A 125,910-nucleotide genomic window follows, 5' to 3' on the forward strand; every position below is an offset into this window, starting at 1 on the left:
TCAAATCATCTATGGAACCTAGGAATTTTCGTCAAGGATGACTCTACTTAGCAACTGACGAATGCCCCCCTGACAAAGGTCAAGTCTAGAAAGCGACTCAAATGGGGATACCAAACTTGGACACGGTGGCTAACATTTGCGATAGAGGTTTCAATGACTTTCATTTTCTGTGTTTTATACGTTAGCCTTCGCGATTGAGGTGCCTTGGCAGTGGCACACCAGAGACATTGCATACGACATGCAAGATAGTCGCCATGGAGCAACTCGAACTCCGTGTGCAAGGAAATAGATTCAAATCGGGCACAATGTCTGCACCGATGACTAAAGACTGAGTCTTTTGACATTGAAGGTGACTTTTCTGGTAAGGATGATCGGTCATCTTCAACGGTTTCTTTCCCGCCAAAGTGGGAAGACAACCAAGCTTTATGACGAGAAATTCATGAACTAACTCCGGCAATGTTGCAGAGTTAAATCTGAGGGCTTTCGTTATGTGTTTCTTGGTGCAATGACTGCTATTGTGTTCAATAAACCTAAGACAGTGGCAGACTGCAGCATCACTATGAGGCTTGAATGCATCACTAACACAAGTGTTCCTCACAGCTCCAGGCTGTAAACCTTGTTGCACTAACGCTCTCCCAAACTTCCAACAGAGTTATAAGATAGTGAGATTGTTGTCTGCTACTTCGATTGAGTATACGCAAAGTCTGCTATTCTCATAGACATCTTGTGTCAAAGTCGTGAAGTTTCTTTTCGAAGTTGCTTCGTCGTTGTCTCCTCAAAATACGAAGAGATCACCAGCTATATTTTGCGTGACCATCGCCGACGTCTTCTCAACATTTTGGACCAAATCAAGTTGATGGATCATCTGTACTCCAAACTGCAAAGTACTTCGAGCTCTAACAGGAGCACCGGAACTAGGCGATGCCAGATACGCCCGTGATGGAGGTAAACAAAATTGGCTCTTGTTGTTGGATATACTTCTGCTTCGGTTTTGTCTTCGTCAGCACCGTATTGCCTCGAATACATTTTCAATGGAACCAGACTAGAACTCAGCCAGAACTTAACGCCACCCCTCTTTCTTGCATAGCTGCACCGCCCACGGGTACGAAAGCAACCTGGCTCACTACCAGCCCCTGGTTCACAAGGCGTGTTCATTCTTTGGATAGAAACAAAGTTTGTGCCGAATGTCTTTGGCAACTTATACCAGCGCCAAGCTCTTGTGATACCCGCGCCGAAGAACAATAGCTCACTTGCCCGAAGGAGGGAATCATCCTCGTGCGAAGAACGCATGTATTTGGGTCGAGTCGATCAAACCTCTGACTTGGCGCAATAATCCGGGATAGAATCATACTACTGATTTCGTGAAGTATGCGTCCAAGATTTATCCTGACGCCAAGGATGTCATTGAAACGTCGGGAGGTCAAAAGCCACCGATTCACCATCGAGGAGTTCCGGGATTGAAGGCCGAGATCACAAACCAAGATGATCTCAGCTTCCGCAGACATCAAGTATGAATATCCTCCTGAAACAAATGGAATTTCAAAGATATGCGGCAAGAATAGGAGGCACTCGGTGCAGTGTCCACTGATTTCACTAGCTATCTCCATGACAAAATAGTCACTAGCCACCAGTGACTGTACCGATTCTCCGCACAGCCTCGTATCCCATCCAATAGAGACATCATATCTATCTTTTCCGGCTCTCCCGCGTGTATAAACTATCAAATACGTAAGGATGAATCGTAGCTCAAAACTTCTCGGCTCACTGTGCTTAGACGCAAGATAAGAGCCCAAGCATGCGCATCTCAGCAGTGCGGGACTTTCACAAGACCCACAAGACGATGGCTGGCTTATTTGGCGCAAGACGAAGTCATCTAGCATCACTTTTGCTGTAACACCTTATATATCACGAGGCTTTGGAGTGTTTCCCATCAGAAGATATTCCCATTATTTGAGGTGACATACCGACGGCTCACGCGGGTAAAGCCCAATGATTTTCCTGAGACCTTCACTCAACGTACATATATATACGAATGAATGAGCGCCGGATTTCACAGCCACAAGTTCGAGGGTCACGCGGCAACTCTGATCAAAAAGCGAGCGTGCGGTTGAGCTCTTTGCTCAGGCGCATCCAATCAGGCCGCTTCTTCAACACGTCAGTCATTGCTACTCCCATCAGGCGTTCTCTTAGGTCTTTGTCCCGCAGATCTTCCTGTATATCCCGGAGGAATACTCCCTGGCGCTTATCTATGAGATAGCAGCCACGGGTATGAAGGGGGACCTTCGAACGGTGCTCACAGTGTGATCATAAACATCTTTAGGTGATCCTGGCTGGACGCAGTGGAAACGAAGGTCACATTTTCTTGGGGAATTGGTAATTTTCATCTGGATCCGTTGAGCGTTTTATAAGTGAAACCCCAACGTTGGGGCAAATGCATTGTGAGTATCTTGGTTGCACATCTTCAAGGTCTCCTCTACCGACAGAAGGTGGCTCACACACCTGCCACATTGATTAAGTGGCACTTCATTCAACAGAAGTTGGAAGCGCCTGAATTGCGACTGTGAGCAGGTCCCGTTTCCTCGTCGTCTGCCATCTCGGGTGGTTCACGGAGGTCATGACTTACGTAAATTGCCTACGATGACCACTCAAAACTTCTGAAGAGCTGTACATAAATGGCGTAGTTCATGCACATGTGATCTATTAACAAACAGTGTCGTTGTTTAGTGCTATACATGTTTCTGTTACAGTACACATTGAAGAGCCTAAGGACTAGCACGTTTGTTACATGTGTTCAAGAGACACCCGCCCATCTCTCTTTCGATGCGGCCTTATCGTCCAGCGTCCCCTCAACTTGGCTATTTGGCCGATACGGGAGAGAAGTCCAAGCCAGCCCGGGGAACTGGGTGTTGTGGTGAGAGAGATGATCACTGACAAGCCAGCCGCAGGCTTTTCACCGGTCAGTCCTTTGGGGTGATCGCAAGAAATTTGGTCCGCAGCCATTGTTGACAGATCAAATTCGACAACCATGCTGGTCAATGGATACGACTTGAACAACGTCTGCAGACAGTGTATGCCTGAGCTTCAGAGCTTTCCTCTAACGCGCGGGTAGATGGGTACATGTAAGAGCACTTACTCCAGTCACTCTGCTACCACAAGTCTAAACACTCTGCTTTACCATCCTTGCGAGTGTTGCGTCAACAGGCTATAAAGGGGTCTTAGAGATCTTTATGAAAGGATATCCTCCATTCCCTCGAGCCATCTCGAGCTCGTCATGATCTTCCTAATTCTATCGATTCCAGTCCGCAAATCGTAAACTTTTCCCATCCAAGAACACCCATCACCGCATACTCACCGCCTACGCCTCCAGCTTCTCCTCAGGCCACCTCACTTCATACCCGCCCACCGTCTTCTGCACCTCCAAATCACCAGGGTCATTCTCGAAAAGCGGCTTCTCCAACCTCTTATCCACAACCTGCTCGACCACAAACCCCCTCTCGCGGCACACATCAAAGAACGCCAAATCCTTGTGCCTCAACCACGGCCGGTAACTCGTGAAAAACACATACGCCACCGCATCCCTCCTCCTCGCCAGCGCCATCTCAATCGTATCCACAAGCTTCCCATGCTCCGAATGCCTAAACAGCAGATCCGCCAGCACCAACACATCAAACCTCGCCCCCTCCCCTCCCCCCAGCTTCTCCAGCAACGGCACCACGTCCGCGCCCCAAACATACCCCGCCGGCACCACCACGCCCTCCAGATCCCCCGCCTCGTCCACGTTCTTCTGCATCGTCTGCACAATCTCCACGTCCGGGAAGTCCGTCACGACCACCCTCTTCGCGCCCAGGATCCCCGCCGTCAGCGAGGGCAAGCCCGCGCCCGCGCCGAGCTCGAGCATCGTGCGCCCCCGCACGCGCGCCGGCTCCGCCTCAAAGTAGTCCGAGACCACGCGGCTGCCGTTCCACAGGTGGTGCGCCTCCGTCGGCGAGTAGCCGACCAGGTGCAGCGTGAGCACGCGGCCCGAGGCGAGGGTGTGCGACTGCGTGGTCGGCGGTGGCGTGGGCGGGTAGTAGTCCTCCGGGTCCTGGAAGAGGTCGCCCGTGTCGCCGTCGGCGACGTCGCTGACTGGGCTCATTTTTGTGGTGAGGGTTGGTGAGGAATTGGATGGAGGGGTCGTTGATGGCGGGGGAGGGGCAGAAATTTCCTGGGCCCCGCGATGAAGGACTGTGACTTGAGTTCAGACCTCAGCTGCTAAGGCAGACCAAGTAGTTGTTTGGGTGACTTCAAGGAACCTAGTGAGTTGTAAGAAGCGATTTGAGTGAGATTTATTGAGGGACTCTCACCTGAGTGTGCGTGGTTGTGGTTGTGAGAAGATGAGTCGGGATTTTCCAGACTTTTTTTGCGATGAGGTGAAGTTGTGGGTACAGTGCGCGCTGCCCCTCCATCACCCCTCTGGTTCGCATAGGATAGATGGTTTTACTGTGCGAGCGCTAATCTCGCACTCAACCAACTCGTAGATCGACTCCCTGAGAGTGGCATCAAGCATAAAATATCTTGAAATGATGGTCAGATTAGTTGTACTAAGAATGTGAATGCATAGGCTCCATGCCAGAGAAGCAGAACCACGCCTCCTCAATGGTATTAAAACTCGCGCCCAATGATGCCAATAAAACAGTGACGATTCTCCGCCTCAACCAAACCTCTGCTTCGCCAACTCCTTCAACCCCTTCATTACCCCCTCCTCCCTCTCCCGGTACTCCCTGACCCTCTCCTCCCTCTCCGCCGCCCTCGCCCTTGCAACCTCCTCCCGCCGGATCTCCCTCTCCGTCTTTTTCCGCTCCTCCCGCGCCTTCATCGCCCGGTACTCCGCCACCGAGTCCCCGCCACCCATCAGCTCCTGCTCCCCGACCTCAACCTGCCCGTCCCCGCCCTTGTCCGCGAACCCCTTCATCTTGTCGTTCACCAGCGCCCGCTTCTCCAGCTTCCGCTCCCTCGTCCCCGCGTCCGCGCGCGGCACCAGCTCGTCCAGCCGCTCTCGCTGCTGCTTGCGATCGTCCTTCCTCTGCGCCCGCAGATCCTCCACCTGCGCCTCCCGCTCGCGCTGCGCGTCCTCGGCGAGATCCTCCCGGCGCAGCGACAGGTCCGCGAGACTCGGGATCCCCGGCCCGGAGCGCCGGCCGCCCTCGCGAGCGCTAGGCGGCAGCATCGGCCCCAGGTCGTCATCATCATCATCATCAACATCATCAACATCATCGTGCCCTTCCTCCCCATCCTCGTCCACGTCCTTCTCAGTCCTCCCCAGCGGCGCATCCTCTGGAGCCCTCTCCTTGGCAGCCATGAACATCTCCGGATCATACCACCCGGAGCTCAACTCCCCGCGGTTCCACTTCCCCATGAAACTCTTCCACCGGCCCCGGACCTCCCGCTCGTCCATGTCGCGCATGTCCTTCTGCTTCTGCAGGTCCAGGTAATACGCCAGCAGCGGCCTGAAGACGTCCAGATCGTTCTTCGAAAGCGCGCGCGCGTCGTACGGCAGCGCCGCCGCCGCCGCAGGAACGTCTTTGCTGCTGCGCGCGCTGCTCTCCCGCGGGCTGTCCCGGTGGTGATGACGGTGGCTTCTGTGCCGAAGGTGGTGGTGCCGCCGCCCCTCATCCCTCCCCTCTTCGTCGGACCTCCTCGGCCTCTTCGCCCGATGCTCCTCATCGAGCGGCGACCGCCGTCTGACATCCCCGCGCCTCCGCTCCGGCGATCTCGACCGCGACCGATTCCGATTCCGATCTCCCGGCATGACGGTGCTCCGCAAAACTTTCTTTGCTGTGTTCGGTGCAGATGAGACGGTGATGAGAAGAGGCAAGGCAAGCCGATGGAAGGTCAAGGGGGTTGGCGAACAGATGTCCAGACTTGGGACAATCAAGCTTTCCCTCACAACCAACACGTCAAAACACGCCCCTTGGTCCCAACTTCCTTGCGAGGACGGACGGTGGCTGACAGGGATCTCCCTACAGGCGCGAATCGTCACCGCGTCAGTGGGGTCGCCGTCGTTTTGTTTGACTACAGTTTCAGTGCGTTTGGAACCCGCAATCCCGCGAAAAAGAGTGCGAAAGCCAGCCGATCAGCCGAGAGTTCATTCGCCGTCTGAAGAATATGGCGAAAGGATTGACGAATGTAACCGTTTAATCTTGTTGATGCTGTAGGCAATGGAAGGTTAATTGGGGCAATTCGGATGAGCCGATGCTGTGCGTTCCCCTTTGCTTTTTTGGTCGTTCGGCGTTTGTGGTTGCAGAAGGGAAGAAAACGCCCACCATAGCGGGCAGAGAAAAAGGCAGGGGCTCTTGGGTGGCTGGGAACCCGGAGCCGTGGGTACCCCAAATTCGGCCCCGGAACTTACCACCTCCCCCGGCCAGAAGGTGCCGGCTTCCCCTCATGAACGGTCCCCGAGAACGCCATTCACCCCGGTCGTTCCATATCGCCGGGTCTGTCAGCGACGTCCCTGTCAAACTGAAATGTTTCAATTTTCAGCAACTCAGGCATGACTGTCAAGGGGCAAGAAGCGAGAGATTTGGGAAATAAGAAATGGGCGTGACAGACAGCGACGTATATTCGTCAGGACGTAGCCTGATCCCGAGATATGTAGAACCTCGATAAAACCTCTATACAACAGAATCTTCGACAGCCAATGGCGGGTATCGACATTGCAAAAATGAACACCGAACGATGCAAAGACCTTATCACGGCAGAAACATGCCGGCCTTCCAGACCATTCCCGTTTCCCATCATCCCAGCCATGCTATCGTAAACATATACCACGAACCTTAAATCTCATCCTACGACAACTCTCAACGGGCTTTCCCTTCTCGTCTTCTTCATGACTCGGGCAAAGGATTGTTGTGTATCGTGCAACCGAGACACTGACAGTCGTCACCGCAGGGACACGATGAAGTCTCGCCGGCGCAGCCATCCCCGTCAAAGGGATACGTGACGAAGAAGAAGTCGCTGGCAGACAACGCCTGTTCTTCGCTCAAGCCTGATGCGGCATCGGATGGCGTCTGCGGTGCGGGGGGTGAGCCGCCGCTTTCGCCGTTTGTGTGTTTTTCGACTCCACGGACTCCAGCTCCGTTGGTTGTCGCTTCCGAGTGCCCGTTGGCGCCGTGGTTACCGTTCGTGCCGCCATTCGTCGCTGCGTATCCATCCTCCATCATGCTGTTCCATGCAGACCGCACGTAATCCTGAGTCGCATCGTTGTAAGGGTGAGCTGCGCATCCGACACACTGACAGCCGTCGCCGCAGCTGCACATGTGCGATGTCGATTCATCCATGGCGAGATTCGTGCCTTCAGGCACAAAGCCAAGGGGTGCGGGCATGTTGAATCCTGCCGGTTGTGGCGAAGGCTGTCCGTACTGCAGAGCCTCCATTGTCTGCCTCCATTGAGCAGGTTGCAGAGGCGACATGTAGGATCCGTACTGCGGCGGGTAGGTGAAGATGGTAGGCTGGAAGTAAGACTGATACATGCCTTGTGGCATGGCAATTGGTGTTTGGAAAGGGGACATGGCCATCCCGTTTGGTGACATGTGACCATTCAAGTGGCCGTTCGTAGCCACATTCGTGTTGATCGGCGGCGCTGCTTTGCTGGAGCAGCAACCGCCCGTCTTCGGTTTCGGTTGAGTCTTCGGGCTCGATGTGACGCTGGACGGTTGCGTTGTGGTGCCTTCACTTTTGCTCGCTCCTCCGCAACATGAGCCTCCTGTGCTGGCGGTTGTCGGTGTAGGCGCAATGGGAGCCTTCGCAGCTCCTCCTCCGCAACAAGAGCCTCCATTTGATGCCTTTGGAGGCGCTGGTGGTGGCGCCACTTTCGCTGTGCTCGCTTTTGACACTGCACTATTCTGTGTCATCATCGCCCCCGGCGGGAACATGCCAGGCATTTGCGGGAACATCGGGTACATGATCGGCTGGTGGAAGCCTCCGTTGACGGCGCCCATCATGGACATGGCCCCGTACTCCATCCCGGGCCTTGGCGCCTGCATGCCCGCCATTCCGTTCGCGTGGGGTAAGGCGTTCGCCTGCGCCATGTCGTAGGGCGGCAGGATGTTGACATGAGCAGCGTCCATTCTCTCCAGGTTGGCCGGGTCGAAGGACTGCTTGCGACTGGCGGCCTTGGCGGCGGGTTTCTGGACTCGGAAGGAAGCGGCGGGGGCCTTTGTCGGTGACATTGGCGGGGCATCGCTGGCGGGCGACTCGGCCTTGACGACGCTGGATGTGGCGGACGACTCGGTGGGCGTGCCGGCGGTACTCGAACCGCAGCCGCATTTTTGCTTCCTGGGGATGGCGGCGGTGACGCTGCCGCAGCCGCAACCGCGGGCGGGCGGGTGAGGACATGTGCTGAGCGGGCGACCGGGCTTTCGTACGGGGACCATCAATCGCTCATTCGCGTGGGTGCATTTTGTGGAACGATGACCACGAATGCATGGCTCACTGAGCGACGGGCGCGATCACAGGTCAGCGTCTTCAGGGTCTCAACGTCGGGCGATGCGGTGTTGGAGAAACCAGCAGACAGAGCGCAATGTTCAAGAAGGCAATGAGCGCGGCAGTGGGGAGGGAAATGCGATGAGAGGCGCGACAGGAGGGATAGACGGAGACTTACCAAGCCATCTTCTGGCCGTTGATGAGCGGCATGGCGGGCGGTGATTTGGCGATGTCGGTGTCTGGTGAGACAGGTAACGGAGCGAGAGATTTTGGCGATTATCGGCTCGTGGGAGTGAAGACGAGGACGATGAAGCTCAAGAAAGAAATCGAGCAGCGACGGTTCTCGCTTTGGCTCTGACTCCTGCAGACCTTGGACCCTTGGAGTGAGCCGCGAGGTGAAACATGGAGGCGGGCGCCAGTTCGAAGGGTACAGTGTCCGTCTAGCAAGCAACGGGTGTAGTCAGAGGTGATTGTACGTATCGCATTTGTATTTTGGCGGAGGGCTGGGGGCGACGATGGATGAGCCGGTGTGATTGAGAGTGAGTGTTCAGTACGGCGAAGTTGGGCGAGGTGTTGTTCAGCGCAGTCAATCCGGCGACGATGCAGGGCGGGACGAGAGACCGGAGATTGGAGATTGGCGAGAAAATGGAACGGCGGCTGAGGAATGTGGAAGAGGTGAGTTGAGTGAACCGCAGTCTGGGTCGGCGAAGGTAAAGAATGGCAGCCCAGGCAGGCCAAAGTGCACTTGACAAGGACAAGCACAAGCACAAGCACCAGCACCAGCGTCCGGGACGGGAAAGCGAGTAAGGCCAAAGGTACGAATCAGACGCAGCGGCGGCGGCACGGGCACGGCGGCAGAAATGTTTGTGGAGGGATGGCAGCAGTTGTTAAGGCCGGGGCGGTCGCTAAAAGAGAGAGCCCCTCCAGGCTTTAGGGGAGGCAACAGAAACGGGCTGGTGGACCGTTTAGGTGGACGGACGTCGGGGATCGGCCTCCAAGCCCAGCCCACACTCCTGGCACCCTGGGCCAACATTGGGGCTTTTACTTGGGGTCTCTTTATGTTCGCAAGACGACGACAGGAGACTGATGCTTTCTCGATCCTTGAGGTACCTATGTTACTAAGGCGAGGTTGACAGACACAGTAAAGAAAGCCAGGGGGAGAGATAGAGAGTGGACAGAACAGAGACATGACCAACACCAGCCAACACCAAAAACCACCTCACAACAACACTACCAGCGGCTAAGGCAGAGCCCGCTAGAGCAGGTATCTAGGTAGGTAGGTAGGTAGGCGGCGCTCGCACGGGCAGCCAACAACAGCAACAGCAGCCAGCCCGCCCGCCCGCTGCCCAGGTGCCCGCCCAGCTTGTCGGCGGGACAAGAGCGAAGCGGCGATGGGAAGCCGCCAAGGATCCTTGTAGCGCATCGAAACAGCCCCACGTGCGGGGGGTTTCTTAGCGTCTTCACAGGCACCGCACCGCACTCCAGCCCGCACCGCACCACCTAAGGTACCTTACCACCTGCACCATGCACCATGCCCTGCACCACCACCCGACCTCACCCACCCACCTACTGCATAGTACATGGCACATATGTAAACCCATCTATCAGTCTCGCTCGTCCGCTCCTCACGCAAGCGCCTCAAGAGACTCATCAGCCCAACATGAGATTTCTCGCTCGGCCTCACCTCACCTTGCTCAGACGGGCAGCTCTCTGACCAACGCTGACACCTACATCAACACGATCCATCCGTCCCAATCCCATCTCATGCCGTCCCATCTCAGGGTCCCTGGACGTCCTTCAATGCGACCATCCTCCCTCTACCACCACCTACCGAAGTGGCATTACACTTTATATACCTACATAAGGTATCTGAAAGGTCCCTGCCGCTACCGTACCCGACGTGTCCCGCGGGAGGAGAGGGAGGGGTAATCAATCGGGTCGATAAGTACGGGCTGCGTGCTCGGCGCATGGACTCTGCCGCGGCCCTGCCGCTGCCATGCCATGCCATGCCATGCCTCGTCATGGTCGTCTCGTAGCTTGATGGAGGTGGTGCCGCCACGAGGCGACGACCAAGTCTAGATCCCTTTTGGATCCCAACCTCCATCACCGCATCTCTCCAGCCCAGTCTGATGGGTAGGTAGGTGGAAGACTAAGTGTCTAGACATTCTTAGACAACCATCTCCCACCCCGAGACGAATCCAACTTCACCCTGCCAGGGATACGCCGACAAAGATACACGAGGACTAATAACAACGTCCTGCAGTCGATACTTCAAAAGTACCTTTGGCCATATTTCTTCTTCACGTCCCTCTCGCATCTTTGACATGTCCCGAAAGCTCCATCTTCGCCGGCACACTGGACCACCCCCTTCCCAACTGGTCCCCATCATGAAGGGTAACCCGTCCAAGGGTCTAGCTCCGAGCCGTGGTGCAACATAAAGAGGCTGTCGATTCCCGCATTTGTTTCCAAGGAAAAAGCTGGAGGGTTCGCGGGCCCCCGAGTCCATGGTCAGCCTGGCTCAGCAAAGTCACGATCAAAACCGGCCTCTCACTCGTCTAGTGATTCCTGTCGAGCCGTCTTTATCCTTGCATGATCCGAACCCGTCTGTCAATGCTTTCCCGTTTTAACAAGATCACAGCAATTGTCGCCGTACAGATGACAAGACCCCCCGCCACACGGATATAGCACTTCTTTCTATGGCTTATTAGTACACGCATTCCCGCGCCGCAGCTCCCACGGCCGAGCCCTCTACATCGGGCAACTCAAGCGTGGACAAAGGGCCGGGAAAAGAGGAGAGAAGATCACAGGGGACCCAAAAACCAAACGAAAAAGAAGAGAGACACGCAGAAAAAGATGGACGTGGACTAGACGTGGAGGAGGGTGGGATGCGAGCTGTCGATACTCCACCGTCAGAGGCTCGAGAGGCAAGGGAAGTGAGCAAGTTTTGATTGGCCGGATCCGGTACACCAAAAATTCAACGAGACGGTTGTCGAACGAGCAGACGCTGGTCTTTTTCCCTCTTGCCTTTCCCCCTTTCCCTGCTCCTTTCCCACCACCCCTCACAAAAGGGTTTTACTTGGACGAAGAATGCGTATCCATGGCTGTGCAGAAATAGCGCTGGTGATGTATTCACAGACGGGGGGAAAAGGTGGGCACTTGTGATGTAAATTAGGAAGACACTTGCACCGCGCCGCGCCGCTCTTCCTTAACTCTCTCTCTCCCTCCCTCCCTGCCTGGGTATCTTCTATAATTGCGCCCGTTCTTTTGCCTTCGGTACTGCCCGTACTTCGCCGCATGTCTGTTGTCTGCAACATCTCTGTTGGAGGCTTGGAGCATATGAGATGAGCCTCTTGCTGCAAGGATAGCTAGCCATCACCAGTGCCACAACGCCAAAGGACCACACCAGCAAACTTTGGCCGACAGACCCAGACTCATTACTAATACCATCAAACCCTCCTCCTTCTGTAGATTCGCCCTTTGCCTCAAATCTGCAATCCCATGCCGCCGACGCCTGGCCTGCCTGAAGAGAAGAACTTGGCGGCCCAATGTCGGCAATATGTACTTGTACGAGATCGTCACAACCCCCTCCACATGCACCCTGTCCGCGCCCCCCATGGTCCAGTCAAGACACCCGCGTTTGCAATGCTAGACACCGGGCTACTCTTTCAACACTCTTCGGTTCTTCATTAGGTGAGCAAGATTGTGAAGCCGCCAACGCCGCCCCTGGCCTTTGCCCCCTGGGGTCTACCTTCGGAGACACGCCCTGCTTCCGCCACACGCGCAACCGTTAGTTTCCCTCATCCGAGTCCCCGGAGTCGGCAAACATATCCACCGCCCTCATTCGTTTCCTAGGCCCCGCCGGCTTGGACGACAACTGCAACCGTCCGACCGTCTGTGGTGTGCCGTTGTTGACATCCGCGCTCTCTGCTGCCTCCTCTATCTTGCTAAGTTCGACCGGTGCTGGCTGATCCTCCGCTTGTTCGCCCCCATCGTCTTCCTCCATCGGCTCTCCCTCGACGTCATCTTCTGCCATTGGCTCACCCTCCACGTCCTCCTCGCTCATTGGCTCGCCCATGACATCGTCCTCCATCGGCTCACCAGCAACATCCTCCTCGTCCATAGGCTCCCCTTCGACATCGTCCTCCCTCTCGGGTGTGATCTTCTCCGATATCCTGAGCCTCGGGGCCGCGGCGGCGGTGTCGACATCAGCGTTCGAAGCCTCCACCAGCTTCCATTTGCGCTTGTTAGCGGCCTCGTCGTCTTCTGTTTGTTCCTGGACCTTGAGAGCTGGTGGGTTGTCAAAGCTGCTCGCAAACATCTCCTGGCTCTCCGCTGGGAAGACGCACCAGCCTTCCCAGAGGCCAAGTACCAGTCCGACGCTGCGCTTCCACTTCTCAGCCCGCAACCGGCCCCATTTTAGCTTCTCGGCCATCAGACCAAGACCCTCGAAAATCTTGCGCTCTTTGAGTGCGCCCTCGAACAGTTGTCGATACCGCCAAGCCCGCTGGATGCCGCTGTTTGAGGAGGCGGATAGGATATCGCTTACCACATACAGCCCAACGAGGCTTGCGGCGCTGGTATCGGGACCCTCCTTGTCGACCTTCTCTTCCGGCTCGGGATCAGACGGCTCGGAGTCGTCCCTTTGTCTGCCTCTTTCCTTGCTGTTCAACTGAAACTCCCGGTTCGCCCCCGTTCGTGCGAAAGGCTTTTCGATATTCGAGACGATCATGTCGACAACCTCTTCGGCACCTCTGCTTGCGTGCGTGAGTGCAAAAGTCGTCACTCGCGCAACATCTCCCTTTCGTATCTTTGATAATGTCGTTGGTAGGCGAGACAGTAGATGGGTTAGCTTTGCTTTGTCGAGTGGGTTTAGAAAGGTGACCTCGGCCTCGGCCCCTTGGCCTTCGCGATTTTCTCCGTCAAAGTCCTCATCGTCTGACGAGTTGTACTCGGAATCGGACACGAATTCATCAATCGCAGTGACAAACTCGAACGGTGGGTTCTTTTCTGGTGCTTTCCAGGCGTGGCTCCCATCGAAGAGCGGCAAATACCTTCCTTTGTTCCGGCGTGATTCCGAGCCAGTGATGATCTCCCAAAGCCGCCAACGATACCATATACCTCCTTCGCTCCGAGCATCCCAGATCCATGCCCACTTCTCCTCCCTCTGGACCTCGGGACGGGTCATGAGAAGAGCCTCGAACTCTACGCCATGCTCTAGAACCGACTCGATCGTCTTGTTGATGAGCTGAAGCATCTTGATGTCGTTCGGTGGCTTGACGGGAACATGAAGCAGGCTGCTCCTGTTGACTGAGCCTGCGGCGTTCGGCCCATAAGAGGTGGGTGGCGCGAAGCCCCGATGGAAAGACTGCTGCGTTGCGGCGTTGCCTGGTGCGGTCTGTTGTGCCACGGGCTTGGCCCCAAAAGGCTGCGACCCGGCAGTTGTGCTGCTAAGTGTTGATGCTGTAGAAATCGCAACGGCTGAGGAGAGATGTCGGTGCAACGAAAGGTTGAATCCATATCCAAGGTAGCGATTCTGCAACGAGCTCACTGCGGCGTCCATGTCTGTTGCGGGTGTTTCTTGTGACAAGGTGACAATGGCTACCGCGCACTTCCTCTCTGTACCAGACGGACCCCCGGGTGGAAGAATCTTGACGTTCTCGACGGTCAGGTTGGACGGTATCAGTGACTTGATGAATGCCATAGACGTGCCTGGCGGCAGCTGGGACAGGCGCAATGTTGGCCTGGCCACGGCCATCTCCTCTCTCGAATCCGACTTGCCTTCCTCCTCGTCATCGCTGTTGTGGAATACTTTGGAGACTGATATTGGTTCTTCGCGATCGTCAAAGCCCAGCCTGCCACTGTCCCTCTCTTGCCTGTATGCGTCGAAGCCTCTCTTTCTCCCGAACGATCCTGCGGGAGGACCCAAGCTTCCGGGGCCACTTTTCATGCTAGAAACAGGACCCAAGCTGCCTGGGCCGCTCTTAAGTGCAGATGCGCCAAAATGTCGTTTCGATGCAGCGACTCCTCCCATCGGCGCGCCGCCGAAACCAGGGCCCTTCGGTGGCCGTTGTGGAGGGAAAGAGCCAAAGCGGCTGCTTCCTGTGTCGTCGTCGTCATCGTGATCGAAGCTCTTGACGAAGTCTTGGTATACTGCGGCGGTCTCGGCGGCCTCGCGGGCCTTCTTTGCTTCGGCTTCGGCTCGTTGTTTCTCGAATGCGGATTGCTTGGGGGCCTTCTGGAGCTTCGCCTCCACGTCGGGAAACTCGACCAGGTTCTTTGCCGAAGACATATCTACCGAAGCGACCGTTGGAAGTCGCGTCGCATAGTCGAAAGAAACGCTGTGGGAGAGGGAATGCGCGATCGCTATCGACAATGGCGAAATGATTTGCAGTTGGAGAGCTGTGACGCTGTAAGTGATGCGCCTGGTGCAGAAGCTGAAGGTGCCTTCGCAGCGGTTGTGGCTTGTACAGTAAGCCGGGGACCATATGGTCCCTTTCGCACTGTACACATGTGGCGTCCACAACTCCACAACATCGATCCACCTCACGATGCTAGCTCAACCGAAGCCAGAAGCGTTTCCACCTCAAGCCATTTTAGTGATCATGTATTTATGACTGATGTGTACCATAGCCTACCTACCTGTTCTCTCTAAAAAAGAGACAGAAATCTGGGCACACGAAGCTCCCTGCTCAAAACAGTCACAGATCATGTTCAGTAAACCAGAGGTTCAACGCTCAAACAAAACACAAAAAACATACAACACCGGGCATTCGCCGGTCGTCACCGACCCGACTACTACTCCAGCCCTCATTGGCTTATCTATGGGAGAGCGGACGGGATCCCGAGTTTTCCAATGGGTATGGTTGTATGTGCTACAAGCTCAGAGTCAAGCAGTACATATTGGTATCTCAGGCGGGCAGCTTCAGATTCTGGTCATCACTGTCATGCGAAAGATAGCGGGCATTACGGTTCCAGAGGCTCGGTCTGCTTGGTCTTCTCATCTGATTGTTTCGTGTATGATTTGAAACAACCCTCTCACTGGCAATAAGAACCATGCTATTGTACTGGTCTGGCCAGGTATATTATACAGTTCTGTTACGACTGCAACCTCTGGGCGTGGAATCAAGGACCACGTGAAAAGCCGTGGCAAACTTCTCGACGTAAAGTGAAATATTGCATAGACTAGGTCCTTGTAACTTCTGGGCTAGTTCATTAGGATAATGTAAGACAGCGTGTGTAGACTTAGTACCCCTTCCAGATGAGAGATTTTATGACATCTCAAGACAATGCAGGTAGGCTGTGCAACAAGAGCGTCTCGGGCTCTTCTTCGACTCGCAAGGTGTTGGAAGAACTCGTCTTCCTGGACTTCAGAAAGACCTTTAAGCACATTATTGACCTTGCGGTTGTGCTGACGAATGGAGCATCGATTTAAGGTAACGATGTGTACACGTCTTCTCTTGTGGCAAAGCCGCAAACATTAAAACGAGCGGGTAGTATTGGCTCACATGGAAGACATGGACGATATGGACGCCAGCTTCAAGGTACGCAATACCAACATAGTCTGGTAAGTGACCGTCAAGTGAATATCTCCCTTTTCATCAACTGATGATTCAAAATGGGGCGCCGAGAAGCTGCCAGGCTTCTTGACGAGTAGTGGGAGAAACGTATCAAACCAGTGGACCTGCCGTAATTGTAATTTACACATCAAAACCATTGTATGGCAACCTCAACTGCACTAACAAGAAACAGACGTTGCATTGGGATATGCCGTATGGGAAGTTCTCTAGGAGTATTTGGATCATTCCCCCAAGCCAACCAACTATGAAAGTGATCATTTACATAGCTGAATGTTCCCCAGACCCAACGCAACCGCTGATGTTGGAATAGTCATGCTGGTCAAATGATCGCCCTCTTGCGTTAGGCACGATAAGAGGCCTGCCCTTTTGGTCTGCCTGCTTGAGCAAGAGTATCCGCCAAAGGACATGGACACAACGGACGACCTTTGTCAGTATGTGATAGGAGACAGCAGTCATCCTTCGACCCTTGAAAGGGTTACCATAGCCAAGATTCCCACCAGAAAGGAGCTGCACATCACACCGCGTGGACATCACAGCAAGGACACCTCAAGTGTTTGTGAACTTTCTATTAAGGAGATCCCTTCCTACTCACTTCTCCTCATAACCTCCGTGTCTGCCTGATTGCCTGAAGAAACGAGTACCGTTCTGTGGGGGGTATTGGTGCTATCGCCAGCGAGCGAAGCCAGGCAACTAAACATAAACCGTAAAACGCCTTCCTGGAACCATAGTGCGGGGTAGCAAACGACGCATCCCAACGAGACCTTCCTGGGGATAAGAGAGCCGGACACCCATCTGGATTACCGCCAGTCTTCCTGCCCACCAAAGCCTAAGCATACATGCCGGCCGTAGGGGACGATGCTAACACAAATTCAGCAACCATCTGCCGAGGTGACTAGCTGTCGTCGAAATCCCTTTGCCGTTAAAAATGCAGTCGATAATGCCGCCTCATTCCAAATAACTTTTCCCAATCCGTGTTGAGCAGTGACTTCCTGAGCGTCATTGATTGCTCAGTAGTCGAGGTAGAAAGGATGCCGGGTAACAAGGGTATGTTGACATAAAAAATCATGCTCATGACGTTGCGTGATATCCGAAGGACCAAGTTTAAGCCTTGGTCTCCTCAGCCTTCTTCTCGCCTTCCTCACCGCCCTGGTTCTTGATGTACTCCTCGTAGACACCGAGAGCCTCGTCGACCTTGGCCTTGAGGGCAGACTCGTCCTCGATGCTGCATCGTGTCAGTGGTAAATCATTGCATAGGGCTAAAGTGGTGCTCACAGGTTGACAAGCTCGGCGTTCTCCATCTCGAGAAGCATACCGGTGATCTTTCCGGCAAGCTCAGGCTGCATGGCCTGGATCTTAGGGAAGATGACCTCACCAAGGATCTGCTTCTGCTGGCCAGGGTTGCCAGCAGCGGAGGAGAGCTGCTGCTGGATGAGGCTGGAGCTGTTGAGGTCCTGGGCAGGAGCGGCACCGCGGCCACCCTGGGGGAAGGGAGCGTTGTTGCGGGGACCACTGGGGTTAGCACCGCGGCCGGCGCCGGGCTGGTTGCCACCCTGGCGGGCGTTGGGGGGGAAGCCGGGCATGCCGGGGCCGGGCATGCCAGCCATGGGAGCGGGACCACGGCCGCCCTGAGGACCTCCGCGACCGCCGGCGTTCATGGTAGCCTGCTGAACCTGTTGGATTGCAGCAAGGAACTGAGGGTTGCCGCTGTTGGGGTAAGGAGCGCCAGGAGGGAACTGGCCAGGCATACCGTAGACGGGGGGCATCTGTTGGGGAACGCCGCGTCCGCCCTGCTGGGGGTAGCCACCGGGGAATTGGCCAGGACGGCCACCCTGAACAGCGGGCATGGGCATGCCGGGCTGGGGGAAAGGCATGCCACGGCCGCCCTGGGGGAAGACGGGCTGCTGGCCGCCGGCGTAGAACACAGGAGGCTGCATGTACTGCTGGGGAAGGCCAGCGGCGGCGGCGGCCTGCTGCATGCGGAGCTGGTTGCGAGCCTGGATACTAGCCTCAAGCTGGCTCTTGCGAACGTCCTTGCGCTGGGCGAGAGCGACGTAGAGGGGCTTGCCGTGGACCATGCGCTGGTTCATCTCGGCGACAGCCTTGGTGGCATCGTCGGGGTTGCTGAAGCAGACGAAACCGAAGCCCTTGCTCTTACCATGGAGCTTCTTGTCCGACTTCTTCTCCTTCTTCTCAGAGCCCTCCTTCTCCTCGGTGTTCTCCTCGGCCTCAGGCTTGTTCTCCTTCTCCTTCTCCTCAGAAGAGCCCTCCTCATCCTCCTTGGAGTCGGTAGGAGTGTCGCGCATGACCTTGGCGGAGGTGATGGGACCGAAGTCAGCGAAGAGAGTGCGGAGCTTCTCATCATCGACCTCGTCGTCAAGGTTCTTGATGTACAGGTTGACACCCTGGTACTTGTTGGCCTTCTCCAGGCGAGCAGCTTCGTAAGACTTGCGCAATTCCTCCTCGCGCTCGTGCTTCTTCTGAGCTCGGCCAACGTACAGGTCCTGTCCGCGGAAGTCCTTGTTGTTAAGGTCCTCAACGGCCTTAGCGGCGGCCTCGTGAGTGGTGAAGTTGACGAAACCGAAACCACGGCTCTTGCCCTCCTGGTCGCGGGCCAGAGAGGAAGAGGTGACGTCACCGAACGCAGCAAAGAGATCGCGGAACTCGTCGTCAGTAACCTCGTTGGCAATGTTCTTGACGTAGACGTTGGTGAAGTTAGCCTTCATCTCCTCGAACTTGCTCTGGCGGTCCTTCTTGGGGATGTGGTGGCCGACGTAGACCTTCTTCTCGTTGAGGAGCATGCCGTTAACGTGCTTGATGGCCTGAGCAGCAGCCTCGTCGGTTTCGTAGTGAACGAATCCGTAACCCTTGGAGTTGCCGTTCTCGTCCTGGGCAACCTTGCAGCTCAAAATGTTGCCGAAGGCAGCGAAGGTGTCGTGAAGAGCCTTGTTGTCGATGGCGACGTCGAGGTTCTTGATGAAGACATTGCCCTGACCAGTCTTGCGGAGGGCGGGATCGCGCTGAGACCACATGATACGGCAGGGACGGCCCTTGATGAGGGTGTAGTTGAGCTCCTCGAGAGCCTTCTCACCGTCAATGGTGGTGTTGTAGTTCACATAGGCGTAGCCAAGAGAACGGCGGGTAACCGCATCACGGCAGACACGAATGGAAGCGACGGAGCCGATCTGGGAGAAGAGCTCGAAGAGCATGGCCTCGGTGACGGAGGGGTCGAGCTCGCCGACGTAGAGGGAGGCGGAGGCCTGGGGGTGAGGGGCGGTGGTGGGAGTAGGGCCAGCGGCGTCGGCATTGTCGCCCTGAGCCTCAACATTGGTGTTGATGGCGGGGGCGTTCTTGTCAGCGCCGTTGAGCGAGGCGTTGCTCAAGTCGTTGGCAAGCTGGTCGACAGCGCCGTTGTTCGTAGCAGTAGCCATTGTATCGGTGTTCAGATTGACACGGGGAAGGATACTGCGACAGCAAGGCTGGGTTAGGCGACGATCTTGACGTTGAAATGGATAAAAATCGCAATGAGAATGAGGCAGAGGGCCAAGGCGCAACCCCTCCAAATGTGTGAATGTGGGTATGGTGAGGGGGAGGGATGAGGGAAAAAAAAGCACCTACCAAGTCAAGAATCTGACGATGGGTCGTGTGACGAGACCTGGACGGTGCGGAGGATAAGGGTAGTTGAAGAGGCAGCGAAAAGCCTTTCTTGTCGAATGAGGTTATTCGGATGCGTGACGTTTGACCGACACACAAGATACGCACTTGATGCAAGATTGACAGGCAGGTGCGCGAAGGGCGGTGGTGAAGCAAGAAAAGGATGAGGGGCGGAGAAGGGCCTCTTGGGATTTTCTTGCGAATGGAGGGGGAGGAGATATCCGTAGATGGAGGTGGGAAATTTTGAGGGGGGTTTTTCAAGTTTTTTTTGAAGTTTTTTTTCTTGATGAAGAAAGTGAGCGAGACAGAGAACAAGTACGAAAGACGTACTCCTTGTCAGACCCTCTTTGGATGTGAAGGGGGTTGTTGATAGGGTTTTGTGTAGTTGTTGGAAGAGAGAAGAAGAGGAGGAGCGGAGAGAAATAAATTTCTATGGTGTGGCTTTTGGAGATGGATTTTTTATTTTTTTTACTGGATCTCTGGCCTGGCTGCGGTGGAGGGTGAGAACCGGCCTTTCTGCTCTCTCCCACCTCTGCCCACCAGTGACAGGAAAGTGCAAAACCGAGTGTGCCTTCCAGTTTTTCTCTGCAGAGGGGTGTGGAGGGGCGACCAGGGCATGTGCTAGTGACGTGGGTACTTGGCCACGGCGCGCAGAAAGTCACTGTCACGCGCCAGGCGCAAGTAATTCAGCGAGCACTATCTTTATCTGCAGCGACTCACGGCCGCCTCACGATAAGGATTAGCGGGCACAGGCGTCCCCGTGGCCGTGGTACAAACGGTTGAGAGCCCTCAGGTACCGGCCTATCCCATGTGGGGTTCCCATCATTTTATGAAAATTTTATGCGGTGGGTTTCGACCCTTGTGGACTGGCCCAAACAGCTGGTGGACCTGCCTGTGAAGAGAGGAAGCAAGAGCAGACAGACGATGGGCCGTTCCACAGAGTAAGGCCTCTAAGGTAGGTAGAGGAGGAAGAGGGGGAGGAGGAGTAGATGCTGGTTTTGTCTGCCATGGCGATGTTCCCATACAGCCTGCCTCGCTCGAAATGTTCAGGTACTGACGCAGGCACGACTGGCTGAGCCTTTTGCAACACAACAACGTCAGGGGGCATTGCTCATTTCCAAATCTGCGCAGCTGTGTTGTTGCAATTTCGATACCAAACAAATGGGCGCCTGTCTGTGCCGAACCGCTCAAGGTGCAGATCCGGCATTTACATTTCCATCACTTCCTTAGCTGCCGCCTTAGACTCAGACGTTCAAGTCTGAGGGCTCGGTAGGACGGTAGGACGGTAGGACGTGGACCTGCAAGACATGCGAGACGGTTGGTTTACTCCAGGCACGAGTAACATTCTTGGGGATGAACCCATGTGCGTCTTTTGATCCGTTCGATGTGCCATGCTGCCCGCCAACGGCCGACCAGTCCGCTTAGCCGAACGATGCTTGATCCCTTGCTGGAAGATGGCCGGCTCAGCGCCAACCAACAAGCTGCGACGAACCTGTTCAGAAGCAAGCGTTGAGCCTGAACCAGTCTTGGTGCTTGAAGTCTGGTTTGTCGCGAGCATCTGCAAAGCATTTGTCCCTTCCCTCACCCTCTTTGACCGGCCTCATGGTTCGCTGTGTTTCCACACCGACACTTACACGAGTAAAGGCGCAGTGCAGAGCTGCAATATCGAGTCAGCCAAGCCTTGATGGCGAAACGCCGTTGGCAAAGGTTGAGTTCTGTTTCGTTTGGACTGGTCAAGAGCAACGGTCAGCTAGTACTCTATGCAACGCCCTGACCAGGCTGCTTGGATGCAACATTCTCTTCCAATTCAGGGCGATATCATTTTTCTTTGCCCGAAGTCTATCAGTCGCTACCTCGCTTGTGTGTCCCCCCATCGTGTTTACTGCCCTTTCCCCAGGTGTCTTATCGGAGCCTCCCGTTTTCTTATCGATATCAGTAGTGGTACCTTCCCCGTGGCAGCAATGGGGCTAACGTAGCACCTGTCCCGTGCGCCGGAACCTTCGACAAGCCCGGACCAGCTCCAGCGTCCAAAGTCCAGCTTACCTTAGACCCCACTAGCCCTCTGAGGTAAGGTAGGTACGGTACCGGGCTAGGTACCTAAGGTACCTACCTGAGGTACTGGGGCTTTAGTCTGAAGCCTGCGAATTACGGCATTTCCCCTCCAGCGCCGTCACTGCCCGTTCAAGTCCCGCGTTATCGCCGATTGTGAAGGTCAACATCGATTACATACACCCATCCGAACCTGAAGCTTCTGGAAGGCAACTGCGTCCGCGACATCCCTCGACATTGCCCTCAGCTTGCTTCCCCCCAAAGCTCCGTCGCTGGTCTTTGCTGCGACATGAGATAATACTAGCCACCATCATATTATTCGAACGACACTCGTTCCACGAGGCAACATGTTCCCCACCTTCACAGGAAACTCCAGGCGTCCTCGGAACGTGAACCTCAGCGGGCAGAACCTCAACCCCTTCGCCGCCACATCATGGACACCATCCGCAGGTTCAGGAGCTTCCAAAACGGTCTCTAACGCCCAGGCCGAACGAGCACAAAGACAACAGGATCGTGACAAGCTCAAGGCAGCAGGAAAGATTCAAAAGACATGGAGGGGCCATAGGGCCAGGAGGCGGCTTCGAGACTCCAGAAGGGAATCATTTGACGCTCTCTATTCGGCAACTTCAGACTTCGGTACACAGCAGAGACTTTCGATGGCTTTGCCACTGCTGTTGACAACCTTCCAGCCCACCCGAGCCGACGATTTGCAGCGTCTCTTTCGATTCTCACGAGAACTGAGTTCGACCAACCTCGAATGCCTCGCATCCGACCGACTACCTCCCTCAAGATTGGCACGATACGTCCGCATACTGGTAGAGGCTTTGGAAGGCCAGACAAAGAAGGAGTAAGTAACATCGGTCAAAATTACGGATCTCTGAGACAGCTCATGTCCTGTCCTTTCCAAGGCTTAGCTGACCAATTCAGAAGTGACCAACACGACGACGCCCAACTGCTCTTAAACCTCCTGACGCAAATCGTCGGTGCTACTCCCGAATCGATCTCTAAATCTCTTCGGCAATACTATACGGTTCTTGCAGACATAAGTAGCGCTTCAGACCTTGATGAGTCTGGTTTGGAGGTGATCTCTCGGGCTGTACTAATGCCACTGGGAGCTAATTCCGGGAACGGTACGGTAGTCCAGCCGGCCTCTGACATGTGCCAGCTTGCTGACAGTCCGGCAGACATCAATCCCTTGGCTACCTACGAAGCTTTTTCACTGTCTTTCCTCGCACAGCATGACTTGAGACTTGTCGAGCAGCATGCGGAGGTATTCTCCCGCAATATTGACCTTGGCCGCCTCGCGACAGCTATCACCGAGGTATACTGGGACGGACGCATTAATGGTGTTAGCCGTGACCAGCAATTGTGGCTCCTTGCACATTTCATTGGGCTTCACCAAGGGAGTGGTGCCAAGTCGCAAGGACTGCAGCATTTGAATGCACTGCACCTGCAACTCTCAAGTTTGTCTGCAGATATCAGCCTCAGACTATCTGTGAAGCCCGCTGAACCCAACTCGTCAACCATTGATTCAAACAGCGCTGATGACCAACTCATCCAGCCTCTACCCTTATACGTTACTCAAAGACTCACGTCATTGGTGGACAGGAACGGCATATCCATTCTTCTGGCTGAACTCACCAAGTCAGTGAACCCTTACCCGTCTTGTCGAACACTGCTAATACGCTGCAGCAACTTTGGATCTAGATCCACATCCCAGGAATTCGAGAGCGCAAGCCTGTTATCCGGCTACATTCTCACACTGCTCCGATGCTTTCCCGAGAATGGCGATGAGATTCGCATGCGACTGTTCTTGGGCGACATTCCTTCAAACGTGGGCACCTTGCCGACCATCAAATTTCTCTGGCAAGCTATGAGCCAGACCAGTATTTACAGACAAGTCCTGCGGGACTCGACGTCTGTTGTCGGCTTGGTACGAAACTACCTCTCAAAATCCAAGTCTGCCGACGTATCACGCGAGCAGGAATGGCGGCTGATGCTCCTGTTTCTCGAACTGTACACTTTCATTCTTCGTCTGAGTGACGATGAAGACTTCTTCAGCAGCATTTCCCCATCATTACTCCAGGGTAGCAAGCAGCCCTCTCGTCTGCGGTCATGCGGCCTGTCACGGCAAGAAGTGGAAGACCTCAGCATCGTTCTGAAGCACCTCGCCTTTGCTCTCCACTACAACGCACAAGATATTCAGCAGGGCATCCAAAACTCAGAGCCGGTTTCCATGAGCCAACTTGAATCCTATTTTGGAAACAGTGCCTCAAAGACATTGAAGGATGCCAAAGCACAGAACGCGAAATCCACTTCGTCAGATACAAGGCTTGATCTGGGCAGCCTCCGCAGTATTGTTACTTCAGCGTTGCGACTGTTGTACGAGCGAGACTCGAGGCGGCCGTTCTTACCACCGAATCATTGGCTGATGACATCGAAATTCGACATGGAGGGCTTTGTTAGCGCCGTGGTCGCCGAACAGGAACGCCAGAACGAAATGTCTGACTCCAGCGATGACGAGGATGGGGAGATTGACGAAGACGCCAACATCGGGGGCAGCTTCATACATACCGTAGCCGGTCAGCGCGTTTCGCGTCATGCTCAGATCGAAAAGCTACGGTCCCAGCAGCGAAAGGCGCAAAGAGATCGCCTCCTAGCAGTCATTGGACCAAAGCTGGAAATTTTGCGTCACATGCCTTTTGTCATCCCCTTCGATACCCGTGTTCAAATTTTCCGTCAGTTCGTCTACCTTGACAAGCATAAGCGTCGGGATGGCATGGACGCAGAGCAGTGGAGGATGATGATGATGCACAACCCCTTAAGATCCCCTGGTAGAAGCCCAGCTGGTCGCCATCACGGCAAGATCAGAAGAGGTCAAGTGTTTCGCGATGCCTTTGAGCAATTCTATGAGCTGGGAGAGGGCCTCAAAGAACCCATTCAAATCCAATTCGTAGACCAGTTCGACACGATTGAAGCAGGTATCGATGGAGGTGGAGTCACAAAAGAATTTCTCACCAGCGTTACAACAGAAGCGTTCAGCAAAATGGAAGGCATCTCATTGTTCACAGCCAACAGTCAAGGCCTGTTATACCCTAACCCAACCGCAATGGACGAGTTGAAAGAGGTTATGAGAAGAGCCGGATACCCAGAGAATTCTGCAGATTGGCAAGACCAGGTGCAAGACCTTTTACGGCAATTTGAGTTCCTCGGCCGAATCGTGGGCAAATGCATGTACGAGGGCATCCTCATTGACATTGCATTTGCCGGGTTCTTCCTGCTGAAGTGGACTTCTGGTCAGACCGGGGAAAACAGCTACCGAGGCAACGTCAACGATTTACGAGATCTCGACGAGGAGCTTTACCAGGGAATGCTGAACTTGAAGAACCTTACTAGCAACGTCGCAGACTTGGCGCTTGACTTTACCATCACCGACCAGGTTTCATTGCCAGGAGAACCCGTGCGCACTGTTTCCAGAAATCTCATCCCCAACGGCGAGAACGTCGCCGTTACGAACGACAATCGCCTGCTGTACATATCTTATGTCGCGCGCCACCGCCTAGTCGCCCAGCCCGCGCAACAGACGGCTGCTTTCCTACGTGGACTGCGCTCCATCATAGCCCCATCTTGGCTCTCCATGTTTAACCAGAACGAGATACAGCGTCTCGTCGGCGGCGACAGCTCCGAGATCGACATTGATGACTTGCGTCAGAACACCATCTACTCGGGCCTGTACGAAGTTGGAGACGACGGTCTGGAGCACCCAACGGTCCAACTCTTCTGGAAGGTCATGGCTGGGTTCTCGGATAAGGAGCGTCGGGATGTGCTCAAGTACGTCACCAGCACGCCGCGAGCGCCGTTGCTGGGCTTTTCACAACTAAGTCCTCGGTTCAGCATTCGTGATGGAGGCGAGGATCAGGAGAGGTTGCCGAGCACGAGTACATGTGTCAATCTTCTCAAGTTGCCGCGATACAAGGACGAGGAAACGCTGAGGAAGAAGCTACTCTACGCCGTTTCTTCCGGGGCCGGCTTTGACCTCAGTTAAAAGAAGCACAAGCTCGAACAGCGAATGCATGATGTTATGAAGCGAGGTAGAGAAGATAGGAATGTAAATGCACTATTGACAATGTTGCCTGACGATGTGATCTTGATGGTGCATGAGAGCAGCAATTTGGGCTCGGGCACTTCATCCCTTGCGGTGACTGTCGAGTCTGCTTCATTGAAGTTATCTACATATCTGATCTATATAATTAGAGGTCCAAAGACGCTATGTGCAGGTAGCTTCGATGTTCAAACGGGACTGCGTCCTCTCTGGCAGTGACGTCCCATTCCGGATTGTACACAAAGACGGCATTGTATTCGAAGATTGGCTTTTTACTGGTAGCTCTTCTCGAGCAGGTGGGGTTTCCTCTCACGCAGGTCCAGAATCATCTGTCCAAAGAGACCGTTTGCCCACGCGAACCTATAGCACCAACGGTTAGCGTTCTCCTCGCTAATAGCATGAACACGACGCAGGCAAAATCTTACCATGACCGAGACCACTGCGAAGCATCGTGGCTGTTGACGGACTCGTGGATCAGGCCCAGCTGGTTCGTCGAGCTGACCAGCTGCCTCAGCCCATTGGAAATCTCGTCGTCGTCGTCGGATGTCAGGAGCTGGGCGATCAGCGCCATGGGCCAGGCCATGCCGGGCCCTAGGTGCGGGCCGCCCGTGGCGTTGAGCACCGGCCCGCGCATCTGGTACGGGTTCGACTGGGAGAGGATGAACTTGCGCGTGTTCTGGTAGACCTGGTCCTTGGAGGAGAGGTAGCCGTAGTGCGGCGCGGAGAGGAGGGAGGGGATGTTGGCGTCGTCCATGAGGTTGTGGCTGCCGAAGCCGTCGATCTCGTACGAGTAGATCTCGCCGAAGGTGGGGTGCGTCGTCTTTGCGTGGGCCTCGATGCCCTCCTTGACGCGGGCGGAGGCGTCGCGCATGCGCTCGGCCATGCCCTTGTCGATGCCGTCCATGATCTCGGCGCAGGAGTTGAGGTAGCGCGAGAACATCATGTTGGCAGGCACGAACAGCTGGTAGATGCAGCTGTCGTCGCTGGGGCGGAAGAAGCTGCGGACGAGCCCGGTGCCGCCGTTCGTGGGCGCGCCGTTGCCCTTGTTCGAGAGCGTTTCCGAGGCGGAGGTCGTGCGGCGTTCGAAGATGGCCGGGGAGGGGTTCAGGGTCCCGTCCGCAGCGTAGGTTCCCGTCAGCAGGGCGTCGGTGGTGTTGAGGAGGACGGCCATGGCTTTGGGCCATTGAAACTTTGCAAAGAAGTCCTTGTCCGCCGTGGCCGTGTGGTAGTCGTGTGAGATCTGGAGGAAGGCGGCCAGGCTGTCGAGTTCGTATTTACACTCAAAGTACGAGTAGGCAGGGTACGCGGGGACGACATGGTCTGACCCGCCGGCTTCGTTTGTTGTTGGGGCGATTTGGGACTCTTCTGGAGGTTGGAAGGCGTTGCAGTGAGGTGCGTTGAAGACGTAGCGAGCTTGTAGGTTGATGAGGCCGCGGTAGAGAGACGCCAAAGAGTTCGAGGACGAGTTGCGGGTTAACAGGGAGCGATAGCTTTGGAGCTGGTTGGCGGAATCGCGAAGCCACATGGCATTGATATCGCCGGTGATGACGAACGACAATTCCTCGTTCGCGTCGCCAGCGGCCGTCCCTTGCCAGGCGACTGTTGTATCAAGGGTGTTTGGGAACGTATTCTCGAAGAGACGGTACAAATCCGGATCCTTGATGAGAGACTTCATCTCGGTGATGGTCTTTTCAACCTCTGGAAAGCTTGACGTGCGACACTCTGGAGGAGGACGCTGATAGGCAAGCTTGTGAACGCCGTCTGAGAAGGGCTCATGTGGAGTTGCGGCATAGTCGGTGTAGTGTGGACAGTCTTGCCTAAGACCTGCTGATGCCAGGCCAGCTAGGAAGACGAGTCTGGAGAAGGGAGCCATGGCGATGGTTGGCCGTGGAGAGACGCCGGCGAATCTGGACGAGTATTCGAACAAGGTGCGGTCACGGTCACGGCCGCCAAACGTCGCGATGCCTGGCCGTCGGCGGGCAGGGCATATTTATGAAGGCCGGAGAGGACGGTAGTCAGACTAGCTGCCGGTCATGCTTGTCCTGGTCGAGATGAACCGGTTCGCGTGACCTTAGAATGGTGTTGGGCGGGGACGATCAGTGTGCGGGGGAAGGAAACGTTGTATGGTATGTCGTCGTATTGCAGCGGATTATGATGTCGCTCTGCGTGTTAGTGTCCACCAAACTGTAAGCACCAAAGTGGGGGATGAGGAGGTGATGAGGAGACAACACGATCAGGCGGGAGAACCAACAACCGTAGGTCAGTGAGAGAAAAAGTCGTGGGCTTCCGCGACGTTTTAGTAGCATGGAGAAGAGCTTATGCGGCAGGCATAAGGTCCAAAGCTCAGGCCAGTTGATTCGTTTTGAATGTTTCCCGCGGGCTTCATCGCCCAGAGTAGAGACAGACTGCGTTCTCAGACGAGATGGGACACTGAGCCGCTTGACAGGTGTCTCCTCCGTACCAGGCACATTCCTACCAGAATTGCCGGCGGGAGGGCAGAAGTTGGTATGGCTTGAGTAATGAAAGTGGGATTCGCTAGAGGGGATTTGAGCAGGGTTCTCCGCCGTCATGCAGTTGGATCTCCCCATGCTTAGAGACGGACAACGGCAACCACTCGGCTTGGCGCATTGGATTGGTGGTTCTCCCGATGTGGCATGCTGTCGTTGGGATGGAGGAGTGGAGGTGTTCCACTGCCGGGTTGAACACTTGGTATGACGGGTCTGTTGGAACCTTCAAAGGATTGTTCCAGAAGCTAAGCTGTCTTCCGTGGTTTGACGCGGCAGTCTCCGGAAGGAACGCTGTGCATGAGTTGGTGCGTTCGCAGATGCTTTTTGTGTGTTCAATTCATGTTTATGAGGGTGGTCCGCTTGGACGTGTTGCTGGAAGACTACCCAAAGTCGGGACGAGCTCTGCCAGGGCATGGAGAGTCGAACGTACGAGTACGATTAGACAAGAGACTTTGCCCATCATTCGACGTTGCCGTTACAGAGTCTCGGACCGTGCTCGATGGTAAGGATGTGTGTGAGAAAATAAGGCGGTTGTCATCGCAGTATCAACCTCTGAGGAGAGAGCTAGAGTGGGGTTGAGGAGGGAAGAAGGACGAGGGGGGCCAAATTGGAGAAGATGCAGGACCTGCCCTGGGTAGTGCTGCCTCGGGTAATTTACCGGAGGCATTCCATGTTAGGAACGATGGGCAAAACGGCACGAGTTGCACTAACATTTAACCTTAATTGCGGTCCCGCTGCTACTAGGCGATGGCGGGTGCACTGCGGCCTGCCATCGCCCAGCCCTGAGAGCGTGCTTCAGGTGGCTGTCAGACCTTCTGCAGCGAGCGTGTCTGGCGTTGCTTTTCCACTTTCTTCATACACCAAAGACGGACAAGCCCGCGTCCTCCGCATCCCCATCTGAATCGGCGCGTCTGGCGTGCATGCCCAGCTGACGGGATGGTTGCAGCAGCCAGATTTCTCCGTCAGCCAGAGGAAGCTAACTAACCACTTAGCAACATGTTCTCACTGCTTTCCAGAAATGAAGTGACCCAAAAATGGTGCGTGGCTCCATCGACGAGACGCGAGACAAGACCACCCCTTGCTACAGCTGCCCTTGCTCTCCCCCCCCCGCCCCTTCTCCTTCCTATCCCATCGTGCTGGAAACTGGGGCGTCTTTCGTTTCTGGACAGGGTCCGCCTGTCTTCAAATAGCAGCACATGTGTCCAGTTGCCCCCCGAATCATAGCTTCATCGATGTCTTGACTCTGGATGCTCGAACCTTACCGGCCGCAAAACATACCTGTTCATTCGTGCCGGAGCCAAGACTGGCGGACGCCGTCCACTACGAGACGCGAGACCTACCTAACCTTCGGCTGAAGTTGATCATTCCACGGCGATCGCCCGCCTCCTGGCCAAGAAAACACTCCATGATCCTAACCTTACTACGTCAACGTCAAGACTAAGAAAAAACCAAACCGTCTTTTAGCCAGCAAAACTTCCCCGGTCTTTCAATCTCTTCTTATCCGCGGCGGACAACTCTTGCGCTGATCCGGCTTCTGCGCAATTCGCTGACCAGTTTCTGTTCTCTTGGCCAGACCTCGTGGTTTTGCTCTGACACCTGCAGGGGCCAGCATCTGGATGAGGCAACAGTAAGCAGCTTACGCCAATCAAGGGAAGTGGCAGAAGTTCTTCCAACCGCATGGCGTCTTGACGGGCAGCATCTTCTACCGAACCCTCCGTGTCTCAATCTCGGCGACTCTTGCCGCTGTCGCTGAGACCCACCACTCAACATGGCTGTCCTCGTCCCTGCCATCGGTCTATCGAGGCCAGTCCGTTTACTGGTGTTCGCCTTCGTCGTCGTCTGCCTCGTGCTTTGGTGGCCTATCTCGGGCGCCGGTGGACTGGCTGCACTCATCTTTTCCAAGTCAAGTCTGCATACTCAACATCCCGTTTTGAGATACATAGATCCCTTGATTGGGACTGTGAACGGCGGTCATGTGTTTCCCGGCGCGACACTCCCATATGGTTGGTAACATTGTAATTGATACGTAAAGCTCACGGTCACTGAGAGGAAATACAGGCATGGCCAAAGCCGGCGCGGACACCGACTCTCGTGCTGAAAACGCCGCGGGTTGGGTTTCCGATAATTCGAAGATTACGGGTTTCTCCCACCTACATGATTCGGGTGAGTAGGCTTGTTGTAGCCGTCACGACTGTCAGCTAATTCTCTGAGCAGGAACTGGAGGCGTAAGACACCAAGCCATGAATGACCTCAATCAAGAGAGCCAGGCTGACACCATCCGTAGTCACCGTCTCTCGGAAATTTTCCATTATTTGTCCATCCCGGGTGTCCAAACGACAACTATACAATGTGCAAGTTCACCACTGAGCAAAGAAGTCTCTACCGTGTCAACGACTCTGTCCGAGCCAGCCCCGGCTACTTTTCCGTCGACCTCTCCAATAGTGTTCGGGCCGAGATGACGGCCAGCGAGCACACGACCCTATTCCGGTTCTCATTCTCACCAAATGAGACTGTTACGTATGAGGATGTGGCCAACAAGGACACCATCACCGCCGTGAGCAACCCGCTGATACTGATTGATCTCACCGACATCGCCCAGAGCAGGTCCAGTGGCGGCATTCAGGTCTATGAAGACGGCCGCGTCATAGGAGATGGCACGTTCAGGCCTTCGTTTGGGCAAGGCACGTACTCGGCATTCTTCTGTGCCGATTTCCGAGGGGCTACCATACGAAAGTCGGGGGTTTTTGAAGGCGAGAACGCCCACGAAGACCAGAAGCACCTCTCAGAGTTCACCAGGGGCTTCTACAACCCGACGGGTGCCGCCGGCGCGTGGCTGCACTTCGAGCGTCCCAAGAAGAGGCAAATCCTTGCCCGCGTCGGCCTGTCCTTCATCTCCGTGGAGAAGGCCTGCAAGAACGCGGAAGCCGAGATCCCAAAGTTCGACTTTGACGGAACCGTGAAAGCCGCCAGATCCATTTGGGCAGAGAAGCTCTCCACCGTCGAGGTCGATTCCACAGGCGTCAGTAAAGACATGCAAATCACGTTCTGGTCTGGACTCTACAGAAGCATGCTCTCTCCTCAGAACTATACCGGGGAGAACCCGCTCTGGGAGTCGAAGGAACCTTACTTTGACTCCTTCTACTGCATATGGGATTCCTTTCGTGCCCAGCATCCCCTGCTCACAATCATCGACCCGGTCGCGCAAACTGAGATGGTCAGAGCATTGGTGGACATTTACAGATTTGTTGGCAAGCTGCCCGACTGTAGAATGTCGTTCTGCAAAGGATACAGTCAGGGCGGCTCCAACGCCGACATCGTCATTGCTGACGCCTATCTGAAGAATATCAGCGACGGTGTGGACTGGAAGACGGCGTACGAGGCGGTGGTCTCCGACGCTGAGAGTAAGTAGCCTTAAATATGATTGAGAGCTCCTCTGATGCTGCCATATAGTTGCACCGCAGAACTTTGGCGTGGAAGGCCGCGGAAACCTCGAAAGTTGGTTCGGATTAGGGTACATCGCCAAGGATCACATGGACAAGATCTCCAGCGGACCAAACAGCCGCTCGATATCTCGAACTGTTGAATACGCGTATGACGACTTCTGCATAGCAGAGATGGCTAAGGGTCTCGGCTTCGACGACGACTATGCGAAGTACATGCAACGCAGCGCCAACTGGCAGAACCTGTGGAATCCCGATCAGGTGGATCTCATCCAAAATAAGGACGGCAAGGCCATCGACAGGACAAAGTACAAGGGGTTCTTGATGCCACGACTGATCAACGGCTCGTTCGAGTACCAAAACACACGCATCTGCTCACCGAACACGGAGCAGCACCTCTGCTATTTTGACACCTGGCAGTCGACGTACGAGGGCTCTCCGTGGCTGTATTCGTTCTTCGCGCCACAGGACCACGACACGCTGATGGAGCTCATGGGCGGCCGGGGTGCGTTCGTCGACCGGCTCGAGTACTACCACGGCGGTAACATCGTCTACATGGGAAACGAACAGGGCTTCCTGACCGTTTTCCAGTTCCACTACGCCGGCCGGCCCGGGCTTAGCTCCCGCACCGCCCGAAGCTACATCCCGTCCCAGTTCAACGCCAGCATCAATGGGATCCCCGGCAATGACGACTGCGCCATGGGTGCCTTCAGCGGTCTAGCCATGATGGGATTCTTCCCTGTCGCGGGGCAAGACGTGTACCTGCTCATCCCGCCCTTTTTCCCCGAGGTCCGGATCAAATCGCGGGGTGCCAAGCCCGCCGTTATCCGAAAGGTGGCTGCGAACGCCAAAGAGCTGGCCGAGGGCATATACATCCAGAGCGCAACGCTGGACGGGGAGCCGTACACGAAGAACTGGATCACCCACGACTTCTTCTACCACGGCGGGGTCCTGGAGTTCACGGTGGGTTCGACAGAAAGCAACTGGGGCACCAAGCAGTCAGACGAGCCACCAAGCTACCCGTCATCGCCAGAAAAGGTCGCTCCGACGCGCACTCAGGGCAAGAAGACCGGGGACAAGTAGACGCGGTGTAGCACGCACAAAGCAGAGCAAAGCCCTGCAGCAATAGAAACAGCTCATTCGTAGTAATAGAAGTCGGCCAAAAAATCATGATGCCGAACATAAGTCTCCATCTGCAAACGTCAATCTCGGCAAAAACGAGCATTACGCCGACGGCGCCTGTGTCCCTGTGACCGAGACGACATCGGAGGAACCCACTCTGGAATTTGAAATTTGAGCTCCCTGATTGGACGTTGGCAGCCCGGGACCCCAGAAAGCTAAAGAAAGACCTTAGCCCTCCAAGCCCTTTCTTTGCGCTGTGCTGCAGACGGTTAATACTCCAAGTAACTCGGCTTCTCCCGGTCCACGGTTCGTTGCTCTTGATACGGAGGTACCTTTCAGCTGCCAAACGAGCTTGCAGGATTTACTCGCCGTCTACCTGGTGTTTCGCTGCCTACTGGCTGCATCGCGGAAGTATCGTCCGAGTCCAGAATCCCCAGGACCGGTTTCTCTCGGCTATCACCAGCAACCGGAAACCAGGGCCCGAGCTTGGTTTTGGCCCTTGGAGGGTGGGTGGGATCGCAGTCGCAGTGTCATTCAGTCTTGGTCCCCTCCCCCATTTACGCCTCTGCCCCAATTACGTATTAGAGGAACGTGAGAAGCTCTCTCCTCCTGCAGGGCCCCGGTCGAGTCCGTTTTTTAAGTGTCCCGCCGCGCTGCCCTCGACGAGCAAAACTGCAGGTCCCGCCGCTTTTCAGTGTTCACGACTGCTCTCAATTGACTAATTAGTGCCCTCACTCTGCCGAGGTACAGCTGCCTTTCGTAGTCCAACGAGAAACTCAATTGCGCCGACGGCTTGCGGTCCGTTGCCAGCTCGACCAACCCCATTACGGTCTAAAGACGAATCCGGCCTTGGAGACGACCCACGACGACAACGACGACGAGGCCTTCGGAGCTGCTGCTCGTGACTCTTCGTCTCCCGCCTGAGAGAGCTGCCCCTCCCTTACACTTGGGCAAATCTACCGCTTGACCACTACCCCTCCTCTCGGAGCTCGACAAACCACACAATCGTCAAGATGAGCAGCGCCTCGCCCCTCGCGAGGAGCCTGCAGCGCAGCACCCGCAACCTCTCGAGATGCCGCTACCGCCCTACACACCCCGCGCAAGCGCAAGCAGCATACCTCTCCAGCACCACCTCCAGGAGGACGCCGACCAGCAGGTTACCCTCAACACGGGCTGCTTCTTCCTCCGTCACTGTCTTCCGTCCCCTGGGCGCCCGCACATTCACGACAAGCAGGCCACGACGCAGCGATGAGGAGGAAGACTTCGACCCCGCGTCCATTGGGCGCGAATCAGACCAGGTCGACGTCTGTATCGTTGGCGGCGGTAATGCTTCACCCCAGAAATCTACGAACTAACGAGGAAGAGACATGGCTAATGGTGGCAACATCACAGGCCCCGCCGGACTCAGCGCCGCGATCCGCCTGAAGCAGCTCGCCAACGAGGCCGGCAACGAAGACTTCCGCGTCCTCCTGCTCGAAAAGGCCGGCGAGATGGGCGCCCACATCCTCTCGGGCGCCGTCATCCAGCCCACCGCCATCAACGAGCTCATACCCGACTGGCTCTCCGAAGACAACCCCGACCGTTTCGAGTACGCCACCCCGGCCGGCGGCGACCGCATGCGCTTCCTCACAAAGACCGCCTCCATCCCCCTCCCCACCCCGCCCCAGATGCACAACGACGGCAACTACATCGTCTCCCTCAACCAGTTCACAAAGTGGCTCGGCGACCGCGCAGAGGAGCTCGGCGTCGAGGTCTACCCGGGCTTCGCCGCCTCCGAGGTCCTCTACAACGAGGTCGACGGCAGCGTCAAGGGCGTCGCCACAAACGACCTCGGCATGGGCCGCGACGGCAAGCCCAAGGAGGCCTTCGAGCGCGGCATGGAGTTCCACGCCCGCTGCACCCTCTTCGCCGAGGGCTGCCACGGCAGCCTGAGCAAGCAGGTCATCAACAAGTTCGACCTCCGCCGCGACAGCCAGCACCAGACGTACGCCCTGGGCGTCAAGGAGGTCTGGGAGGTGCAGCCGGAGAAGTTCAATAAGGGCAGCATTACGCACTCCATGGGTTACCCGCTGTCCAAGGACCTCTACGGCGGCGGCTGGATGTACCACTTTGGCGACAACCTCGTCTCCATCGGACTGGTCGTCGCGCTCGACTACGAGAACCCCTGGGTCTCCCCCTACCAAGAGTTCCAGAAGATGAAGCACCACCCAATGTACAAGGACGTCCTCGAGGGCGGTAAGTGCCTGACTTACGGCGCGCGCGCCCTGATTGAGGGCGGGTTCCAGAGCATACCCAAGTGCGCCTTCCCGGGCGGCGCGCTGATCGGCGACTCGGCCGGCTTCGTCAACCTGCCCAAGATCAAAGGCACGCATAACGCGATGAAGTCAGGTATGCTGGCGGCCGAGGCCGCCTTCGACGCTCTCTCCAGCAGCGAGGCCGGGGAGGAGGCAGGTACCGTCTTCCTTTACGACTACGAGGACAAGTTGCGCAACTCGTCCATCTGGAAGGAGCTCAAGGAGGTGCGCAACTTCCGCCCCTCTTTCCATACGCCGCTGGGCCTCTACGGCGGCATCATGTACTCGGGCCTGGAGGCGTACGTGCTTAAGGGCCGGGTCCCCTGGACGCTGAAGCACAAGACGCCGGACCACGCGGCGACGAAGCCGGCGGACCGGTTCCAGAAGATCGAGTACGAGAAGCCCGATGGCAAGATCAGCTTCGACATCCTCACCAGCGTCAGCCGCACCGGTACCAATCACGAGGAGGACCAGCCTGTGCACCTACAGGTCAAGGACTGGGAGAAGCACACGCGGGAGACGTGGCCCCAGTTCAAGGGCGTCGAGAACCGCTTCTGCCCGGCGGGTGTGTACGAGTATGTTGAGGACGATACCAAGGAGCTTGGAGTGCGATTCCAGATCAACGCGCAAAAGTGAGTTTTTTTCCTTCCCTTCCCCGCTGTCGTGATAGGCCCCTGTCCGCCTGAAGAATGATTCAGGGAGCCTCTCATGGATGGTTGACTGACTCTGTCCCGATTCGTAGCTGCATCCACTGCAAGACGTGCGACATTAAGGCGCCCAACCAGGACATCAACTGGCAGGTTCCCCAGGGAGGAGAGGGTCCCAAGTACTACATGTCATAGAAAGAGGAGGATTTCGAGACGACGACGAGGCGGAGGAAATAGAAACCTAGGGCTGTCATCTCTTCTTGTGTTGCCTAAATGGGGTGAGTGGCTGTACTTGTTCAGACAAAGTAGAGAAGACAAAAAGAAAAGGAAGGGAAAATGCTTCGAACATTCGGAGGCCCGATGACCATATCCATGTACTTCGGAGTAGAGCACGTGTTGGGAAGGCGGCGCGGAAAGCAAAAAATAGCTTTTTTTCTCTCTCTTTCATTGGGCGCTCACATGTTGGCTTGCTGTTTACTTTGGCTTACCTTTGTGGTAGGATGGTGTACGGATAATGTAGCGGTACCCTTACGTCGAACGGTGGTTAATGACAACATGGTTTTTTCCCCCGGTTCTTTCTTCGAGTCGGGCATATCAGACGAGGAACTCTGCCGGTGCATGACGAAGGCTTCTGGAAGAGCGCGAAAGTCAAGGGAGACCCGACTAAGAAATGGCACCACACGACGTCGTCTGGCTTGTGATGATGGACATGCTGTGAATCCAAGCGAGTAAGAAGGTCCCCTTGTCGGCTTATGGCTTGAAAGGCCCCCGATCGGAGAAGACCCCGGCTTGGGGGGATGGGGACGAAATCGGAGACATGAGGGGTGGTTTGCGAGACGCAAGTAGTTTTTGGACTTCATGCGGTGGGCAAGGCTGGAATGGACAGATGGCTAGATTTGCGGGTTGTGGGAGAGTCAGAGTAGCTGACACGGAATGACGCGCTCGCGATAAGCCTCATTGCGTGCCAGCGTGTGTACACATTACCAGCCAACGGTGGGAACAGAGAGCGACTCGTGGGACGTCATTGGGCACGTCGGTTCTCCATCGACCGCTGCCCAAAGCCCAAGGACAGCGGCAGTCAAAGTTCGACAATTTAAACGGTCGTTTTGATGCGACACTGGATGCAATGTCGTGAGAGTTGTTCAACGAGGCTGTCAGATGGTGGTGTTTGAGGTTGCATGAGTCGTAGTAGTGCTGATGGAGCTTCGCCAGCCCCCGCGAGGCCGAGATGCTCCAAAGGCTGGAACTCTCGTTGCGCGGCGGTATGGCTTGGCCTTACCTTGCTGCTGTGTGTCTAGGAGAAGCTCACACATGCATGAGTCGCGCAGGGCGAAGCCGACAACCTGGAGATGTACCTCGACTTCGGAGCGGATCCAGAGGTACTTTGGACGCACAGACCAGAGGCCCCATAGTCTCCGTCAAGCCCTGGTACATGATACCTGGCAGTAAGATTACGGTGAAATTTGCATCTGCAAGACTGCTGCGAGTGCCCATCTCTGCCACGACGATGAAGCAGCGCCAGAGCGTCACGAAATTGGAAGCGGTTGTGCAAAAGAAAACAGACGTCGATACGATGTCGACAAATGCCCAACGTCTCCTCGTCCACATCGGACTTACCGCGCATTTAAGGAAGTCTGAGTGTCCTGATGGGTGTCGACAGAGTTTTCTCGGGCGAAAGTTCGGGTTCCAGAGATGGGCCGTGATGGGCCGCGGCGTGGCGAGGCTCGCGTACACAGTACGGGGCAGTCTTACGACGGGGGGATGGAGCCCTTGGTTGGCGCTGCCATGAGTGGGAGGCGGGCGACAAACACGCCCAACCCGGCCTTTGCAATGCTTTTTTCACGTACCCCTGCCATGGCTGGTGGTGGCCGATTGGAGCCGGTCTGGAGTCAATGACTCACACGTCGGAAGCCGTCTGTTTGCTGCCGTGACCCATGAAATTCCTAGCAGAGGGACCGCGGGTGGCCGAAAGCAGCGCAAGCGTCAAGGTGCCGTTTTCGCGCATTCCTGACCGCGCTTCGCTTCAATGTTCGTTTGTCATCGTGGCCGTGGCGGTGGTCTATGACTGTTTGCTGTTTCGCGTCGTCGTGTTGTCGCGTCCGGGCTTGGTCTGGTGACTGGCTCTTCTGACAGGTTTGACGGCGAGGCCGTTCGCCAGAGAATGGGTGATGGCGATGCTTTCTCGTGTGCTGCCGCTGCTCAGCACTGACGGAACATGTCGGTGCTGATCGTCAGTGAGGCATCAAAGTAGGGGGCAGGCTCAGCGTTTCAGAGCGCTAGCGTGTGGTTGGAGAGTGAAGGAGGAGGGTTGGAAAAGGGAAAAGTCCCTTTGGTTGCTGGGAGGATGCAAAAATCATAAAAAAGGGGGGAGGGGGGGAGAAAGTGATGGTGAAGGGGGCCCAGTCAATGACAGTCCAGACCTGCGACCGAGTGGTTGGAGTGGTGGGTGTGGTGCAGCTGCCAAAAGGGACTGACTGACGCGGACAGTGGGATTTGGCCGTGGGAGCGCTCCAGCTGGAGCTGTTGGAGCTGGACGCACGAAGCAATTTGGCGGTAGGCCGCAGAAGGAAGAAGAACCGAGCGGAATGGGGTCGGCAGGTCGTGGGTAGGTAGCGTTAGCGGTCAGGTAGCGGCATCCAGTCGGATAGCGTGGTAGGTAGCGCTGCTGTGGGATTCGCATTTGGCTGGTTTCCATCCAGGCAGTAGTGGCCCACGGGCTGTCGTCGGCGGCATTGGCAGGCCAGGAAGAGGGCGTCTGGTTGGTTTGGGTTGGGCTGAGAGCTGTCGCGGTGCGGGTGCGGGTGCGGGTGCGGGTGGGTGCGAGCGAGTGAACGAGAGCATTCGTACTTGGTGCGCGGGCGCTATTGCCATGCCGTCTGGTTTTGATTTGTATGTTACCTCTGGGCTATGCCAGGCCGTCGTCATTCTCGGGCGGTTTGCGTTGGTGTCGCGATGGTGTCGGAGATGATGCTGACCAGACGCGTCGTTTCGTTTGCTGGGCCATTGTCGTGGCGAGCGAGTAACGGTAGTGAAAGAAATACGAGATGTTGCATCGTCGTCGCTGGCTGAAAAAAGAGGCAAAGCATCCGTCATGGTCCAGGCGGTCTGGTCCGGAGTGTAGGCGAGGAAGAAAAAGACGTGTTGCCATTTTTTCTCAGCGGGAATCAAGGAGTGTGTGTGGACGGCCAACCCTGACGAAATGGCGAGCGAGAGGGATGACCGATGGGCCTCCCAGGGATGAGCCAGTCAAACCGATCCGAGTTGAGTCGCGAAAAAAGTGNGGAAAAAAAGGGGAAGGGGGGGGGGGGAAAAAAAAAAAAAAAAAAAAAGGGAAAAAGAGGAAGCAAGAAAATGCGGCGAGCGCAAGGCAAGCTCCAGGGCAGGAAAAAGGCTGGGTCTGGGACTGGACAGCAACTGTGGATGATGACATGGCCCCATATCAGGGAGGGCCTCTCACTGGAACACGACACTGTGGCCCTGAGCTGGCGCTGGCAGGCCTGGCAGTGGGCAGCGAGCGGCGCCCGACAGCGGCATCACAATTAGGGCACAGCATCGTCACCACCTCGCCAGCCAGCCGTCAGAGGTAGGTAAGCACTGGCCAGAATGCATTGTCGCAAAAAGAAAGAAAAGACCTGCGAAAGTACTGCGACCTTGGACGCGGTGCCGCGGTACTTCAGGGGCTGGGTGGTCACAACAGGGGGGACATGGGGGTGGGAAGGAGATAAAATGTGAGGAATCCGCGGTTTTGATTGGGTGCATCGCCTTAGCGCGGCCGCTAAGCACAGGCAATGTCAAGCAGGACCAACCGCCACGGCGCACTGGCTGCCTGGGGCCCCTTGGCTGTGTGGCAGGGGGTGTCGTTGGGGCGACTGCTCAGGCGGGCGATGGCCAAAATTATAAAGAGGCAGGCCTCCCTCCAACCCGCTTGTTTCGAAATTCTTGCGCGGAAGCTCCGACCGACGGCCTTACGTAGTCACACCCACTCACGTTCGGCCTTTCTAATTTTCCTTCTCCACCCCCACTCAAACCACCCCCAAACTCAAAATCCAACCAACAGACACCGCACACGATCCTGCATCGTCGTCATCGTCACCACAGCCTCATCGCACGTTCACCACCGTCATCAACGACGACGACGTCGATCGACACAAACACAGAGACGTCACCACCTCGACCCCCAACGAGGCTGATCTCTATACTCTCTCTACCTCATTACCAAACACTCCAAGACTAACGACGGAGCTGTCAACGTCAGCCAGGGCCCAGGTGGTATCGCTCTCTTAACTGAAAGTGTACCCGCATATCCTACCCTGCACGAAAGAAAGAAAAGATCTGGAATACGTTCTTTTCGAGGCATCCCTTCGTTACGTTACTCGCGCGATCCCTTCCGACGACAGCCAGGTCGAGAACGAGTCGCTGCGCCCTGTAGACACAATCCGTGCGCATCGCATCGTCGACGAATAGAGATACAAGTGCTGTGAACCGTGACGAGGTATCCCGAGACGTCGAGTTGATTGGTGGTATCTGGGTCTTTCGCGACAAATCCAAAGCGACGCCTACGAAACCAACGACCTTCTCGTCGACCTACCTCAAGTTTGAGATCCCACATCGCGCCATTTGCCTGACCGCCAAGTTGTCGAGACAAGCGCATACCTACCTACCTACCTATCTATCTGTCTTGAGCAGTCGCTGTAGGGGAGACATTCACTTGTTTTTCTCCCACTTCTGGTATGGTGTTCCATTTCCTTCACTTGTCGTTATTCCCATCGCACCTGCCTGCACGCCTTCCTCATCTTGGCACGCACCTTCCCCGACACTGGAGGTCATCAAGGCGCAGAAGTCTAGCGCACAGACCATTTACACTATTTCTATAAATATTTCCGCCACCTACGCGATCCCCCCGAAAACATCACCAGTCATATCGCAGTCGCATTTCATTCGCCATTGTTACTTTTCTTGGCCGCGATAAATAATTACAGCATCGAACTGTAATGGCGCGTGCTTGCTACAATGGTTAGATCAGCGTGCTGACTTTCGCAGATCTGCTCTTTGCCCTATCTCCGGCGTATCCCTCAAGCAACCGCAATCATGGAGGCGATTCAGACCCATCCCACGAGTGCCGCGCAAGCCAAGGCTTTCACTGCGCCTGGCTCGCTGTCTTTCCCTGGCGGCGCTCACGAGCTCCCTCCCCCGGCGAACGGCGCTCAAGCTCCCGTCAACGGCCAGGCCCCCGCCGTCAACGGGCAACAAGGCGCAAACGGTACCGGGGTGACTCCCGCGACCCCTGCTGCGACTCCTGCTGCCACCCAGGGTGGAAGTGGCTTGACTCCCACGCTGCAGTATGTATATCATGAGTGATTTTTTCTGCTCCATGACGCTTATGTCGCTGCTTAAAGGAACATCGTTGCCACGGTCAACCTCGATTGCCGCTTGGACCTGAAGACGATTGCCCTGCACGCGAGAAATGCCGAGTACAACCCCAAGGTACGTCGCGAAACTTACTGCTAGGTGTTTCCCGATGCTGACTGGCCATGTAGCGTTTCGCCGCCGTCATCATGCGTATCCGCGAGCCTAAGACCACAGCCCTCATCTTCGCCTCTGGTAAGATGGTTGTAACTGGTGCGAAGTCTGAGGACGACTCGAAGCTTGCCTCCCGCAAGTACGCTCGTATCATTCAGAAGCTTGGCTTCAATGCCAAGTTCACCGACTTCAAGATTCAGAACATTGTCGGGTCTTGCGACATCAAGTTCCCCATCCGTCTCGAAGGTCTCGCCTCTCGCCATCACAACTTCAGTTCTTACGAACCCGAGCTGTTCCCTGGTCTCATCTACCGCATGATTAAGCCGAAGATTGTGCTCCTCATCTTCGTCTCTGGGAAGATTGTCCTCACTGGTGCCAAGGTCCGTGAGGAGATCTACCAGGCCTTCGAGATGATCTATCCTGTGCTTCAGGGTCAGTATTGCTGCTTCACTTCGTCTCGTACAGCTGCTAACTCGTTCCAGATTTCCGCAAAGTCTAAGGAAACCGAAGCAAAGGATGAGTCATCAACTCTGTTGATGTATCATCACCCCAAAACATTGCCGACTTGTACGATTAGACACCACCCTTTCTTCACGATACCACGACTGCTTTTTCACGCACACCATAAAAAAAAGCGAGCGTTCGTCAGCTGGCATCTTGGCCATGCCTAAGACGCCTCGATGCTCGTTTGTGTTATCCCTTGATTTTCCGCTGCATTGCATTGGCGTTGGCACAGGAGGGATCCTGGACTGGAGGCATCCGGTCTGGGTGGTTTGATTCAGACGAAAAGAATAAGATTTTTCTCATCCCGCGACACTACATAGATTGCTCGTGGCATGGTCGACGGCAACGCGCAGGTCGACTTCGCCGTTCTTTAATGGAAGCAACTTAGATGCATGAGGGTCCGAGACGGTGGGAGAGGGGAAGGATGCGTTCGTCGCCTCCTGGACAGTTGGTCGGGAGGTGCTTTGGCGTGTGACGAACTGCGAAAACAGGTTTGCGACATCTGGTCAGGGTGGCCAGATTGATCACTCCATTCTTACTCTGGCTTAGTTCAGGGTTTGATGCGAGCTTAGCAGGCATTAGTATGAGTGTAATGCTAAACCTGATTTCATGAACACAATCTCGTCGATGTGATGAACTGGGTGATGCGGAAGATTTTGCCGACTTACTTTGGCCCCTAGTCGCGCCGTAAAACAAGAAAACTTTTGTTTATGTACAATACCTGCTTCTACGTGTCTACGTGTGTACGTCGTCTACATTCGTTACTGATGAACACGGCTAGATAACATAAAGCGCTACAGCTTGGGCTGTTCGCCCTTAAGCAAAATGCCAGGCACGCCTCCACGGCTGCCGTCGTCGCATGAAATGTTGTCATACAGATGCGTCACGTCTTCGGGCTTGTTGATTGCCCTCCACTTCCACTTCTCAGTAAACACCTTGTCGCCTCTGCCCTCCAGCACGTTCACAATCTCCCTGCCCAACACAGGCAGGAACTTGAAGCCGTGGCCGCTGCCGCCCGTGGCGACAAACAGATTTTTCGCCTCGGGGTGGTGGCAGATCAAGAAGTCGCCCGTCTGGGTATCGGTGTACCAACACAGCCGCGTCTTAACGAACGGGCGGTCGTGGATCGCGGGGATCGGGACGATGGTGCGGACGGCGGTGCGCAGCGCATCCTCTCCCTCTCTCGGGACCTGGAGGTTGGGGTCGGTGATGTGCGTCGCGGGCAGGGAGACGGTGCTCTTCTTCGCGGAGGAAGAGGGCGATGGGTGAGGGATCGGTGTCGGGTTGAGGTAGCCGTACGCGTGGCGGGCGACCTTGACTTGCAGGCCTGACGGAGGGATCATAAAGAGTCCTGTGCTGAAGTTGAGAGTCACAGGCATCTTGGAGAGGATCTCGAGCTCGGAGGGGGTGATGTCAATGTATCCGAGCACTTGGCCGGTCGCAATGGCCTGGCCTGAGAGATCGACAAGCTGGCCCGTCCAAGCACCGGCGGCGACAATGACGAGGTCGGCGGAAAGGACACGGCCATCGGTAAGCGTTGCGCCGGTGACGGTGGAGGCAGAAGAGTAATTCAAGCGGGCAGCGGTGCCAGAGACGAAGTTTACGCGGCGAAGGGCCTCGACACGGCGGGCGAGGTACTTCATTGACTCGCCAGCGTCAGCCCAGCCAGCCAAAGGGTTGATGTAGCCCCATGTTCCAGGGGCGATCGGGGTGCCAAGGTGTTCGCGGATTGCCTCGGGGGTGGGAAGCTCCTTGATGATCTTATCGCCATCGGGTCCTGCGAGCGAGACAACGTTGTTATAGCTTTCGCGAACGTATTCCAGACTGGTCTTTTTTGGTGGTGGTGATGTCGTTGAAGCTACGGGGGAAGCAGACTTGGGATCGGCAACGAGACACAAGCCGGATTGCCGATACCGGCCTTCACCTCCAAGGTCTGAGGGGTTTGTGGTCTTGCGCCATTCCGTCTGAGCTTCGGCGGCGAGGCGAGCGTAGGCGGGATCGGCGTAGTCTGAGCGAATGATGCGGGAAGAGTCGACGCTGGCGGCGTCTTCACTGGGACCGGGGACGGGGGAGCGGTCGAGAACGGTGATCTTGGTGGAGGCGTAGCGGGGGCGGAGGGCGAGTTCGTGGGCTGTCGTCAGGCCGAAGACGCCGGAGCCGATGATGAGAATCGAAGAGGGGGGTTCGGCGGGGTCTGCCATTGTCGCGTGTCTGTGTGTTCGTGCGACGCGAAGTACCTCTGTATAGGTTGCGATTGTGTGACTCAGGACGGTACCGCAAGGTAGGAAGTAGATCACGGTTCGCGATTGGAAGATTCTGCGAAAATGTCAAACTGGCAACACCAGACGAATTGGAAAAGGGAGAGATTTGCTGCGTAACTTTAAAAGGGCACGGTGGGAGAGGAGGAGGGACGGGGAAAGGAGAGGCGGTGGTTGGGAGAGGAGAACGTTGAAGGGGATCACCCCGGACCGGCGCAATATCGGAGTCGAAATTTGCGGTGTCGTGGTTTATCGGCTTGCCTTACTCGTTATCGCGGGGAACACCGTTCTTCTATCGTAAGTTTTTGCAGCACGACTGCGGGCGGGCCGGGTTGGAACTTGGCGTCCCCTGGCTTTCGGGCGTGGGGCCGGGACTGAACTTTTTGGAGATCCCAATGCCGGTGGTGGGGGCTGTAGAATGTGTTGGCTTTCCATTTGGTTCAGGGCCCGGCCGCTTGGCCTATTTGTTCTTGGAGATTGTACGGATGTACGGTTCGATGTGCAGGACGGGGCGGTGGGTAAGGTGTATCGTGTCGCTCTGCGGTAAACTGTCCGCGTGGGTTTCCGCGCTTTTGAGGCTTGGCGGCAGCATCTTGTTGTCGGGTGCTGGTCGATGTGAATGTTCGGAATCGGAAGCTGGATCCGGCGGTGCTCGGCTCGGGTTACTCAAAACCAACGGCATGGTGTTGTTGTTGGTTCCTCAAATCCCACCCCCGCGGTGTTCATGTGCAAGGTGTCTGCGGTGAGGAGGCATTCAGTGCTAACTGGCCAATCGATGCTTATTGTTCTCCTTCTAACACGGCGTGCCTTCCTTCCCCTTTGCGTCGCAACTTCCTCACCTCGCGCCTGCCTGGAGCCAAACTGAACCTACAACAGGCACTTGTGCTTCACTTCAACTCAACAAGGCCCAATGGTCTAGTGGTAGGATTCGCCCTTCGGGTAGTAATACTCTCAAGCACAGCTTGATTGGGCGAGGTCCCGGGTTCAAACCCCGGTTGGGCCCCTTTTTGCATATCTCGTGGTGATTCCTGGTGTTTTTGATACTGGCCGAAAGACTCATTCTAAGGCTTCGGCGATAACTGCCCACGTTACGTCGCGTTCTTTTGAGCGAGGTCTAGGCCTGGATTATGTCAGCTCCGCCGGCAGTTGGAGTTTGCCTCGCTGCCTTTGCGAATAACGCCCATTCGTCAATCACCCCCGGTGCCCGCGGGAATTGTGATGAGGCTGACTTGATCACCGCCGACCGTTGGGCCGTCTAAACAAGGAAACGCTGATGCAACCTGGGACAAATTAAAACGCAGTCCTCCGTCCAAATGCCTCCAGCCGTACGAATTGATGATGCTGTTCGCACTAAGCACCGTGCGGGGTCATCGTCACATCCCCGCTTTCAGCTGTCGGTGCCCACGCCCACGCCGTCTTCCCTGTCTCAAACCACCGACGCTCACTCACCAAAACTTCCTTCATAAACAACTCGTCACCACCACATATCCGACATAAAAAAATGGTGAGAAACTTATGCTCCGGTCGCCCGAGATGCTCGCATTTATGAAGCTGACCACGATGTCCAGGCTGCTGCTGGGTTGACTGAAGAGCAAAGGGCGCAATACAAGGAGGTCTTTGACCTGTTTGTGAGTTTCTCCCTCCCGCTTCCCCTTTCCATCAGGCTGGCGCCATGCCGAGCCTGATTTTTTTGGGCTGGCCTACGTCAACCTTCGACGACACCGGAGCTCCTCATTTTGCTAACTCGACCGCAGGACAAGGATGGGACCGGTCAGTGATAACACCCTTTTTCGAGCTGCGCGAGGTTGTTGCGCCCCCTTTTTCTGGACGACAGTCGGGAATTATTTTTTAAACTCGATCGAACCCTTTTTTTTTTCTTAAATCCGCTCGGGAACGGCGTGGCTTAGACCGTTCCATCTCATCTCGGATTTGCTGCAGTTCCCTTTTTGCTTTCTCATCCCAACCCCAAACTGACATTGTTTCTGCAGGTGACATCACCGCCCAGGAGCTGGGAGAGGTCATGAGGTCCCTGGGCCTGAATCCCAGCGACACGGAGTTGACGGACATGGTGAATGAGGTCGACGCGGACAACAACGGCACGATCGACTTCAATGGTAAGTTGTTCGGGTTGCATAGCATATGAAGCGTCCCGGAGCACTAACTCGACATGTGTAGAATTCCTCAACTTGATGGCGGTAAAGGTGCAGGTCGGTGACGCCGAGGAGGAGCTCAAGAACGCGTTCAAGGTATTCGACCGCGACGGCAGCGGCACCATCTCGGCCGAGGAGCTACGACACGTCCTGACCTCGCTGGGCGAGAACATGACCAAGGCCGAGATTGACGAGATGATCCAGATGGCCGACAAGAACGGCGATGGAACGATTGACTGTAAGGAGCACACTACCGATCCTGCCCCTTATGTTGTGTCTGCCCTCTTGGCATGATCCCGTGTTGTTTGGCAAGCGAGCGAGCTGACCGTCAATCAACAGATGATGAGTTTGCGTCTATTATGATGAAGGAGTGAAAACAAAAACTACGGGAAAGAGTCCTAGGCGGACCAGCTCTTGTTGATGATATCTTGAGTTTCGTTTCCTTGATGAAGGGTGTCTTTTCCCAGTCACCTCATACGGTATACAGGCAGGTAGAATGAATCTGCTTTACGTTGGACCCTCAGGTGGTCTATCTCTCAGCGATGGTTTCCTGGCGTTTCCAGCCCACGGTTTTTCCTTTCCTCAGTGAGAAAGTAAATGGCCCCTGCTGCATCGCGTTGGAGCCCGGCTCTGCGCTTACTCGGACGCCTTGCCACTTCCCAAATCGCTTTTGTTTCAACTGGATAGGTGGATCAGGAGATCAAGTGTATTAACGGGGTTGAGAACACCTGGTGAAGAAATGACAGTCCCGAAAGGCCCTCCGCCGCCCTAACAACCTCATCTTCTTCGCCCACAAGCGACCGGAGCTTTAGCAGCTGGTGTTACGATGATTGTCGAAGATATATTCAAGCTAGACAATCCATGTTCACAATATTGGTAGTGTCCATTTGATTGACACTGACGACCAGGCCGGGACAATTGTCCTGGCAGATCGGAATATGTTTCAGTAGAGTGGTCAGCGGGATGGATTACTCTGGATGATTTTCTCTCTTTCACCAGTATTGTTTTCAATGGGACTATTCAGCGACCCCAGGGAAACCACTGCAGCTGTGCGTGACGAACCAACTACGCCATGCGGAGATGTCCCGTCATGGAGATCAGCTAGGTGATGTGGGATCAGGGGGGTGGAGTACTCGGGAGAGAGGCGTCTATGGATTGGCCTCTTCTTGTGACATTTGGGTTCGTCTGTCCTTCACAGTTGACCTTCAAACAGGGGCTGTCGTTGGTTTGATTGCTTGTCTAATGCCGGGTCAAGCACGACCGGCGAACTTTCACTGCATTTTATTCTCCCCCCGGGAGGACGAGCTGACCATCCATGTTTAGGCTTAGTCGCCTAGAGGGAAATTGCAGTGTACAAACCGAATTTGAAGCTTCCGTAAACCACGATCATCGCAGTTTATTCTTCGCCCGAGGGGATATTAACATTTCACAACGTCAGATATATGACAGGCAAGGAAATGGCTATCTGTCCTCTCCGGGCCTAGAGGCGAATTTCAATGGACCCGTCTCCGGTTTGTGTCCTGGTCTACTTGAGGCTCTTGTGACGCGTGGAACAAGATACTACTTTGAGCTGAGGCGGCGTGAGGACTGATCCTGTTTGACCTCCGTTGGGCGACGAGAGCACCATCAACATGACCATGCCGGGTAGCTGCTGCCATTAGAATGCCGTCACCTTCAGCCATTGACCCCCTTTCGGCTGAACGCCAGGTTTATCGTCAACAAGCAAGAAAACGTGTATCCAGGGTGCCATCAGACTTTATTTATGGGTTACTCAAACTCAGAATCAGCCACAATCCACCATCCACCAGAATTCCTAAGACACCAGGGTTTCTACGAGTTCGTCATTGGACTTCAGCCAGACTGTTCAATACGCCAATCGTTGGAAGAGAAATGGATAGGGACAGACATGGCAACGAATAAAGGCTCGCAAAGGCAATCAGAGATGACCATTAGCGAGCGCATGGACATGTATATGTCAAAGGAAGTAAAGCAGACCCCGGTGCACGTAAGCGGATAAGGGAGACAACGGTTCTCTACACACATCAAAGAGACTGATACTTGTCTTCAGAAACGTCTCAACCGAATATGGTACGCTCATCACTCAATGACAGACAGCTCTTGTAGACCTAGACAGGACATGTCAGGCAGACGTACCTGAGTGCTGGAATCACTTGAATAAAGCATTCGGGTTGAAGGAGCCACGGTCAAAAAATCTCAATCCGCCTCAAAGAGCAGGAAAGGATAAGAATCGAGCCTGGCTTGCATAACAAAGCAAAAGAGGATGATTTCGCCCGGACTTGAACCGGAGACCTTCAGTGTGTTAGACTGACGTGATAACCAACTACACCACGAAACCATTGATAGATAAATGTAACACCTGTAAAGGTAACTATAATTTGCAAGATCCGCCCATCCCGCCGTGCCAGCATATCTATAGCACACATACGAGCGAGCTGCTGTATTGAGAACCCGTCGGCAGCGAAGCCCAACACATCTTCCTCTTCCCTCCAGTCAATGCAGCAGCCGTTCCTCCCTCAACGCCCAGCCCCACTTCGTTCCCGCCCATCGTAAAAAAAATCGCAACTGCACTTTCCCATCTGCATTTTTTCAGTCGGACCCCACCATCGACCTCAGAGCCGCAGCCCCACCAAGCCGGCGCGGGACGTGCCCCCTCCAGAACGTCTATAAAATCTCGTCGACCGCGCCGTCCTTTCACCTTTTCTCTTCTTCTTTTCTTCATGTCGACAATACTTCAGTATGTCTCACCCCCTACCTGCACACCAGAACCCTTCGCTAACCACCGCCAAACAGGAGAATCATTTCTATAGTATTCGACCTATTCTTGGTTCCCTAAAAGAGCCACAGATCCCACCCTGGTTGATGAGTTGTATCCTCGACACCCTAGAGTGAAGAACTTCTGGTTGCTCTCGACCCATCCGAAAGGATGGCGGTCTCGGACTCGTTTCTGAGGCTGTATAGAGAGCGGTGATGATCTCGTCCCTGTCTGCGGTCTTGCCCTTGGGCGCGCGGGCAGGGTGGGTGTCGATGGACGTCTGACAGGCGTGTCTTTTTTTCCCTTTTTTTCATTGCGGGCTGGAGCTTGACTCTGGTCGTGAAGAAGAAATTTTTGTGTGGGGATGGGCTTGAGAATTTCAGCCGCCCTGGACTTCATATCCATCCCAAATAGTGAAGTTTTTTTTTTCATTAGTGGAAGTAATGCAGTGTGCCCATATACATCTATGGATCGTCTTTCTGCATAGCGCAATTTGGATCTTCAACCCATTGATCACCTTGATAACTTCCCAGTGGGACCATCCTGAGGCATTGAAATACACGCAGAGTATCACAGTGAGGCTTATTAAAGTGAAGGTCATATCCAATCGTATTCATGCGCCCAATCCCAATAACCACTCTGTTGATATACAACCAGGCCAAATGCTATAAAATACAAGTCCATCGCGGTGTGCCCATTTACTCGGCAACCCAGACGGCACTCATGCCCATACCGGTACCGATACACATGGAAGTGTTACCAATCTTCTTGCCCGTGCGCTTAAGCTCGTACAGCAGGGTGGAGACCTGTCGCGCGCCAGTACAGCCCAGAGGGTGGCCAAAAGCGATGGCACCGCCCTTGGGGTTGACCTTCTCGAACGGAATGCCGAGCTGCTCGGCGCTCCACAAGCACTGGGAAGCGAACGCCTCGTTGATCTCGTAAATGTCGACGTCCTCGGTGGCGATGCCAGCGAGGGCGTTGGCCTTGGGGATGGCCTTGGCAGGACCCTGTCCCATCAACAAGGGCGGCAGACCAACAATGGCAGCCGACACGAACTTGCCGAGGATGGGCTGGCCGAGACGCTCGGCGGTGGAGCGCTTCATGAAGAGAACGGCAGCGGCACCGTCGGAAACCTGAGAAGCGTTACCGGCGTGGATGCTTCCATCCTTGGCGAAGGCAGGCTTGATCTTGCCCAGGGACTCGGCGGTGACGCCAGCGCGGACACCGTCATCCTTTGCGACGGTGATCTCCTTGGTCTCGCCGGTCTTGGGGTCCTCCCACTTGACGGTGAGAGGAGCAATCTCCTGGTCAAAGAGGCCCTCCGCCTGGGCCTTTGCAGCCTTGGCGTAGGAGGAGGCGGCGAAAGCATCCTGCTTGGTGCGGGCAATACCGAGGTCACGGGCCATGTCCTCAGAGAGAACACCCATAGGGACCTTGCAGTTAGCGGCCTGGGGGGTGTTCTCAAGCTGCTCGGAGAATTCGGAGACGGCGCCAGGGCTGGAGAATCATCAGTTAGCTTCTGGAAATTGTGGCAATCCAGATGTGAACCTACCCGTATTGCGTGGACATGCTCTCGACACCAGCGCCAATGCCGATCTCGATCATGCCGGTCTTGATCTGGTTGATGACGTCGACGCAAGCCTGGAGACCAGAAGAGCACTGGCGGTTGAGGGTGCGGACGGCAGTGGTCTCGGGGAAGCCAGCGACGAGGGCAGCGGCGCGCATCTCGGTAGCACCACCGCCGGGGGCAAGGACGGTGCCGACGGCGATATCCTCGACCAGGGCAGGGTCGATCTTGGAGCGCTCAAGGAGGGCCTTGAAGGCGCCGGCGACGAGGTCGGCAGCCTGGGTGTCCTTGAAGCCACCCTTGCCACCCTTTGTGAAGGCTGTTCGGAGAGCTGCGGTGACGACGACCTGGGGAGGAGAGGATTGTTAGAGAGGCTTATCATCTGCAGGTACCGAGATGCGGGAGCTTACATCGTCGGCGTTCTTCTGGAGGAGCTTCTCCTTGTTGCTGCCGCTGGAGAACTGGCCTCCCAACTGAGTCAATCTCTCGAGGGCTGTTCAAACATCACCGTTAGCATTGCAGGCAATCATCGGGAAGCCAATGCAAGCTACTCACCACCCATTTTGTGTAGATGTGAAGCTTTAAAGATTGGTGGATATAGTCAACAAAGAGGTGCTGGGGATGTGATGGTATGCAGCGGTAGATGGGAGAGGATAAGTATGTAAAGGATAAGGAAAAGGTCTACGACGGGGACTAGGTATGGGTCGGATCTCAGATTGGCAGACGAGCCTCGGATGTTCAGAGCAGGCGTGACAAAGGAGCCGCGACGTAGTGGCAGTTCGAGAAAACAGCGGTGCTGGGGGCCATGGGCGCTGATGTCAGCTGGGGTATCTGCAATTCCGACCGAGGCATTCCCAAAGGCCACACCGCATTGGTGCGAAACGACCAAAGTTGGGGAGGACCCGCTTAACCCGCACGCGCTAGCACTGACGGGACGCTGGAAGCTTTCACATGCCACTTTTCTGGCATGCTTTCTGCTGCGATTCATGCTGTACCTTACGGAGTACCTCACTCAGTGCAGTGTGCTGCTGCTGCCGCCGCTGCAACAGCTCCACTGGGCTTGCCTTTGCCTCCGCATCCCCCATACCTTACCTACCTTAGTATACTGCGACCTTCGTTGCGGGGGAGGACGACGCTATTGGACGTCGCTGAAGGAACGCTGCCGAGACATCGCAAAGGTCAATGGTCTGCGTCACAAGCCTCTGCACCTAATCTCCAACTCTAGCTTTTTTTTTTTTTCTCGTCACGGGACACTCGATTAGAAGTCTGACATAAAATCCCCGAGCTGGAATAATAATCACGGTGAGCAAAACATGTGGCTGGATTAGACCGACCTCCCGCCTTCACCTCGCAAAACTGCGGCCGGTGCTTTGTCTGCTGCAATTCCGACCGAGTGGGACACGTGTTTGCTTGGCTTGGAAGATTGTTAGATCCGTGTATGGGGTTACCCCGTGTTTTCCGTCATTTTCCCATGTGAAGATGCGCCGCGAGTCAACAGCCTACGCCAATAGGAAGCGGCCGCTGCAAGAATGTCGCCCACAAGGTCAGGACATTGCCGCAGATGGATGACCATGTTGTGTGTACAGGTACAGTCTTTACGTCGAGACATGACGTCGTTAAGAATTTAAGAAATCATCGTGAGCAATAGTACAGACGTCATTCTACAGATCTATCATCGTGGCCCGTCGTGGAGGACCTCTACAACTTCGCTACCGGCTGGATGAGCGACAACCTCTCCTTCAGCGCCGCCTCGGCCTCTTTCTCTATCCTGGGCACCAAGTCCTTGACCGAGGGGATATCGTGAATCAATCCGATGACCTGACCGGCTGTCCAGACCTATGTTGTCCCATGTTAGCCATTGTTCTGTATGCAAGTCGCGCGTGAAAACACTTACGCCGTAGTCCGGATCACCGGTGATGAACACCTCCTTCCCGCGCTTTCCGCTGACCAGCGGCGCGATCTCGGAGAACTCGCCCGAGGTGCTCTCCTGCTCGACCTTGATCGCCTCCTCCGTGACCTTGTTACGGTACAGACGCGTCGTGTTCCTCCACCGCCTCAGCAGCAGCGCCGTGTCCGTCTCCTGCGCCTTGACAATCTCCTCCTTGATCTTGTGGTGGATCGGCGCCTCCAGCGTGCACATGAAGCGCGTGCCCATGTTGATGCCGCACGCGCCCAGGCACAGCGCCGCCGCGAGCCCCTCGCCGTCCGCGAAGCCGCCGCTCGCGATGAACGGCACCTTGAGCGACTGCCGCGCGCGCGACAGCAGGATGAAGTTGGTGATGTCCGACTCGCCCACGTGGCCCGCGCACTCGAAGCCGTCGATGCTGAGGAAATCGACGCCCAGCTTCACGGCGCTCTGCGCGTGCCGGATCGTCGTGCACTTGTGCAGGATCGTGACGCCCGCCGCCTTGAGCTGCTTGATGACGGGCCCGGGCGAGTTGCCGGCCGTCTCGACGATGCGGATGCCCTCGTCGATGACGACCTGCGCGTAGGCGCCGTAGTCCGGAGGCACGAGCGCCGGCAGGAGGGTGATGTTGACGGCGAAGGGGTACTTCGTGAGGGTCTTGCAGCGGCGGATCTCCTTGCGCAGGTCTTCGGGGGTCGGGAAGATGAGGGCGGTGATGATTCCCAGGGCGCCGGCGTTGGAGACGGCCGAGGCGAGGTCGGCTGTACCGACGTGCTGCATGCCTCCCTGGACGATGGGTACTGTCGAGGAGAAAGAGAGCGTGTCAGCGCGGTCGGGTTCTCATCCAAGTGGTGGCCTGAAATGCATTGTGACGCTCGCTCTGATGTGTTGTGCATTCCCACACCTACACCCAATCCTCTGCCATCATCTATCTCGAGTCTTGACGTACCTTTGATACCCAACCGTCGGGTCAGCTCAGTGTTGAAAGGCATGGCTGGGCGACTGTTTTGCGGGCACGTTCTCGGATCTCTATTTTCTGTGTAACACACACAACGCACACAAATGACGGATCTAAGAGGGATGCGGGAAAGGAGGAAACAAGAGCTACGCGCTTTCTAGACTACGTGGTGTAGGAAACAGGTTGAGCCAGCGCAATAAAAGTAGAGGCGCAGCGATTCTGACGGCAGTCTAGCTGACTCGGTCCGGCCGTGGACGAAGACCAGAAGACGCCCAGCCCCGGTCGGTCGCTTGTGGGGTACCGAGGTAACTCGGCCTCCACCATTTCCCCCGCGTCTCCAGGCCATTTATTGATTAGACAGCACCTGAATGAGCTGGGGTAATTAGGGGGGAAAGGTCGTCTCACATGGCCACCACAACATTCCGTCCACGGGACTGTTTCCGTGGACAGCTGGCTTGACCCTTGGACGCCGGTTGACAATCTGATATGCGGCAACCGTTCTGACAGAGAATGGCCATGGGAGGGTCGCACGAGAGTCTTCATAACTACCACGAAGTATGTGCACTGCAGCTTATTCCTGTTTTCTCTCACTCAGGACACCCTCAACCGTGTCAGTGCTGACGCTGTGCTCCCCTCCATCACCAGCCGACCTTTGATTCCCACCCTTGACACCACAACCCGGCCTTCTTGGTACCCGATTGCCAGTTGGCCGAGGCCTCGTCGGTTGGACGACAGGCGCTCTCTGCCATCGCCCCATCTGGCCCCGATCTGGCGGCTCCTTGATGCTTGAGTGGCACAGCGTTCAGGTTGCGCGACGCGGACCCGACGTCAAGGGACGTCATCTGGCACTGGCTTCCGGTCATGGGCTTCTGCGACTCGTATTCTATTCTGCGCAGGACCACTGCCCGATGCCAGCGCCGTGATACGGATCCGGCCGTCGGCGGGCCACGGTGGGCCACACGGCCGAGCCGGAGCGCCCCTGAATAGAAGCCCAAGTGCAACCCTGGAGCGGGCGAATGGGGCCCGACATGTTCGTCATACGCGGCAGGCCCACCGCAGCGGGAGCGGAGATTTCTCATGGAACAACACTGGACTGGACTCTCGGGCTGCGATCCGCTTCAAAGTGACCTGCGTGCCCTGCACCGGGTTCGAGTGTAGTGAGTCCGGCAGGCTGCAATAATTCCACACTTATGCATCCTTCCTCATTGAGAAGTGCCTTCTGGGACCGTCTAATCTCCACCCTGGCGGTGTCCGTTGGGCCTCTGGAGCTGGGTCTTGCTGCAGGTCATGCCAACGCCCGGAAGACGTTCGCCATGGATACAATCAACATGGGGCTGGCTGGGCCTTTCTTGCTTTTTCCCGCTGGACGTTGTATTACTCCTCATCTTAATGTGGCCTTGGCACCTACGTCGCAGAAGTCGTCGTTCTTGATGTCGATCTTTCCATCGCGTAGCCCTGATCGACTTGCAGCATCGACCGACGTGCGAAATCGGATCGCAAAACACAAATCTTTTGGGCCATCTGCGAGGACCCTGGACATAGGCGTGTCACCGGGTGCGCATGTAACAGCCAGAAAGTTGTAACTCCATTCCGTGAGGTCATTGCCATAATTGTGTGGCGCGGTTGACGTGATGACCCGCATCAATACACGAAACTGGCGACAACACATCTCCCTGAACATCGAGAGCCCTTGGGAACGTTGGCCTGAACCGCCTCACATTTCTACTCGTGCCTGGGCATTGCCCCTGGAGGACCTGGCCCTTTCAAAGCGATCGATACGACCAACAGCTCGTTGGCAATTTTGCGGGCGATGGCATGCAGAGAAGCCAGAGAACAACTCCACATGGATCCAAAGCAGGGCTTGTGGAAGCGGCCGGCCGATACAAGACAGATGATGTGGCAAACACAGCCAAGGCGTGTTTTTCTTCTGCTAGCGACACGTAGGTCATTAGAAAGAAATAAGGTGCGGATGAGGTGCTGTGCAAATCGGTGGCATCCTTGCTCCGGAAGTCTTCATACGGCTGCCCGTCTGCAATTCTGGCAGGGTCTGGCGAGACACGAGCGGGAGATGTACATTTGACGCCGGCTTCTTACATCAGAAACGGCCTAGCTGCCGTTGCTGCGTTGGCCGCCTCGCAGGGCAGGGCATGGCGCCCAAGGATTGACAAGCAACCGCGCGAGGCCGGTCGAGTTGCTGGCGTTGCTTGACTTGCTCCCTAACAACTTTCGGCACCTGTCAGACCAACTCGTCAGTCTCGATCATGCGCTGTTACGCGATTGTCGATGATGCTAGCGAGCAAGTCGGGGATGGTCGGGTATGCAGGCTCCGCCGAGACACGCAGCCTCCTGCAGTAGCGAGTCCCCCATCTTTGGCTGTTGAAAGTCAGGCTCTTGTCATGCAGAAGCAGGCATCATTTGACTGTATGTACCTCTGGTGGGAACTCATCCGTGCCGAACGGAAGAAATATCATGAAAAAAAGAAATGTTGTAACCGTTGTTCGTCACGAGGACAGCAGATAGGCTTGAAGTAGTCAAGGGTCGCTCGGATTTTGAGATTATTATGGTCGGTTCGATATCCCGTTTGCCATTGGCTCCGCCACCTGTGTGTAACTCGGGCGGGGATAATGGCCTTTGTCTATTGCTGCAAAAAAGGCAAACATGTATGGCGACGGGATGGAACGTGGGCAGATGCGATATGTAATCTGGAGTTGCCGGATTGCTGCTGGCCGCTTTTCTCCACCTCCCGTCCATGTGCTGAATGCTCTCGTCCTCTGTGTGCGTGTCAACTTCGCTTCTGATATCTCCATTTCAAAAATAGGACCGCCCTAAAAGACTTAGCCGACGGCAAAGATGGCGCAAAGATTTAGGTTGTTGCCGTAGCTGCGGCAGATGTTAAACTGCCAGGGGATAGATACTGGTGTTCTTTGCTGTCGCCAGTCTCCAATGGACTTACACGGATGGCACGTCTGCAAAACTTCCGACGGCATGTCCAAGCGTCGACATTGGAGTGACAACCAGTGTGATAGGGCCGATAGAGACACGTCGGAGCGTCTCTCTTTGGAGGAAACGTATCTTTCCACTACCTACTTGGTAGCATGTTTTGGGAGGTGAAGAGGGGACCAAAGAAAGGAGACAGAGGATATGGTAGGTCCGGGGGATGTTGGAAACGGTCCCGACGGGTTGGTCAAGCAGGCCGGGCAGTCCAGTCGACCAGATGGACCCTTGTTCTGTTGCTTAGGCGGTCCTGCACTCTTCTGCAAAGTCAATCCCAGTTCCTGCTCCTAGTCAGGGCCCGGCCAGGGCTAAACGCCGATCCGCGAGCAAACATTGGGGCGGATCGGTACAGCCGAGTTGCGAGATGGCCTTCCATTTGGTCGAGGTGTTGCCGGCCAGAGAGGTGTTCATGTTCATTTCAACCACTCTAGTCTATTCCGAAGTCCCAGTGTCGGCAGCCGTTGGATTGCGTGACGGCAGCGGCTTTGTTGGTGTAGCGCGAGGGCGGCAGAGACCCTGCGACAGGCGCAGGAGAAGAGGACGTGAGGTCGCATTTGAGTACAGAGCGGTGACGAAGATCAGGAACGAGCAAGAGATTTTTTAAGTTCAGCGACCGGGACAGGGTCAGAAACCTCGCCCTGCCACCTGGGCGTAAGCTTAGGTTGCGTTGCTTGAGCTTGAGCCTGAGCCTTGAGCCTTGAGCTCCGGGGCAAGGGAAGGATGGTCACGTCGCCCTGAGGCAAGGCAGAGACAGGACAGGACAGCCAGCTCAAGACAGGATGGAACCCAACACCCTTGGCCCCTGTCTAACGCCCTGGCATAGCATGGCTGCCACCTGAACACCTCCTGAAGCGTGGGAAGGAACAAGGCGGCGATCATGGCTACCGGGTCCGTCTTTTCTTTCTTTTCCCTTCCCTTCCATTCCCTTCCCAGGCACTGCAGACCCTCCCGACATGCAAAGTTGACGACGGGAAGGCACTATCGTTGCAACCCGAACACGGTGCACCGCGCTGCACACATTGGCTGACACAGTCTTGGGCTGTTGCAGCATCCGTACAGTCAGTCAGTCGCCTGCCATTGCCCGGCTTGCCCCCCCCCCNCCCCCATGCTTCATGCTTGATGCCTCCATACTCCCTCCATCGTTCGCCGTTGACGGCCGCCCAGAGCAGCAGGTGCTCCATGCCCCCCTGGTTGATGATAACCTCATCACGTCAATGACTCTGGTGCCCCGGGCTTGGAATTGTGCTCCAACACCCCGTCTCTGTCTCTCACCGCATCGTTGGTCACGTTGCCACTGTACATTGCGCATTGCATATGGCATCGACGCTGATACCGATAACGAAAAGTCTCATTCCCGGGGCCCGAACACTTGCTTCCGCCCTCGCCGCGGAGTCACATTCTCTCCCCACGTTTCCCGCCGACAGGAAACTCTAACAGACGCACTCGAAAAGACGGTGAAGATGATGGGACTCCACGAAGGAGGAGCAGAGGAGCAGAGCACAGCCAGCCCAGAGGGAACGATCAACACACTAACAACGAAGAAGCCAAAGCTTCGCTTCGTTGTGGACGGACTTCCCGTATTGCAAGTTGAACTTTCACGACGTTAGCCTGCCGATAGTGGGGGAGAGACGAAGGACGGTGATGGCAAAGCCGAGCGAAAACACCACAAGCCGTATCCGTAGTCCCGCCGCCTGGTGCCAGGACAAGGGCAGCTTTTGCAGGTCCACTTTCCAGCTGCCAGTACTGCGTATCCGTACCCGTACATACATACATACCTTACGCAGTACAGACACTGCTCTTTTCAACGCCGACCAGCCCCGGCTTCCCGGTTCCATCACCCCCCTTTTCCTGTTCCCTTCGTTTCGGGGAAGCATGACGGTTCCTTAGCACAGGAAGCTAAGAGCAGAGGGACCCTCCGGCTGGAGCTCTTTTCATCCCCGATGCCACCAACGGACCACCAGAGGCCACCAAGGCCGCCAATGCCACTTTGCTACATGCCTAGGCATGCAGTAAGGTACACTACGGGCCAACTTTGACGGCCGCTGCAAGCTGGACGGGCCACACATCCACCAGCATGCGGCCGAGACTGTATTCGTACACAGGTACGGTACAGATATGGAGACCTTACGCAGGATTCGTAGGTGGTGGGGGAACTGCGCAGCCGCAGCTACCTGTGTGAGCAGCAAGCTGTAGGCTGTCCATAGCTCTGCATTTCCGCACGTTAGCTGCACCAGAGCTGCGTTCGCTCAAGCCCGCCCGCCGCCTGTCAGTCTGGCCGATCCCGTCCGTCCTACGGCTGCACTGCGGCGACAACGAACCGGCAACTCACGACAGCAGCCCTCAGCCCAAGTCAAGTCCCCCAAGTCCCTGATCTGCTCTAAGCCCGAACCAGTGAGCTTAGCTGTTCATATGAGACCCAGCCAAACAGCCGCACGTACCTTGCCTTGCGGGATCCCTTACGAGAGGTACTTTGCCTGTCCTTGCTGTCGACAAAGCAGCTGTCGTTCATCCGGAACATGGATGATGGGTCGACTTGCAGTTGAGCAGTCAGCGAGCACCAACTAATAGTAGCACAATTCAAGCACAACTACCGCTGGCAACTACATGCCTTACACTACTTCGCCTGTTGGTCTCGACAACTACCGAGCCACCGAGATAGATGTTGCGACAATTTTCACAATTCGCCGCCTTATCCACCTGCATCAATCAGCATTCGCGAACAGCACAATCACTCGCAGCAGCAGCGTCAGCGTCAGCATCGGCATCATCTGTGGTCTGGCCATATCTGCACCGCACCGCGTATGGCATGTATGCTCTTCCATACCTTGATACCGTCAGGTACAGTCCCACGCCTTGCCCGGCCTGGCCTTGCCCTGCTTTGCCTTGCCCTGCCCTGATCTTCTGCCTCACCCCACCCCAAATGACGATGAGGAGCGAGTGCTGCCCGATCCCACCCCTTTCGCTCCCCCCTCTCCCCTCACGCTCTAAACCACTTCAGTATCGTGGTACATGCATCACTTGCCTGTGGCCTTCTGCCCCCCGCCCTTTCCTGCCGCATCGCGTCGAATCGACGTGGCTCGACGGCCTTTTCTCGCCTTCTCCCCTGCCCAAGAGTGACATACTTTAACAACGTCAGTCCATCTTCGTGAGGATGGTCTCGATGAGGCCCAAATCTTCTTGACCGAGTTTCCTTCAACTGCCAGATTATGGAGGCGACACCATCACCCTACCCAACCACCGCCTGCTTAGCACTACCACCCCGGCCCGTTTCGCTTCACCGGCTGGCGGAGTTGATGCCGCCGCTGAGGGGTCCCGGCGTTATTAGCCCAAACCCCCAGACAGAAACCCATTCCCGCGTACCACTTGCTTGCTGCGCGCCTCGTCAAGTACACACAGTTGCTTGCTACATTGCTAGAGCTCAAAGCTATGCTGTGGATGGATTCTGCTGCCCCGGTGCGTGCGTGAGTGCCCAGTGCTCCTTGTTCCTCTCTCAGAGTCCCGTGCCCAGAATTGTCCGCCGCCGCCCTCCTGTTAGCTCGATTGCCCAATTGTAGCTGGTGCGTTGTCTGATGTCAATGCTATTCTTGTTGTGGTTGTCGAGACCCTGTCTTGCCTTACCTCATCTCAGCTAACTTACCACTTGCATCCCGATTCCCCGTACCTGATCTTCCTTACCTTACGTATGTACCGGGCCAAGTGCCATGACATGCCAGCCCTGGCTTCGAATAGCATGGGTTTGGTCGAAGCGTTGGATGCGTGGCCGTGGTGCCATCGCAGCCCATTACACCCAGCCAGCCCTTCCAGACTGCCAGCCTCGTTGCTTTCCTTATCCATACTCCCTTTCCTTGTGCACCCACTCGCTTTTTCATTCGCCGGCTGCTCCCATGCTCGCCCTGCCTGCATCTGCCTTTGCATCTGCCTCTGTCTCTGCCTATTCCATTGCTGGCTAGCATTCATCTCCACGAAGTCGGGGTACCATGTAGCACGCCTGGGCACGGTATCTGTATCTCGGTACACAGATAACTGCTAACTCACTTCACATCCTTACGGATATATGGTACGAATACCTATTCGTACATACAGATGCTCCATGCCCGTACATCCAGGCTCAGGCTGTATGCATCCGCCATCCGTAACCTTCACTCTGTCTGTCTCTCTCCCTTTCTCGGCTCGAGATTCCAGTCTTGCCCCTGGTCAGCTCGCACCCTGCCTTTGCCCACCGTTTGCCCTTTGCCTTCCCTTGTTGTCTTCGTCGCCCTCCATTCGCCTGTCCGGTCCGCCCACGCCCACGCCCCTCCCCAGTCTTTCCATGTACGGGCCCTTGTCTTTGCGGCTTGAAGCTCCCCAATCATTTCCCTCTCCCACCCCGACGGGTCGGCACTCCACGCCAGCTCTGTTTGGCCTTGGGCCCCCCCGGGCGCCGGGTAAGGGAGCCTGGCAAAGCCAATTCCCAATCAGCTGCTGGCTCAGAGCTGCGGCCATTGCCCATCTCCCTCCAGAGGCATTCACCTTACCTACGACATGGAGCTATTCCATCTTGTCTCAAGTCCCCCCAAGCCCATGTTTCCCAGCTGCGTGTTCATCAACTCATGGATGTCGGCACCCATGTACCGCTAAACCACGCGGGGGCGTTAGGGAGTCAGGGTATGTCTCCGAGGGGTGTGAAAAAAGAAAAGTGAGAAAGGAAGGGGGAGGGAAAATCGAAGGAAACCAGACCAAAAAAAAAGGGACCAAAAAATAACGAGAAAAAAAAAGATGACGCTAAGGATCCAAGTTTATCACGACGTTCTGCCGGCCCAGTACGGTACCACACTCCCCACGTCCGCGTCTGGCCCGTGGTCTGGCATCAGACGAAGCAGAAGCACTCACACCCAAGTGGCACACCCCTCCTCTTCCTCGCCGCCGCCGCCGCAGCTGCTGCTGCTGCTGCTCATCAGAGACAAGTACTAGGGCATGGAGAAAAAGAAACGACACAGGAAAGGACGCGGTCCTGCCGTACCAAACCCAAACGGCACTGGGACGTGATGTTGTGTCGTTACTTCTTTGGATCATGCCCGTTTCCTCTTCCTTTTCCTTTTCTTCTCCCACCTCTACCCATCCCAAGATGCAGCATGCCGTAGGGTACCAGCCCAACTGATCCCTTACCCGTCCTCCCCGTCGTCTGCTATTTGTTGTGCAAACAATTCCTTGCCTCTCCAGACGGCATCTAGCTAATCTTGTTCTGCCACATCATAATCTTTCCACCCCAATGGGAATATCCCCATCTGTATCACGGCCTAGCTGGAACCGAGTATAAGATCGACCGAGTTTCGCTTTAGATTTCCTCGAGATAACTACGATTCCAACCGACTCAAACACACACATCACATCAAAGCACCCACCACCACCACCTCCTCTTCGACAAACAACCCTTAGGGACTTGAGAGCTTTCCCATTGTCACTTCAACATTACACTACATGTACTCCAACGCTTCTTACTCGTCCGCCGCCACCATGTCTGCCTCCTCGTACAACAGTCAAGCGGGAACATGGCAGGAGCGTCTGGAAGGTAGGGCGCCACCACATCCCACCAAAGAAAAGCATCATGAAGCTAAAGCCAGGGACTCGCAGACGCCTGCCGCGAGGCAAACATTCTCCCACCGGTATTCCAGATCGTTTCTGATCGACGTGGTAAGCTCTGTCCCCCGAGAGAAAAAGCGCACACGCACTTGTCGTCCGTCGGTGTAACTAACGGTTCGTCCCCCCTCGTCACAGGCGGCCGTACCGCCTGGTCCAGCCGAGTCACCGTCCACGGACGCACCCTCTCCGCACGATTTTGGTACGACGGCAAGAACCTCAACAATGCGAAAGAAGATGCCGCCGAAATGGCACTCAACTACCTCACTGGATCGAACCCCAGCTCGCCAGCCAACAGCAGAGGAAGCTGATGAGCAATCGGCACCACAGGATGAGGGAAGAAAAAGGCGTGCGGGAACAATACCGAGAACCTTCTGGGCAGCGAAACGACACCATAACGAGCGAGCATCCCACCCTCGAGCGGCGCACAACACACGACACACTCACATCTTGACTTTTTTCTCCGACACATTTGTTTTCTTGCTTCCCCCGATCCATTATTCTGCTGTTCACTTGTACGAATACACCCGGAGTTAGGATTGGGAGACACCGGCCATTGCCACACGGCAGAAAGGGAACACCATGGATATCGGCGTACAACTTACATTTCTACCAACACTCAATTGGGGCCCCCGACACGGAAACATCACCAGGTGTTGCGCTGGCTGGGAAAGAAAAGACCGGCGCAGAATCGCAGTATTGAGAAGACCAACACGAGCAGGGGGGCCGGTTTCTCCCCTCTGCATCGTCATTGAGTCTCAAGCTTCCTTCCATTTTCTTTTCTTTTCTCGCCCGCCCCCCACCTCTTTATCTTATTTCTTTGGAACAGGGACTTTGGAGAAGAAACTCCGACACGAGACAGAACCTTGGCGAAACAGGACCGGCAGACAGTCGACGGTCACTAGGGCGACTTTTTTTGGGACAGGAGAGCAGGAGCGAGGAGGGGTGCTATGAGGCGCTTGCTGCCCTTGCTAGTAATTTGTGTGTTGCAATTTGGAAAATTTTGTTTTTTCCTTGCCTTGGGAGCGGCGTTATTGGAGAAAAGCAACTATGGGGGACAAGGGGGATGATAGTGGGAATTGAAAGCTAAAAAAGATTCATGTCGATCGAGGTGGCAGCCATGCCTTTTTCCCTCAATTGCAATGTCTCGTGAGAACCAACAAGGGGGAATCCAGTCCTTTTTTTGGTTTGTTTCTTTTTGTCATTCTCGCACTTCTACTGCTTGAGAGTGCTCGGTATCCACTTCTTCCCACTGCAACCTGCATCTGCATAGAACCTCGGATTTCCCGCCGTTATCACGGAACAAATCATGGAAGCTTTCGTTTTATTTTCTCGTAAGGGGGCCTCATGCAAAATCGAACTGGTGAGGTGGCTTGTGGGATGACGGTATGCTTGCCCGACGCGGCTGGAGAACTTTAGGGGATTAAAAAGGGCAACTGAAGGGGGCGTGTCGATTGGCATGGCCAGGGCGAGAGGCGTCTCTGCTTGAGCGCAGACCACCGCTGACCCTTTCCCCCCACGATGACATCTTCTGGTGCTACTATCACCAATGCAGGAGGTGGAAGCGGCGTTCGGCGCATTGAGCGAGAGAGAGAGAGAGAGAGAGAGAGACTGAGTGAGTGAGTAAATGAAAAACCCCCCTGGCAGGAGGGAGGGACAGAGCTAGGGAGTCTGCTAACAACGGGACGGCGGTAGATCCCACACCCCTCCGCCCAGCCCAACCCGTCCGCCCAGGTTGCAGTGCTGTCAGCAGGTACCCAAAGTGCCAAAGTCCTAAAATCCAGTCCAGCCAGCCCAGCGAGCCGTGTGGGTTTGAGAGCACATAGTGTGTTGAGTTGAATCAGCTGCTTTTTAGCTTGGCTAGCGCAGGGCCGGCATGGGAATGTCAATCCGGGGATCTTCGTCGGGTTTAAGAGAAAAAAAAAAAAGGGAGCAAATCTCGTTGGTCAAAAGAAGTAGTATTGTTAGCTCTTTCCCCCCCTTTGGAGACAGGGAAACGTTGCAACATGAGCAGAAAATCAGAAAATCATAAAAACCCCATGGCCAAAAAGCAAAGTTGATAGGCAGGTAAGAAAAATGTGATGGCGGCTGAATTACTGCTGCCCATCACCTGCATGAAGGTCTGCACACATCCTGCTGCAGCCGTGGCAGCAGCAGTCGTTGATCACGCTCTCTCATCGACGGATGGGCAGCAAGCCCCCTACCTATTTGGTCAAGATGCAGCGAGGGGTTGGTTGATGTGAGGAGAGGGGGAACGCGGAACGACGGGGTAAAGGTTGTTGTGCATGAGGGGGGGGGGGGGGGTGGGGGGTTCNTCCTTCGGCTTGTCTTTGCGCGGTGCGACATTACGGGCGGGATTCGCGATTGAGATAGGTCGAATTAGTGATGGGCGTCATATTGGCGAGATCGGGGAGAGGGGAAAATCTGGATGGTCTGCCTTCTTGGTTGACAGTTGGGGGCCACCGGTGAGGCAGGCGAGGGCCAAGGACTTCGAGGTGGGCTTGCAGCGGCGCGCAGGCGTGGGTTCACTTTTTGGGTATGCGGCTTGAGGATTGATTTGCTTGAATGGGATTGGCTTTTGACGGCTTGCTGCCTTGTGTGCTTTGCCTGCCTCCTTACACATGCAACATGTGGGATGTCGACGAGACAGCACATGCAAGTGATGAGCCCCCCGTCAGAACACTGCTACACCACCCAAGGGAGCATCAGACAAGAGAAGCGGGGAAAGGGTTGTTCAAGACATGTGGTGTGGGATTGATGTTGGTTGGCGCAGGGTGTTTTGGATGGGCTGCTGTCGCTTTTATTCTCGAGGTATTTTGAATCTGGCTGAGAGAAAGAGAGAGCTCTAGCAAGCTAGGTAGGTGGGTAGGTAGCTGCAGGTGCCTGTCTCGAGGGAGGGAGGAGGGGAAATTCTTCCCGTCTGCGTGACTGAGCGTGGTGTCTCTCTCTGCAAGCCACTCTATCTGGACTCTCGGTTCGGATGTGATGTATGAGATCAGTGATGAAGACATGCCGACTGCAGTGTAGCGTCTCGGTCCCTGAGGTGGCCTGGCCTGACCGGGACGTAGGCTTAGGTCGGCTTAGGTAATGGCCGAGGTGGAGGATGCCGGTGACGGCACGGGCCTGCCCCGATTTGACCGGGGGCTGACGGGGTTGCGGGGCACGGTGGCCCAAGCTTGCGAAGACGGGAACGGCGGACCTAGCCCCGCTAGATGGACGGGAGGCGGCTGACGGAATTACATTTTCACCGACACCTAGCTTAGGCTGGGCCGCCCTAGGAAACTAGACGTGGACCGTGCAACGACATCAACCAGGCGTGAGTAAGCAGCGCAAGCCGTGAGTGGAGCGGCAAGACCCGCGCGGTTCAATAATTTTTGTGAACACGGGCTTGGCTGGGAGATATACTCAACGAGACGACCGACGATTGACGACCGTCAAACCCACCCCGCACGCGGCCGACCCGAAGAGAAAACCAGAGCCGACCATGTCTCTGCGGCCGAGCTTCCGAACCGCTTGCAGGGCGCTCGCGCTGCGCTCCCGACCGCTGGCCGCCGCCCCTCGGCAGGAACCCTTCGCCTGGGCCACCACGAGACGAGGATATGCGGACGAGCCCAGCCAGATCCCGCCGTTGAGAAAACCAGACGCCGCTGCTACATCTGAGATCCCCTCGGCCTCGGCATCAGCGGCGGTCAATGCCCAGTCTGCGGCAGGACAGCAGGTACGGTGCACACGGAGCTTGTAGACGAACGTGGGGACAGGAAGCTAATGGAGAGAAAGCAACAGGCGGACGAGAAGCCGGAGCAAGAATGGACACCAGAGGAGGCTGCTGCCGCGCGCGAAGAGCTCGCCAAGGCGGCGGCGCCCACAGAAATCCCCGGTGGTCTGACGGAGGCCCAGATGGATGCGTTGTACGAGGAGGGCGCTATCCCCCCGCAGAATGCGAACGGCGATCCCCAGCGCCAACTCGAGATTCTTGCCTCCGGAGGTATTGTCGCGGATTTGGAGGAGACGAACCGGCTGGAAATCAGCAAGCCTAAGCCTGCGGCGCATGTGGGACACAAGTTCCCGCTGCCGGTATTGCCTCTGCCGCCGCACAGTCATCTCAAGTCGCGGTACCACCCGATGATTGACCAATTGACGAACCTTATGATGAGAGATGGAAAGAAGTCCCTGGCACAAAGAGTGAGGTCTTCTTAGGAATCTTCCTGGTGTTTCGTATGCTAACGGGGGTGCGATAGAACATGGCCATGGTCCTCAACTTCCTCCGACAATCCCCTCCGCCGATTCTCAACCCCCGATTCCCGCTCCTCCCCGGCGCGCCGCCGGCGCCGCATCTCCCGCTGAATCCCGTGCTATACATCACACTGGCCGTCGACTCGGTCGCGCCCTTGATCAAGATCCGTCGCATCCCGGGTGGTGCCGGTGGTGGCCGTCCCCTCGAACTTCCCGCGCCGCTCGCGGTCCGCCAGAGGAGACGTGCGGCATTCGCTTGGATCCTGGACGTCGTCAACAAGAAGCCGTCCAAGGGATCCGGCCGAACCCAGTTCGCGCACAGGCTGGCAGAGGAGATCATTGCCGTCGTCGAGGGACGGTCGTCCGTGTGGGAGAAGCGTCTTGGGCTGCACAAGCTCGGCACGGCGACCCGTGCCAACTTGAATGTGAAGCCGGTCAGCAACAAGGGCAGAATGTAGAGCCGAGACAGAAGGCGGGAAACCCTATGTAGCAAAGCTGTATATTGTACTATATCATTTGTTAAAAGAAAGCAAATGCCAGTGCTCGTAAGGAGCATGATGCCAAACAGGGGAAAAACGACGGCAGTGATTCTGGCAAGGTCAACTTGACCAGAGCCTGGTCGCGAGCTGCGCAGATAACCACGTTTCGTCCGGCGGACATGAAGCTGTGCAGAGCCGTCAATGACAATTTCATCGGCGATGTCAGGCTTACACGTCGTTGGCCAGGTATGCCGAGCGCACCAAAGGTACGGCGGCCATCGTGTCTCGATGAACTCACAAGGATGGAGAACAAACTTTGAGAAGTCCGACGTCAGCTCCGTTGTCCAGCTATTTTGCTCAGCTCCGACCGGGAGGCTTAATTGCTAGCTGGAGCCTCAATCATATTGTATCGACGCCTCATACCGATAAAAATGGACAGTTTTTAGATACGCAGTTCACTCGACAGTTCGCAAACTCTAAATGCCGGTAGTAATCCACGGCTGGCTTCGCCGACAACAGGTTGGGGAGCTCCAACGGCTCAGCCACCACCCTCTTCCAGCTTACCCAGGCCGCAAAGGTGCTGAGCAGTCTCATGTGACGACAGCACTGCGCCGCCTCCCGCCCGAAGCCGAAAAGACGAATCATTAGGTTTCGCTGACGTTAATGACAACGGCGGTCGCCGACTCGTCCTCCTCTTCAAAAGCCCCGCCGCTTCCCAAGTCCCGGCGGCCGTGTGTGCCACTCTTTGCTGTCTGTTCTGTTCCGATGGGCCGGCTTGTCAGCAACCGTACACGGTGTACAGCACGTCGCCAAGAGACGCCGGGTGTTCTTGGCAATGCACGCCGGCGTCGTCATCGCACTGTTGGCTGCGCACTGTGGTCTCCTGGCCATGGTCATCAGGATGGATAGGATGGGATGGAAAGTGTGATTTCTTCATTCTCTCTTTTGGGTTGTCCCATGCCCTTCTCCGCCAGTGGCCGGCAAAGCACGGAGGACGAGAATGAGGTTGCTGGGAAGGGCCCACGCTTACACCAGCGGAACGGGGGCCGCGGGCAAGGGTTGCGGGATCTCGTGGGTTGTGTAAGGCGCCCCCCTAGGGACAATATTAGCACGAGGAAGGGCAAAAATTGAGTGCGGTGGGTAAAATGGGAATGCGTCACCGTCACCGACTTTGGGTTCCCTGCGGTCGGAAGCGGATTGCGGATCTCCCACAGATAGCTACACGTGTGTGGCGGTGTCGAATGATTGAATCGTTGCATCTTGGATGTTTTTCTGTTGTTAACCGAGGGGTTGATCCCGGATATTGACCTCTGTAGGTATCCCGGGAAATCTCTAAAATAATTTCTGTCTCTTTTTCTCTCAATCTGCCTTCCTCGGTTGTCCTTTCGCAAAATCGTACGGCGTCTGAAACGAAAGCAGTCATCACCCTCAGTCGATGTACGAGACATAGCGTAAGTGGTCCTCTATCTGAGCTGTTTGCGCGTTGCTTTTTCTCCCCTTCTGTTTTCGAGCGCACGAGTTCGGGTACGTATTCAGCGGTGCGGAGGCTTCCACGGCGGTTTCCATTTGACAGACAAGTGCGAGGCGGCTGAGTGGCAGCCAGCATGCACACTTTGGACGTTTTGCACATTCGTGGTGCCGCCGTTGGCCTTGTTTCCTGCCAGTCAGCAGACCAAAGTTGGGGCGAACCGCGTGAGGAGCATCCCATCTTTGGATTGAGTTTGGGACGTGGAGGCAGCCCGGGATGCAGCTCTCTGGCGTTTGTCGTCGTCGTGCGAACGCCCAGGTCATCCCGTCTTTCCATCGACCAAGAGGGGATTATCTCACCGGGTTTCCAGAGCGGGCAGGTACCATCAGCACCCAAGACGGAGATGACGAAGCGGCCCGACGGCTTCGCATCTCTTTCTCAGGGCAGAGGCATCGGGCGCTAGGTAGCAAGAGTGGCAGATCTTCTTCAGCTCTGGGGAAGAAGCGAAAGAGCCACTCGGGTCCCTCCACTCTTCTCCTCTCAAAGGGCCCAACTACGGGGCTGGGCTGGAACTGGAGATGGGATAAGGTAGCCATGGCCCCATCGACGTCCACTGCTGTGGAGGAAGGTGCGGCGGCCAAATGACCACCCACCAGACGGGCACCAGGCCCAGCCCCGGGCGGGCACTTAATTCAGGCACTGTGGTTCACTGCAGCCGCTGGACCAGCACGAGCACCTACCTACCTACCTTACCCCTCCACAGTGTCAAAGGTAGGTTCGCAGCCTGCCCGTCCGCACCCGCGCCCGCGCCCACGCTCTGGCTACATTACCGTACTCCACCTGCACCCTCCCTCCCTTTCAGTGGGTGCTGCACCTAAGGTCTAAGGTTACCGCCTACTGCCACCGGATTGGACTGCTCCCCCGTCTAGTCGTCCACCACCACTGCTACTAACTGCGTTGTGCGCCTGCTTTCCTTCATCTTTCTCCTTCACCCAACTCGCCTAGATTGCCTCCTACACTTTCCTGTTTCTCACCTCAACCGTTGGTCTTGGCAAGTCGGACTCGTGCTTCAGAAGCTAAAGTAGGCCTCCGCTCAGCGCAACCTCGTCACTTTTCAGATCTGGTCCCCCGAAGCCATGATCTAGAAAGCCTCCACCGACTCGCTTCCTTTCCACTACACGATGCTGTTTCTGCCGTCCAACTTGCACCGCCCACGTCAACATCGCAAGATCATCCCCCGTTAGATCTACCACTCCTCACGTACACTGCGACAACACCAAACACCCGTATTCGATTACCAGTACCTGCTACCGATAACATCATCACTCGAACGAGTTATCAACGCTCTTCTACCGCCCAGGCGACACGACCAAGGAGTCCGTTCGTCTCCACCGAATCCGCAACCACCGCCGAAACTGCAAAACACCCCTAGACGTCAACCAAGATGTCGCGCCAACCCATGAGCATGGAGGCTATGCTGGACGAGGAGAGACGGGATGTTCTGGCTCTGCTTGAGGGCAGCAGCGCCCGACCCAGCTGGAAGGCAACCTCTCCGGTCTCTGCGCGCTCGCCGTCGCCCTATACCTCGCCCCGTTCTCCCGTGAGGAGCATGCTGGATATTGGCGACGATGGAGGCAAGAAAAGCCCGGCCAGGACAACTGTCTTGCCTGTTCGCAGTATGCTGGACATTGACGTCCCTCCTGCGCCAGTCAGAAGCATGCTCGACATCGACACATCTGCGCCGAAACAGGCTGCTAGCGCTGGCCCTAGCTCCCCCGTAGAATCTCGCGCACCTCATCCTAGGACCTTCTCCGACTCTGCAGGCCCGAAACCCAGCTTTGGGCCGCGGGCGCCCGTCAACAGGCTGAATCCTACTATGGACTACCAGTTCTCCGACATTGCTACGAACAACCTCGGACAAGCTATGCCCAAGCGTACCACCCAGACTGTAAAGAAGCCGTCTGCTATGGCCGATGTCATGCGTGGCAACGAAATCCCCGGCATCGTTCTTCCCGGCGACAGAGCCCGTCACAGCTCTATTGCCTCGAATCCCGTTCCCAGGAACGCCAGGAGCTCGAGTAGAGGTCACAACAGCAAGTCCAAGTCTCCCCACGGCCGATTTGGCATGCGATCTCCTTCTCCCAACGTCAGTGGTCGATTCCAGCAGATTCCCGGAACCGCTGTTCTTGACGACGGCAGGGTAGTCGACATCACCACAGCCTACCGTAAGCTGTCCGATGCCAACCTAGCGTTCAAGGGAGGCGACCTGGGAGAGCTGGCGGCGCGCAAGCACTCGAGCGCCATTGAGCGCAACGGAGGACGAATGGTCAAGGACTACCTCAGCCCTGACGGCGAGCCATTGGAGGAGAGCAGCGATGATGAGGGCAGTTATTCGGATGAAGAGCAGAGAGGACGTAAGATGGCACCTCGTGCTGCAGACCACAGTGGCAAGTCTCCCGCAGGCGACAAGGGCGACCGCAAGACATTGAGCCTGTTGGCCGCTGCCGAAGAAGAGCGTAAGTAGTTTTCTCCGTAAATGCCTCTACGATGCTGACTAGTTGTAGGCATCGACGTCAGTTCGCAGCCACAGTACCAGTACAAGTCGTTGTTGGACGACCCGCAAATCACACTCACAACACCTACAGGCGAGAAGACCAAGCCATCAAAACCAGGCGTGCATCCTACTACGGCATTTGACCAAGGTCCAGGCTCAGGACCCGCTTCGGCAGTCAACTCTGATGATGAGGAGGCGCTCACGGATATCAAGAGAGCGCAAAGACTAGCCTTCAGATACCAAGACGTGCGGAACCAGAGCGAGTTTTCTCGGACGCTCCTAACTTTCTACCGTGGAGAATGGGAGACGATCCAAAAGCAGGCTGAGGAGGAGCACCACAGGTTGAGAAAGTACTTGGTGGCCACCGACCTCAGCGACGAGTCGACCCATGCCCTGGAATGGGCAATTGGCACGGTTCTGAGAGATGGCGACACCCTCATCTGCATGTACTGCGTGGATGAGGAGACGGGAATCTACTCCACGGAGGATGTCATGGTACCAGACGACCCCAAGGCACACAGAGAGCAGGCGGCCGCCATCAACGCCGTCTCCAACTCGAGGACGCCGCCTCCGACTTCATCGGCCCCGTCGTTCCCACATCTAGCCCGAGCGTCTGCGTTGAGTAGTGAGAACGGAACGCCGTCGCCTGCGCCATCAAGTCGTGAGCGCGATAGGGCCGAAGAGGAACGGCTAAGGGCAATCAACGACATTACAGAACGGGTCACCAAGCTTCTCCGAAAGACGCGATTGCAGGTGCGGGTTATAGTCGAGGTCCTCCACTGCAAGAACCCGAAGCACCTGATCACTGAGATCATTGATCTGGTAAATCCTACTTTGGTGATTCTTGGCAGCCGTGGCCGCAGCGCATTGAAGGGGTAAGTTGTCCACATACGGGGGAAAACAAAGAGTTACGCTAACGGCTTAAACAGTGTCATTCTGGGATCATTCTCCAACTACTTGGTTACCAAGAGCTCTGTACCCGTTATGGTGGCTCGCAAACGATTGCGGAAGCAGAGCAAGTATAAGAGACCTATGAAGCAAGTTAATATGATCCACACACCGGGAGCTAAGAGCCTAGCCAACGCAAAGGTTGACTAGAAGCCGTCGGAGCCACGGCGCGGGCTTTCAACATTGCTTTCCCGCATGACGACATATCAGGGCCGGAGGTACAGCACGAACACATGATGGGGCACAGAGGGACAGAAGGAGGATTTCCGTCGTCCGGCTATGGCTGGGAGACGCCATAGAGCTCGAGTCGGTTTTGAGGTTAAGCGGAGAGCGTGGGTTAGACTAGACATGAGCCACGCGCGACGTCTCTATTTTTCCTAAGGGGGTCCATAGTTTTGTCAGAAAAAGCGGCATACCAGAAAATTCAGATACCTTTCTACTCTTACAGCTCAATAGCCTTGGAATTAATCGATGGCCATGTTTGCTTAATGACCCTGATCCGTCAGAGTCAGTGGCATTACGGGAATCGGTCTGACCAGTCGGCAGTCCGAAATTGAGTGAGCTTTGTCCACTCAAGAAGCGACTGACGTGCTTGTGCAGACGAATGGCTTGCATAAGGAAAAGTGCGAGCGATTATGCCGACCCTTGAGCAGGTACTCCACTCCGTACAAAGTCAAGAGCGGACAGGACACTGGAGGCATGTCACAGTCATTCATGATCGAGTCACCTCGTGAGGGAGGAAAAATGGAGCATCCGCAGGGGTTCTCACGCGGGAGTGGTTGATTCGGCGACGGGTTCGGTGAGTGGAGCGGCGAGGTGCGGGGTGATAAGATAGCGAGTCTGGCTGATTGGGGCCAACTCAGAGCGGTTCTTGCTGGGCCCACGTCTGGCGCAATCGCAAGCAGGGAGGAGGGGCAGGTAGTGAAAGACCCTGGGTACTGCAAGCAAGGCAAGGTGGGAGAGAGTGAGAGAGGAAGGGCGATGCCTTTTTTCAGAAGCAAGTGTATGTTTTGAAAGTGCAAAAGGGAAGGGCCTCAGGTTTCGTGTCTGGTTGGCGTTGAGGGCGAATCGGATGGACCCGACATGAGATGCGATTCGCGCAAGTGTGTTGTTTGTTTACGTTTTGAACGGGACCCCGCCTTCCCTTCTAGTCTGCCCATCGGTCCCGTGACTAGTTATGCAACCACTTAAACGCCCGAGGGGTAATGCACGCCTGTTTGTGTGGTAAGGTAGACGCGACGCGGGATAGACAGGGAGTTGTGTGAATACAGAGGGAGGAGGGTGGGAAGAGGAAAAAGAGAGAGAGAGAGAGAGAGAGATTAAGAGACATTAGCAGCCTACCCTGGAAATAGACGATTAAGAAAGGCGACCAGATAAAGAAGTTGGGGCGGTTGTTTTCCCCCAGTAGCAACAGGTTCCCCGTCTTCTGTCCGACAATGACATTCATGGTGTCCCCTTTGAGCTGGACCCGGGACGGGAGCTGTGCGTGCCTGTCTGTACCTGGACTTGGGCTGTGTCTACTAGAGGAACCGCTGCTCAGCGCAGGGACGAAACGACGGCGGGGGAGGGAAGGAACGATGAACAATGCGGCAGACAGGGCAGACAGGGCAGGGCACTTGCTCTGACGTCCAGGTCCAGCGTTCCAGGTGCCCCACTCCACCCAATCTAGGGCCTGGGATTCGGCCGCTCCCTTGGCGGGCTCGGCCGCTGATTGGGCAGCAGGCTCAAACCTGGCAAGTGGATCCGGGAGGTCCCCAACCTCTCGAATTCAACTCGCCGCAAGGTGGTACGGGTGGATGAGGAAGTGGATGGGGTGCCGTGGGTGCGCAAACGCAAGATGCAGTGGGTGACTGCCAGTGGGTGGTGAATAAGAAGACGTCCTTGCAGTAATTCTCCCCTCCCCCCCCTCTCTCCTCCAACAAGAAGCATTGGATGCCGCTTCTTGCTGCACTCTTCCCGCTTTTCTATGCTTCCTGCGGCCCTCTCAGGTCACTCACCTCGTCCCTCTCTCCCCGTCTTGGGCGACGTCTACGTCTACCTTGTGTGATATCCGGCCGCTGGGTTCCTTCTACCTTAGATCAACGCATCAATCTACTCTGTTCTGTTACCTCTGCGCATACTTTCTTACTCTTACAAACAACCTTGCGCGCATTCGTTGACACCAACTGGTCTGCCTGATACATACACATACACACTGGACCTTAACCCGAACACCCCGACTGTCACCTTACCCACTCACCACACCGTCCATCTACATCCTGCCCGACCGCCGGCGCATTCGTGTGAGCCAAAGTACCTTTTCACCGACCAAACGCCATCATCTACCTTCACCTGTCGCAATCCCAACTGCGACCGCAACAAGAGAGAGTGAGCCTTTGCGCAACTTCTCTTGACCAGCTGATATGCTTTCCATGCCGTCGCTGGTCACCGTCAACAACAACGTTTCCCTGCTGAGCATCACCATCGCTCCAAGCACATACGTCGCCACCCTAACCTTGTCCTTCGTCTTCATCTACATCTACCTCGTCCAGATCTCCTGGAAGCCAACCCTCCTCCCAAACTTTAGCTACTTCAAGCGCACAAGTCGCGCGACCAAGACCACAATCGCAGACCACCACCGCTTCGAGGAGCTCCCGCCTCCTCGCACTTACAAGGCACTTCCCGCACCACCCGCCGTAGCATCCGGCGCCCTCGTCCGCCGCAGCCCACGCCGCCAACATGATGGCGCATATGCCGACACCGCCCCCGAGCTTCGAACATCTGGATCCTTTAGACGCCTCTTTGGGCGATTTCGAGCCGACGACCCCGCCCCCGAACCAACAGACCAAAATGCCCTTGTTCGGCTACCCGTCGCACCACTCGGGGTTCAGGTCCGACCTGGACGCAGAGAGCGACCTGGGCCCGGACCCAGAAAACTCAGTCTCCGCCGGTGGCTACAGTCCTCCGGCCTGGCGCCGCCTCGGGAACGGAAGCCGCGACAGCGGCTTCTGGAGGCGGAGTGAAGACATTCTCGGAGCCTTCCCCCCGCCCGACAGACGCTTGTTCGGCCACAGGTCCAGGGAGTCCAGCCCGGAGCTTGATACCGAAGACGAGGATGAGGATGTCCTGCGCCGCGCAATGCGCACGAGGCTGCCGACGGGTAGCATGAGCCCCGACAAAGGTCGTTCGCCCAGTCCTGAGCCTAGGATCGACGATAGAACGATCAAGCTGAATGAGCTCCAATGGAAGGAGACAAGTCCGTCAGAAGGTACCTTGAATCAAGAGAATTGTAGGACCCCATCATGTCGTGAGTGAGACGAGTAAAGACAATGCGACTGACACTGCGCAGATATCCGATTCGCATTGCGCGCGGAAGTCCAGCAGCGCACAGAACCCATTGAGGCATTCGTCCAATTCTTCCGCTCCAAATGGCAGTTCTTGACCCACTCGTGGTCATCCACGATCCTCTCAACTATTGTCGCGGTGCTTGCCATTAGCGCCATGCGCAACCTCTTCCAGCCCGCGGCCCAACTGCCTGTGCCAGATCTTGTGAAGGTAGCCGGCATCGCGCGCTCGTTCGAACCACTCATCTACTTTTCAGAAAACGGCGCATCACAGGTCGGCGATCTGCAAGCTACCGGCGTTGCTGTCTGGGATCTCGGTGAGAGCGTGCGGTCGAGCAACATGACGTCTGCGCCCATCATCGTCAAGGAGCTTGACGACCTCAGTGACAGCCTGAAGACCCTAGCTATCGAGCTTACAAAGTTCTTCGCCAACGTCGACGGCGACATTGACGGTATTCTCATCGTCATGGATTGGGCGCGTAGGGAGCTCTCCCACGTCCAGCATCTCCCGTCATCACCCTTCACCGCCGCCTTTGATAACATCCATAACATACTGTCACAAACCGGCGTCCTCGAAGATCCTGGCGGTATCCCGACCCGATTGGGGTCGTTGTCTACTTACATTTTTGGCATGTCCAATCCTCAGCGCACAAAGTTGACGCTCCAGCGCACTTTCAACGAGTTCCTCACCGTCCTCGAGGATGCCATCAACTCTGAGCTGCAGCATTCTCTGGCCCTATTCGCCCTCTTCGAGGCCATTGACCACCAGTTCCTAAACCTCGCAAGGACGGTCGTCCGCGAGGCTTCGGCCCAGGATGACCAGCACGCCGACCTACTATCCTCACTCTGGACGCGCATCTTGGGGCCGAATTCGGCGGAAGTTGCCAAGTACGAGCGCAACAGGCTTCTGTTACAGAATGTCAGGGAGAAGACTGTGCGAAACAAGAGCATCCTAGTCGAGCACAACGGCAAGCTCATGGCTCTCAAGGCCAACCTTGAGAACTTGAGGAGGAAACTCGTCAGCCCGCTCGTCCGGTCCGTCAACTCCAGCACCTTGACTCTGGAAGACCAGATCAGGGGGCTGGAAGACGTTGGCGGCTACCTTGAGGGCGTGAGGACAAGGCAGAAGGGCAAGTTGATGGAGATGTTGTATGGCAGCATAGGAAACAACCGCAGGGCGATTGACGAGCGGAAATATGACCGGACGGCGTAAGGAAAGGTGGACGGTTTCCTTCGCAAGCACTCTCTCCTCATTTGGGTTGTTTATCTGCATCAACAAAGCATCTGGCTTAGACTAGGACAAACGGAAAACCACCTCATCGGCGCCCGGACTGGATAGATTACTACTAGCGATTGTAAGGAGGCTTGCGTCTCTGCATTGGTAACGGAGTTGAAACGGACATTGGAGGGGTACACATGTAAAGGTAGGTTTATCTTGGCTCGCTCTCTCGGAAGGGGATGGAGCTTACAGCTTTGACAGGATGTCAACAGCGGGCGCAAACGGCGGAAGGCTGCCTGCGTTTCTCTCTCTTTCGTGTCCCTAGGGAACGAGGGATAAGCGGGAGGGGGAACTCGGGGCTTGGAACACTTCGAAGGAGTTTTTGGGCTGGAATTGGATGGATAGGGATAGGGATAGGATACCGGTGCTTTGTACATACTTATTTGTGTATGAGTTTAGGCCTGTACGTGGCTTGGCTCAATTGACTATGTTGTAACTCACGTTCGTCAGTCTTCTTGTGAGGTCTGTGAATGGTGTACAAGTATGTTAGCGAGGGATGTAAACTCAGGTTGAGTAAAGAGAATGATAGTCCCATATCGTGACTTGACCAGACAAGAAGCCTCGTGTGAGAGGCAGAGAAAGGCAAGTATTGCATTCTGACTACGTTGTGAATCGAGTTCATCAGCTTCTGGGCGTATTCGCAAGTATCATCGAGCGGAGCTGGAAAATGAAGGAAAACGTCTTAATTTGCACACTGTAGCCACCGTCTGAAATTGTTAGCGTTGTTGCTGTTGCTTGCTTGTACGAACAAATTAGCAGAAAGGCATGATCTAGAGGAGAGAGGAGGTCATGCAAGATGTACGACTTCGATCGGCGGTAAAGGTTCAAGTGGATCATCGCCAGGATAATGTCTTGACTCGCGGTTTCGTTTCGTTTTTCACAAAATAGTACTCTGTACGCCTGGCAGATACGCTTGCCAATCCATTGTTGTTGAGCTCAGGGACTTGAAGCAGTATGAACTAGGCCTTAAATATGAGTCCGTGAGAAAGACGCCCGAAGGTTAACTGATTCGTGGCTACAACGCCTTTTTATATGTCACCAGAGTGCTCACGTCTTGATTTGTAGTGATGGCACACCTCATTGAGATGCTCGGGGGTGTATATAAAAGTGACTTCCTTGGTTCATCGTCTAGTGCAGAAACAAATGGGCAGTCTGCCGTGTTTTTAGTAGCTCAATAGCTTTGAGGCGTACCACTGCTTCTCGGAGACTTACTTTTAGAGCTTTGGAAAGCTCTTATGGCTGCTATGATACCGTGTAGCTGTTGGGCGGTATTGTCTCGTGAGTAATGTTTGAGGGAAAATGGCGGGCCCCAGCCTCCGATGTGTCTTCATTTCTTCTCGAAGTCGAGATGACCGTTGAAATGGTCAATCGAGCCTTATGTCTTCCACGGGGGAGCGCTTTGAAGAGACAACCGACAGGTTCTGGTCTTGTCAGAAAGCCGAACCGCCAGAGACATTGCGTTCTTGTCGAAACCGTTGCCTTTGGCTGTTTTTATATCACTATTTTGGCCAGTTACTCCCAACTTGACTATTCAGTTTCTTCTTATGTGAGGTCACGAACGGCCGTCCCAAAAAGCAAGATGAAAACCAATGGCGGAAGTCTGAACTCCATTGCGCTCTAGTGTACGCGACGGATGCTCTCCTCTGAGCCTGAGCGATTGAGATCCCACAGGTGCTGAAGACGTGCGATCTGGGTGGTATCTTTACGTCGCCACCGGGCTTGGTTGTTTCGAGTGGAAGTCTCACAGGATGACGAGGGAAGAAAGGGGCAGCTGATGAGCACAATCATTTGCTGTCGACTGCGATTTTGCTCGTTCTCACAACGCGTGGTGTTTGGAACGCAACTACTGCCCCGTCAGGTGAAACACTTTTTGATGCCGTCGTCTTCGAGTTTGACAACCACTTGCTAGTATCATCCGCATGTTATTCCACAAACAGCTTTGTGAATATGAGATGGACGGAGTTTGCGGTTGTGAGTTGTGCGCAATGCGAATAGCCCGGAACCCAAGATGATCAAACCGTCACCTTTTCGATTGATGTTGTGGATAGAAACACTTCTTTACTTCCTTTCTCATTCGTTTGCTCCCATCTAAAGGTGGGAATGGCTGCTGGTCTTTTTGTGCGGCTGGCCACGACTCCGGATACTTCGGTTACCATCGTGAACCTTCCAACTTCCTGATTCGGGTGTGGGGATGGGAAACTGGCGAATAGGACGCGCCTTGTCTTGGGCATTGGTTCTACCTGTCAGGCCTCTCTGGCCCAATTCACAGCTGAACATTTGCGGGACTTGATCATCGAGGAGAACAACATTAATTATAAACTATAATTACGCCTACGAACAGATGTCAACTAACTCCGTTACTCCATAATGCTGAAGCCTATCACCGTGGCACCTGGCACATGGCGAGTCTTGACTACCATCAAACGAACCAGGCCATACGTGGCACACATTAGGCGCCCCCAGTCATTTGCTGGCTTCATCACGTTGACCACGTAGTCGACTGTGACTCGCCGCCAACATGCAGCAAGTCACACTTTTTGCCGTTGACAACACAAGCCCATCGGTGACAGTTTTCAACATTGCAAGCCAGGGGGTATAGCAAAGAAGCTGCAGTTAGCAGTCCACATTACCTTGAGCAGCATCAACATCACGCAACTGGCTGTTGATGACATCCACAAGCCGACGCGCAGAGGCGAGACGCTGTCCTTCCTCGGGAAAGAGACAACAGAACGCATTATCAGATTGCTACCTATTCAACAAAATCGCTGCAGAGCCGTACGGCAGTGTTAGGGAACGTGAAAACTAGTTGAATGACCCGAAAACCATCAACCAAAGCGAAAACCATGTACTGAACAGACGGCCTGTCTAGTGCTTTTCTCCGCTCGATGCCGCTTGTATACTCACTCATGTCGTGGTCTATGCGACATCTATGCTTCTTCACCACCCGTCTGCTTAACAGCGACAGGCTCAACTTCGTCTTTCTTCTCTTCAATGGTGGCTTCGACCACTGGCTCACCAGCCATGTTAGCGGCCAGAGTCTTCACCTCCTCTTTTGGTGCCTCGGCCTCGGTCTTCTCCTCAGCCGGAGTCTCTTCCTTAGCCTCAGCCTCTTCTTCCTCGATAGGTTTCTGCAACGGCGTTTCCTCCTTGGCTGTAACTTCCTCGGTCTTGGTGTTTTCAGTCGCAACTGGCTCGGCCTCCTTAGGTTCTGAAGGGGCAACTTCAGCCTCTGGTGTCACGTTCGTGTCCTCCGGCTTGGCGTCATTATCAACCTCGAGCACACCGCTGTCACCGATGCTCCAGCATATCCTCAGAGGGGAGAACGACAGAGTAGGTCCCGAAGATTTGGCCTCCGCAACAGGCGTTGCGGCCTTGGCGGGAGCTCTGCGTTGAGGGCCACGAGCACGACCTTTCCTAGCATCGGAGAGCGGCGCCTTCTCCTTCTCTTCAACCATATCTGCCGCAGGCGGCTCCTCCTTCTTAGGGGCCTGAGGGCCAAGCTGAAGACGCTTGTTGAGATCGGACATGAAGGTAGACTGGAGAGCTGCAATCTTGCCACCGACGGGTCTGGCGGGAACGGCAGGCTTCTGCTTAGGAGCCGCATCTTGCTCCTTGGAGTCGGCGCCGGACGGGAGGGTCTTGGTAGGGCGAGCCGGTATTGTAGGCTTGGGCTTTTCAGAAATCGGCGGGGTTTGTTTCGACTTTGGTCGCTCTGGAATAGCCGGTCGTTCTGAGGTGGCGCTGGACTCTGAACCCTTCTTCTGGGGACGAGATGGTATCTGAGGCTTCTCGGTAGGCGCGTCCTCAGCGGGCTCGGGGGTGTCGACGACTGCCTCGTGCATCAAGCTTTCGGGAGTATCTTCCCAGACGTCACGGCTGGGGAATCGGTTGGCCATGGCTGGGCGAGCGTCTTGCTCCTTGGTTTGCTGCAGAGGCAGAGGAATTGGCTTCTTGTCTCTGGTATCCAGACCTCGAGCCTCCTGTTCGGCAAGCTCTTCCTGTTTCCTTGCAAAAGCGTGTGCGGGAGTTTCGGTGCGAGGTTCAGACCTTCGTCGAGAGGAGGGGCGTTCAGTCTCTGCCGGCTCAGGCGTCGACACTTCGGCGGTGTAGTTCACGCTGTCGGGTGCGTCTTCCCAAACATCCTTGCTGGGGAACTTGTGGCGGGGCTTCCATGAGTTGGCCTCTGCCTCCGCTTTCTTAGCTTCCTCGTCGGGGAACAGCGGCTCATACTCTTCAACGTCTTCCAGGGGAGTGGAAGCCAGCTCCGTCTGTGAGTGGTTGTTGTAAATGCTGGTGGGGCGGCTGGTGGGCCGGCTCGTCGCCTTTTCCATCTCAAAGGCGCTGCCGGAGCGCTCTGGTGGGGGCTCAACCGCTGGCTGCAGATCGTATGGGTGGTAGACGTCCTTCTCCCGTTCGTCGTCTGCCAGGATGGGGGCGTTGTACTTGCTCTCCTGGCCAGGATCCTGGGAAATGAAACTCTTGCGGCGGTTGTGAGATTCGTCAACGTGGACAGTGCTGTCATCAGCGTTGTCCGCAGAGGAAACAGCAATATCGGGGTGGAAGTCCTTGAGAGGGCTCAACGGAGACTTGATACGCTGGAGCTCTGGAGACCTCGAGGCGGGGCGGGGCGAGGACATGCGAGAAGTGTACTCCTCAGACGCATGGTAGCCGACCTCCTCGCTGGGAGTGCCAGCATATTCTGCATGAGTGCCTGCATTTGTTAGTCTGTGCCTATCACACGTTCAACTGGCAGTGCTTACCCATTCCAGACCCACGGCTGTGCGTATCATGAACGATCTTGTTGAGATCTGTGCTGCTCATGGCAAAGTCATTCTGGCGGTCGTGGAGTTTTGTAGAGCAGTCCTTCTTCAGGGTATCAGGGTGCTTGTCGTACCAGGCCTTCTCGAATTTGTCGGTAGGGAGCGCAGAGCTGTGTCCATGAAGGCCGTAGCTGCCCGGCGGCAGCTCGTTGACGCCACGCGAGCTGTGCTTGCGAGAGTGGTGACGAGGGGTTCCGGACCTCAAAGACTCGGGTGCAGCAGCAGAGCCCGGCGCGGGAGACGGAGCCTGAACATCACCAAGGTGGGGGTTCATGGGCACACGCTGGCCAATTTCGGGAATACCATGTTCCTCGTCGCCAAATACACTTTCCGACTTCTGGGACATTTGACTTGAGCTGGCCTTCTTTCGGAGACTGCTAGGACGGGTCTCGTCACTGCTAGGCTTGCCGATGCCGAAGGAAGCAGCCTTGTCCGAATCCGTACGAGTCACAGCCTGAACCCTCTGCTTCGCGCTCTGAGCCGACATCGTAGGCTTCGGGGCGTGAAGCTTCAGGTCCTCGGCAGCAAAGCGAGTGTGTTCCGGAGAGGCAGGTGCCTTAGCCAAGCCCTCGTTGACGACATCGTATTCGTTGCCCTCCTCGCCAACGGACGGCATAGAAACGCTGGCAGGGCGGTGGACAGGTTCTGAGGAAAGGAACCCATTGCTCGGGGAGGAGCGAGTGGCCTTGGGGCTCTTGGAGAACGGGCTCTCGTTCAAAGGCGAAGGTGCAAAGCGATCGGGGTTCGGGGATATGGAGCGGTCGAAACGCTTAATGGGACGAGGAGGAATCTTAGGCAGGGAGGAAGTATTCGTGTTCTCCTCCTTTTCCATACTCCTAGAGGGTCGGGGAGGAATGATAGGTTGTTGTACTGAAGCCGCAGACATGATGTGTATGGTGTAAAAAGGTAGATTTGGTGGCGGAATACGAGACAGAGCGGTCGCTGGCTTTCTGATATTCGAAGCTGCTACGGTGGGGATATAGCAGAGGTGTTTTGCCCTAGACACGACCTTGAGAACCTAGAGAATACGAACGACTGTAATTAGTACACGATTCTGGCGGTGTAAGATGTCAAAGCGAGTCGATCACAGGCCCCGGCCCGGTTCGGTGTGTCCGTCTATCTCGAGGCCGCCCTGGAATCTTTGGTTGGGTGACAGGGTGGTGGTAGCTGAATGCAAGATAACAGGCGCGGTAGAGATAGGGCGTGGTAAATTGACAAGCAAGACAGGGGCAGGGACGCGTGCACCACGAGGTGACGTTTGAAAATGCGGATGCGCTGAGAACAGCAATTTGAGTTTTCTTAGCTCAATTGTGTTGATAAGTGCTTTTGTGTGATAAGACTGTGTCGTACCACTGTAAAGTACAGGTATGAGGCTTGCAGCAAATGCATCGCCTTGCCCTTCCCAATCTTACGGCTGGTGGGTGGTGATAGCTGAGTCTGGCTGGGAACCAGGTGGGCCTGATTTCCCCAACAGCTGGGCAGCGCCTAGCCGGTTTGTGGTGGTGTGCTGACAATGTGTGGCAGAGCATTGGACGGTCGCCAGGGTGGAAGGAGGAGGGAAGACGCAAACGGATCGACGGAGCAGCAGGAGACGGGGAGAGAGGAGATTCCATGGCGGGCAGACGGAGTACACATTGAGAGGGAGGGAATGACGACTGCGCGCTGGGGAAGGGCCACTTACAGCTTTGGGGTAAGGTAAGGTGAGAGAGAGAGAGAGAGAGAGAGAGAGAGAGAGAGAGATAAGGATAAGGATCTCAGGAGGAGCTGTTGAGTTGATGGTTTGATGGTGTTATTGTAACACACTGGGAGAGACGAGTAACAAGAAAATGTTCATAGAACGGGCTTGATGGCTGAGTAGAAGCATTGAACAAATTTGACAATTCAAATCCCAGAGGGGCGGGGTTGGAAGCGAAAGTCACGACGGCGTCGACCTTTATATTCTGCGTCGACGAAACCAGCTTCTTCGGTGACGGTGCTGCTGCCGCCAGGGAGCCAGTCACGAGCGACGTATTCCTGGGACAAAAACAGGGATGCTCGATGCCGGTACAGCGGGTGTAGAGGTGTGTACATCCGTCCAGTCTCTTCTCTGTCCTGGCGGCGGGAAAGGCACCAGAGAAGCACCGGCGCTGGAAGTTGCTGCGTTTGTGTGTTCCATTGCTGCAGGACGACGACACTGGACCGACGAAAGAGGCGGTTGTGGTCATACAGTAAGTCCCTCTCCAAGTCGTACGGTGCCGAGTGATCTGTCTTGGGGAACCCACCGTACCCCGCCATCCAGCCCACTAGTGCATCATACGGCACACGCTGGAGGAAGGAAAGGTACGCAGCCAACCGGGGAGGTACCTGCCCTGCCGACTCTTTGCAACTGGAAACCGCACCTCCTTCATTGGACGTCGCCGTACTTTCCTCCATCACGAACGTACCTTTTGTTGGTATCTTCGGGTGTCAGGGGAAGCCCTTCCTTTCAATGATACGGGAACCATCTATTATGGACCGCCGCCGGACCAGACAAAGCAGCCGGTCCAACTATCTGCCCTAGCTGTTGCTGATGTGAGGAGGTGAGTTGTCCACATCATGCTGTTGCCATGGGATTCAGACGACAGCAGCATGTATCTACCTTCCTGACCGCAGTCAGATTTATTCAAGCTGTCTGTCTGGGGGTTGTTGGGATTCTGGGCCAAGGAGCGGGATCTCCAAAGACCATCATCCCACCTCCATCGATCGATCGAAATTCGACGACTAATTGCCAAACCCCAGAGACTTTATTGGGCGGGACCAAGAATGGAAGCGAGCGAAGCCAGCAAGCAAGCAAGCAAGCAACAGACCTCGAATTCGACTCGACAGAACAACCGCTCAGTGCTGCCGGCCGCCCGTCCGTCCGCTTTCAGGGATCCCAAGGCAGAATCTGGAAATAGCAGCAAGCACCGGGGAACAGAACGGAAGAATGCAAATCCAAAAAGCCTACAGTGGATTCCTCGGCCATCAGCTGTCAGCGGACAGCGGGCATACACCAGGTCAAACGTGCTCGGCGTCCCATTTGCGTGCTCGCGTCAGCGTCGAAATCTAGAATCCAAAACGAAACCCATCCCGAGTCACCTGTGTCAAGGAACCGGTGTTGGCGCACCGGGGGGCCCTTGGGCCTTTCACAGTGTTCCATTCTTCCTTTGCGTCTAACACCGAACTCGACTTGGCATCTTCACAACAGATCCTTCTACTTTTCCCACGTTTGCGCTCGAGCTGCAGCTTGCTTCATTCTCTGCCTGTCTACGCCGTATCTTATCTTTCTGGCCGGGCCGTCTTATCGACTCTTCCGTCTTCATGGTCCCAGCAAGACAAGCCAGTTCCAGCCAGGACACTTCTTTGATTCGGCATGGCAGGGTGGCCATTGTCAATGCCCACCGCGGGTCCTCTCTGTCTCTCGCCGGCCCCGTCCACAGTGGAGAGGCCGGCCAGGCCACAGTGGACGGCAGCTCCACAGGGCGTCGTCTGGTTCAAGGTCGAGCCCGTCCGCGTCCCAATCGAAACTGTCCACTGAGAAAAGTTCGAAAAGTCACCCGCTGACCATGACCACCTCACCCCAGGCCACCGGGCTCAGGCGGGCCAGACCAGGGCAGCAGGGCCTGCCTTAGCCAGAGTACAGCGGTACCGCGACAGGTACAGCCTCAAGTACCTTTCCAGGAACCGGATGGGCGAACCGGGAAGGGTACAACCGGTACAATCCTCTGTCAGTCTCGACAGCACCGCCGCAGAGTCTTTCGCATCTCTGTCAGGACACCCACAGTGCGCCTCGCCTCTTGACTTTTTGACGACACCTCTCCCACCAGCCCCACAAGACCACGAGATGTTGCAAGCTCTGCATTGAAAGCACCGGCTTGCAGCTGGCCAGGCGACGGTGTCTCGTCCGTTTAGATCTCGATACAACAGCATCCTACACCAAGCATGCACGCAAGAGGGAGAGCCGTTTTACACACCCCTGCTGCTTTGCAACCACAACCTGCCATTGGAACAAGTTCATGATCGTGGCCACGACCCTTTCCACGTTCAGACATGTACTGCTTCTGTACTCGTTCTTCACCGCCTACAACCAGAGACAACAGATCCATTTAATTGAATTTCCCGTCTCCCGGGCTGCGACTGCGGGCGCCGTTGACGCCGGTCCCTCAATTGGTGCCGAAATTGTCTAAACGACACTGCCTCCCGGGCTTCCATCTCTAGCAACTCGGAAGCCCTTGTTGACGGGCGCCGGATCGCTTGCGGGCAGTTTGGAGGCATTTTTTCAAACGGAGGCATTTCTCGACAACTAACTTCAAGTTTGCGAATGCCTTACTCACATAGGCAACCTCCCACCTGACTGTCATTGTGGCGGCCTTTTCCAGTGTCCAACTGACACTCAGCGACCCTGGGATTCGTCCTCGAACACCTTCGGACGTTTGCTTGTCACGGTCTTGGCTCCCTCCCACCGTCTACGGCCAGACCGCCGTCCCCCCCTGCAGCCCACCCAACTTCCGTCACAGCTGATGTTACTAACAACGTGCAAGCTCCGTTCAGTCGCCTCCCCCCTCCACAGACCGTCAACTGGAGACGGCAGAAGCAGCCTCAGCCCCATTCTTTGACGATCGATCTGCGGCCGTCTCTGAATTTGGCCCAGCAGTTGTCATGCTTTCAGATGAGGTGAGGCGTCCGAGCAACAAAGCGGGCTCAAAAGCTTGAATTCCCACGACGATTGGTCTCGCCCTATAGCCTTCAACTTATTGGTATCCTACAGCATTGAATACACCGCGAAACCGTGTGGAAATGCAATGTTAAACACCTCGCCAGGCCATGATTGTTTTTCGTTCCATAATCTTCAAGGACCCCTGTGGGGTTGGAAATGGGGAGGGTATCGTCACCGCACGCAGGAGGCGAGTGGAGCAGGACCAGAACCTCCGTTTAGCTTCCACGGGCACTCCCACAGTGTGCTGGACGGTTGGCTGCTGGAGCTCTAGTGCAGCTTCTCTGCCGTTCTTGCACACACTCTGCGCCCTGGCCAATGACGCCATGGCTCTCACTCACTCCCCGGACCAACCTCACACAATTCGAGGAAAAAGGCATTGCACCCACTGGCAGATTCGGCAGAGTGCATCTCATTGTTAATTTCCGTTTGTCATGATGCCTCTTCCCGTCCTTCCTTTGTGCCACATACGTCTCTGACATATCCCATCATCATACGTCGATTCTGGCCCCCAAAGCCCCCAAGTGGATATCTATGCGAATTGACATATGCAAACTATCCGCCAAAGGCTACAGATCCTCCCACAGAAGCTACGTGCGGTTTACGTCAACATCCTTGGGTTTCACTAGCTTTGGAGAACATATCTTTTGGTAACCTTTGAGGGTACGTTATATGCTTGCTCTCCGTCGACGGGTGCCCGCGGGAACCTGAGGGGTTGGTTTGGTTTGATCGAATTTCCCCTCACAAGAATCGCCTATCCCGCTTGTCCAGGCGGGCAGACCAGACAGACGACACGCATATTTCAGCTGTGGTTCACGGCTAGAGCCCATCACGAGACTGACCGAGGGGTGTGCTCGCCTTTCGTGCCATCACGTTGGCATGCTAGCCTACAAGGGCTCGGGAACAACCTGCCTAGGTTCTTTCTTCCTGCTGATCCCCCGCTGTCTAGTGTCCTTTCTCGCGCTTCTCCAACCACCCACTAGAGCTCCAAACCTGATGAAGCTATGCCTACTTGAGGATTTTCTAGGAAGCTGTGGAAGACTCACTGCTGTGGGCTGGGCTCGGCTGGATTGGAGAGCTTTTCACCTCAGCATCCAGAATCAACAACAGACCTTGCATGTATCCAATTCAAGGTGTCAATAGCCACTCACGGGGCACAAAAAGGCAACGCCACAGCCCAAATGTCTGAATGTGAGTTGACGACTGATTGAAAACCACACGCGTGGCTCGAGATTCGCGGTGCGGCCAACAGAATGGTTCAAGACAATAAATTCAGTGCAGTGAGAAAGCTATCATGACCCTCGGAGCTTCTAGGAACCAAAGCGCAGCCGAGTCCGAACATACACACACAAAGCCTGAGCTCATTCCGGGACGCCGAGTTTCCATTCCGACCATGCTGGCCGTTGCATATCAAAAAAAACCGCATTCCACTGCTTCCGTCCGCTGCTTCCTTAGGCGACCTACGCGGCGCAAATGCGACTGGCCACTGCTAGCCCCATAACCCTGTACACTCATCGATTCGTACAACTCCTTTTTGGCGTGCTTCCAGGCACCGGATATCACTGTTGTCGTTGCTGCTGCTGCCGCCGCCGCCCATTTCGTCGATTCGGCGTAGGATCTCTCCGCGTTGGCGTCCATCGGTACCGGTTCGGAGAGCATCGTACGTCGCCTTACACAATCATTTGCGCTACACCCTGGCCACCAAGGGTTTTGCTGCCGACGAAAGCCTGGCCCTTGACGCCGGCAAGGAGGTAGCAGATGGCGGTCAGGGACAGGAAAACACCGGCGGCGACCAAGCTGGTGGTGTTGATGATGGTGCTGAGGAACTGGATGACGGCCATGACGGCGTAGGCGCCGGCGCGCATGTAGTTGGTCGAGATCTTGCGAATAAGGCCATCGAAAGTGGACGAGGTAGGGCAGATTCGGAGCAGCAGGGGAATCTCAATGAAGAGGATGACCAACGAGGAAGCGCTAGGGCAAAGCTTGTCAGCGGAGCTCCGGATGTAGGATTGAAAGGGCAGCTTACATGGCGAAGGCACAGAAGATGATGATCAGAAGGTGGATTGTGAAGATGTTGGCGATGCCAAGTGCTAAGCACAGGATCATGGACAGGACACCCAGCCTAGATTGGTCGAGTCAGTTGTGTTTCCAAAGAAGCTTGACGAAGCTCAAAACGGCGCACGTCGATACAGCAGGCAATCGCCAAGAGCTGCCGCGGATGGCACGCAATGGCATCGTCTGTTTTGCTCGGAATTTGGGCAATTGACGACAGCGCAGCGCGGCGCGGGTATGAGGGAGGGCAGGCAGGGAGCTCTTACCATTGTCCGTAAATGCCTGCGATGATGGTTAGCAACTGGCAGCTTGCGGCAAACGGCGGGCGGGAACACGTACTGAAGTTGCGGGTCGCGAACTCCTCCTTGAGCGTCATCTTGTCTGATGGATTTGGTTGGGTTTGTTGTGTAGGATATTTCTCGGTCGGAGAACGTGGGCTGTCGGAGCTGTGTGCAGTGGAGATGGTCCGAATTCCAGCTCAAGAAGGAAGGGTTGACGGGACGGAGATCGACAAGCTTGCGACGGGGGTCCGTGTTCGTCAGGTGAAGGTCGATGAAGGTGTTGCGGTGTTGTTGAGTTGCTGTAGTTCAATGCAGGAGTTCGAGGATCGTGGCGTTGATGGGGGCTAGGTATCGCAGGACAGAAGCTTTCAGCCAAAATCAGTGAGGTGAGGGTGTTGTTGTCAGCTATTTTGGGGAAAGGCGACAAGACGAGAGAGTCGTCGTACGTAGCCTCTTTTCCGAATTTGAGGCTTGGAACTGGGGGGTGGGTTTGGGTTTGGACCAGTCAGAAGGCTCGCCTGAGAAGGTACTCTGCTGCTGCTGCGGCGGGCGGCGGCAGGATAGACACACGCTGTCCAGGATCTTGGAAGGGGTGCAGGTGCAAGTGGCTCCACCGTCTTGCTCGTTTTCCTGGCCCGGCAGCCGAAGGGTCCAGTATCCGTCCAGGGCAGTTCACAGATAGCAGGTGCTCACTGTGAGGTGGCTGCGGTGAAGCTTGACGTAAGCTGCAGCGCCCGAGTGGTGAATGTGTCCTCCACTGAGTCTGTGTCTCCTAAGTTCCCCCCGTATTATTGTTGTCTTGTCCCTGCTGCAACTGGGACGACGGCGGCGACTCAACTGAAAACCAAGGGTCAGGGCAGTCTTGTGATTGGTGGCTTGCTTTCTCTCCCTTGGTTGAAGAAATTCGGGGAGGGGCGATCAGGTCCAGCAGGGGCCTTTTTGCTATCTGTTTCTGACCGTCCTTGAAGTACCGAACCTACCTCACCTTCAGCTACCGTAAGGAAGGTTCCACGCCTGTTTACTATGCAGTCAAGCGTCGAAATGCCGCCTCCCTGAGAGCGAGAAATGCGGCCCAGGTTGTTGTGTCTCCCTTTGCTCTTCTTGTTTGGGTTGTGCCCTGTGCTTGTCGTCGCTTCTCGAACACAAGACACCTCACCTTCTTCTCAACGGTCGGGACAGGCACGGGAGGTAGGAGGTAATAACTGGACCGGCACTCGATATACTGCTTAGTACGGGGACAGGTATTCGTTCCGTACCTGACTTTGGGTAGGTGGAATAGCTGCTCAGTCCGATCCCCTGGACGTTTCGCCAGGCTTTGACCCTTGAACCGGGGCGAAGATGGGATGTGTGAGAGGTTTATGAAACAACGTCCTGACACTTTCCGGGCCCGGGCCAAGCACGGTCGATCCTGTATCGTCTTTCTCCCACTTGTTCGCGATTGAGTTGGCTTTGTTTGATTGATCAATATAGCCGCGTCGCGGGACCACTTAGCGAATGGTTGCTTTGCGCCTTGAGATGCGGTGGGTTTTTTCTTTTCGATCCTGAGTACTCTCTACTACTGGTGCTTTTGAAACCCGATGAGCAACACGACAAAAGGTGGTTAACTGACTTTCTTTGCGATTCATTGCCATCGCCACTCAGCACCGCTGCCTCGACATCAAGGCCTTTAATACTTGCGACTCTAGGCAGCTGTATTCTGTGTTTTTTCCCCATCGTGCGGGTTCAGCGGAGGGGATACACGCGTCCCGGGCTATTACGTGGACTTTCTCAAAGCCTCTTTTGATGCACAGCCATCCAAGTCCGTCCGCTATTGAGATGCCTGAAATCGGGCAAACATGCTCCTTCATCCTCGTATCCTCGTCGATGCAGCCTGAAATTTCGGCTAAAATGTATGGCCGACGATATTTTGATGACATCCGACCTACGTAGACTCTGCTGCTGCGCTGGTGACTTCCGGATTCACGGGGGAGCTGGTCCCCGGCCGGTTTGCCCCTCCCGTGTCCGGGGGGTTGCCACGGCGTCGGATCGGTAAAGCAAGCCAAGCAAGCTCCGTGATATTGCCCCAAAAATCCGCTCGTGGGCGATGTCTTTCCTCTTCCCTCTCTCACATCACCCAGCCATTTCCTGCGCCACAGCCGGACTAAACAGAACCGCGTGGAAGTCCACGGGATCCGGAGATAGCGGCCCCTTTGCAGCGGCGCAAGTGGAGATCAACGGGTCGCCAGTCAGCACCAACTGATCGGAACCAGATCTGCGGGTGTAAGTAGGGCTTGCTTCAACCGCCATTACATCATAACGCCGAAGTCGTGCATCGCGAACCCTCACGCCTGGCATTCAACCGCGGATGGGCCGGTAGACTGATGTGACTTAAGTCAAGTAGAATGCCAAGAAACCCCGTTCCAAATTCCGTATATACCATAATATTAGCCCCGGCCACCGGCCGCAAAGGTTTAACCCCGAGTCAGAGGGGAGGGAACAACCCCGCTCTAGACCAAAATACTCACCCACATCGAGTTCGTCAAACTCAGTTGATAACCCCTCCTCTGCGCCCAATATCATAACCGAGTCAACTGAGTTTCAAGGTTTGATATCGACAGCAGCCACCTCGACCAAACCCACGCCATGGTGTTGACGGTCCTCACCGACGACCAGATCAAGGCGATCCTGGCCGACCTCACGGCCGACGAGTTCGAATCCTTCAGACATGTAATCTCACACGCCCTCCATGAGTACTCAACCAACGCGACAAACATTGAAGATGGCACCTACCACCAGCCGGACCGCCTCTCGACCGAGAACCTCAAAACTGGCGCCACCACACTGTACATGCCCTCCGTAGGGCCCCAAGGCATGGGCTGCAAAGTCGTCACCCTCTCCTCCGCCAAAGCCGCCGCTGACCCGGCAAAGCCAGCCATCGCCCCAACCGGCGCCGTGACCCTCCTCTCGCCCGAGGGCCAGCCCGTCGGCTTCCTCCACGCCAAGACGCTCACGGCCTTCCGCACCGCCCTGTCCTCAACGTGTCTGCTCGCGCGGCGCGGACAGGTGAAGACGGTGACGTGCTTTGGCGTCGGGCTGCAGGCCTACTGGCACGTCCGGCTGGCCCTGCTTATCAGGGGCGCGACCATCAAGCACGTCAACATCATCAACCGCCGCTTCTCAGACCAGGCGCGCGTATTCCTCAAGCAGTTCTACCACGTGCCGGCGCACATCAAACAGCGCGAGGGGTGGGCGGAGACCACGTTCAGCATCCTCACGCCCGGGTATGGGGAGTTTGCGCGGCTGCAGAGGGACCAGATCCGGGAGGCGGACGTGGTGTACTGCTGTACGCCGTCCACGGAAGATCTCTTCGAGGCGGATGTGCTGACGAGCCACGAGGGGAGGCGGAAGGGCAGGTTGATTGCGGCCATTGGAAGCTACACGCCGCAGATGAGGGAATTACCGGTCGGACTGTTGCAGATGGCCACGAAGCATGAGAAGGCTCATTGGCATTTTCACAAGCATGCTCCTGAAGGGGGTGTCATTGTGGTAGACACGCTGGACGGGGCGCTCAAGGAGGCCGGCGAGGTTATTGCCGCCGGGTTGCAACCGACGCAGCTTGTAGAGTGAGTCCACCCGGATATTGTTTGAGAGGTGAGAAATTGCTGACGTGGGCTTACAGATTGGGTGAGCTGATTATGCTCCGGCGCATGCGGGAAGAGGCAGACGATGCCGAGGTGGAAAGCGAGACGGCAAGCATTGCCCCCTCGGAACTTGACAAGCTCGACTTCTCCGGTACGCCGTCCATCAAGTCTGCTTTTACGAGCTCCGATGGCGATTCGCGGTCATCTCTGAGCAAACAATCGACGACAAGTAGTAAGGGGCCTCACTTCCTCCACCGCCGAAGCTCGAGTCAGAGGTCAACGGAAAAACACAAGAAAGAGGACGCATTGGCGCACTGGTTGAGAGATGGAACGGTCATCTACAAGAGCGTGGGCTTGGGGCTTATGGACTTGGCGGTGGGCATGCATTTGGTTGAACTGGCCAAGGAAAAGGGCATTGGAACGCAAGTTGATGGATTCTAGAATCTTCTAAGGATGGATGCGGCGTTGGTAAGATATGGAGGATATCCCCCGATTTTGAATTATGACCAGAAACTTGACTTTCCTACACGCGCTCGAATCTCAGCATCAGCCGCTCTGCTATCGGACGTGCGGTGTAAGTGTCGTCCTGTTCGATATCTGTGTCATCGACGATGTACGTCGTGAAATTCGACCAAATGGCTGCTGCAATAAGTTTCATCTCTGTGACGCATGTCAGCAAGCGTGTTATCACGCAACAGGTTTCCTTGACTTCACCATTCATTGCAAAGTTCGACCCGACGCACATCCTGCCTCCACTGCCGAAAGCCCAAAAGTAGCGACTCATCTCGCGACGCTGTTCTTCGTTGGTCTCCGACTCAAGCCAGCGACAGTGGCTCCAAACTTCAGGGTCTGGGAACACCTTCTCATTCCGATGAAGGGTGTAGCCAAGAGCAGCGACGCGGACGCCTCCAGGGACATGGAACTTTCCGAGTTGGCAAGACGGTCGAGGCGTCTGTCGTGGCTCGGGACCTGGGATCGGCGCATTCAAACGGAGAGTCTCCATGACCATCGCATTCAGGAGTGGCAGTGCGTCGACAGATTTCGGGTCCGGAAGATTGCCTGGCAGAGATCCATCGGCTGGCATAGTCAGGGGAGGTTCCAAAGTCAAAAGTTCCTGTCTCAACTGCTGCTGCAAATCTGGAGATTTGGACAAATGCCAAGCCAAGTATGTGAGTGCGATGCCGGCCGTCTCTTGGCCCGCCAAAAGCTGGTCAAACAACTCTGATGCCATTGAGAGGTCCTTCTTGAGTATGGCAGTGGAGTAGAGCAGAGACTCTTTCCCGTTGACTCGACGTTCCTTCTCGATTCCGGCCTCCATGGCCTGGAACACGACTGGTTCATCTGCGGGGTCTTGCTTCTCCGCGACTTCCAATCCGTGAATAGCATTGTACGTCTTCTCGCATAACTTTGTGTTCCATTCGCGCAACTCAGCATTCGCATCATCGACCCAAGCAGGATACGGCTTTAGCATCGATCCGAATCGGCCCAAGAATTCTGTCAACTGCGGCATCTCCTGCGGCCAGAACCCGAAGCTCGCGCGTACCAGATACAGCTGTAGCCAGTGGTCTCTGTAGGACTTGTCTCTCAGGAAATCAGTGCTGTTGCGTAAGCCAAATATGTATGCTGTGATAAAGTCCATGGTTGAGGCGAGGAAGGTCGAGAACACCTCGATGCCTTGAGGCTTAGGACCGGCTGATGATTCAGACAACAGGGGTAGGAGACGACCGAAGAGAAGCTTGCGTGCTTGTGCTTTGGCCGCTGGCGAGGCTTGGATGAAGGATTTTGAGTAGGCATTTGACACCATACGCTTGCGTAGAGAGTGGGCTTTTGACTCCAGGGTTGAGAACATGTTGGGTACTCTTCACTTCAATGTCAGCAAGTGTGTTCCATGCACATGAATATCGGACAGGTTTACTCACCCATAGTTGTCGAATATAGAGTACCACTGGTCCTTCTCAAAGCCTCCCTGGTAGACTGTTTTGATGGCATCGTACCCGTCGACACTGAGCTCGTTTGGGCCAATTCGAACCACTGGGCCATGCCGGAGATGTGCTTTATGGAGAGATCTGTTTTGAAAGTTGTTCTTCCTTGCGAGAAGAATCCAGAGAGGCGATACGTGACATGACCAATGAGGTACTGGTATCTTGGCCAGGGGTGAAAGGAATATTGGATAGGCGACGTAGTGGTAGACCAGCCAGACCACGACCGCCCCAACGGCGACGGGAATCAAGTTGAATCCCATATTGAAATGCAATATCGCTATGTGAGTACTCAGTGATTCGCACTTTCGAAGTGACTGGTCAAGCAGTCGACAGGGGTTTGTAAGTGGTTGCGGTCATCGACGTGACTGAGCCAGGAGCGGTTTCGAGAATGTAAGACACGATGAATCTCTAAACAAGCGTTGAGGGGAGTGAACTACGGACTCCATGGGATAGAACCCTATCACCTTCTACTAGAGCCAAGTCATGAAGGTGGTGTTGATACTCTTATCTCGCGCGACCTCTGAGGTCTTATCGTGGAGTCGATCTGAGTTGAAGCCGAGGTGCACTAACAGCGGGGTCGGCACCTGCGTCTCAGGGTCACGGACCATGTTAGTGGCGGGAAAGTCATTGTTTAGAGCAGCCAGAATTCCGCGAATAATGGACCAGAGTAGACGAGCTATACCGGAAACTAGAGATGAGAGGCTCGCAAATTACAAACGAATGATCAATAGTATGAACATCCATCTAGCTTGACGAGGAAAGAGAACGGGGGAAACCCGTCTCATGGGAAGGTTTTCCATGTACGTGCACACCGACGAAAACTCGGTATGCATCTAAACGGCATTGTGTCATTGACGCATAGAAGCAGGCATCCACCAACCAGTCTAGGGTCATTCTAGGCTGCAACTCACTACTTAGTTAATGGTGACTCTTTCGACTCATCGAAAGCATTGAAACACAACTTCCACCTTCAAAGGATAGCTGAAGGTTGAAATTTGGAAGCATTGGCACGGTCTCCGAAGGGGTACACGGAACAAGGCGTCTCACAGGTTGCATCACACTTCCCACAATAGTTAGCAGAGTTTTCAAACCGCTTCCTCACCTTCACGCATTCCAACCATCATCACACCCACCACACTCATCAGCGTCAGTAGCACAGCATTTTCCCACTCACCCATCTCTCATCTCATTCATTTTTCATGTTTCTCACATCTTCATCTCACTTCCCCTCATGCTACAAAAACCAATCATCAGACAAATAGATTGAGTTCTCAAACAAACCTCGCAAGACCCAAAAAAGAAACATGTTTGACCAACTCCCAGACGACATCGTCTTGGAGATTGTTTCTCACCTCAGAACAGCCCGCGACATCGCCAGGCTCGCCTCATCCTGTAAACATCTCCACCATCTCCTCTCAGAAGATGGCTGGCGCACCTTCGTCAGGACCTGCTTCCCTCTCCTCTCCCTTCCTCTCGGTCAGCACCCAAAATGGAACGAGCTGGCCAACACCCTGGCCCGCCAGGCTAGAGCCTGGGACACGAAGGCTTTCCAGTCCATCGCTTACACGGATTCTCACCGCCCAGAGGGCAATTTCTTCACCGGATTCAGCAACGCCGCTCGCCCTTTCCACCCCATCATCGACGCTCGTCTGACATTCGACAAGAGCTGGGAGGTCGTATCATGGGGCGCCGGCGAGGATATCGTCGGCCGCTTCAGGCCGCTCAACTCCCGTGGAGAGTCTGATGCTTGGTTTCGTATGGAGGGCAAGGCCAATGGATACGAGGCCGGTGTTGGCGACGTTACGGCCATCCATCTCACTGAACCTGATGGGAAGCTGGGCCTGCTCGTCGGAAGGGCCAACGGCGATTTGTCTCTCGTCTCAGCCGCGCCGGGTAGTGCAGGCAAGACTCTCTCACACTTCAAGATCCCCAAGCCCACTGGCGGCCTGGAGCTCACCACGTGGACTTCCATCGGCTCCATTGATACTCTGCCCAACCAGTCATCAGTGGTCGCTGGAAACAGGGCAACTATCAGCTTGTTCCCCCTGAACTCAGATGACACGGGGGACGCAATCCCTCTAGACTCCCTGACCTTCGACACGTCAGGTACCGCCAGAACACAATTCATCCACGCCGCCAAGGCGATGAACAATGACACCATCGTGTGCGCTCTCTCAGGCTCCTCGGACCCGATCCGATACCTCACCGTCACCCCTACAGGCTTCACTCCAGAAGTAGCTTCAAAGAATCCCGACCTCCTGCAGTCTCGTGGCCTCGACCCAGATAAGAGACTCACCGTCCGCGCCATCCAACCCGTCAATCCGGGCCCCAGCGGTCATACAAACCTCCTCCTGAGCGCCTGGGACGACGGCACCTGCCGCCTCATGGACACCCGCACGCCGTCCCCCTTCGACGCGCTCTACCGCGACATGTACCAGCCGTTTGAGGCCGTCTCGTCGCTCATCACGTACGGCTCAGACCGCTTCGTCGCAGGCAGCGCGGAGATCGAAGCGCTCAAAATCTTCGACTTCCGCTGGACCAAGTCGTACTACCACTCCGCGGCGCTGCCGTGCTGGTCCGGCACCCCGTTTCCGGATCCGCTCAGGGGGACTAGCAGTCGCCCGCTGAGCCTGAACGGGGTCGGATGCAACCACTTTAGGGGTAACCGCTGCGTGTGGCACGAGAACTCGACGAGGGACTACTACCGGCCTAACTACCGCTTCCACGTCATGCCCTTCAAAGGAGCGTCGCGGGCGTCGAGCTCGCGCATCTTCTCCCTCGCCAAGGCGTCTGACGTCTCAGACTCGTTCTACGTCGGGCTGGCGGGCGCCGTGGCGGAGTTTTCTACGGCGTTCAACGGCGAGGCGGACGATGTGGTGCCGTCTGCGGTCGCCACGGCGGCGGAGAAGCGCGGCTGGAAGGCGCGGGAGTCGCAGTTCAGCTTCGCGGAGACGGGCGATGGGCTGCTGCATCCTGGTGTCTCCATGAGTACCTTCATGCCCCGGCTTGTTCAACGCTTTGGGGATGAGATTGATGCACCGCAGTACAGTGGCTGGTATACTAAACAGACACCCAAGACAGCCGCGTGGCATCGCTGGGATAAGAGCTTCTGGCGTCCCACACACTTCACTTTCTGAGTTGAAATTGGAACGGAGGGGGAGGACATCACAACATTGATCAGACTAGAGAAAAATTTAGAACAAGAAAGCATAGCGTTAGAGTGGCAGTCATGATATGAATAGTTACTGAGTTGCATTTCATGCGCGTCGTCCTATATGAACCAAAAATACAGTTTGAACTGTGAGGTGATCTTTTCTTCCATACATCCGCCGGCGTTAGTTACGCCCGAGAGAATACACATACACATCACCAGCGGCTGCCTCTGCCACTGCTCTGATCATCTGCCCGGCGCTCCCGCTCGAGCATCTCGTCAAACTCCCTCTGAGCCTTATCCTTCTCAGAAGTTCCGGATTCTCCAGACTGGCCCTGCTGGACTTGTGAGCCGCTCCAAGTGTTGCCAGAGGGCGCCTGCGGTCGCTGGTTTGCTCGGCGCAGGCGATCCCAAGCAGAGCCGCCGGAAGGCGACTCAGGCGCTGATCTCGAGGCCGGAGCCACCGGCGAAGCATCATCCCAGCCGTCCGAATCGGAATTGCCCCAGCCAGACTGCGAAGATGAACTTTGCTGGCCCCATCCACTCTGCGTGACTGGAGTTTCTCGTGGTGTGCCATACTCGGGGCGAACGTTGTCCTGGGGCTCTTGGTAGGCGGTAGAGTCGGATGAGCTGATGGCCGAGTAGCCCTGGGTTGGTGACTGATCATCGTAGCTCTGAGAACTCTGGTTGTCGCTCTTCCGAGCGATCGCTTCGTCGATTTGCTTCAACGTATCCTCCAAGGTCTTAATTCTGGTGGTCGCATACTCGATTTCTTTGGTGAAGTTTTCCTTGTTCTTGTCGGATTGATTCAACCTCAATTGATGTTGTCTTGACTCGACCGTGCGCTGCAATTCAGTGATGGTCCTATTCACCTTGGCCCGCTGTGACTGAAGGCTCTTGAGGGGCATCTGATCCGCAGTCAAGGAGATCAGCCTGTCGGGCTTCATATCCTTGCGGAAGTTCTCGAGGCGGTCGTCGCGGGCGACCGTGCCGATGGCGACGGAGGTAGCATATGAGCCGAGCAACGGAGCAGTACAGATGGCGGAGATCATGCCATAGGTCACGAAGCGAAGGTTATGCCAGAGAATCTTGGCTGGTGGACCCTTGACGTAGGGAATATTGCTGCTGGGAAACACCTCCGGGTCGAATTTGATGAACTTTGGTTGATAAAAGGGAAATTTGAAGGTTCCGCGCGATTTCCAGGCGGCGACGCCGCCGAAAAGAAAAGCCAATGGCAAGATATAGGCCAGTGTACGGCCTTCTTTGTAAGTGATCTCGCAAAGGGCGTCGACCTCTGTTTGGGTTGGTTGCCTTCCCATGCCTGCGGCTGAGCCATTGAGCATGTACCTAATCTTTTCGACATGCTGCTCAGGTTTCTGAGCCATCAAACGCTGCCATATTGTGAATTCAGGAGGCGGGATATGGTACTCGGCCGGAGGCAGATTTTTGAGGATAGAGTCGAAGACGTCCTTGTCCAGCGAGACGGAGAGGGCCATGCTGCCGGCCGATGGGAGCTCAACGCCAGGGCTTAATGTCCTGGACGTTGAAAACCAGTGATCGGTTTGAAGACCGGCAGAGAAGATGTTCTGGTGCGGTGAAAGTCGGAGTTCCAAGGTTCAGTGGTTGTGAGTCGAGCGTGGACTTGCGGCTTGAAAGTCCTGACGTCGTCGTGGAGTGACGGAGCTGCTAGCAGAGCTCTAGTGGGTCTGTCTCATTGGCGGGGTGGAGATCCCGGGCGCCCCGGCCATTCGGCAGAGCGTTTCTCCATGTGGAATTAAGTCGAGGTCGGGTCGGGTATTCTGGAAACCACCGACAATTCGAGGGCGGATGCATGACCTTGCAATGTCGCAATGCTCTCTAACAGCCACTTGGACATTTCACTTCAACACTTACCTCTCTGCGATCGGTTGTAGTTGAGCCCGACTGCACAGTCTCATGAGCATGCGCTCTGTACCTAAGGTACCTAGGTGTGTAAGGCGCTCAAGTAGCCATCGTGCATCGTTGCTCGGGGAAACCAACACCCTGCAGCTCATCTGATGGACACCAATCGCTAGCCAATGCTTTCCTCCTGCAACACATAAGCAGCAAGGAACAAGACGCGAACAATTACGAATACTTGTGGGGAGCAAGTGCGCGGTGACTTGCATTCCTGAGTGTGCAGGGGCGATGTTTTGTACCTAACGCCCCACAAATTACCGCGAACGTGCAGCGGCGCGTCCCCTATGCAAAGCCGCCGCGGTCTTGAGGAGACGCGACAGAGCGCGTCGAGGGACAACCACTTTATTCTAGTCTCCCACTCACCCACCTTGGTCCATCTTCCTCCATGACCCCTGCTTCGACCTGGTTGGAATATCCCAAAGCACTCCCGTGATAGTTTCTTGGACGTTGACCCAATATCGCCGAGATGCCTCTCAAGAAGTCATACTCGGAGCATGTTGGTCCAGGGCCAAAGGTATGTCTTCGAAACTTGAGGTACCCCTCCACCCGTTCCGTTTCTGCTGGCTGACATTGCCTCAGAACCGCTCATGGCAACGCTCGAAAAGCAATCCCGTCACTGCTCAAACCACGTCGCGACCTCTCGCCCCCGTATCCGATAAGACCAAGAACAAGCTGAACCAATTCCAATTCCAGTCCGCCGATAAAACACATGGCGACCAAGAAAATGATGCGACCGGCGACCTCTCCGTCACCCCGTCAACAAAGTTGAGCTGGCGAGATCTGATGGAGACGAATGTACCCAAGAAAGAGACCCAAACCTCGCCAGGCGAACGGATCCTATGGGACAATGAACGAAACAAAGATGACCGCACCTATGCCGCCGCCCTCTCCCCGATGTTGCAAAGGAAAGGCCGGAAGCGTGCCAGGAGTTCTTCACCAGTGTCGTCCCCTGCCCACGACCAACCCGCAACGCCGGCTGTGAACGTCAAGAAGCTCAGCGAGGCCCTCAAATCGCCGCATGCCGACCCAACCTTGGAGCTTTGGGATCGATTCTCTCTTAGTAGCAACGGCAACGTCACTCCCCTCGGCGTCTCGAATCCCGCCCTGGCTCACCTAATGTTCTCCTCTTCTCCGCGCAACCTCAAGACTGCACCAGCCCCCGCTGGTGGCGATGCTAATCTGCGGAGAGCTATAAGCTGCGGCCTCAATTGGCCAAAGAGGAGAAGAGTGGACCGCGGAGATACGCCTTCGTTAACCAGCACGTTGACACGGGAGACGACCGACAGCTCCAAGAACTCTCTAGTCACCGCGTTGCTGGACACCGTCACCGGGAGCATTCAAGAGGACAGCCCGCCACAGGAGGCACCTGAGCTACTGCCCGAGCATGATTTCGAGACGCCGTCTCCTAAGAAGAGAAAGACGGATACAATGCGAAGGCCGCCGTCCTCGCCAACGCCGAGACCAACTCGGATTCCAAATTTGCCGCCCCCGGGCAATAGCTCTCATACGGCTGTGGCAAAGGACCTGGGCTTAGACAAAAAGACTGCTGCTCCAGCTGCCGAGTCCGACTATGGCGACGATGACTTTGACGAGTTCGACGACGACACTTTCTTGGAACTAGAGGCCGGTATGAGTCTTTCCAATCCCCAGCAAGAGCCGACGCAGACTACCCCGGTGCCCCCGCCCGTTCAAGCAGCCAAGCAGGACATCATCGCGATGGATGATGAGTTTGATGATTTGGATGAAGACATTTTCGAGGCCGCGGAAGGGATTATGGAAACTGCAGAGATACATCTGGCGTCTCAATCTGCAACATCGGCAAAGCCTGCCTCCGCGCCGAGACCCTTACCGGCTCCTTTGGATAACGACCCGGATGATGTCTTTGGTGACGACTTCGGCGGAGACTTCGATTTCGACGCTGCAGAACTCGCTGCGACACAGACCGCTCAGCAATCCCACGCCCCATCCACAACTGCTGTACGTCCCAACCAACGGCTACCCCGGTAGCAAATACTAAGATGAAGGTAGACAAAACCCAAAGCCATTCAGCGATATCTGGTGACCAATGTCCTAGAAAGCGAGTACACAGACGATCGTGATCGGTCCAGAATGGAAAAAGTAGGCCGCATTCAGCTGCTGTTGAACTGCAACCTTTACTTACTTGACTCTAGATTTTGATCGTGCAAAAGGATAACAGCAAGACCATGAGGACAATACACCTCCGCGGAGACTGGTTCGAGACACCAGCACACCCCAAAGCATACGTACACGTCATTGGCGACTTTTCTGCCGATGGACGATGCATCATTGATGATTCCCAAAACATTCTCGTATTGCATCCCGATCAACTGGTCTCCGCAACAGTCGTCGCCGATTCTTTCAGTTGCATGCGGCGGGCAGTCTTGCAAGACCGCGTCAAAGCCACTAGCGAAGCAACTGCTCCTCTTGTCTACGGCACCATGCTTCACGAGATCTTCCAAGAAGCCCTCATGGCGAACAAATGGGATCTCCGGTTTCTCAGCACAATTATCGACAAGGTTATCGACAAACATGTAGAAGACCTGTACAAGATCAAGGTCAGCACGAGTATTGCCAGGGAGCACCTGCAGTCTAAGATGACTGAGTTGAGTTGTTGGGCTTCGGCCTTTGTGTCCTCTCAACCAAAGGCAAGTGATCCGTTCTCAGATGGTTCTTACCGCAGCGCTAACACAGATTAGCTCGATGCTGTCGTACAGGATCGCAATGGCAAAAAAGCCAACATGTGTGTCAGCAAGCTGCTTGATGTTGAGGAGCATGTCTGGTCACCCATGTATGGCCTGAAAGGAAACATCGATGCGACTGTCCAAGTCACGATGAAAGACGGCAAAGATCTCAAGACCTTGACCGTACCATTCGAGGTCAAGACGGGGAAGCATGCCAACGCCAACCACATGGCGCAAACAGCTCTGTACAACTTGCTCCTATCAGACCGCTATGATCTGGAAATCGTCTATGGCATCCTTTACTACATGGAGACATCCCAGACGATGCGCATTCCCACCATCCGTCACGAACTACGGCACATGATTATGCAAAGAAACCAGCTAGCATGTCATATTCGAGAACGCAGTGTTCAGCTGCCGCCGATGAAAAGGAGTAAGAACATGTGCGGGAAATGCTACGCCAAGGCTCCGTGCTTCATCTATCACAAGCTTGCAGATGACGGCAATGGAGAAACGAGCGGGATGGATGTGCAGTTTGACGAGGTAGTAAAGCATCTTACACCCAAGCATCAGGATTTCTTTCTCAAATGGGAGAATCTCCTGACGAAGGAGGAGAAGGAGACGCAGAAGCTGAAGAGAGAGTTGTGGACGATGGTCAGTCAAGAGCGAGAGAAGGTGGGAAGATGTTTCTCGGATGTCATCATTGAGGAAGGCTCGTGGTCCGAAGACCAGGGAACTTCAAAGATCAACCGCTTTAACTACACCTTCATCAAGCGATTGCCAAACCCTGGCCATTCTTTCCTGGAGTCTCAGCTGGCCGTAGGTGAGCCCATTGTCGTCTCCGACGAGCAGGGACATTTTGCGCTTGCGCTGGGCTACGTAACCGCTGTCCGCAAGCAGAGGATTAGCGTGGCCGTCGATCGACGGCTGCACAACGCGCGAATCCGTCAACCAGGCTTTGACGAGTCCAACAACCAAGTCTTTGCCAGTATCATGGAGGTTGTTCCTGAAGGCTCAACCCAAGACGACGCCCAGGGAAAGATCCAGCAAGCACCCATCCGCTATCGACTCGACAAAGACGAATTCAGCAACGGCATGGCGGTCGTGCGAAACAACCTCGTACAAACCATGGCGGAAGGTGTTTTCGGCTCTCGAGAAATCCGCCGGCTTGTTGTCGACCTTGTTCCGCCGAGATTCAAGGCAGCACCCACGCAGTATACTATCGCTGACCAAGAGTCCCTGAATGTGGATCAACGCAAGGCGATTGAAAAAGTCATGAGTGCTCAAGACTATGCGTTGGTGCTCGGCATGCCTGGTACAGGCAAAACAACGACGATTGCTCACATCATCAGAGCCCTCACATCCCAGGGAAAGAGTGTGCTGCTCACCTCGTACACTCATACCGCTGTCGACAACATTCTTCTCAAGCTCAAGGACGACAAGACGCCGGTCCTGCGTCTCGGCGCCCCCGCCAAAGTCCACCCCGATGTGCAGCAATTTGCGATTCTGGCCGGCCAACCGATGAACTCTTTCGATGAAATCAAGGCAGCATGGCACGACACGCCGATTGTCGCAACGACCTGCCTCGGTATTGGGCATCCGCTCTTCAACGAACGGACATTCGACTACTGCATAGTCGACGAAGCCTCTCAGATCACGCTCCCCATCTGTCTTGGGCCGATCCGAATGGCAAAGACTTTCGTCCTTGTTGGAGATCACAACCAGCTTCCGCCTCTCGTCCAAAATGAGGAGGCACGCGAAGGCGGTCTTGATGTCAGCTTGTTCAAGCTTCTCTCAGATACACACCCTGACTCGGTGGTCAATCTGGAACACCAGTATCGTATGTGCGAAGACATCATGACCCTCAGCAACACCCTCATTTACAAGGGGCGCTTGCGATGCGGCACTGAGCAGCTACGATTTAAGAAGCTTGACGTGCCAAACATGAGCGCGCTGAAACAGCTTCACTACGACTCATCGACCATACTTCGCCCAGGCACTCCGAAGTCATTTTGCACATCAATGGCGCAAAGCTGCTGCTGGCTTCGTGACCTGCTTGATGGTGAAACCCGTGTGAAGTTTGTCAACACCGACACGCTTCAGCCCCTGACCCGTGAGGAGGCGAAAGGAAATCGAATTGTCAACCCGGCCGAGGCACGCATAGTTACGCAACTAGTTGAGGGTCTGCTCACTGTCGGAGTGCCTGATGGAGAGATTGGAGTCATGACACACTATCGTTCACAACTTTCCTTGCTCAAGCATGGTCTTCGCGCCCATGTCGGCGTGGAAATGCATACTGCAGATCGATTCCAAGGCAGAGATAAGGACGTCGTCATTTTGTCCCTCGTCCGCAGCAACGATAGCTGCAGCATCGGCGACCTGCTGAAGGACTGGCGCCGCATCAACGTGGCCTTCACTCGCGCCAAAACCAAGCTTCTCGTCGTCGGAAGTAAGAGCACGTTGAAGGGCAGCGGAAAAGAAGAGATGCTCAGCAAGTTCATCAGTTTGATGGAGGAGAGAGACTGGATTTACGACCTACCTGCCGATGCTTTGGAGAATCACTTTTTTGACGATACGCCGACACAGCTGACCGCCAGCGGCGTCTCGCCTCTGAAGGCGAAGAAGAGTATGAGCCCAAGAAAGGGCATCAGTCCAAGAAAGATCCCGAAGTTGGGGTTGGGTGTCGATAAGGAGAACCGGCGACCTGAGCCCAAGCGGGCAAGGATTGGAGAGAAAGTGCTTATGAAGGATAAAGTCATTCTCAGGGATATTCTGAATGACATGACAAACGGCGGTTATTGAGATATGCATGTATTGGAGTAAACGGCATTGGTATTGGGATCCAATGATAACTTTAGGATTACGAGATGTAAGGCGTTGGGTGTCATTATTGGCGACGCGTAACATTTCTTAGGCTATTGCAGGTATCAGGTACCTCCGCGTAAATCTTTGTCATCGCAGCTGTTTCTGCCCCCTAGTGATACGAGACATAGAAAGGACAGACGACTTTTGGGTAAGACGGGGTCCGGTGGACATACCGAGGCCGAGGGAGTTGTCGCATCTTCGGCTCTGTGAAGACCAATCAATCGGCGATGCAGCGCAGGTCTTGGAAACTCTGCCTCAGACGCAACCTGCCGACACAACTCCGGATCTTAGCAACACGTGTCGCACAACTCCCAAATCGCTTTCGTCACTTTTTAGAGATCTTCCTGTTCCTCAACAAAAGAGGCAACCGTCTTGTACTCTTCGGGGTGCCATTTCCGTAACTGGTCGGGTGGAGTCGGTACCTCGATCGCACACGTGACTCTCGCTGACTAACCATCCCGACGTGGACCCGAGAATCCAACTCCAGTCCAACAGCCTCCCTCACCTGTGTGAGCAACGAAGCAAACTCCGCCCACCGCGCCCGCGAAATCTCCCCTCTCAAACCCCGCCCAACCCATCACCGAAACACGTCAATTGGCACGCTCGCCCCCTCGAGACGCAATCGAAAGACCCTGACGATGCCGGCGATTCGTCCGACCGCGGCCATCCGCGCCGCCCGCGCCATCAAGACCACCGCTCCTTCCACGAGGGCCTTCTCCGTGACCGCCCGCCGTGCCGGTGGCGGCTCCGACTTCGATCCCCCGTCCGGTTGGCTCTGGGGCGTTAAGCCCGGTGAGAAGTACGAGAAGGAGGGCTGGGAGCTCCCCTTCTACACCCTCTTCTGCGGAGGCATCATCGCCACCGGCGTTGTTCTCGCCTTCAAGCCTGATACCTCGTGAGTGCAGCTCGTTCCCCCGCAACCCGAAGAAAGGCGGATACAACACGAGATATCTCCTTCCGGGTTCTCCTCTGGCTGCAAAGCTATGTCGACGGGCTTCGCATACAATCGCCAGCATTGAGGCAATTTCGATGTCGACTGTGGCTAACGTTGCTTGAACGATAGGCTCGACACGTGGGCCCTCGAGGAGGCCAGAAGGAGATTAGAAAAGGAGGGCATCCTGCCGGACCCCGAGAAGTGAGGAGCGGATTCATGTAACAACGCGCAGCAATTACACATATTCGACGAAACCCGAACTTTTTTCTGTTTTGACTTTGGAAGCCAAAAAAGCTCTTGGCCCGGCGAAGGGGAAGAGAATTATAGAAAGGAGAGAAATGGCGTGACGGAAGCAAAGATCCCGAGCCGCGAGGATTGGAGAGAAGAGGGGAAAACCCAAGACAGGAGAGAATTTGGCGGGACCTTGAAGCTTCGCCTACCGTACTGGCGAAAGTCTCTGGTTTCCGACAAAAAGTGTATATGACCGACCTTGAACTAGTTTCCTTTTTTTACATCTCTACGAAGACTTTCGCGCGCTGCCGAATGCTTAGATTTCATTTATGGTCATACATGAGTCGAGTTGATGAGGCGGCAGCCACATCTCTTTCTTCCAATGACGTTGAAGCTCAACGGAGCTTCCATCTACGTTGACTCATTGTCGGTGCTGGCCAAACCACTCCGGCGGCTCTGGACTGGCCAAGTATGGGCATTCAACTGCTCTTAACAGCGGTAAGGCTGTGTTCGGTCTTGACAGACAGCTTCACTTTGCCAGGACCTGTGTCGAGAGGAACAAATCACTACCAAATGACAAATAACGTTTTGAAGCTTCTCAGGTTCTATTGCACACGCTTTCCTTTCTTGGATATCTACAGATCTACAATTCATTGCTGGCCAATGCTTACGCGGGAGCAACATAGCTCCATTCGTGCTCCTCATCACCGTACTGTCTGGCTTCCATCCAGCCCTTCATTCTCAGCGCAATCTCGCCAGACTCCTCAGCCTCAGTCAGGCCGCAGTTGATGGACTTGCCCTTCCAGGCAATGGTGCGAATGGGGCTGACAATGGCAGCGGTACCAGCACCAAAGGCCTCGATGAGACGTCCGTCGTTGGACGCCTCCTCGAGCTCCTTCATGGTGTACTTGCGCTCAGAAACCATCCAGCCCTCGGGCACGAGCCTCTCACGGGCAAGAGCAAGAACGGAGTCACGGGTGACACCCTCGAGGATGGTGCCGTCGAGGGGCGCGGTGACGAGCTCCTTCTGGCCGGTCTCCTTGTTCTTGATGGCGGCGAACATGTTCATGGTGCCGACCTCAGTGACGTACTCCTCCTCGCCGAAGAGCCACAGGTTCTGCTGGTGACCGCGGCTGGCAGCCTCGAGCTGGGGAACGATGCAGGGAGCGTAGTTGGCGCCGAGCTTCTTGTCGCCGACACCGCCGGGCCAGGCGCGGACGGCGTAGTCGGTGGCCTCAAGAGAAACAGCCTTGAAGCCGGTGGGGTAGTAGGGGCCGACGGGGGAGGCGATGACGTAGAGCAGGGCAGAGCCCGGGGGGCCGACGCCGAGGGTCTTTTGGGTGCCGATCATGGTCGGGCGGAGGTACAGCGAGTAGCCCCTCTGATCCGGGATGAAGTCCTTCTCGAGGTTGGCGAACTTGGAGATGAGCTCGATCATGGTGGTGGGCTCGAACGTGGGCAGAGCGATACGGGCGGCAGACTTGTTGAGGCGGGCCATGTTCTTGTCGGGTCGGAAGAGTCTGATCTGGCCGCTCTTGTCCTTGTAGGCCTTCATGCCCTCGAAACACTCAAAGGCGTAGTGGAAGACGCAGGTCGCGGGGTCGAGAGAGAGGTTCTGGTAGGGGACGATCTTGGGGTCGAGCCATCCCGTTTCTTGGTTCCACTCGATGGTGAGCATGTGGTCTGCGGCGCGCGGTCAGCAATTGCGATCTATCATTAGGTGTCACAGGTGGTCTGACCAGTGAACTTGCGGCCGAAGACGAGCTCCTCCGGCTTGCCCAGCGTTCCCGGGTTCTTGGTCTTCTCAATGGTGAGTTTGGAGGCGTCGATGCCGACGGGCTTGGCCGCGGAAGCGGCTTCGGGCTTGACGCTGTAGAGTCTTGTTGACTGCCATGCCACACCGGCTAGTCTGGGGGAAGTCTGTGATAACCTGAAGGCACCGGCGGCGCGGGAGGCGCGCGGGAAAAGTTGTCGCATCATGGCGACGGCTGTTTGTGGGTATACAAGGAAAAAAAAAACAGGAGTTTTTGAGTTTGTACAACCAAAAAGATTGCGCGGGACGAAGCAGTTAAATAAACAAAAGAGAGTGACTCTTTCAAGAAAACAAAGCTGGAATATGTCAATTGCGGTCAACGGCGGAACCAATTGACCAATCCAGAGCGTGGTAAAAGCAGAGTCGGGCGCAATTTGAAGATAGCGTGGAGGCGGAGGAGTCAGAAGGCCCATCGGAGCGTTATCGGACTTGGGTCTGTTGCAAAGCCGTTGCTTTCCATCGTCAATCATTCAGGGTCCCCGGAGCCGGACCCGTCGCGCTGCAGCTTCAGGTCCAGTGCTGCGACTGCAAGCTTAGGTCAGCCATAAGGTAGCTACAATTGGCCCCCTAGCCACCCCCTCTGGTGGCTTCATTGACAGTTTTACCCCCCTAAGGAGTTTGGGGGCACCTAAGCTGCGACCAGCAAAAGTGGGCTGCCCCCGGTACAGGCAACCTAAGCCGTCCCGCGTAAAGGCGGTACGGTACCTAAGGTACGGGGAGCTGCCCAACCCAGCTTGCTTGCTTGGCGGGAGGTGTTTTGGATGCAGACCACACTGTGACGGCACCCAACCCGGAGCTGCAGGGGTGCCTGCCGTAGTACCTACCTACCTTATGTGGGATCATCGCTAAAACATGGATATCTTGCTGATTGCATTTGGGACGCTCTTGCCTATCAGCGACGTGGATGTCGACGCGGCTGAACATCAGCTTGAGCCAACTTGCCAATTTGTGCACCCACCTGTCATTGAGTTTCGAATCGATGCACAATCGAGCCTCTGATTGAATTCCAACGATACAGCCGGAATTGCGACGACAGCCCTCGCCCTGCGTCACCGTCCAAGACAAAGAGGCCACCTCCTGCGCGCGCGCGAGAAGTTGACAGCCGGGTCCCAGCTTGGCGCAAACACGCCCAATTCGTACCCTGTCCGTCATGACGATCGAGTCTCCTCGAGCCCTGTCTCCTCCGCCTTGACGACCAAGACGAACTATTTACCAACGAACGAGCTCCTAGACACGCCATTATGTTCTCCTCGGCGCTCAAGTCGATATCATCGACAAATATCACTGCGAACTACTCCATCTCTTCCACCCAGACGTCCACCGCCGGCCCATGGAAGATTTACGACTGCAAGAAGAAGTCGACCGGGAAGCCCTACAGCGTATTCGTCTTCGATAAGAAAGGCCTCGACAGTCATGGCAATAGCTTGGGCCGTTCCGGCGCGTCGGCCTTCAAGCGGGCGACAGAAGAGGTCGTAGAGAGGCTGAAGAAGGAGGCATCAAGCTTGGCCAAGTTGCGCCACCCGAGCATCCTCGAGCTTGTTGAGCCCGTTGAGGAGACGAGGGGTGGCGGGCTGCAATTCGTCACGGAAGCTGTCACGGCTTCGCTGGCGAGCTTGTTGCAAGACAAGGACGACCAGGAGCGAAGTGGTGGGGTAGGCGGTCGGTCGAGTCGATATGTCACGGAAGACTCGGACGGCGTGCGCCGCCGGCGCGAATTGGAGATTGACGAATTGGAAATACAGAAGGGACTGCTCCAGATCAGCAAAGCTCTGGAGTTCCTGCATGAGAATGCGGGCTTAGTCCATGGAAACCTTACTCCAGATGCGATTCTTGTGAATTCCAAGGTCAGTCAACCCCTGCCAGCTCATAACAAAGGCAAACATCGTACTGATCTCAGCTAACCTGGAGCAGTCGGATTGGAAAATCAGCGGTTTGGCCTTCTGCGGCCCTTCCGAGGGCTCAAACAAGCCGACATCATTCCAACCCATCAGCCTCTCGGAGGTACTCAACCCGGACCCTCGACTGCCTCGCTTTGTGCAGTTGAACCTCGACTACACTTCTCCTGATTTCGTTCTTGATAACAACTTTACAACTTTTGCCGACATGTTCTCGTTGGGTCTTCTGGCTGTGTCTCTTTATAACTCACCACACAAGTCACCCATCGAAGCCCATGGCAGTCTATCTACTTATAAGAGGACATTTACCTCTTCATCAACGGTTCCATCTACTTCGAACCAGTTCTTGTCATCTCGACCATTACCAAAAGAATTGTCAACTCATGTTCTGCCGCGCCTTATCACCCGTCGGCCGGCTCAACGGTTGACAGCCCGGGAATTTCAAGAGAGCGAATACTTCAATAACGTGCTTGTGTCCACAATACGCTTCCTCGATGCGTTTCCGGCGAAGACACCCAATGAAAAGGCTCAGTTCATGCGCGGTCTCGTCAAGGTTCTGCCGTCCTTCCCAAAGACGGTCATGGAGAAGAAGTTGATGCCAGCACTTCTTGAAGAAATGAAGGACAAGGACCTCATCGCCCTCATTCTTCAGAATGTCTTCACCATCGTCGACTTGCTGCCATCAGCGAGACGAGTATTTGCGGAGAAGGTTCGACCAAGCCTCAAGGACACGTTTGCTCCTCCTCCGAAGAAGGATCAAGCACCGGAGAGAGACCCTACCAAAGACGCCGGGTTGATGGTTGTCCTTGAGCACATGTCAACTATCTGCAACAACTGTAACGGCAAGGAGTTTACTGACGGTAAAGATTCCCGCGTAGAACCTCTCTTAAGCATGGACGTCAGCTAACTTCTGTGAAGACATATTACCTGTGGTATACGCAGCAATTGAAGCGCCAACTCCTGCTGTTGTTGACGCTGCTCTGAGAGGACTCCCCTCTATTCTACCAGTCCTTGACTTTAGCACCATCAAGAACGAGCTCTTCCCCGTGATTGCAGCGGTCTTCAGTAAGACCAGCAGTCTTGCCATCAAGGTGCGGGGTTGCCAAGCTTTCGTTGTGCTATGCGGCGGAACACCGGATGGCCAAGATGACGGTCTTGACGCCTTCGGTGCGAAGAAGAAGCCCTCTGCATCATCGAGCATGTTGGACAAATACACCATGCAAGAGAAGATTGTCCCCTTGGTCAAGGCCATCAAGACAAAGGAGCCTGCCGTAATGATGGCGGCTCTGAGCGTCTTGCATGTTGTGGGCGAGGCTGCCGATGCTGACTTCGTGGCCATGGACATTCTCCCCATTTTGTGGCACATGAGTCTTGGGCCTTTGCTTAATTTAAAGCAATTCCAGACTTTCATGGACCTTATTAAGAAGCTGTCCAGACGAGTTGAGGATGAGCAAACCAAGAAGCTGCAAGAGCTGTCCGGAACCAACGGCAGCAGCACAGCTGCTCCGAATGACGACTTCCTGGGCTTCGGCGGCGTGAGCGGAACTGGGTTTGATCAATCTAACGGTGGCACAGATGACGATTTCGAGAGTCTAGTCAAAGGCAAAACAACACGAACATCTACGTCGGAAGCCTTCCCTAGCTGGGACGACGCGCCTGCGCCAGCCAGAGTTACCTCGCCTGTTGGCGGATCCAGATCCGCAACTCCGAATGCTCCGGCGTTCTCATGGTCAACTCCGAGTCCGACCCAAACAAATGTGCCGTCAACGTCGCAATTGGGAGCGTCAAAGCCAGCGCCAGGTTTCCGTACGGTGACGCCTGACTTGGGTGGGTTCCAAGCTATGACTCCGACATCGACTCAGTTCTCAAAGCCTCTGCAACCAACAGCTCAAACACCAGCACAACCACAAACTCAGACGAGTTCTTCAATCAACTGGTCTACAGCGGCCACTGCAACGTCCAACCCATGGTCGTCGTCGTCGGCGGCGTCAACTCCGGGCTTCTCGGCCGGAAATTCCATGTCGCCACCTCCGAGCTCCGCTTTTGGCGGCATTAACTCATCCATGTCCAACTTGTCGCTTGGCGGGCAGAGGCCGGGCTTGTCGCAGTCCTCCTCATTTTCCTTGCCACCACCGCCAGGTAAGAATTCAATGGGCTCATCCGGCTCATCCGGGTTTAGCCTACCACCGCCGCCCAGTCACACGCCGACGCAGTCAGGCATGAGTGCATTCAACAAGCCTGCAACTAACACCGGCATGGGCATGATGAGTCAACCGTCGATGAGTACTATGGGCGGTATGAACAGCATGAACACTATGGGGTCGCGGCCTGGAATGAACATGGGCAGTATGGGAATGGCGTCGGGCGGCAACATGAACAGCATGATGAACAACATGAGCATGAACAGCATGTCTGGCTTTCAGCAGCAGCAGCAGCAACAACAACAGTCGCAGCAGCCTAAGAGCGGGTTGGATAAGTACGAAAGTCTCATTTAGCGGGCACTGGAAATAGCGGCAGAATGCTGTCAGTCTGGGCATCCCAGTGTTGTTTACATGATACACATATATTTCCTTCTAGAGTTCTGGTTTCTGGGGCGGCGCCCATTGACTGCGCGGAGTTCCCGAACGGTCTGAGATGAAATGCAATATGATGCAAACTGAATCTTGAGGTTCGACGATTGTACAGTTGACAGGCAGAATTGAGCGGATAGTTTCAACTGGGAATTTCACAACGTAGAGATACGAGACAGTACGACTCATGAAGTCGCAGATGAAGCGATAGCGCCGGAGTGTACAACATTAGTGTTCGGGGCATGTTTGGTGGGCCGACCACCCCGCAAAGTCAAGATTCGATGAGACTTATGGACTGAGAGCAAGTCCTAAAAAAAAGGGCGCGTCGGCGATGATCCGCCAAGGAGGAAGGTAGGGCCAAGACGGTGGGTTTTAAAAATCGAGAATCCCTTTACTCTCTCTCACCCTCTCTGATTTAGAAACCCGTCAAGTCTGCCGGAAACAGTTTGGGCAAGCTTTGGGATCCCAGCAGGTTATTGGAAGGGTGGTTTTGTTATCACTTTGATAGATTACACGGGTGTTTGGGAAGAGAACGGATATGTTTCATGAGGGGGCGAAGTGTCCATGATGCGATGATTTGCGGAGAGTGATTGCTGCGGTCGGCAATGGAGGCCGAGGCGCGTCCGGGGGGGTGTCAGTCGAGTTGCGCAAATCATCTCGATCTTACACCACACAAGCAGTATTCCTACTGTTAAGACCTACTTGAGCTGACATCTCACAAAGTTGGACGCATTTATGCCAGGCAAAGGAGTGAGCACTTCTTGAGACCGTTCGGATCTCTCAATTTTGGGGGGGCACCTGTTCTTCTCGGGTTTCCCCTCCTCATTATTGTTTTCTCAAATGGCGTTTGGCTCATCGGGTTGGTTAGCGTTTGTGGTAACGCACGCAACCAGCCGGGATGTGGCCCGTCACATGCAGGATCAGAAAGAGGCATAAAGTTGGCTTGAGGGCGAGTTTGGCGCAGGCTTAAAAAAAAACTCAGGTACTCTGCGTTCTGTTGGAGCGATGATGCATTGAGGGCTGAGCAACTGAAAAGTGACAATCATTACGACAATATTGAGAAATTCTCATGTTGTTGGTAGCAGCGAGCTAGGCGTGGAAGGCGGTTAACCCCTTGGCACTTACTTTGCCGAAAGGGGGAGGAAGAGAAGCAGAACGGTGAATGGTGATTTTTGATGTTGGAAGCTGGTTTCGATCGGCTTTGCCATTGTCCTCTAGGTGAGTGCGAGAGAGAGGCAGAGACAGAGAGGGAGGGCGGAGGTAGATAAGGGGGTACAGTACATTTTTGGCGCCAAGGAGTTAATCATCCTGGGAGCGTCACTCGCTCGGATCAGACAAGCCAAGCTAAGACGAGGTAGAGGAGGGACAGACGTTTGTGGCCGCCACACAGTCGCAGGGAACTCATTGAAATGCTAAGAGACTGCTAGAAGTCGGCCGGAGTTGATGCTGATGATGAGGAATTGTCAAAAGGTCTGGAAAGTGATGGAAATCGGGCTTGATGTTCACGTCGCTGATAAGATTTTTTGGCGTCGGGCGGTGGTACGGTGAGCATAACTGACTGTGTGGGAATGGACCTCGTGTGCGTGCGTGGTGTGTGTGTCTTGGTCCCTTTGGTCCCTTGTCACTCACCACCCCCCGGTCGGACATTAGCCAAGGTCTACACGGTGATGATTATTATATCAGAGCAGCACGGAACACACGACGGCGGAAGTCTAGAGTTGAGTAGAACGTGTAGATGCAGATTCACGAGCCGTGATGAATGGGAATCAGCTGGTGATGATGGAGTTTCATTTGGAGCCAGATTCCGAAACTCTTTCTGATGACGGAAGGACGGGACTGCAGACTGTGATGGCTGACTGGAAGCATGTTGCGAGCTGAGGTCTGGTTGGACGAGATTGAACACGTTCACACACGTTAGGTTAGATTTCCCGGTCCGCTGCCTGGACGTAAACTGCAAAGGTACATTTCGGCGTACATTTGCGTTTCTCATTGCTTCGTTTCCCTTCTTTGCATTTTTTTGCGTTTGCGCACTATTCCCCGGTGACCTGACCTGATATTGCCTCATCGTCTCCTTTTCGCGTGCTGTAACGCGTGGATGTATTGAAGTGTCAGCCATGTGATGCAAATGGAATCGATCGCCGTGCGTTTCTTTCGTAATACCAGTAACAGGTTAGAGAGACAGACAGAGACAGGAAAGAATCTAGGTATCGGGCTGCATGTCGTCGTCCTGTCTGGGCATTACCAACGACTAAGATGGTACCCCCCGGTCAACCTTTCTGCCATTTTTTGATTGCCCTTCCCTTTTTTAACCTGGCTTCGATCTGGGCTGAGGTGAGGTGGATTTGCATTGGTGGCAGTCGCCCTCGTCGTCCTTCTCGTACTCTTTCTCTTTCCCTCTCACTCGCTCTCTCTTTCCCACCACAGTAGAGCAGCTACCTCGCTTTCGCGCACTCATCCACTTCACATTAGTTGATCGTCTTGAGGGTCCAGATCTGGGCGCCCACTTTCGTATTTCCCTTCTCCCTCGGAACTCACGTCCCTCTGCTGCTAGCCTATTTTTCTTCTTTCCCCTTCGCTTGCTTACCTACAACCTGGTCTACCTTGGGACTTACTCCCATTCCATTACATACCCATTCATTACCTGACCGGACCTTACTTTACGTCTACTGCGTAACCGTACTGGCCTGCACTTTACCTCGTCTTTTGCTGCTGGCTTTTCCTTTACACTATTTGCCCATCCCATCCCATCCCGTCCATCCCGTTGGATCCAAACACACACACGCATCCCAACCCATTAATTCCAGACCATCCTGTCCCCCTCGGTCGGCTTTATTCTCTCCCCGCCACCTATTGCAACTCTCTCTAATCTCTCCCTCTCCCTCCCTCCGTCAAACTCGACTCTGGGAAACTCTCTCCCGTCCCATCCCCTCCCATCCCATCCACTACCCGTCGTTCCTTCCCTCGACTGCCCTCTCCATCAACTGCTCTCCGAACGAGCACCCCCCAGTCGTTGTTGATTCACCATCGCGTCGATCAACCAACTGCGCGCTCTTGCCAGTTACAATCTATCTCTTGTTAGACAAAGACCTGGGCACACAGGGCCAGCTTCGTCACGCCACCCAGCAGGGAGATAACCGACGGGTTTCGAGCGAAAAGGCGGAACTCGGCCACAGCCAAATCTCATTTGCAGCCAAGGCATCCTTTTTTCCCTCCCAACCCTCTTTCCTCTCTTTCTCTTACCCTCGAGGGCCCGACCGTCTGCAACTTAATAATTCTTTCTTCCGTCAAACCAAACACACAACTTCAACCTCACCCATCTTTATCCCCTCCCTTCGAGTCAACCTTTGGCTTCGCGAGGCAATTTCGAGGGCCAAAGAGTTCCCCTCTGCGCCAACTTTGTCGCTCTTCATTTCCCCTTCACCCAGTCCATACCAGGCCCGTCTTTGTCCAGGCTATTTTTCGCCCTGTCTCACAAATATACCACATCGGCTGGTCGGCAGTCGCGCTCACACTTCACCTTCAACGAGACACGTACCCAGCTACCCTGCGTTGTTCTACTTCTACTACTACAACACTTGGTCTGCCTCATCTCGTTCCATCAGATCTCATCACACCAACCCATCTGCCATCTCCCGTCTTGTTTTCAGTCCATCCGTCAGCAAACAGACGCGCAAAGTCAACAGAACAGAGCTGCAAAAATGAAGACGCAACGGGCGGCGAGCAAGGCCGCCACGGTCAAGAAGCGCAATAACAACAAATCCAAGGCAGGCGCGGCCTACAAGGTGGACACTTTTAAGGTACCCGAAAACCCGACGCTCGACGACATCAAGCACGCCGTCGGCCTTCAAGAACTCGACGCACGCGTCAAAGACGCCAAGGAGTCCTGCTGGGAAACTGAGTCCTTGCTGGAAGACGCTCTCGCAGAGCTGGGCGATGCCAAACTTTCCTCAGATGGTAGGTCGCAATTCTCTCTGACACTTTCTCTCCCCCCCAATTACCCGGACAAGGGGCATGGCAATACAATGCTACTTTTAGCCTTGGATTACGTGTTTTTCCCACCATTGGCGTTTTGTTGATGCTAACTCGCCCACCCACACCCAAAGATCCCGACACATGCTCGCCTGACGAGGCCATGGTCCTGCGCCACCAGCTCAGAGCACTCGGTCCCGCAGAATTCTGTAGAAGGACCGTCGATGCCGGCAGCTACACAGCCAAGAAGTTGCTGTCAGCCTTTGGCATCAAACCACCCAACTTCCTGGAAGGTGCCGAAGATGAGGCCTACTTCAGCATTTTGTCGCTCGCCATTAGCAGAGAGCTGTCTAAGCGCGCGAAGCTGTGGCGCTTCAACACGGTTGATGACGCCGTGGAACTCTTGAACAAGAGTCAAAACATCATCGTCCTCACTGGCGCCGGAATCTCCACTTCGCTTGGCATTCCCGACTTCCGCTCCAAGGGTGGTCTCTACTCACAACTCGAGCACTTGGGCCTCAATGACCCGCAAGAAGTGTTTGACATTTCCGTCTTTAAGCAGGACCCGACCATCTTCTACACTGTTGCCAAGGACATCTTGCCGTCTACCAACCGTTTCACCCCTACCCATGCATTCATTTCAATGTTGCAGAAGAAGGGCAAGTTGCTCACCAACTACACCCAAAACATTGACAACCTCGAGGCCAAGGCGGGCATCTCTTCCGACAAGATGGTTCAATGCCACGGCTCTTTCGCAACTGCCACATGCGTTCAATGCGGCTTCAAGTGCGTTGGTGACGACATCTTCCCCGACATCAAGGCTGGTAAGATTCCGCGATGCCCTCGCTGCATCCAGAACCTCCGCCCCAATGGCAGCACCAAGCGCAAGCGGTCTGCGGGGACCGAGAGGAAGCGCCGCCGCTTCAGCTCCGATGACTCGACAACCGACGATGAGTATGACGTTCCTAGCGCGGGTGTCATGAAGCCGGACATCACCTTCTTCGGAGAGGCTCTGCCTGACGAGTTCAGCCGTCGCCTGACTGAGCACGATCGTGACAAGGTCGATCTTGTCATCGTTATTGGTACGAGTCTGAAGGTGACGCCGGTGTCAGAAATAGTGAGCTGGCTACCTGGCAACATCCCCCAGATTTACATCTCGCGACAAGCTGTCAGTCATATCAACTTCGACATCGACCTGCTGGGCGACTGCGACGTTGTCGTTTCGGAACTGTGTCGCCGTGCAGGTTGGCCTCTGCAGCACGAGATGGTTCCCGAGGACCAGGTTGTCGATGTCCGACCCGAAGGAAGCTGTGTGAGCAGACACGTCTTCGAAGTCGTCAGGCCCGGCACGTCGCTAGTGAAGCAAGAGCAAGAGTCGCCCAAAAATCAAGACCAATTTGTGAAGCCGACGAAGCCTGCGAGACCGACAAAGTCGATGAAGCCCAGGAAGTCCACCTGAGCGCTTGTTTGCAGCGGAACCACAACTTTTGTGCAGCGATTCATTAAATTTGATGTTTTCCTACTTTCGCTCTACCTTCAGAAGGATACCCGGGCATTGACCCCTCGAGCGCACTTTCAGCGCCTTGTCGATGGTTCAGTCGGTCTTGAGAAGCGATACTAGCGCCCTGATTCGACAGCCCAAAAAGCCAAACCCAAGACGGCAACACTATTGCCGATGGCGACGCATGCGTCTACACTTCATGTGGCTGCGGCCATCGCCACGTTGCACCTGTTGTGGTAAATTTACCTCACCAGCGAGGGTCACCACAAAAACACAGAACCCTGCTAGGATCTTGGGCACGAATTTCAGTCTCCACCGCCCATTGCCACGGAGTCGGAGTTGCGGTCTAGCACAACCACCACACCCTAATTCGCCCGATCGGCCCAACAGCTTGTCATATGACTTGTTGAACTCGAGCTATGCGCGTCGATTCAATCATCGATTGAATGAAGCATTCCTTCTAGTGAAAGACTGAGTTCTTCGATTGCTACAGATACTGGATTGCTACTACAAGGCCGACTGGCGATTGGGCCTCCCCATTCCTTGGCCTTGTTCTTTTTCCTTTTTCCTCTTCGGCCACATTTCATTTCAGAGTGGCGTGCGGTTTACACAAATGGACCAGGGAAACGGACACACGGTGGGATAACGGCGTTCACAAGGGAAGGGACTGATAATTCCTATCAAAAAGGGCATTTTTTGTTTCCTTTTTCATGGCTTTTTTTCCTATTTTGTCAGAATACCTAGAAACCTACAACAGGTTCAACCCGCGTCTTTTCATTGGTCTTTCAACCTTTTCGTAGCAGTAGAAACAGAATCAGACTGCTTCAGTTGTAACACTGACAATCAGCGTGAATCGCACACGTGTGTGCATGTGTGACTTGTGAATCGAGTGTGCCTGAGCGTTTGCCTACTCGATACTGTGTATGTTCACCAAGCTGTTCGTGTTCCAGTCAATTGCATGACGCATATCTGTCGTAAATATTGATGCCTGCGTGCTGACAGTGTGGCGGTGACTCAACGGCCCAGCTTGCTATTGCGCCCTCCCTCATTTGTCCTAGCTGACCAGTGTCATCCCAGTGTCATCTTACATGCACCAAAGTGCAAACAGTCACACAACCCCAAACACTTATTTACATAGCCTGCCTTGTTCCCCAAGGACTATGCATCTCCCTAATGAGGCTCTCGAGGACTTGGCGAAGAGGGGGAAATATGGAAACTGTTGCTTGTCTGCCTAGCAAGAAGCAGGCTACCAATATTGTCGCATCAACTTACCTGTTGCAGATTTACACACTACCTAGTAGGGGGAGCCATCGTCCGAAAATGTCGGAGCCTGGGAGTTGCGTGTCCCTTTCCTTTTCTCGGATGACAGGACTCGAGGTGACTTGACGAAATATAACCAACTGCACCTTCAGCAGGCAAGCGCTTATTAGTGCGCGACGGGAGTTTATCGATGCTTCTAGGGTAGGGTTGGTTGGTTTGATGGAGATGATCTTGGTCGGAGTTTGATACCGCCACGGCGGTCCCACCATCGCCGTTTGGGATCCTTCCGTGCGCTGCATGACGGTGACTTGTGTTGGAGGCTTGGGGTTGACGTCGTAAATTCTGCCTCACCTCTAGGATTCCGAAAGAAAATTGTGCCGGGCTAGCTTAGTCGACTGAAACCTGCTGGTGTTGAAGAGCTCGAGTACGCGGTTCACTAGGTCACGGCAAGCGTCCGCCCAAACGGCGCTCGACACACAGTGAACTGGAATATCCGAGCAGGCCTCTCAGGACCGTCGTACGCAGTGAGTTCGTACGAATTGTCTTCGTCATAGAGATGAACTAGAGTTATCATGCCGCCCGTAGAGTGAGGTTGATTCTTCTCTGCTTACCGAATCTCTTTCGATGCGGTATGTCAGAAAGTTGTCTTCGAGGTGACGTGCAACAGCCTACTTCTTTTTTTGTCTCTAATGGTGTAAGTTTGATGTCTGAATGGAAGTAGGGAGACACACGCCGTATCGTCAGAGGCTTGCACGCAGACATTGGACTTCGCCGAACGGCATTTCTACTCATCGTCTCTACTTGATCCGAGGTATTAGGTAGGATGAATAGGAGACGCCAGCTTCACATATCGGGCTGGAATTGCTTGCAGTGTTGCATAGTCCCGATGCTCCATGCTGCCATCCACGGCTGATACCAAGTTGCCTACATGCTCATTCGAGGCAGGGATGTCGACAACTCCTTCACCGTGACCCTTCGCAAACAGGTTGGGTATGCGCTTGGTTAGCAAATTGAACCCCCCGCTCAATCACCTTTCTCTCTAAGGTACACAAAAAAGGGCTGGAGACATGAGTAGTCTGAGTCGATTAGCAGATGGTGCCAGACATATGGCAACTCACCAGTGAGAGTGAAGGCAGTGATAGACTATTCATCGCTGAAAACATAGTCTTCGCATAATTGACTCAAGAAGAAGAAACCTTTACGGTGCCGAAGTATCACATTGTCAGGTCCGTCCCGCACGCGTCCTGGTCTTGCTCGCAAGATGTCATCGGGAGCTTTGCTTTAGCTGTCTACAATTGCCAGAAAAGAGGCCCGTATTCCAAAAGCTTCATCGGACTCGGCTGTCCATGAATTTGTTCGGATGGGTTCCTTTATGAACAAGATGTTAGTAATCCGTCCCGTTCTCAAGTGAACTACTGGGAAGACAGCGACAGTGACGACAGTTGCCAACCGAAGCGCAGCTTTGTGTATTCGCATCTTCACACAGTTCTGAATACCTGTTTAACATTTCTCCTATGTTTAGACTCCCTGGCGCCTCACAAAGAAGCAGCCAAGACTGATGGGTACAAGTCAAAGCAAAACACACAAAATAACTATAAACGCCCCCATATCCACGCAACACAACCCTCCAGCTAGCCCAGTAAGCCTGCCTGTCACCAAAAACCCATAAACCTACATGTGGCTTGCTCCTCTTCTTGCGGAATCGTTGAAAATCCAAGGCAGGCTGAGCCACAAAGGTAACCAACATACATCGCCCCCATTGCAGCCTGTATAGTTCACCGGTAAAAACCAACGGTTGCACCGAACCCAAACAACCAACCCAACGATAACGTACACGGTATCTGAACCACGACTATCTATCCATCCTAGAGCCCTAACCCTCCATCTACTTTGTCAGCCCGAACCGCCCTCCTGCAAGGGCCGGACGCTGCGGGTAGCATCGCCACATTGACAAACCAACTGAAACCCCAAGGACTAACAAGCGAGGCGAGTTGTCAAAAGTACCTCCAACAGATTGTCAAGGCAAGGGAAACTGAATTCTATGACCAACAGCGCGTAGCCTACCTCAACTCTGCACTCCATCCCCCTCACCCACTCGACCAGTCACCATAGCCGCCCAGAATCTCGATCACAGCGTCTGCGTCGACGGCCCCCAAGCGAGCGACCCAATTGTGGATGGCTACGGTGTGGGGTGGGGTCCCAGGATGGGGCTTGAGTCAACCGCATCAGGAGATCAGACACGTCAATCACGCAAGTCAATGAAGGAGTCTGTTTTTTTTGATCTTGATTCAATATTTTCAATTATGATTTCTTGGTCTCTCGATCCGTGTCTCTCGATCCATAATGTTCGGGCGTTCGGGCCTGCGGTCTCTATCAAAACTTGAGAAAATAACGTTCGGGAACGACCGCGGTCCCTGATGGAGAATAATATCCGTACAAATACAAATACACACAAGCGCACTGCTTTACTGGTGGTTTTTTTTCGCTCACAAAACGCCGCAATCCATATGTATAACTTGGCGCAATTAATTACTCACTCCGCGCCCTTCTTTTCATCCCCTGCTTTTTCGTTCGTAGGCTCCTCTCGTTCCTCCCGAATCGAGTTCTCCCGAGAGACTCCTCTCCTAATGTTGCTGTCCTCGTCGCTTTCCCGGCGGGGTCGGCGATCCGCAGGTGACCAGTTGGCGGCAATGCCGGCGGCGACAATGCCCGCCATGACAGTCGGCGCGCCGAGGGCTGAATTAGAACGGCTACGCGAGCTGCGCGATCTCTTTCGTGAGTCGGGCGTTTGTGCCAGCGAGCCAAAGCTATCCTCTCGCGTGGGAGTGGACGGCGTCTTGATAGAGTTGCTTCGCGAGTGTGACGGGCTACGCGAGCGAGCAAAAGTCTCGCGGGGGTGTTGAACCGCAAACTTGAGGTTGTTCAAGCGACCTCCCTTCATGCGCTTGATGAAGGCCAACTCGTCGCGAACATCGGACAAAGGCGCAGGGTACATCTCGAACTGTTCCTCGTCTGAGACGGTAAGCCCAGGAACGGTGTCCTTGGCACGTCGCTTCAGATAATCGGGAACAAGTCGCTCAACGAAGGAATCGGGTACGAGGCGAATGACGACACCGAAAGGAATGGAAATGACGCCAAGGATGACGGCCATAGCCCATTGGATGCCGCTCTGTCCTTCTCCGGCAATCTGGAAGGCAGCGCCGCCAACGAAGATGATCAAGACCTGACCAGCAATCATGATGGCACTGATCGCGATGAAGAAGTAGTTCTTGGTCATACCCTCAAAAATGTTGAAGTGATTGTCCAGTCGTCGGTTGTTCCACTGGTTGAAGATCTGCATCCAAACGAAGGTGTTGAAAACCATGGTGGCGATCTGGTCATCAGGGATGTGCTCAGGGCCGGGCACGATGGCTTCCTTGCCGTAGAAAAGCATGAACGTGATGGCCAATTGGTAGACCGCCTGTCCAAGAATCATCTTCCACATGGTGGTGGTAATGATGGAGGCGTTGCGCTTCTCGGGCTTCCTGTCCAAGACGCTGTCCTGAGGGGGGTCCGTGGCCAGAGCCAAGGCCGCGAGGGTGTCCATGATGAGGTTGACCCAGAGCAGCTGCACGGCGGTGAGGACCGAAGTGCTGCTGACTGCAGTAACGAAAGTCAGAATCACGGCAGTGATGTTCACAGTAAGCTGGAACTGGAGGAAGCGCTTGACGGCATCGTTGACGGCACGTCCCCACTTCAAAGCCTTGACAATCGAGTTGAAGTTATCATCCATCAGAATAATGGAGGACGCCTCCTTGGCTACTTCAGTACCAGCGATACCCATGGAGAAACCTACGTCAGCTGTCTTCAGCGCAGGCGCATCGTTGGTACCGTCACCAGTAACCGCGACGATGTCGCCCTTGGCCTTGAGGCGCTTGACCAAGACACGCTTATCCTCGGGGCTCGATCGGGCGAGAACGCAGAGGCGAGGGATGATGGCCTCTTGTTCAGACTTGGTCAGGTTGCGGAACTCGGGGCCTTCCATAACGAGTCCGTTGGGCTGCAAAATACCGCACTCCTTGGCAATCGCCTCAGCCGTGAGTTTGTTGTCTCCAGTAACCATGCGAACCATGACGCCAGCCTTCTGGCAAAGTCTGACAGCCTCGGGGACACCCTCGCGAAGAGGATCCTGAATACCAACCATGCCGATGAAGCTCATAGTGCGGAACAGGTCCTCAAATTCAGTCTCGTTCTTGTCTCCATCGATGCGGCGGACGTTGCGCGGGGGCCAAGAATCAAAGTCTCTGTACGCAATACCAATTGTTCGGAGGGATCGAGAGGCGTAGGCGTTGATCAAGGTGTTGACGGTCTGGAAATTGGGCTCGGTCATCTGAATGAGGGTAGCGTCCTGAGAGGGATCGCGGAAGAGCTGAGTGCACTTGGCGAGGACGATCTCAGAGGCACCCTTGACGTAGAGTCTCGCGCGTCCATCAGGAAGTTGAACGACGACACCCATACACTTACGACCAGAGTCGAAGGGAATAAGCTGCAGGATTTTGGCGTTCTCACGTTCCTCCGCAACAGGTCCCATGCCCAAGTAGTCGCGAGCTAACAGAAGCAAAGCAGTCTCCGTCTTGGATCCAACGTACGTCTTCTCACCATCGACTTCACCTTCAAATGCGGTAGAGTTGAGGGAGATAGACTTGAGCAGAATCTCCTTGACCGGGGTGCTGAGCATCTTGGCGAACTCGGCAATCGAGATATCGGAAGAGTCGTCAACAGTGCCGTCGTCTTCACCAGACGAGCGAGAGCCTCCGAAGCGATGGCTGGTGCCAACCGTACCAGAAACGACCTGCATCTTGTTCTGTGTGAGAGTGCCTGTCTTGTCGGAACAGATGGTGTTCGCATTGCCCATAACCTCGCAAGCCTTGAGGTGTCTGACGAGGTTCATGTCCTTGAGCATACGTCTAGTAGCAAAAGACAAAGCGAGGGTGACGGCGAGAGGAAGACCTTCAGGAACGGCGACGACAATGATGGTGACGACGGTGATGACGATGTTGATAAAGTCCTGGCCCTTCTCGGCGGGAGTGACGGAAGCGGGTTGCTTAGGGAGCTTGACCAAGAACTCGATGAACAAAACGATGAAGAGCAGCAGACCGGCGGCACCTCCAAGCTTGGCGATATACTCGGCAATGGTGTTCAGCTTCGATTGCAGCGGGGTGACCTCGGGGTCTTCGTCCAGAGCCATAAGTGTCTTTCCGTAGGATGAATGGATACCAGCAGAGGTAACCATGAAGGTACCGACGCCTTCCATGATTCTGGCACCAGACTGAATAAAAGGGTCCAGCTTCTTGGGTTCCTCGCCGTTCTGGATGGCGTTGAATACGTCTTCGCCATTACGCTTCTTGATGATATCCGATTCTCCCGTAGCCTGAGACTCATCACACTTGACGTTGAAGCCTTCGATAAGAATTCCATCAACTGGGACCAGATCGCCAGGCTCGAGGTGAACGACATCTCCAGCCATGAGAGTGTGGACGGAGATCTCAATGGTCTTTCCTGAGCGAATAACCTTGATGTCGCGGTCCTTCTTCTTCTGGTTCAATTTCGCGAACTGCCTTTCCTTGCTATAATCGTTGAGTGATCCGACGATAACGACGATAGCGATGGCGGCCACGATTGCAACACCCTCGACCCACTCGACCTTGGGCTCATCCGGGGCGTGAGGCAATCCGACTGTTTGGTAAATACCGATAGCGAGCGATACAATGGCGGCGGCGGTAAGAAGCATCAGCACCTTGTCCTGATACGTGATCCACATCAGCTGCAGGAGAGTCTTGCCCTTCTTCTCGGGAATCCGGTTGTCCTTGAAAACACGCTTACGGTCGGCGAAGGCGTCATCGGCGTGCTTATCGTGTTGCCCCGAGTGGTTGGCAGGTGTTGACTCTGATTTGGCCTCTTTGTAATCTCCTGATGAACCGAGGTGGGATGTCGCGTCGCTGAAAGAAACGTATCCGTCGAGATGGACCTCGTCCAAACTCAAACCCGCTTTGCGATCACTGCGCAGTCCCTTTTCGATCCCAGTCAAACCGCCCAGAGCGTAGAAGGCCGAGAGGCTTTTGGGGTTGAACAGCTTATTCAGCTGTCCAGGCGTAAATGCAAACGGGTTGTTTTCGGCCTTGAAATCATCCTCACTGCCCTTGTCCGGCGTCAAGGCGCTGTCATCCTTCATGATTTTGTCGTTTGATACTGGGCTGTTGTTCTTTAATGTCTTTTCTGTTGATTGACTCAAAACAGCGATGGTTTCGCCTTGTGAAGAATTATCGTCGTTGGAGTCGATGGAATTTTGTCGTGACCGCAGGTTGCTGGGCACGGCGAGGAAGGCGCGGTTGTTCCCTCTCAATGTCTCAACAGGACTCGATACATTATGGGGGCTTTGGGGTCTGCTATCTCTGCCGCCGTCAAAAGATGTGTCGGCGCGCAACTTTGGCTTCGTAGGCTTTTCTGAAGGTGCTGCCCATGGAGCGTTCGCGCCTTCGGGGACTGTGGTCGGGCTGACTCCCTCATCTTTGGGCGAAATGGGTGAGTTGGACACCTCTTTCTGCGCATCCTGGGCCATGTCTGGTTCAGGACTGGGGGTGACACCGGTAGCAGAGGTGTCTATCGTAATTGTTGGGCTAGGAAAGAGCAGGCGTCAGTTGTTGATACTTGGCAGGAAGAAGGCATATCGCAAGGCGGCACATCGTCAAGTTAAACATACGCTCTATTTCTCCTTTGCTGAGGTGCGCCTTCCTGAGCGCCCTCCGTGGGGGAGGCGTTGGGGTCCATGGTTCCGGGCAAAGGTCCACGAACACAGCCTCTTTAGCGCAGCGTAGTGTCTGTTGGTGTGAGGCAAAGGTGAGTAGAGGCCGCCAGCGTGGTTGAGCGAATAGGCGAACGCGAGGCTGTGCAGAAGCGAGACAATGGAAAAGGCAGCCGGGCGGCGAAGGAGTGACGATGGGCCGCGAAGAGGGCGGTAGACGTAGGTAGACGCAGACGACGTGAGCGTGGTGGGTGAGGTGAATTAAGCAGCAGCGGCGAGAAGCGCTTCAGCGCGTCGTCGGTGGGCCGATTTCGTAAAGACGAGGGTCGCGGTCGTCAAAGTCGACTCGGCGGTAAACAAGTAGGTAGGCGAAGCAGAGGGGCCAGTGGGATAGAGGGAGGAGGGATGTTCAATATTCGTCGTTGGTGCAGACGTCTCCCTCAGTCGACATGGCG

At 55.1% G+C, this 125,910-nt stretch overlaps 29 protein-coding genes across 29 annotated transcripts; 15 read left to right on the forward strand and 14 right to left on the reverse strand.

The window, feature by feature from the left end:
* Window positions 1–3,355: 3,355 nt before the first annotated feature.
* GCG54_00014804 (Protein N-terminal and lysine N-methyltransferase EFM7) lies at window positions 3,356–5,788 on the reverse strand (the record flags this gene model as incomplete). The annotated part of the gene is made up of 2 exons (XM_045414625.1): window positions 3,356–4,204; window positions 4,736–5,788. 2 exons carry the CDS (start codon window positions 5,786–5,788, stop codon window positions 3,356–3,358), a joined length of 1,902 nt encoding a protein of 633 aa, XP_045260747.1.
* Window positions 5,789–6,863: 1,075 nt separating this feature from the next.
* On the reverse strand, window positions 6,864–8,670 carry GCG54_00014805 (Protein GRISEA; the record flags this gene model as incomplete). Its single annotated transcript, XM_045414626.1, has 2 exons — window positions 6,864–8,469; window positions 8,639–8,670. The coding sequence occupies 2 exons, from the start codon at window positions 8,668–8,670 to the stop codon at window positions 6,864–6,866; spliced, it is 1,638 nt and encodes a 545-aa protein (XP_045260748.1).
* Window positions 8,671–12,247: 3,577 nt separating this feature from the next.
* GCG54_00014806 (uncharacterized protein) lies at window positions 12,248–14,749 on the reverse strand (the record flags this gene model as incomplete). Its single annotated transcript, XM_045414627.1, has 1 exon — window positions 12,248–14,749. One exon carries the CDS (start codon window positions 14,747–14,749, stop codon window positions 12,248–12,250), a length of 2,502 nt encoding a protein of 833 aa, XP_045260749.1.
* Window positions 14,750–17,138: 2,389 nt separating this feature from the next.
* GCG54_00014807 (Polyadenylate-binding protein cytoplasmic and nuclear) lies at window positions 17,139–19,465 on the reverse strand (the record flags this gene model as incomplete). Its single annotated transcript, XM_045414628.1, has 2 exons — window positions 17,139–17,259; window positions 17,310–19,465. 2 exons carry the CDS (start codon window positions 19,463–19,465, stop codon window positions 17,139–17,141), a joined length of 2,277 nt encoding a protein of 758 aa, XP_045260750.1.
* A 2,619-nt stretch (window positions 19,466–22,084) lies between these two features.
* Window positions 22,085–25,782, forward strand: GCG54_00014808 (putative E3 ubiquitin protein ligase; the record flags this gene model as incomplete). Its single annotated transcript, XM_045414629.1, has 4 exons — window positions 22,085–22,584; window positions 22,668–22,867; window positions 22,922–23,381; window positions 23,430–25,782. 4 exons carry the CDS (start codon window positions 22,085–22,087, stop codon window positions 25,780–25,782), a joined length of 3,513 nt encoding a protein of 1,170 aa, XP_045260751.1.
* Window positions 25,783–26,111: 329 nt separating this feature from the next.
* On the reverse strand, window positions 26,112–27,712 carry GCG54_00014809 (Meiotically up-regulated protein; the record flags this gene model as incomplete). The annotated part of the gene is made up of 2 exons (XM_045414630.1): window positions 26,112–26,199; window positions 26,265–27,712. 2 exons carry the CDS (start codon window positions 27,710–27,712, stop codon window positions 26,112–26,114), a joined length of 1,536 nt encoding a protein of 511 aa, XP_045260752.1.
* Window positions 27,713–30,102: 2,390 nt separating this feature from the next.
* Window positions 30,103–32,869, forward strand: GCG54_00014810 (putative secreted glycosidase; the record flags this gene model as incomplete). Its single annotated transcript, XM_045414631.1, has 5 exons — window positions 30,103–30,349; window positions 30,405–30,509; window positions 30,561–30,571; window positions 30,631–31,747; window positions 31,797–32,869. Coding segments are annotated over 5 exons (2,553 nt in total), but the record flags the coding sequence as incomplete, so codon positions are not given.
* A 1,052-nt stretch (window positions 32,870–33,921) lies between these two features.
* On the forward strand, window positions 33,922–36,044 carry GCG54_00014811 (putative electron transfer flavoprotein-ubiquinone oxidoreductase; the record flags this gene model as incomplete). The annotated part of the gene is made up of 3 exons (XM_045414632.1): window positions 33,922–34,216; window positions 34,274–35,834; window positions 35,945–36,044. 3 exons carry the CDS (start codon window positions 33,922–33,924, stop codon window positions 36,042–36,044), a joined length of 1,956 nt encoding a protein of 651 aa, XP_045260754.1.
* Window positions 36,045–40,937: 4,893 nt separating this feature from the next.
* Window positions 40,938–42,040, forward strand: GCG54_00014812 (TATA-box-binding protein; the record flags this gene model as incomplete). The annotated part of the gene is made up of 3 exons (XM_045414633.1): window positions 40,938–41,188; window positions 41,246–41,333; window positions 41,387–42,040. The coding sequence occupies 3 exons, from the start codon at window positions 40,938–40,940 to the stop codon at window positions 42,038–42,040; spliced, it is 993 nt and encodes a 330-aa protein (XP_045260755.1).
* A 627-nt stretch (window positions 42,041–42,667) lies between these two features.
* GCG54_00014813 (L-pipecolate oxidase) lies at window positions 42,668–44,074 on the reverse strand (the record flags this gene model as incomplete). The annotated part of the gene is made up of 1 exon (XM_045414634.1): window positions 42,668–44,074. One exon carries the CDS (start codon window positions 44,072–44,074, stop codon window positions 42,668–42,670), a length of 1,407 nt encoding a protein of 468 aa, XP_045260756.1.
* A 1,558-nt stretch (window positions 44,075–45,632) lies between these two features.
* On the forward strand, window positions 45,633–46,575 carry GCG54_00014814 (Calmodulin; the record flags this gene model as incomplete). Its single annotated transcript, XM_045414635.1, has 5 exons — window positions 45,633–45,635; window positions 45,700–45,759; window positions 45,886–45,901; window positions 46,120–46,245; window positions 46,307–46,575. The coding sequence occupies 5 exons, from the start codon at window positions 45,633–45,635 to the stop codon at window positions 46,573–46,575; spliced, it is 474 nt and encodes a 157-aa protein (XP_045260757.1).
* Window positions 46,576–49,752: 3,177 nt separating this feature from the next.
* GCG54_00014815 (3-ketoacyl-CoA thiolase peroxisomal) lies at window positions 49,753–51,183 on the reverse strand (the record flags this gene model as incomplete). Its single annotated transcript, XM_045414636.1, has 4 exons — window positions 49,753–50,551; window positions 50,607–50,968; window positions 51,032–51,114; window positions 51,177–51,183. 4 exons carry the CDS (start codon window positions 51,181–51,183, stop codon window positions 49,753–49,755), a joined length of 1,251 nt encoding a protein of 416 aa, XP_045260758.1.
* Window positions 51,184–52,319: 1,136 nt separating this feature from the next.
* On the reverse strand, window positions 52,320–53,519 carry GCG54_00014816 (Nitronate monooxygenase; the record flags this gene model as incomplete). Its single annotated transcript, XM_045414637.1, has 3 exons — window positions 52,320–52,457; window positions 52,516–53,327; window positions 53,477–53,519. The coding sequence occupies 3 exons, from the start codon at window positions 53,517–53,519 to the stop codon at window positions 52,320–52,322; spliced, it is 993 nt and encodes a 330-aa protein (XP_045260759.1).
* Window positions 53,520–61,972: 8,453 nt separating this feature from the next.
* On the forward strand, window positions 61,973–62,406 carry GCG54_00014817 (uncharacterized protein; the record flags this gene model as incomplete). Its single annotated transcript, XM_045414638.1, has 2 exons — window positions 61,973–62,027; window positions 62,090–62,406. 2 exons carry the CDS (start codon window positions 61,973–61,975, stop codon window positions 62,404–62,406), a joined length of 372 nt encoding a protein of 123 aa, XP_045260760.1.
* Window positions 62,407–65,579: 3,173 nt separating this feature from the next.
* On the forward strand, window positions 65,580–66,786 carry GCG54_00014818 (uncharacterized protein; the record flags this gene model as incomplete). Its single annotated transcript, XM_045414639.1, has 3 exons — window positions 65,580–65,813; window positions 65,873–66,277; window positions 66,334–66,786. 3 exons carry the CDS (start codon window positions 65,580–65,582, stop codon window positions 66,784–66,786), a joined length of 1,092 nt encoding a protein of 363 aa, XP_045260761.1.
* A 2,933-nt stretch (window positions 66,787–69,719) lies between these two features.
* Window positions 69,720–71,927, forward strand: GCG54_00014819 (uncharacterized protein; the record flags this gene model as incomplete). The annotated part of the gene is made up of 3 exons (XM_045414640.1): window positions 69,720–70,791; window positions 70,840–71,704; window positions 71,759–71,927. 3 exons carry the CDS (start codon window positions 69,720–69,722, stop codon window positions 71,925–71,927), a joined length of 2,106 nt encoding a protein of 701 aa, XP_045260762.1.
* A 2,261-nt stretch (window positions 71,928–74,188) lies between these two features.
* GCG54_00014820 (uncharacterized protein) lies at window positions 74,189–76,313 on the forward strand (the record flags this gene model as incomplete). The annotated part of the gene is made up of 3 exons (XM_045414641.1): window positions 74,189–74,614; window positions 74,667–75,045; window positions 75,106–76,313. The coding sequence occupies 3 exons, from the start codon at window positions 74,189–74,191 to the stop codon at window positions 76,311–76,313; spliced, it is 2,013 nt and encodes a 670-aa protein (XP_045260763.1).
* A 2,993-nt stretch (window positions 76,314–79,306) lies between these two features.
* On the reverse strand, window positions 79,307–82,085 carry GCG54_00014821 (uncharacterized protein; the record flags this gene model as incomplete). Its single annotated transcript, XM_045414642.1, has 2 exons — window positions 79,307–81,090; window positions 81,140–82,085. The coding sequence occupies 2 exons, from the start codon at window positions 82,083–82,085 to the stop codon at window positions 79,307–79,309; spliced, it is 2,730 nt and encodes a 909-aa protein (XP_045260764.1).
* A 5,495-nt stretch (window positions 82,086–87,580) lies between these two features.
* Window positions 87,581–88,338, reverse strand: GCG54_00014822 (Golgi apparatus membrane protein TVP18; the record flags this gene model as incomplete). The annotated part of the gene is made up of 4 exons (XM_045414643.1): window positions 87,581–87,881; window positions 87,937–88,032; window positions 88,229–88,244; window positions 88,302–88,338. 4 exons carry the CDS (start codon window positions 88,336–88,338, stop codon window positions 87,581–87,583), a joined length of 450 nt encoding a protein of 149 aa, XP_045260765.1.
* Window positions 88,339–90,865: 2,527 nt separating this feature from the next.
* Window positions 90,866–92,304, forward strand: GCG54_00014823 (uncharacterized protein; the record flags this gene model as incomplete). The annotated part of the gene is made up of 2 exons (XM_045414644.1): window positions 90,866–91,845; window positions 91,902–92,304. The coding sequence occupies 2 exons, from the start codon at window positions 90,866–90,868 to the stop codon at window positions 92,302–92,304; spliced, it is 1,383 nt and encodes a 460-aa protein (XP_045260766.1).
* An 82-nt stretch (window positions 92,305–92,386) lies between these two features.
* GCG54_00014824 (Tryprostatin B 6-hydroxylase) lies at window positions 92,387–94,105 on the reverse strand (the record flags this gene model as incomplete). Its single annotated transcript, XM_045414645.1, has 3 exons — window positions 92,387–92,523; window positions 92,578–93,722; window positions 93,783–94,105. 3 exons carry the CDS (start codon window positions 94,103–94,105, stop codon window positions 92,387–92,389), a joined length of 1,605 nt encoding a protein of 534 aa, XP_045260767.1.
* A 1,044-nt stretch (window positions 94,106–95,149) lies between these two features.
* On the forward strand, window positions 95,150–96,982 carry GCG54_00014825 (uncharacterized protein; the record flags this gene model as incomplete). Its single annotated transcript, XM_045414646.1, has 1 exon — window positions 95,150–96,982. One exon carries the CDS (start codon window positions 95,150–95,152, stop codon window positions 96,980–96,982), a length of 1,833 nt encoding a protein of 610 aa, XP_045260768.1.
* A 229-nt stretch (window positions 96,983–97,211) lies between these two features.
* Window positions 97,212–98,492, reverse strand: GCG54_00014826 (uncharacterized protein; the record flags this gene model as incomplete). The annotated part of the gene is made up of 1 exon (XM_045414647.1): window positions 97,212–98,492. The coding sequence occupies one exon, from the start codon at window positions 98,490–98,492 to the stop codon at window positions 97,212–97,214; it is 1,281 nt and encodes a 426-aa protein (XP_045260769.1).
* Window positions 98,493–99,400: 908 nt separating this feature from the next.
* Window positions 99,401–104,438, forward strand: GCG54_00014827 (DNA replication ATP-dependent helicase/nuclease dna2; the record flags this gene model as incomplete). Its single annotated transcript, XM_045414648.1, has 5 exons — window positions 99,401–99,448; window positions 99,514–100,911; window positions 100,963–101,052; window positions 101,106–101,510; window positions 101,652–104,438. The coding sequence occupies 5 exons, from the start codon at window positions 99,401–99,403 to the stop codon at window positions 104,436–104,438; spliced, it is 4,728 nt and encodes a 1,575-aa protein (XP_045260770.1).
* Window positions 104,439–105,139: 701 nt separating this feature from the next.
* On the forward strand, window positions 105,140–105,640 carry GCG54_00014828 (uncharacterized protein; the record flags this gene model as incomplete). The annotated part of the gene is made up of 2 exons (XM_045414649.1): window positions 105,140–105,396; window positions 105,565–105,640. The coding sequence occupies 2 exons, from the start codon at window positions 105,140–105,142 to the stop codon at window positions 105,638–105,640; spliced, it is 333 nt and encodes a 110-aa protein (XP_045260771.1).
* A 693-nt stretch (window positions 105,641–106,333) lies between these two features.
* GCG54_00014829 (Branched-chain-amino-acid aminotransferase cytosolic) lies at window positions 106,334–107,646 on the reverse strand (the record flags this gene model as incomplete). The annotated part of the gene is made up of 2 exons (XM_045414650.1): window positions 106,334–107,349; window positions 107,406–107,646. The coding sequence occupies 2 exons, from the start codon at window positions 107,644–107,646 to the stop codon at window positions 106,334–106,336; spliced, it is 1,257 nt and encodes a 418-aa protein (XP_045260772.1).
* Window positions 107,647–108,711: 1,065 nt separating this feature from the next.
* Window positions 108,712–111,869, forward strand: GCG54_00014830 (Protein kinase domain-containing protein ppk32; the record flags this gene model as incomplete). Its single annotated transcript, XM_045414651.1, has 3 exons — window positions 108,712–109,323; window positions 109,391–110,234; window positions 110,293–111,869. Coding segments are annotated over 3 exons (3,033 nt in total), but the record flags the coding sequence as incomplete, so codon positions are not given.
* Window positions 111,870–115,642: 3,773 nt separating this feature from the next.
* On the forward strand, window positions 115,643–117,372 carry GCG54_00014831 (NAD-dependent protein deacetylase hst1; the record flags this gene model as incomplete). Its single annotated transcript, XM_045414652.1, has 2 exons — window positions 115,643–115,898; window positions 116,048–117,372. The coding sequence occupies 2 exons, from the start codon at window positions 115,643–115,645 to the stop codon at window positions 117,370–117,372; spliced, it is 1,581 nt and encodes a 526-aa protein (XP_045260774.1).
* A 3,835-nt stretch (window positions 117,373–121,207) lies between these two features.
* GCG54_00014832 (Calcium-transporting ATPase 2) lies at window positions 121,208–125,481 on the reverse strand (the record flags this gene model as incomplete). The annotated part of the gene is made up of 2 exons (XM_045414653.1): window positions 121,208–125,330; window positions 125,414–125,481. 2 exons carry the CDS (start codon window positions 125,479–125,481, stop codon window positions 121,208–121,210), a joined length of 4,191 nt encoding a protein of 1,396 aa, XP_045260775.1.
* Between the last annotated feature and the right edge of the window lie 429 nt (window positions 125,482–125,910).

Source organism: Colletotrichum gloeosporioides (assembly GCF_011800055.1).
Source record: "Colletotrichum gloeosporioides strain Lc1 chromosome Unknown consensus_66, whole genome shotgun sequence".
In the NCBI taxonomy this organism is placed as follows: domain Eukaryota; kingdom Fungi; phylum Ascomycota; class Sordariomycetes; order Glomerellales; family Glomerellaceae; genus Colletotrichum; species Colletotrichum gloeosporioides.